The sequence below is a fragment of the Pimephales promelas genome, chromosome 22, assembly GCF_988280905.1.
Source record: "Pimephales promelas chromosome 22, fPimPro1.hap1.1, whole genome shotgun sequence".
Taxonomy (NCBI): domain Eukaryota; kingdom Metazoa; phylum Chordata; class Actinopteri; order Cypriniformes; family Leuciscidae; genus Pimephales; species Pimephales promelas.
The window spans coordinates 25,158,382-25,275,431 of record NC_142790.1 but is presented as its reverse complement, the minus strand read 5'-3'; the positions used below and the strand labels follow the sequence as shown (position 1 = coordinate 25,275,431).

Sequence of the window (117,050 nt, the reverse complement as noted above, 5' to 3'; positions counted from 1 at the left end):
GTGTACATCACAATAGGGCAGAAAATGCTATCACAGCTTCCGTTTCATGACAACTTTAATAGTGACCATAATAATTATTATTTTATTTTACAGTAGAACTGTAAGCCCATAAAGCCTCTATTTTGTTAACAACAGCAGCTAAGTCACTAATGTCACATCAGTTTTATTTCTTTTAAATGTGCAGCCATATTATGGAAAAATGGACTTGAATTGAAAGGGGAAGAGATTTCTGAGAATAACAGCATATTTTCTATGGTTTCTTATAATTGTGTTTAAAATAAAATGCGCCTTGTCTATTTTTGTATGATCTTATTCCTCAACCGTAACAGTCCCCATTCACGGTCATTGTATAGAGAACATCAGCATGAAAATTAGTCAAAATTCTATCTGTTCTTCAAGTGTCCGAGTCTCTTCAGAAAATTTGGATGAAAGCGCTTGATTATGGATTAGTTTTACGATCTCTTTATGAACTTTTTGAAGCAACAAAGTGTCAGTTGTGCCCCTACTATCCCTTTAAGAGAACTACGGAAGAAAGAAAAAAGCATAATGTTAAGGAATAACATTTGGATTAGTAAATGAATTAGACATTTTTAGCTTTTAAGGTTATGGTGATCTCAAAATTTGATTGTAATATTCAAGGCGAAAAATCATCATCCCAACACACACAGCTGTGTAGAAAGCAATGGTGTTTTTCTACAGAAGTGCACCATATTCAGTCCACAAATTTACTCAAACAATGCAACAAGTGAAATAAAAAACCCAGGGTCAGCCCATGACTGGCACGCTGACAGCATGCCAGAGAGAAAAAGACATACAACTCAAGGACGTTGAGAGCAGAATGAAGCAGGTTACCTTCTCCATCTCTGACTCTGAGTGGGTGTAGCAAGATAAAAGCTTGGTTTATCTGATTCTGAAAAGACCATAGTCCACAAAACCCCACCCAGGACTCTCAGCTCACAGGTTTCCATGGCAACCACACACAGCTCACAGGTTAAGAAAGTGCCCTTTTGTGGTTTCACAACATGCATGAAACATTTAGCGCATTTACAGCTGTACTGACCCAGTCGGAGCTTGTGTAGCTGGTTAAACTGTTTCTCTTATAAAGCAACGAGGGCCGTGGTTATTAACCAGGTTTAAATGTTTTTTAAATAAAACTACTAAATATATATTTAATATATAATTCAAATAATTCAAGTAAATAACTTGACTTTCACTTTTTTGCGTTTTTAAGGCTCAAAAACGCTGTCGCCGTGTAAACGAAAGGCACATCCAATAAAATATTTGTACATTATCACCCGCGAGCGTTCTCGTGTACGGTGCCTATGGGAAAATGCAGACATTTCTCTGCAATTTTGCCCTCTCATTTACACGAAAACGCTGTTTTTATCACAGAAAACGATTATTTCTGAAACCTCCAGGCAAAGTGGAGATTTCTGAAAATGCCGGTTATGTGTTGCCGAACTTGCCGTAAACTGGGAGAAACTGCGTTTTAGGTTCTCTCTTGTAGATTCTGAGGATTTTGATTGGCTTGCATGGCTTTCCTTAACCCCTACAATGCCGCCAATAGGTTTGGCATAGTTATGAACTTATGATGGCGCTCGATGGCGTATAATACGGGTGTGTGAACGATGTTATTTTTGAAAACGGAGAGGGGGAAAATATTCGTTTTGCTAAATACCCGGCTTTGTGTAAACGTGGCCTGAGAAACAACAGAGACTATTTATATAGAGACATACCACTTCCTCAATCCTTAATAGGCCTACAAATGCACAGGGAAAACACGTAACACCAAAGATGGCGGTTGTATGCAAATGCCCCGCCCCTCCCGCTGGACAGCCAATCGTCTGCTTTTAATGGTCAAGCTGGAAAACATTTAAATATGTAACTGTTTGAAAAGGTGGCAGATTTGATATGCAGTTTATGTGTGCTTTGTGTAAATATCACGCATTCCCAAGTCTCCCAGAAGTGCCGGGTGTCTCCCGCAGATTTATAGAGGCTTGCTGATGCGCGCAAATTAGTTAAAATCTCCCAGAATCTAGAGCGAGCGAGCAAGAGAGCGAGAGAACCCTTGCGCAGTAAAAGTATAACCTGCGGGAAAACGGCGTTTTAAACCTTATTTTGGGGCAAAGTCATCAAAGTTTTTCAGTGATTTTTATTATATTTTACTGCTGTTTCTATACATGCAATTTTTATGTCCCGGCAGTAAAAGTGCAGTTCTGACTCTCTGCCCATTCATTTAGATAGGAGCCTGGCCTTATTAAGTCCAAAATAATATAAAATTAAGTCCCGGAGGCATTGCCAAGATGGCGGCGAGTGGCCTGAGAAACAACCAGAGTATGGAGGCACAAGCTTTACAGGCTCCGCCCTCTTCTGGAAAGCGGGATGGAGCAGCAGCTCATTTGCATTTAAAGATACAGTACAAACACGAAAACAGCATGTTTTTCCACTCAAAAACGACCATTTACAACATGGCATAATAAATTATCTGAGCTGAAACTTCACAAACACATTCTGGTGACACCCTGAGACTTATATTACATCTTGAGAGATAATAGGTCCCCTTTAAAGGAAGCAAGTGAGAAGTCCACAGAGTCTCTGGTGCAAACACTGAGCAACACGATCTCCACTGGGAGGTTCCAATTTAGACCTCTGAAGACCTTCCATTTATCACCGGCGTTGAAGTACTGGCGTATCACAGCTGTCTGAGCTTTGAACGGCTAAATCACCTGTAAGTGCAATACAAAAGTCAAGTGTAAAACAATCCGCTGTTTTCATTTAAGATCACAAAAAGGAGCCTGAGGAGTTTTCTATCGTACTCATGAATGTTTGAGGAGCTCCTAGGCCTTATTCCGAGATGGAGAGAGAGAATAAGACGCTTTACGCTCCATCGGTTTAGCTCCGATTACTCGCTCATCCCAGTGAGAGCAGCAAACACTTGTAAGAAACACTATCGCTCCAACAACAGGCCTGATAAACCAATACACTTCTGTTACAGCTTCCGACACACTCGGCTGCGCTCGTGGCATCAGATTTCTTGTTCGAGAGTTTGTGATTGAGCTGCTAAAAGCCTCGTGCTAGGTTCAGGCAGAGTATCTTTAACTTCAGGTAATGAGAAGAGTGCATCCGTGGGTCTATCCTTCCCACCTCAGCACTCTCAAACACCTCCACATCTCAAACGACGCCGATTTTAATGCTTCATTTAAATATCTTTCTCACTTGCGCATACAATTAATGCTGCCTTAATGTCATGTTGGAATAATCATATTTGATAAACCCACCTGAACGCCCCCACAGTGTCAAAACTATAATGGGATGTTTACAGACTTTCAGAGGACAATTAACGGCTTTTAAATTATTACACACCATACTAAGTTTTTACAAAATAGGCTGCACATTTATAAAACAGGTGTATGTTTAACTGCCAAATTAAATACAATATAATTAAGATTTAATGTGTGATTTTTTTATTGTATTATGTAGATGTTCATCATTTCACAGTAAATGTTGCTAAGTTGCTAATTCTTTTTTTTTTTTGGGGGGGGGGGGGGGATGGCTCTTAAAAGCATGAATGATAACATCTAGCTGTCTTCAACCGTCTTTAGTCTGAACTAACCTTAAACATGTAACTTTAACAGTCATCTGTTGTTGATGATAGAGGAATTTGAAAGTGAACACGTGGAAAGATTGTGGAGAAAATGTGCAATTACTTTTCTACCCTAGAAATGAACGACTCAATGCAATCACAGTTCATTTAGGCTCCATCTGAAATCACATACTTCCCTACTATATAGGCGAAAAACAGTATTTGTGACAAAAGAAGTATGTCCGAATTCACAGTACTTCTATAGGCAAAAAGAACTGAATAGTGATATGGACACTTCACAATCCCATGAGGCCGTATTTCAGTATTCTCCACAGCTCTGAGAGCACTGGCTACATTAATATTACTGGCTTTAGTTTCCACACGTTTAGTTGTTGTTGACTCACACAATATAGCACACATTCATGTGTCATCATCTGGTGGAAGCTTGCCAAATTAGGCAGATGGTAACACAGACCAATCGTGTGACATGCCCACATCCTCAAAAAACTGCAATATTTGCTTCCAGTGTTTAATTTTTTTGTTTACTTTTGTACAATGTTTGTATTTAAATTCATTGCAGTGTCATGACGTCTCAGGCAATCTCTATGACAACTCAGTATCGAATTAAGTTTGTGTAACTCATTGTATAAGAGTTCTTGAAAAGAAATTAAGGTTTTTGATGAAAACATTCCAGCATTTTTCTCCATATAATGGAATTTAATGGGAAGGTCCAAAAGACAGATTCAGTGCAAACTGCAAACTGTTCAAAGGGCTTTAAACGATTCCACACGATGAATATAAGGGTTCTATCAAGCGAAACGATCACTCATTTAAGAAAAAATAAAAACAAGTTTAATTTTTATAAGCTCAAATGGTCGCCTTGCTCTGCGCGTTCGTGACTCTCCTGTTCGAACTCGTTCATCAAAATGAACAAATCTTTTTTCGTGTCATTTGGTTCATTCAGTGAATGAAATGAACGAGTTGACTCTGGAAAAGATTCGCTCATTTTGATGAACGAGTTCGAACTGGAGAGTCACGAACCGTTTGGACCTCGAGTCCATATGGAGAAAATCCTGAAATGTTTTCATCAAAAAGCTTAATTTCTTTTCGACTGAAGAAAGAAAGACATGGACATCTTGGATGACATGGGGGTGAGTAAATTATCAGCAAAAGTTTTTTTTTTTAATTTTTTTAACTCATCGAATGGTAAATACCTTGAATGCATGTTGTTTTCAACTAATCTTAAAGCAAGCTATTAATGGGTAATATTTCATTTGCCAAGCAATAAAAAAAAAACATTTTCAGTTTCTGGAATCCATTAGACAGCACAGAAAACAGATGTGATTCGATATGATGCAAACCTCTAATTTAGAAACTCAAAGCAAACTTCTTTTCTAAGCAAAGTGTGTTCTGAAGCAGATAGCTTTCTTTTGTGTTATTATATCTGACACCAGAACTTACAGTAGTTATAATGCTTCTCTGATTACTTTGCCCCTCTTGAACACTGCAATTAATTCTGGTCTCATAGCTGAGAGTTAAACAAGAAAACGAGTGTTTCATCAAGGACTATGGTAATTAAAGCCTCATCCCTAGCAATTAGCCCTTGCATCACGCAGAGGAAGAAGTTGCTCATCATTATTAAGGCCACTGCATGTCAAACACGAATAAAGCTTCATTGAGCTCTTCTGTTCCTTGTCAGCCAATGCTGAAATGTCTACAATGTGTATTTGTAGGCCTACTTTATTAATATAATGTTATATTTGCTATACGTAGCTTGCAGACAGTTTGAATTTTGTCAGAATACACTGATTCTTTTAAATGGCTGTCGATGTACAAACTTTTGCTCACAAAATGGTAAACCCCAAGAGGGGTTTCTAATGTAGGCTATCTGTTCAAACTCTACATTTGTGCAGTATTTTCTACTGTACATGTTCATAATAGCATATCTGGTTAAACTAAATCAGTTTCCCTATGGAGAACTTTTTTTTAACTTTTGGAACACAACTGTGCTCTTTCTTTTTTAGGTCAAACCGTTTGTGTCTATCAGTCATATAATGGAAGTCTATGGTCACCACCTCAAAGAGCATGCACAGAGAAGTCAAAATTAAACATGATTTAATGATTCGTAAATGTAAGTACACACTGATGGCCTAAGACACAAAACAAGCGGTTTGTGTGAGAAAACGAACAGTATTTATATCGTTTCTACCTCTTGTAACAACAGCCACGTCCATGTGATCTAAAGTGGTAACGAGGTAAAAACGATATGAATACTGTTCGTTTTCTCACACAAACCGCTCGTTTCGTGTCTTAGGCCATCAACGTGTACTTACATTTACGAGTCATTAAACCATGTTTAATTTGGACTTCTCTGTGCATGCTCTTTGAGGTGGTGACCATAGACCTCCATTATATGACTAATAGACAACAACGGTTTGACCTAAAAATATCAAAATTGAAACTACTGCGGAAACAAAGACACCTACATCTTGGATGCCCTTGAGGTAAGCTAAAACATACCAAAAATCATTTTCAAAGTGAACTATCCCTTTGAGGATAAGCAATGTTCTATAATATCTAATGAAATATGCCTTTCCAAATTCAGACAATGTCTACTCCCGGCTCCTTTAACCTTTGACCTTCCTTCCTTCCCACTAATTTGACATCTGACTTTGGCTAGAAGCAGTTGACCTTGATGGCCTTTTCTTTTGGTTGGTGGCTAGCTGCAGTTCAGCTGGTTTTCAGCATTCATATGTGCCACTGCCCACAGGCTAGCAGGGGAGTCTCTTTTCTATGCCCAAAAACCTTGACCTCTTAACTGTAATGTCACATTACAGATTCATGCAGACTTGACTTATTCATGCATACAGTGAGTGCATGAATTAGCCACAAAAGGCACAGAACACATGTACATATGGTGCCTGAGGTTTTAAACCCATCTAACTCTCTCGAAGTTCAGTCTGAGCCAGTTATAATCACAATATATCTGCAATGAGTATAACGTAGAATAAAGTAAAAAAGACAGATGAATTTATCTGTCCCTTGGTGACCAGAATCATAAACACTCTTTACAGTGTTTAACATTAAAAACTAGATGTTTTATAAGATATGAATGTAATTATCGTGCTTTCAGCCCCACAAAAAATATATACATTTATTTGTAAGGCATGTTATTGTCGCGAAATAAACCCTGACTCCCCAACCCCCCCCCCCCCCCCCCCCAAAAAAAAATTTTTTTTGTACACAAAATACATGCAATTAAGAAATAATCCATTCAGGCCAGCTCATCCATTCAGTTCATTATAATGCTTCTTATGTGGTTACCAAATAATTATAAAAAATGGACCTATTATTCATATTAGCCTATGTTATATTGTTACAAAATACATGAAACTAGCTCTATAGAGGGCAACAGATTGGACATCATTTTTGGCCTCTACTGTATCCGTATAATTCAGAATTATGAGAACCTAAATGTTCATGAGCTTGTTTTGTCACATTAGTTACAGTTGGTTTGTAAAAAGGAATATTCTCTGTTTTGACAGACGTCTCCAGAGACCATCCCCTTCGTGTATCTCTCTCGATTCCCCTAAATCCCTGCTGATGACACAGATTGCCCTTCACAGTGTTTCTGGAGGAGGTAATGAAATCTGTAATGGAACAGCGGGTCCGTCTGAAGTGTGTGTCCCTGCAGCTGCTATAGACCTGGAATTACTGAATCAGAACAACACCAGTCAGACACTACCATATGGAGTTTGTTAAACACAGTTTAAAGGGCTGAATTGTCCATGTTCCAGTTTTACATTAAGAGACATGGATCAATTTTCAATTTAAGGAAAAATCTTTCTTCTTTTGCTGCTCTTGTGGCCTTTCTGTCTCTGTCAATCATCACTTTTTCAATTATACTATTAGTGATTAAAAACACAGCAATTTTTTCTCATCAGACCCAGTGTCTTCATGATTGTAATCAAGCCCAGATTATTCCTTCCTGTCTTCCACTTAATAAAACAGTGCAAAAAGGGAGAAACAGTGCAGTTTCATTAATCAAGAGATAGAAGATAACATTTGAGATAGAAGAGCTAAAAAGAACTAAAAATGTATATACAGTAGATCCTAAAAGTATTCTGATGCTTAGACCACTCAAATATGAATATCATTGCATTGGAAACAACGTTTTCATGTTTTCAATAATGTGGTTGTTCTCAATCAGTTTTTATTCCAAGAGGTGCACAATGGGAAGTGAGTTTCTGTCATTTTTCTGAAAAAAAACAAACAAAACAAAAACAAACAAACAAAAAAATTATAACAAATGTATTTGTGTCATTTATCACACAGTTCTGACTTTATTTCTCACAATTTCAAGTATATTTCTCAAAATGATCAAAAACTCAAAATTGCGAGATATAAATATTGAAATTGTGTGATTAAAATTATCTTCTGACTTTATTTCTCGCAATTTTGACTTTTTTTCTTGCAATTTTGAAATTGTAAGTTTACATCTCACAATTTAGACTTTTTTTCCCTCATTGAGATTACATATCACAATTATGATTTATTGAAATTGTGAGTTTATACAATATCTCAAAAATATTTTCCTCTGAATTCTGAGCCCATTATGAAAGTATGGTGCTCTGGGATTGAGACATTACTAAAATAGAGATTTATTATAAATATTATAAATATAGATTATTATAAAATAGAGAGATTTTAGTAAAAAATTGCTAAAATAAATAAATTTGAAATAAATATAAATAAATATTAAAAACTATTTTAAAAATATATAAATAAATAATAACCTTAAAAATGTTTGTTTTTTTTACTACTGCAAGTTGTAATTTCATGAACGCAGCTGTCAGCGCCCCTTTTCAGCGCTGAACTCGTTGTCTTTTGACTTCCGGTTTGTATTTTCACAGCGATCTTACATATGAATAAACAATAAACTGCTCGTAAAAAAAAAATTCACGGTCGACATTTGTTAAGACATCTGCTTTACAATGCTCATGATAACTTTAGTTAACTCTACAATAAGTAAATCCACTTCACCAGCTAAATACTCCTCGACAGCGACGGAAGTTCAAAGACAATATTCTAAGATTTATATTGTACATTTTGAGAATGTCATATGTTCTTTCTTTGTTAGATTTCTTTATTGTTTATTGTAATAAGAAAAAGTAAAAAAAAAAAAAAAAAGATGACGGCAATGGAAACCAATGTCCACTAGAGGACAGACGAGTAAAAGACTTGTACTGTAGAAATGGAACAGGATGTGGAACGGTCCACCAATGACTTTATTAGGTGTAGTAAACAGCATATTTTAATTACCGTAACCCTGGAAAGCTTATATAGGAATAGCATAATCGAATTAAAACATGAAGTAGGCCTATCCCAATTTTAATTCGATAATTCCATGCAGGATGTCCACCTGACAGAATGTCTGGATTCCCTCAGTCTAAAATAATTATTCAAATTAAATTTTATTTAGGTGAAGGCAACAGAAAAAAATATATATATATTAGTTTAATTTCAACAGAGTTGTTTTAATATCTTAATCAGAATCAATGCAAAATCCTTCTTCTGACTGGCACCATTTGCCTGGTCTTTGTCCTTTCCTTTCGCCCTCGAGAAGAAATGGATTTGGGATCAGGTCTTAGTTATGAGGGTAAATCACTTAGTGAAATTCATATAACATAAAAATCCACGCTAAAAAAAGAATGTGGATCTTGCAACTGTGTATTCAGCTAGTTAAGCATGTAGAGAACTAATCACTAAACATGATGGTCTCTTTAGGACTAATGATTGTGTCCAACAAACTTTAATTCAATCATAGAAATGTTGTGTTGCTCATTGACAGCATTTTTATGACGGAGAAAGTTTTTACTGTGCAACAGAGAAGCATTTGAAAAATCCCCTCAAAGTTCAGTTCATTTTGCACATTGGAAATGGAAGACAAAAACTGTTCATAAAAAAGGAATCTGATCGTACTTTAAAAGGTTTATTGAATTTGTGTAAATTTGTTGACAGTTTGGTCTTATTGTGAAAGAGACATAAGTTTTTGGTCATTTGCAATAATTATACACAACAGAAAAAGTTGAAGCAGTGTATTGCTGTGGTCTTCAACAGTGTAAACTACAGACTTTGTGGTAAACATAAACCTGGTTAAAGCTGGTTTACTCAGTGGCCTACATTGTCTTTTCAGCTCTAATAACAGACCGCTCTAATGTGGCAATGCAAAAATAGGCACTTTAAAGCTGTTTTTCTCTTTTACTCTTAACAGAAACAACAAAAGAAACTTCATTCTCTTCCTCTTCTACTCCAGCGTGGATCTTCAGCTCTCTAGTGCCCCTACTGGTCACAGGTACACATGCGGTTCATTCATCATCCTCGTTTTGGGAGGACTCGTTAATTATCTGTTATGATCGGAAGGTCAAAAGGTTACAATGTTCATATAAAAACTTAATATCTTATTTAAAAACTCTTCATGCCACTCACATGTCCGTCTCTTGTCTCGATGGTCTTTATCACCAATTTCTTTGACTGGTTGTCCATCATAGGTCTGGTTTCTCTCATGGACTCTGCAGAATATCAATCCAAACGTGGTCATTTCATCATAAAAGTGTGATTGTGCTTCACTTGGGCTGAATAGGAAAATTGACCATTTTGATTTCTAAATGAATGTTGAATTTCAGTGGTTTTATACTCAAACCATGTTTATTGCCACTGAATGTAAACATGTATTTGATTTGATATGATTGGATGCAAGTTTAACACAAGATATGGGACATGTGAAGCCTCTTCTTGCCTGTTTTAAAAGTTGATAAGCTTATTTATTTTACTATGCATGTTTTTTTAGTTCGTTTTCATACATTATTTGCATTCAGGATTGTTTTCCCTAACGTCCACAAAATTCATAAGGATGATCTGAAGCATACTGTACCTCGAAGGGTTAATGATGTGAGGTTGGGAAATGGTGTGGTGATCCTTGAGAGAAATAAAGAGAGAAATGATGTGTAAAAACATATTCTGATAGCCAAGTCTTAAATTTCCACTCAGTATTTTTTCCCCATTACAAAGTTTTAGCCCTATAAAGAACTAAATAGTACTTTTGAAAGATATTTATATATTTATTTACATTATAGGTCACTTTAAGGGGTACACTTTTAACAGTTGAATACTATTCACTTTATCTTTTGCTCACAGAATAATAATTAAAAAAAAATTATAATAAAATGGTCTCATTAACAGGGTTAAAAATGCTTTTATTAGATCTATTTTTATTTAATGAAATGTCAACATTAGCTAAAACTGATGATAACTTTTTTTTCCAAAATGTAAAATTAAAAAGAAAACTGAAAATATAAAAATAAAAAGCTCATTCACAATATCAATAATACATATATACAACGTAAATGTTAATTGCGGCAGTCTATTACATTTTTTTTTAATTAATTTGAATGAATAATTAAAAAAAACAATGGTTTGAATGAATGATTCAATGACTCACTCATAAAGACTTCACTTTGTTCATTACTAGATGAATCAGCGTTTTTGAATCCGCTATTTATTCCACTAAGTGTCATACAGTAAGTCCATGTTGAGTTCACCTTTAAAGAAAACCTGCAAAAGCAAGAATTCACCTGCTTTCTTCCCCTTCCAGCAGCTTCCTGTAGGTGGCGATCTCAATATCCAGGGCCATTTTAACGTTCAGCAAATCCTGGTATTCACGTAAATGACGCGCCATCTCATCCTTCATGTTGCGGATATCCTCCTCTAGATGGCTGATGGTGTCCTGGTAACCGGATGCCTCAATAGCAAAGTTATCCTCCATCTCTCTCATCTGACGCTCCATGGACTCATTCTGAAATTATGGATCCGATAATTTGACTTTTAAGCAGCCATAATATAAAGCACTTTAATAAATGCAAATCAGGGTTATTATAGTTAACCATGGGCGAGGCTAGCCCCTTTTTAGGGGTGCTTCAGCACTCCTAAAAAGGAGCTCAGCACCCCTAAAACTTGGAGCAAGAAATGTTGTTATTCTAAAAATTTTGTTCGTCTTTGACACGGTTAAATAATGTCCAAAACATACTCAGTAGTTTGTGGTTTAAAATGAAATGAAAATGAAAATATTTCTCTTCTTCTATATTACTTATTTGTACCTGCACCGCTCAGCACGGCCGTCATCCAGCGCGAAACACACGCAGAGTTATGAGAATCCGGGCCGTTAGGTAGTTTTGTGAATCAACTGAGACGCTCCAGAGCTGTGTCTCACACTTTTTTTCCTTTCAGTTGTTCCGATTCCGAAACCATGTCGGTGAGTACTGGAGTCAGCATCCTGAATCACCATGGTACAACTATAAGTGTTTATTTTCGGACTGTTTTAGTCTAGCGGGCCGGTCGGAAAAAATATATACATTGCAAGTTCGCCATGCGCCCAAGCGAGGGGGAAGAAAAAAATGTTTTTTGTTTTGTTTTTGTTTTTTGCATTTTCGATAACGGAGCGTATATTTGCAGTAAGTGCCTGTCTTTCTAGTAAATAGATGCACGTAACAGAGTAAGTACAGTGGCGTAGGTCGTAGTGCGTGAGTGATGTGCTTGAAAGCACTCGACCTGAGTTCGATTCCGCCTTTTGCAGAACTCTCTCTTCTCCCTTTTCCCAACACATATAGATGTAAAATGTATAACCTAACATAAAGGGCTCTAGTGTTATATTTTGCCAACAAACTAAAATCGAATCCATGATATGGCTTTGTGCCTATATAAAACAGCACAAGACTTTAAGAATAGGCATCCAATTTTGCTGGGTGATTTAAAGAAAAGTGTGCACTTTGCTCACGCGATAAGCATGGTTATATCTGGTATTTTCTCCTATATATATTATTTCTTGAAAGTTTAGAAATATGACAAAAGTATTTTAATTTTCCTATAGTATAATGTTGACTAAAATATACTTTTGAAATGTTCATTTTCACATATAGTACATTTATAGGCTATATGGATTTTACATCATAGGAATAATTATATAAATCATTTTTACATTATTATAATAATTATTATAATAATTGTTTGGCATCCTAAAAAAACATTGATAATGTAATGCAGACTGAGACTCATAATTAAAAAGATGCTTGAGCCCTGTTTATTGTCCTGGTACAAATCAATGCTTTTTCTTTGTTCAATGAGCAGTTCATGGGTTGAAGCTCTTAATTTTGATCTCTCAAAGAGCACGAGATTGATGCATTTAACCTTAAAATTTACAAAATTTTCTAGCGGGGGAGCATGCCCCCGAACCCCCCTAGAGGAACAGAGTGCACCCAACATAGTTTTACAAATTTGTTAATATCTTTAATAAACTACCAATGAAAATTAGCTCTTTTAGCTAACTCGGGTACATTTTCATTGTTCTAATATTTATTAATGTGTACACTGTCCCCTTTACAAATAAGCAAATAAATAAAATGAAGAGAGAGAGGGAGCGTATATAGGTGTAAAATGTGGGTGGTGGCAGTGGGGTCACTGGGTGCTCAGCACCCCTAAAGCTCTGACCCTAGAATCGCCCCTGTAGTTAACTAAAACCATACAATAAAAATGTTTCATTTAATAATAAATAAAATAGTGCTGCATGTCAAATCGATTAATCACGATTAATCGCATCTAACTATATTATATATACACAAATATTATATTATATATATATATTATTATATTATTGTGTATATTATATATACACAAACTTTCATGTAAGATGCAATTAATCAATTGGACAGCAAATTAATTTTATTTCAACTAGTCGCCATTGCAGCATTTCTCATTTTCATTTAGTTTAACTTGATGTATTTTTTTAAACACAAAAACTGAAATAAAATAAATAAAAACTATACACAAAATTAAAACTTTAACTAAAATTAAAATGAAAACAGAAAATGTAAAATCGAATTTAAAATATTAATTAAAAACTATAATCCCAGCAAACAAAGATATGTTCTAAGATAATTTAATCTGCTAATATTCTCATAAAGTTATGAATTGTCAAATATGTAAAAAAAAAAAATCTTGGTTATGCCAACGTTAAAGAAACATTCCGTTTGATCTCTCTTCAAACATTTTGGAAGTGTTACATTTGAATGTTCTGAACATTCCGAAACAACATTTAAAAAACGAAAACATTTCAGTACAAAATGCAACATGAACTATTTATGCATAATGTTTTTGTGACGTTCTGAGAACATTATTAAAGACCAGATCAATTTTGACTAACATTCTACTAGTGTTACTGTAACGCTGAAAACGTTCCCTGTCTCAATCCTAAAATAACTCTGATGTTAAAATAATCTTCTCTAGTACTCACAGTTCCCCTAAGAGCTTCTAAGTCACATGTGAGAGACTGAAGCTGGCGACGGTAGTCATTGGCCTCCTGCTTGGCCAGACGGATCGCGTCGTTGTTGCGGGCAGCAGCTTCTGACAGGTCAGCAAACTACAAAGAAAGAGAAAGTCCAAGATTAGGAGAAAGATAAAGCTCCATCTGCCTCTCTCTTTTGTTTTCGGTTTACCACGGACCGACACTGATTGTGCCAGTTTCAAGTTGGAAGATCTAGGCTAATAGATCAATACGTCCATTAAGAAGATCAATACTGTGACACAAGAGCAGATGGTCTCGAAATCCACACAAGCCTCTGCGTCGACCATCTGCCATGTCTGAGATGATCCTTACTCATTCTTTAAACATCTCACATGGTCTTACAAGACCAGCAGCACTTCCACTCACAATAATGCTAAATGATCCTTTGTGTTATTTGTTGTTCTTTAGTCTCAGGAGATTTAATAAATGTCCCTCAACTTTTTAAATGGAGACATAAATGCACATACACTTTTAGAAGAAATGGTTCTATTTAGAACCAGAAATGGTTCCATCCCCCGCTTTATATATGAAACTCCAAAATGGTTCTATATAGAACCATTTTTTTGGGTAAAAGGTTCTATTGGCCAAGTGTGGAACCCCAGGGTTCTATATAGAACCCAGAGGAACCCTTTTTTTAAGAGTGTATAGAACCTTTTAGGGGTTCCAAATACGTAGCGCTGATAGAACCTTTTAAGGTTCTATATAGAACCTTTTCTTCTAAGATTGTACAGTAATAGGTAAAAAAAAATCTATAAAATGTGCATAGTAATAAAACATTATTAAACATTATTATTATAATAAAACATGGTACCGATGTTTTATTAGACCGAAGGTTTGTTTTGCGCCAGAGCTCTCCTTTGAAGGGATAGTTCACCCCAAAATGAAAATTCTGTCAGTATTTACTCTCCCTCATGTTGTTCCAAACCCGTAAGACCTTCGTTCATCTTCAGATTATGAATTAAGTATATAATTATTATATATTTTTGATGAAATCTGAGAGCTGGATCACTCCTCCATACTAGTCCATAGGCTTCTTGAGGGATTGAAACTTGCCGGCCTCGAAAAGTTATTAAAGACATGATCCAGCTCTCAGATTTCATCAAAAATATCTTAATTTGTGTTCTGAAGATGAACGAAGATCTTATGGTGTTGGAACAACATGAGGGTGAGTAAATACTGACAGAATTTTCATTTTTGGGTGAACTATCCCTTTAGGCCTAACATGTGGTTGGCACAAACCTTGTTTATTCTCACTGCAGGCAAATCCATATTAGATCAGATTTGAATTAGTTGCACAACTTACATATAAAGAAAGATATGGAATATGGGAATTTTTTTTTGAGATACTGACCTTGGATTTGTACCATTCCTCAGATTCCTGGATGTTCCTGGAAGCCAGAGTCTCGTACTGCTGCCGGACGTCTTTCAGGGCAGCGGTGAGGTCGGGTTTGGACACTTCCATATCAATCTGCAAATGCTGCTCCTGGATCTGGACCTGGAGTTCGGCAATTTCCTGAGGAGATGTTGGACAAAATCACTTGAACAATCCAAATGTACAGTGTCACGTCGTGATCCTTCAGAAATCATTCTGATACGCTGATTTGATGCTCGAGAATTATTTCTTAATATTATAAATATTCAAGACACTTGTGCTACTTAATATTTTTGTGGAAACAAACTGTAGATAACATTAAAAATGTCTTTACTGTCAATTTTAATCAATTTAATGCGTAATTGCAGAATAAAGTATTCGAAAATATATATATATATATATATATATATATATATGTTACTGACCCCTAACTTTAGTGTAGATGTCATTTTAGTTTTTGATTCGAATATACTGTAAACAGAACAGAAATGACTGAAATAAAGTAGCGATGGTTTATTAGCCCTGAACTGTAATGTCCTGAACTCTTGGAATTACTCCCGTTTCCACAACCCATTCAATCGCCATGGCAGCAGGTCAAACATACCTGACAATCCACTGATGTTAACAAGCCCAACAAAAGAGTCAGTCGGCCAGAAAACCAGGACTGTGAGCGGAAGAGTTGAATTCCCAGAGGAAATCAATTCACTTTATGGTTCAGATGTTACTTTTTATAGCTCAGGAGAATCTGAGTTGTTTCTTTTAAGTGTCAGCTTTGTCTCAGATGCTTCTCCTTATAGATCTATAAACATAATGTGGAGAACTTCGCTCGGTCCCCGGAGGAATCGGAAGATAAATGTTTGAATTCATCTCTCATTTTTGATTGCAAATCCGAGACATGACTGATATCTATTCTGAGAGATTATTGGGGTCTTTTTCTCACAAAGTGAACTATCCCTTTAAGGTTTTTGATGAAAACATTCCAGGATTTTTCTCCATAATGGAGTTCAATGGGAACCAAACGGTTCAAGGTCCAAAAGACAGTTTTAGTGCAAACAACTGTTCATAGGGCTTTAAACGATTTCAGACGATGAATAAGGGTCTTATCAAGCGAAACGATCGCTCATTTAAAAAATAAATAACAAAGTTTAAGTTTTATAAGCTCAAATGCTCGCCTTGCTCTGTTCTGTGATGAGCGTTCGTGACTCTCCTGTTCGAACTCGTTCATCAGAATGAACAAATCTTTTCCAGAGTCAACTCATTCATTTCGTTTGTTGAATGAACCAAATGACACAAAAAAAGATTCGTTCATCAACTGAACTACCCCTTAAAGGTTATTGTCATCAGTGAGATATTAAGGACATCTAATTTTTGATGTTTCTGTCTCCAGGTGGTACAGTACCTCATCGTGAAGCTTCTTCAAGAAAGCGATCTCTTCTTGCAAGGACTCCACCTTTCTCTCCAGGTCCAGTCGGGCCAGCGAGGCATTATCAACATCCTGTGAGCGTAAAACACGTCAAATATATCAGTTATGTGCCAACCTAGGAGACATCTCTACTAAATTTCCTTGCTACAGTTTAATTATACATTTACAGTACCACTGTAAAAAATAACCGTGATTTTAACGGTAAAAAAATTGTAAAAATGGATGCTACAGTGCAAAACTGTTAATTGGTTAACAGAAAGTTTCCGTAATATATACGGTAAATAACTGTGATAGATCTCATGGTACATTTAATGTAATTTTACTGTAAAATACAGTTCAATTTACAGTTTTTGAAAGTAAAAAAGAACAACTCATTGTATAATTTACAGTGAAAAAACGTAAAGTGACATTCCCATAATTCTCTGTGTGACACTTCACATTTGATGTATTTTTGTTGAAATGACTATGTTTCCTTATTTTTTTTAGGGTTTTATGTTACATTTAATGTTGTTAAATGTCACATGATCATTCAGAAATCATTCTAAATTGCTGATTTGCTGCTCAGTAACATTTTTTATTATTATCAATACTGAAAACAGTAGTGCTGCTTAATATTTTCAAGGATACAATTTTGTTTTTCAGGATTCTTTGATGGATAGAAAGTTCAATAGAAAAATGTTTATTTGAAATAGAAACAATTTGTAATACTATAAAAAAATCTGTCACTTTTGATCAATATAATGCATCCTTTCAGAATAAAAGAATTTATTTCAAAAAGAAAAATCTTACTGACCCCAATCTTCTAAACCATTCCTGAATGAATTAAATAACAATAGCTCGCCTGCTGCTAATTGTTTGTTGAGCTGCAGCTGGTGGTGGCAGACACACACACACACACACACACACACCCTCTTCTCTGCGACTATAAGTCACCATGTCCCCTGGTAAATACTGGCTCCTCCCACTCGTACAACAGTTTACATTGTCCTGAACGCCCAGCCTGCTCTCAGACAAAGCTCTCTTTTCAGTGGTGTGTCTAAATCTGCTGCCGGACAAGAGGGCAGCTTGACCAGCCCTGCACTGACCCGTTTATTGTGAGGAGGCTGATCACAATAAGTAGTGTCTTGCAAACACACTGACTGGAACGCTAACTGATCACATGCAACTGGTCCTAGTGCTCAGTTAAACACCAGGCCCAATGATATGTCTAAAAAACGTTTGTTAGTGTAGGCTATACTTTGCAGATGCATACCTGTCTGAAGCTCCGAAGGCTGTTCTCAGCATCTTCTTTCTGGAGCATCTCTTCTTGAAGTCTGAAAATGACATGAATATTTGAGCCGAGCCACACCCTCATAACACAACCAAAGCAGCTCATGCACTGGAGATCTCACAAGGGAAATATGTTCCCCAGATAAAGCCTTTGATATCTAACTAACATAAACCCATGTATTCTCATTTGCCATATCAAACAATTAAAACAATGATGGGTAGATCTTAAGGGAAAAAAATGTTTCGAAGAGCTTTGTTCTGAAAGAAAAGTCTTATCATGTTTTTATTGAGGTCATAAATATGATTTAACATGGCTGAATTTACTTTTAGTCATTTAAAAGTCAGGTGAGGGAGAAATAGATCCTCAGTAAATCATATCTTAAAATAAATATTTCTAAAATCTTTGTTTATTTTCCGAAATATGAAACTTTACACAACATTTTGGTTTTATTTGACCTGGTAATGAAAAAAAAAAAAACTCTACAAGAGCTTCACCCTGAGTGAATTAAACATCATATTACACTTTGAAAAAAAGGGGTAACATATAATTATGTTGTTGAAAATATGTTATTAAACATGACTGAATCAATCTGACTATCTAAAAAAACTATTTTAAGGATCACCAGGTAGAAATGCACAGATATTTCACTTTTTACAGTGACAGTGAAAGAAAATTTAAAGAGACGCTAAATAATGTTTTAAATTATATATTCTTTTACGATTTGCTCCAAAATGCATTGCCTTGTTTTCTTGTTGTATAAATGCAACATTTAAAAAAATGATATAGCTTATAGCCTAGGCTATACATTTTATGCCTTGTGTGGTTTTGCACATGTGCAACTATAATACTGTTTCTCAATGAGCTATTATTACTATTTTTTTATTTTATCCATATATACATATATTTATTTTTTCTCTCTCTCTCTTTGAGATTATTGAAGGAAGCACCTATTTTGTTTGTAAAATGCTTTGACAGTAAGTTTTACTTCTCCCCACTCCATTTCAAGCATAAGTATAGTTATTATTATTATTATTATTATTATTATTACTGTAGCCTATCTTTCTGTTGTTACACTCATTGCTTGAAATAAATAAATAAAAAATTTTGCTTATACATTTCTTCATTTATGTTAAATGCGAACTGACAGTAGTCTGATTTAGACTAAACCCCAAATCTAGTTTGCAAAAACGGCCAGATGTGTTTGAAACTTTGATCAGTTTTTGTCAGTTGGACAGACATACTTCTCTTTGAGGCGCTCGATGTCCTCTCCCAGATTGTCCCGGTCCACCTCCACTCTGGCCTTGTCGTTGGTGAGCTGGTCCACTTGTCTCCGCAGTTCCCTCATCTCATCCTCGTACAGATCCCCGACCCGGGAGGCGCCTTTGCCCCTCATCTGCTCCAGCTCCGCCGTCAAGATCTTATTCTGCTGCTCCAGAAACCTCACTTTCTCAATGTAACTGACAAACCTGTCGTTGAGATGCTGCATCTGCGCTTTCTCGTTGGTTCGGTTAGCTTTAAACTCGATGTTGATGGCGTCGGCGAGCCCGAAATCCAGTGTATCGGTGGCGAGCCTGGGCAGGGGCGCGTTGGTGCGCACCCTCGCGCCCCTGCTCATGTAGATGGATGGAGACGCGGAGGACGCGCTGCTGTAGGACACGCGTGAGGTTGTGCGCACCGGGCTGCTGTACTGCCGACTCGAGTTAGTGGACCGGGACATCGCAGGTCGCTCCCCACCGAACATCCTTTTATAAGAAGAGGTGCTTGTTCGGTTGGCCATTGTAATCCTTTAGTTCTTGGGTTGTTGTTGAAGTCAGCGTCTACGTTCACTAACCTGTAGGCTACCGCACCCTGTCCAGACCAACCGAGACCACTGCAGAGGTTCTGCTTGCATTTATAGTCCACTCCCTATGCTAATGACATAACGGTGCAGGGAGCTTTAGTGACGTAGAAGTGTCGGGGCGGAGGAGCAGCTTGTGCCCCTCTATTAATAAAAGAGCTTGAACATGGCAAATATTACAGGCAAATGATATAGCTGTAAAACTAAAAAGATACTAAAAAAGAGATAAAGGCCTAAGATATAGCTTGTTTACTGTATAATGCAATTTATGTGTGTACACTCTAAAAAATCATGGGTTGTTTTAACCCAATTTTGGGTCAAATATGGACAAACCCAGCCATTGGGTAAATTACATTTTTAACCCAATGTTTGAGCTTGTCCATATTTGCCAATATAACAAATACAGGTTACCACGTTTTATAATTCATAGCTATATTAATAGGTAAAAAGAATGTAAATATAGCCTAAATAAATATAATGTCATTTTAAATAATTACTATGAAAATAACTAGATAAATACAAAATATTTATATATTCAAAATATATATCTATATATATATCTATATATCTATATATCTATATATATATATAGTCTACACAAATACAACATATTTATGTAGGCTATTCAAATTATATAGACGTACTTATTATTAAAAAAATATATGTAATATAATATATTATTATTACAACATGATTATATATATATATAGGCCTATATAATTTGCCTATATGTTTATTATGTATATATTAAGTAGGCCTATATAATTTGCATGTATATATATATATATATATATATTATATGCAATATTATATATTATATTATATAATAAGTATATTATATAAATAACACCAATAATATATTCGAATTATATAAAACGCAAATGATATTTCAATGTAAATTTGCATTATTATTAAGAAGAAGAAGAAAAATAGAATAGGAAGAAATCAATTTAAAAAAGCGGAACGATTCGCGTATGGATTTGTTTCTAGTCGGTCATGTATTCGGGATTGCACAAGTGGCATGTCTGAGGCGCTGTCAAATTATTATAAACATCATTCAACAGTGAAGAATGGACAACATGGACCGACTCCGTGTTTTGGAATTATACAGCGGAATAGGCGGGATGCATTATGCTTTAAAAGGTACATCATTTTGTTTAAAACCGGAGCTATTATTGAAACACATGACTGACACAGGATCAGTGGCAAAGGCTCTCTCTGTCAAGTTATTGACACGCTGGTAAAGGTTTGAGTCTCTGTTTTATGATTCCCACAGGTGTCACTGTTCCCATACTGTACTGTACACTGTTCTTTATAAACAAAACAAATAAACAGATTCACTGGAGTTGTGTAGACTAGCTAAAACTCACAGTAAATTTAGTTGAATTAATTTGCGTTTCTTTCAGAGAGCTCAGTTCCATCTGAAGTTGTGGCTGCTGTGGATGTCAATACAACAGCCAATGAAATCTACAAACACAACTTCCCCAGTACCCCACTCTTGCCCAAAACTATCGAGGTCAGTCCTTGCCCACTTCAATCTTATTTGATTATGTAAATGATTAGACACATTTTGTTTGTATGAAAGAATCAGTCCCTTCTTTATGCCAATGAATACAGGCAAACGATATGCATAATTAGTACTCGATTACAAGTAAGATTATTACCACTGACTTGCATTTCTTGCAGAGATTTATGTCTCTGTAATCACTGTATTATATAAGCTTGTGCATTTAAAATCTTATTTAACTGATTTATTGCACTCATAACTACACATCTCTTTTGTAACATCCTTAAAATGACGTTTTTTGTAAGTCCTACCAGCACATAGTCCCGTGACTGGGCTTTTAAAAGCAATAGGAGGTAAAGTGTAACTAAGTGGTTTTTGTGGTGGTTAAAGGTTCTGTGCTTTGTCAGCATGGTAATAATGTACCTGCCACTGGCCTCAATTCAGAAGTATATACAACAATGGATGGAGATTTGTAAAAATTGATAATGATTCTGGATTAGCTATTTAAATGGTATTATTGTGGACTGTGGAGTAAATTGTTTTTTGTTTTTTTAAACTGGATGCACTAAGAATGGTTTAAGTTCAAAACTTAAAGAATAAATAACTTAATAATCATAAATACTTTTTCCTTTATATCATCATGTATATTTCTATATGTGGGTTATATGATACGCTAATGTTTTTTAATAAACAAGGGAGAGCAGTTTTTTTGTCATTTTATTTGTTTTTTCTAAATAGTTTGTTTAATGCTATCTCTTTTGGTTTTGTGTATAAGGGAATGACGTTACAGGATTTTGACAAGCTGAACTTTGACATGATTTTGATGAGTCCACCGTGTCAACCATTCACCAGGTGATCTGCTATTTTCTCTTGTTTATTGAAGAAATAATTTGCTCAAAATTTGATCACATGGTCAATGGACGACGAATTTAACGGAAGTCACCCTCATGATTTGTGCAAAGCGTCATGGGGCGTAGGAAAAAGGTGGATACTGTTTGAAAGTTTAATGTCAGTAAGGCTTGTTTTTGTTTTTTTGAAAGAAAGGAATTAATACTTTATTCGGTGACACCGAAAACTGGAGTAATGATGCTGAAAATTCAGCTTTGCCTCACAGAAGTAAATTACATTTTAAAACAAATGGTTATTTTAAATTACAGTCATATTTCTCAATATTTACTGCATTTTTAATAAAAAAAATGCAGCCTTGGATCATTTGCTCGTATACATTTGCTGCAATTACTGCTCTATGCTGTATGTCTGTATTGTGAAAAAGGCTGCTAAAGCTAACGTGTGTTTCTCAATAGGATTGGTTTGCAGGGAGATGTTGCTGACCCCAGAACAAAGAGCTTCCTTTATATCCTGGACCTTCTGCCAAGGTCAGACTGATCAATCTGAGCTCTTATGAACGCCTTCTTCAGACTGTGCCATTTCAGCAATCCTTTAAATGAGTAGTTTACTTTAAAAAATACTTTTGCTGATAAATTACATCCAAGATGTCCATGTCATTCTTTCTTTTGTTGAAAAGAAATTAAGGTTTTTGATGAAAACATTTCTCCATATAATGGACTTCAATGGGAACCAAACGGTTTCAAGGTCCAAATGCCAGTTTCAGTGCAGCTTCAAAGCGCTTTAAATGATTCCAGACGATGAATAAGGGTCTTATCTAGTGAAACGATCGCTCATTTAAAAAATAAATAAAAAAGTTTAAGTTTTATAAGCACAAACACTCGCCTTGCTCTGTTCTGTGATGCACGTTTGTGACTCTCCTGTTCGAACTCGTTCATCAAAATGAACGAATCTTTTTCCGAGTCATTTCGTTCGTTGAATGAACCAAATGACTCGAAAAAAGATTTGAGATTTGAGGTAAGTAGGTTTAAGTTTTAGCGCCATGTTGCATTGATCAATGCACCATTTCATGTTGCATTTTCATTGGCTAGTCGTTTAATCGCAATGGCAGCAGAAATCGGCAAAATCTTTCGTATGGGACAGCCCAAAATCACACAATGGGTACTGGACATAAGACACTGAAACGGTTCTCAGATATTGATTTCCAAATTTGAGTTGGTTTCTCTCTCTCTCTCAATACTTCTTCCTATGAACAAAGCCAAGTTTCCTGGCAACGTTCATTCTACAGTATTATTAGTCTCACATTATTAATTCACGTCTAATAAAGGAATAAAAAATTGCTTCCCCTCTCTCTTCATCTCCATTTGCCCTTTCTCAATTCTATTGTGCTATTCCCGAACTCAGCCAAGGTGTTTTTTTTCCCAGAGCGTGTTTGTGAAAGAATGTGCCTGTCTTTGTCCCTGCAGGCTCAGCGAGCGGCCGCGATTCATTCTGCTGGAGAATGTGAAGGGCTTTGAGACTTCTGCTGCAAGGTAACCAGGGCGGCACAGGGGCTTTGAGATCACCATGGTTATGTGGCTATGAGCCAATGAGGTCATGGGTTTCCCCTCTGTGTTTCTGTCAACATGTATTGTGTTAATACGAATCTTATACAGTAGTTGTCGACACATTAAACTGAGATGCATACAAGTATTTTAATATTGAAAAAGTACGCACTTTACCTTAAATTGGTCTTATCGATGTTTAAAAGTCTCTAAATATATATTAGTCATTCTGTTTTTTTTATCGACAGGGATGCTTTGCTTAAAACACTGAGAGAGTGTGACTACATCTTTCAGGAGTTTCTGATCTCACCAACATCTGTGAGTATGTCTCAACCTTTGACATCCTTGAAAAAGAGCTGTTAATGTCTCTTAAAAACCTCAGAAAGTATATGCCAGTCTTGTTTTTGTGATGTTTTTTATGGTCACAGCTTGGGATACCAAACTCTAGGCTCAGATACTTCCTCATTGCAAAGAGACTACCAGGATCCTTCTCATTCCCAACATCAGCAGAGGTATTTTTCTGATTTCTGATCATACTACAATACAGTTTCTATTGATTACTAAAGCTTTCTATCTACTGGCAGATTATAGAGGGTTTCCCCATGTCTGAATCCCCAGACAGTCTTACTGTTCCTCATGATCATCCTACACCTTCTGAATCTGAGGGAGAAAAGACTGGGACGATCATTTTTAAGCTGGAGACTGAACAGGAGTTAGAAAAGAAGAGGAATCAGGACCAACAGGAGACTGTCCAGAGGCTGCAGGACTTTCTGCAGAAGGGAGAGGAGGACATGGACCAGTATCTGCTGCCTCCCAAAACCCTGCTCAGATACGCTCTACTGATGGATATAGTTCAGCCCAGTTGCAGGAGATCAGTTTGCTTTACTAAAGGGTGTGTGTATTATTAATATTATTATAATTAAATTATAATTAGTATAAATATAAATCTAAAAATGATAATGAATGATAAACCAATTAAAATATGTTTATTTAAGAAAAAAAATACACACATAAATATATTTTCCTCATTATAATTGCATTTTATATATTAAAATTATCATAATAAATTGTGACATGTGCAAGTGTTTATATATATATATATATATTAGGGCTGTGCAAAAATTAATTGCGATTAATTGCATCCAAAATAAAAGTCTGTGTTTACATAATATATGTGTGTGTGCTGTATATAATTATTTTTGTATATATAAATACACACACATGCATGTAATGTGTTATTCATATATAAAATATTTATATACTATAGATTATGCATTTATATATATATATATACAGGATTTAAGCGCAAATAATTCTTAAATATATACAGTACATGCATGCATAGGTATTTATATATACAAAATAATTATATACAGCACACACAAATATATTATGTAAACACAGACTTTTGTTTTGGATGCGATTAATCGCAATTAATTTTTGTACAGCCCTAATATATATATATATATATATATATATATATACACATACATACATACAGGACACTGAACAAAATTATTAACGCACCGCTTTTTCATGAGCTGAACTCAAAGATCTAAGACTTTTTCTATAAACACAAAAGGTCTATTTCTCTGAAATATTGTTCACAATTCTGTCTAAATCTGTTAGTGAGCACTTCTCCTTTGCCGAGATAATCCATCCACCTCACAGGTGTGGCATTTCAAGATGCTGATTAGACAGCATGATTATCACACAGGTGTGCCTTAGGCTGGCCACAATAAAGGCCACTCTAAAATGTATATATATATATTTATTTTTCATCAGTATAATTGCTTTTTTAAATAAAAGTATCATTGTATATTTTATTTTATTTTTTTGTGAACACCAAAATATGACCGTTATTCGTTTTTCTTCCTCCTTTAATTATGTAAAAAAAAAATCGTCATTAAAAAAAATGTGAAAGTTTTTTTTTTTGGATTTAGAATTTTTTTTGTGCATTTTTTTTTATATTAAAAGTATCATTTTATATATATATATATATATATATATATATATATATGTGTGTGTGTGGTGTGTGTGTATATAACATTTGATTCTTTCTGTGTAGTTATGGTCACTATGTGGAGGGCACGGGCTCCGTCCTGCAGTGCTGTGTGGATGTAGAGCTAGAGAGTGTGTTTAAGAGCCTGGAGCTGCTTTCTGAAGAGGACAAACTGAAGCAGCTTCTCCAGTTAAAGCTGAGATACTTCACACCCAGAGAGATCGCCAACCTCATGGGCTTTCCTGCAGATTTCAGTAAGACGTTCATCAGACACTCAACAGCAGCGTCACACAACATTCACCAACACAACACAGAAGAAAAACACATAAATTGACAGAAATCGTCATTATGTGCATAGACATTATTGTATGGTATTATATTTCAGACTAAGCTTTAAAGTCCAGTATGTCATTCCACTGGAGTGTGAAAAGATTAATGAATAGTTTTCCATTATTTACTTTTGGCTTCTATTTGGATAATTAAAGGAGAACTCCGGCGAACAATGAACCTTTGGTCTAATAAAACATTGGTACATAGTCAATCGTTCTCTGAGTTTTGTTTTCATGATAATCGAATGTAAAGAGTTTTATCTCTAAAAACTGTATAATGCTAGTAATGGGAGCATTGACTAAGTAAAAAGAAATCGCTAGTTTATACCACTAACAAGGTTCAAAATAGCCCCACACTAACGCAGTAACATAATGAGGGTCCATACATGCAAAACGAAGCATTGAGAACTTTGTAAGAGTACAGACCGTTTAATAAGAAGATACTTTATGAAGACAGTTCACTTCGCGTATACAGACAGGAGCCATCTTAAAAAATAGTCTCGATAAGTCGATCCCCGAACGCCGTTCATACAGTTCAGAAGTCCGCTGAACTTCATACAGTTCAGATCACTCAGCACGACGTTCGTGGTTTGACTTATCGAGACTATTTTTTAAGATGGCTCCTGTCTGTATACATGAAGTGAACTGTCTTCATAAAGTCTCTTCTTATTAAACGGTCTGTACTCTTACAAAGTTCTCAATGCTTCGTTTTGCATGTATGGACCCTCATTATGTTACTGCGTTAGTGTGGGGCTATTTTGAGCCTTGTTAGTGGTATTTTTACTTAGTCAATGCCCCCATTTCTAGCATTATACGCTAAACAGTTTTAAGAGATAAAACTCTTTACATTCGATTATCATGAAAACAAAACTCAGAGAACGATTGACTAGGTACCGATGTTTTATTAGACCAAAGGTCCATTGTTCACCGGAGTTCTCCTTTAACTGTTTCAGGATTCATAATTCGTTTTTTTTTTTTTTTTTTTTTTGCAAGATTAAAAAGAAGATTAGAGAGATTTCTGTACAATTTTAAAACACTTTCACTCACATTTTCTGAGAACTCAGACCCACTGATTCATACTGTTAAGGAATAGTTATGTGAAAATGTAATAATATTGTCGTTCAATTACAATTGTGTTTCAGCATTTCCAAAGTACATTTCCATTAAGCAGCAGTACCGGGTGCTGGGGAACAGCCTGAACGTCCATGTGCTTTCACATCTTATACGTCTCATGATCTCATAATAAAACATTGGAATTATATATAATATATATAATCATTACATTTTCTGTAAAGTTGTATATTGTTGAATAAAGTATTTTTTATTCTTTGTTATTACTGCCTTCTCTCATTTGATCACACAATACAAACCAGTTAGGCTTTATGATTTTAATGGTTATATTAGTTTTAATGCTGCTTGTCATTTACTGTGGAGGGAAAATTAGCCCTAAGCTGCAGGTTCACAGCTTTAACTTTGGTTACTGATCTCCAAAACACATGTGACAGCCCCTGACACTCACACAATAAAGTCAAATTACCTGCATGCAGCCGAGTTAAATGCCCTCTAGACACTTACATGTTTTTTATAAATGATTTTGGGAAATGCAGTGTTGTTAGGACTTCTCAGGGCCAAAGTGCATCTCTGGCTGGTTGGGCTTTAGGCAGATCTTGGTGTGAAGGTTCACTACAGTGTCTGATGAGCGTCCTGGGACGAGCTCTCTCAGCATGGCTTGGACACTGAGCTTCTCCTGGCCCTTCATCTTTCTCATCTTCCTCTCTGGACTGCAGTGTGACAGTGGCGGTCAACCCCACAAACGACAAAAACGGGACGTCGGCAGTGACCAGTAAGTTTTAAAAATGTTTTTAATAAGTTTTTTGCTTGAAGGACTAAAACATTTCCTTGTTTGAGACCACCTAAAATTTAAATGCGCGTTAGAAATTAAATGAGGACGTGCCTTGTGAAGTTACTTGTTAATTGATTTGCAGGCCTCGTATGATATCAGAGAACGGTCACCTCACGTTCTCTGCCGGCTACAACAAAGACATTCGCTTCACGACCTCAGGGACGGGAAGTTTGAAGGTGGGAGCAGAGGACCTCGTCCAGCAGATAAATCAGGTGAGTTTGACTGAAACATCAGATATTGTCTGTTAGAGGAAAATGATGGCTAATAATAATAGAGCTAATAACTGCAAGATACAAGTGAATATTTCTTTTGGTCAAGCATGTTGTGGTGCTATAATGATGTCAGTATCACTAACATAATCTGAAATTAGGTTTTGATAAAAATAAAAAATAAAAACATCCCAAAATGCCTATGACAATTAATTGATTTTGTATTGCTTATTTTGTTTTGTTTCATTTTTTTGTTTTGTTGTTTAAATGTAATAGTTTTTTTGTTGTGCTGCATTTTTTTCAATCTCATTTGGTTTTCTTTTTCTTTTTTTTGCTTTGTCTTTTTGTGTGTATTTCTGTTTGCTTTGGTTTGGGTTTTTTATTTTATATATATATATATATAAAAATAGGGCTGTGCAAAAATTAATTGCGATTAATCGCATCCAAAATAAAAGTCTGTGTTTACATAATATATTTGTGTGTGCTGTATATAATTATTTTGTATATATAAATACCTATGCATGCATGTGTATTATAAGAATTATTTGCGCTTAAATTCTGTATATATATATATATATATATATATATATAAATACATAATCTATATTATATAAATAGAAATATTTTATAGATGAATAACACATTTTCTTAAATATATACATGCATGTGTGTGTGTTTACTGTATATATACAAAATAATTATATACAGCACACACAAATATATTATGTAAACACAGACTTTTATTTTGGATGCGATTAATCGCAATTAATTTTTGCACAGCCCTAATATATATATAAATATATATATATATATATATATATATATATATATATATATATATATATATGTGTGTGTGTGTGTGTGTGTTTGTTTTGTTTTATTTTAGTTTGTTTGATTTTGTTTTATATATATTTAATTGTGTTTGTTGTCTTGCTTGTTTCTTTTTTTTGTCTTTTTATTTTTACTAGTGTTTTGTTTTGTTGTCTTGTGTGCATTTTTGTTTTTGTTTTGTTTGATTTTTGATTATATTTCATTGTGTTTGTTGTCTTGCTTGTTTTGTTTTTTTACTTGTTTTGTTTTGTTTTGTTTGTCTTTTGTGTTTCGTTTTTTGTTTCATGTTTTATTTTTACTATAGTGTTTTGTTTTGTTTTCTTGTTTGTTTTGTTTTTGTTTTGTTTATATTTAATTGTTTTTGTTAATGTTGCTTTGTTCTGTTTCCTTTTGTTTGAATGTTTTTAGTTTTTGACTTGTATTTAGTGTCATTGTTTGTTTTTTTTGTATCCGTGTGCGTTGTGTTTCGTTTCGTTTTCACATTCAATTTTCTTTATTCTAGTCTGCACAGACCAATCGTTTCGTGTATGTTATTGAAGCACCTTGCATCTGAAAAAGTTGTAATAAAGCTTAATCAAGTGCGACTCTGTTCCAGATCAAAATTAACAAAGATGACATCAATACCATCAAGAACAGCGGGCCGTCTCAGGAAGTGACAAACCAGCTCAATCAGCTCAACACCAGAGTGACTACACTTGAGTCAAAAGTTCAGACAATAGAACAGGTATTGCTGTAATCATCAAATTCACTTGAGGCTTAAAGCTTATGTGATTACAAGCCTTCCATTTCAGCCTTTACGATTTCATTTCAGTCGTATGATATTCTTTATTTCATAGACCGTACAGCGGAAGACATGCAGCAGCAATCCATGTCAGAACACAGGAACCTGCTTGAACTTGTTGGATGCCTTTTACTGTCTCTGTCCTGATAACTGGCAGGTCAGTCACTCAGATAGGCGTCTGTGCTTCTGTCCTGTTCATATGTGATTGACTGACACTTGGATCATTGTCTCCTCAGGGTCCCACATGTGCTGTAGATGTGAATGAGTGTCAGGTGTTAGCAGGAACTCCGCTGGGCTGTCAGAACGGGGCCACATGTGTGAATACACCCGGATCTTACACGTAATCCTCCGTTGTTTGTCTTATTTGTTTTTTTTTTTAGTGTTTTATGAGACTTATATGTTCATATTTTTCTTTTCTTTTTGTTAATCAGTTGCACCTGTACTCCAGAATGGTACGGTCCACACTGTACATCTCGCTATGATGACTGTGCAGGCGGAAGTCAGGATCTGTGTGTTCACGGCTTGTGCATTGATTCAGACAGAGTCAATCCCAATGAGGTGATTCGAAATGATGTGTATTTATTTATTTTCAGTACTCTTCTCTGGGACAGAGAATTACCCAAAAATGAATGAATTCTGTCATCATGCACTCCCCCTCATGTCGTACCTGTAAGATTTATCATAAAAGGACTATCATGAAGGTGGTCCATACAACTTGTGTGCTGTATTCCAAGTCCCCTAGTCATACAATAGTTTTGTGTGATGTATATGCCAAAAATTAAGGCACTGACAGTTTAGCAGGATGATCATGTTACTCTTAAAATTAGTTTATTTGAATATCATAATGCTTTAATTGGGGGAATAGACTACAATTTTAGTCTGTTCTTCACAAAAAAGTTATTTTTGGTCGGTAAGATTTTATTAATGTTTTTAAAAGAAGTCTGTTATGCTCACCAAGACTGCATTTATTTGATAAAACATACATTAAAACAGTAATATTGTGAAATACTATTACGATTTAAAATATCTGTATAATTAATATAGTTTCAAATGTAATTTATTTCTGTAATGGCAAAGCGGAATTGTTATCATCATTACTGACATGATCCTTCAGAAATCCTTCTAATATGCTGATTTTCTGCTCAAGAAACAAAAAAAGTAAAAAAAAAAAAGTCCTGCTTTAAATGGAACTGTGATAAAAAAAAAATTCAGGATACTTTGGTTTCATTATAAGTTCAAAAGAACAACATTTATTGGAAATGTATGATAATAAGTAATATAATATAAGTAAATAATAATAATAATAAAATCTTACTGACTCCAAACATAGTTAGGAATCCTGCACACGAGTCATATATACACAAAGTTTTGTTGTTGTTTTTTTAGCATTTTGGTCACCATTCACTTTCATTATACGTATGCTAAAGAGCAGTGTGAACATTCTTCCTTCTACATAACAAAGTCATATGGCTTTGGATCAACGTGCATGTCTTTGTCTCCTCTTTTCAGCCCAAGTATAAGTGTATTTGTGATGCTGGTTGGATGTCTCCACCCGGGTTGTCAGCGTGCACAGCTGATATCGATGAGTGCAGTCTCCAGAACAAGCCCTGCTCCACGAACCCCCCTGTGCAGTGCTTCAACACCCTGGGCTCGTTCTACTGCGGCGCCTGCCCCGCGGGTTAGACCACTCAGCCTAGCTGAGCCACATCACACAGGATTATTACAATGATGTCAATATCCATGATGTCCATGATAGTTTATGTAGAAGAATATGTGAGGGCATTCGGCTGACTAGCAGATTTTCATGAAGTTGATTTTTTCTTTTCCTCAGGATGGCAGGGTAATGGTTACAGCTGCCAGGATGTCAATGAATGTGCCACAAACAATGGAGGCTGTTCGTCTTCCCCCTTGGTGCCTTGTCTCAACACCATGGGCTCCTTCCATTGTGGACAGTGTCCTCCAGGTTTAGCTCACATCCTCATTCTCATGCAATTTATAACAAGACCTGTTGTCTAAACGAGAAAATTATTGCACTACTGCCGGCACGATCTCTCAATGTTTCTGAAAGTCTCTTCTGCTGATCAAGGCTGCTTTTATTTGATCAAAAATACAGTAAAAACAGAAAATATTTTTTACAATTTAATATAACTGTTTTTTATTTTAATAAATTCTAAAATGTAATTTATTATTGTGATTTAAAGCGGACTTTTTTAGCATCGTTACTCCAGTCTTTAATGTCACATGACCCTTCAGAAATCATTCTGATATTCAGATTTGCTGCCTAAGAAACATTTCTTATTTTTATCTTTGTTGAAAACAAGACTGCATTTTATTTCTTATAATAGTCACTTTTGATAATGCACACACACACACACACAAAAAAAGCTCAATTTTTGACCCCAAACTTTTGAAAATGTGCTTTTTTGTTTTGTTTTGAGAATTGGGCGTTACTCTTAAAAAAAAATCACTATAAAAGTAATCTTGTGCACTTTATTTGCAATTCTTATGAAAGCCATATAATTGCTTTAATTGCGAAACGTGCTGAAATTTAAATAGTTTTTGGTGAACTATGCATTTAATATCTAAATCTTTAGAATTAAACTTTTGAGGTTGTTCTGTTGGTCTTGTCTTTTTGTTAAATTCACTTTTGCTTCATAATTTCCCGCTAGAGATGGCTGGGAAAATGTAACCTGCCTATTTTTAGTACATCTCATATATTTGTTGTTCCCCTGTCCTGCTTACAGCACAGACCTGCTTGTAAAATCCCGCTGAATCATGTTTTTTGCTCACTGTAGTATGTTTCAAGCTTGCGTGAGCTGAAATTTCATTATATTCCCTCTGGGAGAGATGGAGATGGACAGCTAGAGGTGGAGAGATGCATTTACTAGGTTCATTGAGGACAGTACTGTCTGCTATTCCTGCTAATACATTCAGCTTTACAAGTCTCAATCGACCGCAAGATTGCAGAGAAAGACCAGACACACTGAAACGATCGAGCTGAAGTAGCCATTAAATGTAAGACGAGACTGCTGACCCCATGTGTGTGTCCTCAGGCTATGAGGGAGACGGGAAGACTTGCACTCAAGCCAACATCTGCTCCACTAACAATGGAGGATGTTATCCACTGGCCACCTGTGCGTCCACTCCAGGTACACATGCATGCAAACACAAATCCACTACTTTACTGTGGTTATCCTTTACAGCAGCGCATGACCAGTAGCATTTATGTTATAACAGGTGCAATAAAAAGGGTGTTAAACTTTGTTGCAATGTCACCTCCTGATATAAATGACATTATTGCTATCTCTGTCCGTTTTTACTTTTTTTTGTGCGTCAATATCTTGTCATATTCATTCATTTGAGTAAATGGCTTTTAATTTTAGAAGATAACATTATTTGTTGATGAAAAAGTGTAAAATTAGGTTACGCTTTATTTTGAGTCCACTTTAGAAATTACTATAAGTAGCTTTGCAACTACAGTACATGTCAGCTAACTCTCATTTCTTGCAAAGTTACTTATAAACAGTAAAATGACTAAAATCAAAATTAAGTGTAAAGCATTGTCATATAACTTTATTATTTAAACATTTTAATCAATGACAGAATCAAATCATAAAATACAAAACTAACACATAAAAATAAACTAATTACTAACTTATTTTTTTAACATCATTATTTAGCAAAAACAACATTATAATGACCCCAAAAACTTTTTCATGTTCTCTATTTTGTTTTCATTCTTTTAAAACTACATTTGTCGTACATCTAATATTATATTGTTTGAAATTATCATATTCTTACTACTTTTTCTTCTTCGAAAACATGATGTTTATATGTGTGTGTAATATATTGTAATGTTTTCTCTTAATATTCCAATCAGCCATATATATATGATTTAAAATACTTCAAATATGGTCAGGACGCACATTTGTTTGGTTTCATCTTCTCTATCAGTGGCAAAATCAATCTTTCCACATATTGAGGCAAAATAAAATTCAGTAGAAGAATGATTTCATCATAAATAGGTTAATTTTTGCTCTCCTTCCAGGAAGTATAATCCCATCATGCACCTGTCCTCCTGGTTACGTGGGAAATGGTTATGGACCTACGGGTTGTACTCAGATCAGCGACGTTTGTGGCACTAGCAATCCTTGTGTAAATGGCCAATGCGAGGTCAGTGTTCATCTCTAACAATCTCTTATAACTTCCCAAAATGCAGCAACCGGCATGTTTTTTTTTTTTTTTGTCTTGATCAACAGAATACAGCCAGTGGCTACATCTGTCGCTGTGACCCGGGCTGGGCGGGTCAGAATTGCGATCAGAACGTGAACGAATGCTCTAGCAACCCCTGCCAAAACGGAGGAACCTGCACTGATGGCATCAACGGCTACACCTGTACATGCCCCTCCCAATGGACGGGCCCGCTGTGCCAAACCCCACAGCAAGGTGTGTTTGCTACACAAGTGAGTAATACGTGACGGTATATGTTTTTTCATATGGTGACATCATGACCTTTTATGTGCATCAGAGTGTGGAGGAGTTTTGGAAAGTCCAGCTGGCACTTTCAGTTACCCTACAAATCCTGGAACAGGTGATTATGATCACCAGGTCAGCTGTGCATGGGTCATCAGAACCGACCCTAGCAAGGTTAGTAAAGTTATCAGTGAGTGAACTTTTTCAAAACCCGGGCTGGTTTTTTTACTCGTGGTCAATATTCGGTTGTTGTTCCCAGATTCTGCGGATTACCTTCCCGTTCTTCGACATCGAGAACAGCGCCTCCTGCAACTTCGACTTCCTGCAGGTCCACGATGGCGAGACTGCCTCCGCTTACATGATTGGGAAATACTGCGGTACTGCCGCCCCAGCCGAAGTCTTCAGCTCTCATAATTCTCTGTACTTCTGGTTCCGCTCCGATCATTCAGTCAGTGGACACGGCTTCACCGTAGCCTGGCAATCCCAGGCACCAGGTAAACTAAGAATCCCCTTAAAGAGGCCATATCTTTCTTTTACAAAGTCTTGATTTTGTTTTTAGGTTATACTAGAATAGGTTTTCATGCTTGTAAGTTCCAAAAAACATTATTTTTCACAAATTTGACATTGTTGCAGCACTTCTCTTCCCAGTCTGCCAGTAATACTCAGGGGTGCGTTTACCAAAAGCATTGTTAGCCGGTTGACCAATCACAACACACTGGTCCAGCCGACCAATCAGAGCACACTCCTCTGCCAAAGGCAGCTATGGTCGCAAGTTGTGTTGGTAATGATGGAAATGCATTCTTATTTAGGTGTCTGTCACCCCTCCTTTCAAAAAGCGCAGTGTGCTCTGATTGGATGGCTGGACCAGTGTGTTATAATTGGTCAACTAATTTGAGGTTAATAACTGAGCGTTTCAACACAAACTAGAACTACATTCAACACTACCAATGGAACTCAACCAGGCCTCGCCTTTTTTTGCATTTGGAATTATTTAAATGAGGAATTTGCGAATTGTTTGCTAGATTTTTGTGGGTCAGTCAACACTCAGTAATGTAGCAACTGAATGAAGCACAGCTTAGACAGAAGTCTAGGTTTTCAACTAGATCCCATTGTGAAATTTTTCATTTTTATGCAAAATCCCCAATCACATGGTTTTCTATTAAAATGACTGGAACAAATTCGCCAAACAATTGTAAATATGGCCTCACCTGATTGGTGCGAATTATTTCCAACCTTGGAATAGTAGCAAATATTTGCATTAGCGTGAATCGGATCTCATTCCACTACTCTTTTTTTTATTTTTCTCCAGTGTGCGGTGGGGAGTTGACCAATACATATGGTGACATCAAGTCACCCGGATACCCAGGTAACTATCCACCTAGCCGGGACTGTTATTGGACGGTGAATGTGAACCCTGGTCTGCTCATCACATTCGCTTTTGGCACCCTCAGTCTGGAGCACCATGATAACTGTGACTTTGACTACCTGGAGGTACGCATCCTGGATTTACATGAAAATTTGAACTGTTTTCCGTGCCTATGTGTAAAAATTCTTCAGTTTCCTGCTTTATTTTATAGATCAGAGATGGACTGCTTCCAGAGGACGCAGTTCTGGGAAAATACTGCAGTACAGCGTCGCCACCACCTATACAGACGACGGGACCATCTGCCTGGATCCACTTTCACTCTGATTCCATCATCAGTGATCGGGGATTTCATATGACATACACTACCTCACAATGTAAGTAAAGTCCAGTCCATCAAAACACAAGACAGGGGCATTATCAGACCGTCCACGGCCGGATAGTATGCTACCATTTAAAAGTTTGAAATGGGTAAAGCCAAAATATATGAATTTTTAGCATCATTACTCCAGTCTTCAGTGTCACATGATCCTTCATAAATCATTCTTTTTTTTTTTTTTTCATTAGATGTGTCATGAGTGTGTGTAGTCTACATGTACATCTTTAGTTGGTATTTGTTTTACTACACTGAAAAAAATAATATGCTTTATCTAAGTCCATGACAAATTTCCCCAAGGGGACAATAAATTCTATTCTATTCTATTCTATTCTATTCTATTCTATTCTATTCTATTCTATTCTATTCTATTCTAAATTAATATCAATGTTGAAAACAGTTCGTTTTCAAGAGAACGTGATGCATTTTTGCAGGATTCTTCGATGAACAGAAAGTTCAAAAGAACAGCATTCATTTGAAATGGAAATATTTGGTAACATTATCTGGCTGAATTTAATATTTCCTTGTTGAATAAAAGCATTGATCCCAAACTTTTGAACGGGACCCACAGTTGAATTTTACCACACTATTTTCTTGTTTGCATTTACTTCTCACAACATGTGTTGTATTTGTAATTCATTAGCGGTAATTCCAGTAACTGAGTTATGATTCATTTGAACAGATCCGTCAGTCAAATGCTGTCCTTTTAAACGCTCATAAAGCAGTTTATTGGAGTTATTAAAAGTCAGGAGTCACATTCTAAATGTTGTAAACTCAGATCCTAAGTCCAATGCTAGGTTCAAATGGGCAAATCCAACTGTCTTGCAATATTGGGACAATATTTTTTTGAGTGTAATGCAATTGACTCTGTGTGCCATCAGCTGACCCAGGCTGTGGAGGCGTCTTTACAGACACAGAAGGCATCATCATCTCTCCTAACTGGCCTAATAACTATGCTCACAATAGGCAGTGCATTTATATCATCAGACAGCCACGCAGTGAATTGGTGGCGCTCAACTTCACCCACATGGACCTGGAGACTCATAGTGGCTGTCTTTTTGATTTTGTGGAGGTATGATCTGTGTAATTAATGTGGATGAGAGGAACAGAAAGTAGCATTCTGATCTCATCATTATCTATCAAATCTCTCAGGTTCGAGACGGGACGGGTGAAACCGGCCCACTCATTGGGAAGTACTGTGGAAGTACCCTACCAGCACCAATATTGTCCATCACTAATGGGCTCTGGATCCGTTTCCAGTCTGACAGCTCTGTGTCCCGTGCTGGTTTCAGGGCCACGTATGAAATTAGTAAGACAATGAAATATCCTTTTTATGTAAAGCATATGACGCCCACTGAATGCCAAATGTCATTTTTCTAAGAGTAAAAACAGTATGGCTAGAAACATACTCTACGCAAGCAAACTCATACATAAATGCTTAGCTAACACATCGCAAGCATGTAGTCCCATATTACATTTATAATGTTTACCATTAAACTTGGTAATAAATCTGTTCTCACGTATTGAGGGTAACACTTTACTTGAAGGGGTGTGCATAAGACTGACATGACACCTTCATAACCATGACATGACATATGTCTTAAATATGAAGTAGGGTTTATGCATGTTTATGACAACTCGCTCAATAATGACATTTTGAATGGAAATATGACATTGTTTAAGATGTCTTTGTTATGACATCGACATAAACCATAACATCATAACTTGTCAGTGTCTTTGTGTAGAATAGTGTCTAGTCCAAGAATAAACAAAATTGGATTTGAAATGTTAAAATTGTTAGAAATATACTTCTGCTTTAGCATTAACTGTTATAAATATTAAAATATTTCTATGATAAATAATTAGGGCTGTCAAATAATTGATCGCGATTAATCGCATCCAAAATAAAGGTTTGTGTTTACATAATATATGTGGGTGCAATGTGTATAATTATTTTATATATATAAATACACACACATGCATGTATATATATTTAAGAAATATTTTCATGTACTGTATAGAGATTTATATATAAATATAAATATTTTATATATAATTTTTTTTTCTTAAATATACATGCATGTGTGTGTATTTATATATATATATATATATATATATATATATACAAAACAATTATATAAATACACCCACTTATATTATGTAAACACAAACTTTTATTTTGGATGCTATTAATCCCGATTAATCGTTTGACAGCCCTATAAATAATGTACCCCGTCCAGTACAGACATGATCTCAGAGTTGAACTGTTTTTGCCAGATTGCGGAGGAACGCTCTCTGGAACCGGTCAGATCCGCACTCCCATGTACCCTGACGCATACCCCCACAACAAAGTGTGCGAGTGGGTCATTAACCAACCCGAGGGCTTTGTGGTCACTCTCAACTTCCTCACCTTTGACGTCGAGGGAAGCAGCACGTGCGCCTTCGATTATGTGGAGGTACAATGTTAGCGTTGTGCTAATCCTATTCAGTCAAAATACAGATTTCACTGTGCACTTCTTCTGAAACTTCACTTTCTGCTCGCTTCAGGTGAGAGATGGTCCCAGCGCTAGCTCCCCTCTGATTGGTCGATATTGTGGAATTAACGTCCCTCCCATGCTGGAGTCCACCCAGAAGTCCATGTTCATCCAATTCAAAACCGATTCAAGTGTATCCAACCATGGTTTCACTGCTGAGTTTGCGTCCGCAGAGCAAGGTTAACTATGGTTCTTTGAAAAAGTTATTTTGTGTATAAAACCTAATGAGTAACCTCTCTAGACTAAGCAGGCATCTCAAACAATGTGGTGGCAATGTTTACCTTATTACAGATCCATGTATATTTTACTCCTATACCGTATATTTTAAGTGATATTAATATATTAGGTGGAACAATAGAAAGCCAAACTATGAATCCAGAGTCCATAAAACATTGACAATATTCATATATCTCTACAATATAGATGGTGCACAAAAAGACTGGGGATTACACTAAAAATGGATTACAAAATTTAACACAAAACACTGTAATGTACATTACTAATAACAAAAAGTATGTGATGGATAATGCAGGGTGTCCTTTTACTGTTTTCATCATAATATGGTAATTAATAATTAACTGGTAATTAATAACCTTACATATATTGCAATTGTACAGTGTTTCACTGCATATGGTAATGTAACTTGTAGTTAACCAGTTAACAGGTTTTTATTGTACCAATGTTACAGTGTTTTAGTTTTTTACAGTATAGGCGATATTATGCTGCCTTCTGAAATGCTTGTTTGGCATGTATCCTTTGCATAGGCATTCCCAGAAGTCAAAAACTAAATCCAAGATGGCAGATGTCTCTATTATAATTTTTTTTTTTTTTAAAAGTTGACTCTCATTGTGCTTGCTTGCATTTAGCTGTTAGATTAACAACATGCTAATCAGGTGTGAATGCTAATGTTTGGCAGTTGAACAGGAAACCGAAAGTTTGTGAGTTTAATTCCCATTTAAAAAAAAAAAAGTATGGGAACTATTTTGAAATGAATTGATCGTTTTTACAGGTTGTGGAGAGACTCTCACTGAACCGACGGGTTCATTCACCAGCCCAGGTCATCCCACGGACTACCCTCACGGAGCCAATTGTACCTGGTACATCTCCGTTCCGCCCGGCAACATCATCCGTCTGTCATTCACAACCTTCAACCTGGAGTATCACACTAACTGCGCATTTGACTATGTGGATGTCTATGATAATGGCACGGCGCTGACTGGCACTCTTCTAGGCAGGTCAGAATCCAAAAAGCTTGAGGTCTCACGACGCTTAATTAAAGATGTCTAAATGAATATGCTGGAAAATGTTGGTTATTTTGTGCTCAGGTTCTGTGGGCGGTCAGTTCCTCCATCTCTAACCAGCACTGATAGTCTGATGACCGTCCTGCTGGTCTCTGACTCCAGTCTGTCTGCGGAAGGCTTTTCTGCCAGCTATGTCTCCATCGATGCAAGCACAGGTTGGTATAATTTTATTGCAGTAACTGGATTTGAAAATCCATTAAAGTACAGGCTTTATTGTGATTCTGCTCCATGTAGAGACTAAAGCCTCGTTCAGACTTTCAATCCAAATCAGATTTTTGTGCATATGCAATTGGAATCCAATCATATTAGGCAAGTCTGAATTGCAAAAAAAATCACATGAAAATGCCATATGCCTACCAATGCAACACCATTTCCATATAAACCAATGCAGATATTCTGGAAAATTAAAGAGCGCCACGGGATGAACAGTTGTAATACACCGTCAATCATTTAAATCAGATTCCACTTGGATACACAAATAATCTGATTTGGACTGACATATATTTCATATTGCAATATCATATGCTACATACTGTATGTATAATATTTTATTTGATTGTCATTACATCTATGTTTTTTCCTGTACAGATTGCAGTGAGGTGTTTAGGACACCCACCGGGGAGTTCAGCTCACCCAACTACCCTGACAATTACCCCACCAGCCGGGAGTGTGTCTATAGAATCGTTGTGGAAGTCAACATGCAGATCATGCTTAACGTCACAGACTTCGAGCTGGAGGGATTCAGTTCCTGCGGTTTTGACTATTTAGAGATCAGGTGAGGGACTCTTCCAGTGTCTTGGGTCAATGATTTGGTCGCTTTGAGGCTTTAAAACACTTTTCTTTCTTTTACAGAGATGGAGGCTATGAAACATCACCCCTGATTGGTCATTACTGTGGAACAAATGGCCCACCCATAATAGTATCCCATAGCAACAGGCTGTGGCTAAAATTCCGATCCGACCATACGCTCACCTATAGGGGGTTTAAAGCCCACTGGGATGGCACACAGACAGGTAATTATTTATTTTCAATAATTTATAATATTGAATATTATAATATAATATAATTTATCTGTGATGTTATTACTTTAACTTATTTTCAGTTAGCGCCCATGCATTTATCATTTTGTTTTAAGTTTTTAATCTAATATTTTTATTTTATTTCAGCTTTATTTCAATGAAGAACAAGATTTTTAATAGTTTTGTTGTGCTTTTGTTATTTTTATTAGTTTTTAAATATTTCTTTTTAATTGTGTGTCCTTTAGAATATTAAATAATATTTATAATATTATATTATATTTATAATAGTGTAAGTTAGTTAGTTTGTAGTTTTCGCTTGTTTTTTAGTTTTTTTCATGTAATATTTATATTTTATTTCGGCTTTATTTTAAATAAAGATGTTTTTAATTATTTCCAGGTGCCGTTTACACGACACCATTTTCAATTGAAACATAACATAAAACATTTGAATGCGTTTTGCCTGCGACAGCGCTGTTTTGTAGGCCTGAAAACGCAAACTTTTGGAATCGGGTTTCAAAGTGAAACGAGTGAAACGAATTTGTGAAAGCGGTAACGTCATGTGCATGCGTACTGTTTCTTTACAAATTAACATCGCCAACTAGTGGCCTGGCAGCATAATACACTGTTTTTAGTCATTTTCGCGGATCCGTGTGCGTGTGAATGGGGGATCGTTTTGAAAATGTTGTCGTCTGTACATGAAAAATGTTTCAGTTTTTAGTACATCGCAGTTGTGCGAAAGTTAAGTTAACAAAAACAACACTGTTCCAAAAGTATAAGTACTGGTGGTAGTCTTGAAGTTAAAAAAATCTGAATATCGTTAAAATATCGAGCGCTAATATCAACCTGCTTATCTGGTTTAGTCAATTTTGTTTCCTGGCGGACCCACCTGATCTCACAAGAATTCGTACGAATTTTACGAGGTGGCTAATTCGTAACAATTCGTACGACCTCACTCGTACGAATTAGTACGATTTTTGCTAAATGGTACATATTTTACGAATTGGCCAACTCGTAAGAATTCGTACGAATGACCTACCCCCGACCCCGCCCCTAAACCTAAACCTACCCATCACGTGGGTTTGGACAAATCGTACGAATTCGTACAAGTGAGGTCGAATGAATTAGTACGTATTAGCCACTTTTTAATCACTCGTACGAATTCGTAAGAATTGGTCGTGAGATAGCATAGGGGCGGACTGATTAAAAACTCCGAAATCGCATTGAAAATTGGTTGGAACATAAGTTTATGAGCGATATGCACCAGATGGTCAGTGGACTGTATTATGCCATCTCTGTTATAGGTTGTGGTGGGACATTGACCACAAGCGTCGGAGGTTTCAGCTCCCCCAACTACCCCCTGCCCTATCACGCCAACGCTGAATGCTACTGGCACATCAAAACCAGTGCTGGAAGCAGGATCATGCTCAGCTTTGGAGACTTTCACCTGGAGGACGCTATCGACTGCCTCTACGACTACTTGGCGGTTAGAGAACAATGAATTAGACAATTTACTACACAGTTGTAGAGTTCTCTATAATAAAAGATGTTAAGTTTAAATCCGTCTTTGATGTGTATATGTTTTACCAGGTGTATGATGGCGACAGCACCAATGCTGTTCAGCTTGCCAAGCTGTGTGGAAATCAGATTCCACCTCCCATCAATTCCTCCTTAGAGAACATGTATGTGAAACTACGTACAGATAGCATCATCCACACAGGAGGATTTCTGGCTGACTACCAAACCAGTGAGTGACACCCGAACACCTGTAGCAACCCAAACAACAGCCTGACTTTGTTACAAACGTCTCTTACAAAACTCTTTCAAAAGAAGTATTGTGGCAGTACCATGGTACAGAGATGGTATGAGTGGAATTGTTTTATGTATTTATACTTTGGAACAAACACTGATTAGCCAAAACTTTATTATAACAAGTGAATCTTTTTGATCATCTACTAACAGGGCCACATATTAAGGTCTTGGTAGAGTTGATGGTAAACAAGACAATAAACAATTTTACAATGGATTCCATGATATTTAAATGATACTTTGAATACCTTGATATTACTATGGTGCATTCCCCAAAAAATAGGAATAAGATGGTACTTTTTTGTAAATGAATAAATAATGATTACTGCAGTGCTTCGGTTTTGGTTTTAAATCCATGAATAATGCACTTCAATGCTCCTGTGTTTGTACTTGGCGGTTAAGTTCACCCAGAGGACACTGACTCTGCTTTTTTGTCTTGTTTTAATTATGTTTGTGGAGGTGAAATGTCACAATTTAGAACTCAGTGAATCTTCTTTTGTGCATTCTCTTAGTCGTTTGCCTTTTCTTAAGCTGTCAGTGGTCACATGCCATGCCACTGTGTTTCCCAGACACTAAAACTTTACTTCAGGGTCAAATCCAGCTCTAGCCCTTATGACACGATGCCACTGGTGTTTAAAATATCCTCCAAGTCTCATGTTATTAATATGATGTTCATCAGGACTGGCTTTTCTCCTGTAGTTTGCCAGGGTGTGCTGACTGCCAATCGGAGCCGGGGAAGGATTGAGAGTGTGAACTTCCCCAATAACTACCCGTCTCGTGCCGACTGCAGCTGGACCGTCCAGGCCTCCATGGGCAACACCGTCAACTACACTTTTATAGTCTTTGAGCTGGAACAAAGCTTTGGATGTTCCTTTGACTATGTGAAGGTCAGCACATGCTTTATCAAGCCTAAAAACGCAGTTCATGGTTATCTAAAAATATACAGGTACTCAATATTGATTCTTAAAGTCAACTTAAATAGACTTTATTGACTTTCTTAGTAGACTTTCTGATTTTATTTAGACTGATTAATAGGGTTGGGTATCGTTTGAGTTTGAACGATTCTGATTCCGATTCCTTGTTTCGATTCCGGTTCCTAAAGATTCTCGATTCCGATTCTTTTAAGAGGCAGGGTCAAAAAAGTTTAGCTAACCTTGCTAACCAACGGCTTTCTGAAGGAAATACTCCTTCTGTCACAAATTTTGCATTTTGCCGAGATTTCGTTATTTTTAGAAAAGTGAAGCCACACTTTGGACCGCCGACGTAAGCTATTCATGTTCGACTCGCGCGGTTATGCCAACACTTCCGGTAGACGCTTCTTCGTTGGTGTTGTTCAGCGGTTTCTTCTTCCGGTCGGCGGACTGTGAATATCGAAACTAGGAATCGAAATGTTAACTTTTGAACGATTCCGGGAAAAACGAAAAGTTAGTCCGGCTTCCAATCGATACTCGATTCTCGATACCCAACCCTAATGATTAATCAGGGCTTTTTATTCTAAATGAAAAAAAAAAAGTTTATTTTTGTAATCTATCATCAAAATAAATTAGTAACTTGCTTTACCCCTGAAGGACCAAAACCAATAACCAAATAGTTATTTAATCGTCGATTTCAAGCTGATTCTTGTCTTAAATGATAGATTTGAAAAAGGAAAGGATGCGTTGAGATGCTTTAGATGATGAATTTGACATTCGGTCTGGCTCTTTTTTCATATGAAACGCTCACTACTCATGATCCAATCAGTTCCTGATGGATAGCAACAATTTTGCAAAAGGCAAAAAAAAAGAAACGTGTGACTTTGTGTAAATGAAATCTGTTGTGAATGTTGGTTCCTTTTGTCCTTAAAGTCTGCATGAAATCCAAGTCCTTTCATCACTATTGTGACGTAAATCCGAACAAGAAAGAATGTAGGACGGGATTTTGATTTTGTTCATCGAGAATTGGTTGAATCATCGTCTGCCGTCATAAGCGACTGCAATATTTCGATTTTGATTTTATGTTGACTTTAAGAGATCTCTTTCGAGAGACTGAGTTTGTTTTTTCAAGCTTGTATTATCTTATTATTTCTCTGCGAATGGGGTCAAGTAGTCTAATTCATGCTAGACAGTTTGCCATTCAATTACACTACACTGATTTACCGACAGAGCCTTTGCAAATGTACAATGGGCCTTTGAGTTCCTCTTAGTTCACTCATCACCATGGCAATCCAAACAGTGATGACATCATGGGGAAGTTATTTTCTGAGCTCAGAGCCTACACTCTGTTTTCATAAACCTCATTCCATAGATGGGCTTTCATCATTTGAGTAAATACATAGACAGTTGTGTTGAATATTTTGAAATATGATGATGGCTACTTTATGGAATGTGAAATTTTGTGTGCAAGCCAACAAAAGCTCAGCACACCTTTGTTCCCGAGGCTGTAGAACAGATGGTCTGAATTACTGATGGTAAGTTATTGGTTGTATTTCCTGTGAAAGGTCACTACTAAATATATATGTGTTTTTTTTCCACATTTAAATTCCAAAATAAGCCAGATACAAAAATAATGTCTCACACACACACACAATATATATACAGTATGCGTGTGTGTATATCTGGATGGATAGATGGACGAACTATGTATAATATGAAAATGAACAGGCTTTTTACTGTAAAGGCTAGATATTATTGTATAAATAATCTCTATTCCTGTTCCTGTCTAGCTGTATGATGGTCCAAACGAACAGTCTCCTCTGATTGGTACATTCTGTGGGAACACACCTCCTCCAGCCAATACCACCACCGGTACCAGCCTTCACATTGTGTTCCGGTCCGACGTGTCCGTTTCATACAGAGGCTTTCAAATGGACTGGTACCAGAATGGTAAGATCCAATTCAAAGCTGATTGGGCACTTTTCTTGAATAGAGTACAAAATAGTGCTTAACCTTCATGGGATTTGTGCCATTTGTTCTTTAAGTATGCATTCATAGATTACCTGTGTCAGCCTCAAAGCATTGTGTGAAACATCTAGACGTGTATGACAGTGGAAAGACAGATGAGGTTCTCAATAACATATGCGGAGTCACTGTTGGGCAGCCAGGGGTCAGCGACCTGTTGTCTCTTGAGTGATGATGACATTGAATCTGTAAGGAAAAATAGCAGTCCTAATGGGCAAACCAGTGACATCACTTATGAAGGCTTCACTCTGATTGGCCAGTGAGCGATGAATGAATCCAGCAAAGAAAGGAAGGAAAGATTAAGTGTAGCCACTGCTAATGCTGTAGAACTTCAGGATTTGCAGTGGATTTTATGCACATGTATTAGTTTATATCCTGTAAAAATCTTTTCCTCTATGACAGTGTGGAAAAAAAGGGAGACGACCCTGTCTATGTCACATTTAAAGTCAACACAAATTAATCATTCACATTAGTTTGATCTCAAACCTTTAATTGAATCCATATTCTAATCGTAAATCACAAAAAAAATGACCAAGACATACATTTCTGAGATGTATATTTGTGTGCAGCCTCTGTCTTTGTGCTTGTGAGACTTGCGAGTCACATGGCTAAAGGGTGTGGACTGTTATTTTTGCTGTCAGAGTGAGAAACATAGGTACACTGAAATCATATGGAACTTTTTAATCATTTATGCACCCCTGTCTGTGTGATGATGTCATTATTTGGAAGGAAATGATCTTGGTTTCCATGGACACAATGTGTAGAGAATGTAATGCAATAACACTGTAATGTGCACAGCACTGTAAAAACTTTCCTGAGGGAGAGAGAAATGACAAACGAAGAGTAAAAACACATACAAAAAACATCCCTATCATAAGAGAAAGTAATTTGATGGATAAATCATGCCAGTGCTGTGGAAATTCCTCAATTCAACAAAGTATTTAATGACCCACAAGCCAATTGATCCGTTTTGAAAATGTAAAAAGTAGCTCCACCGTTCCTTTGTCCTGTCACAGACCTGTGGACGCTGTTGAGATTGATTTTATTGATTAAGACGGCGGGGGGTCGAGAGAATGAAACCGTTCTGACCGATCTTTGGTGAATATCACATTACACTGACCGCATTTTAGTCTTGTTGCTACTGCTTTGCTTGCGGTGAGGGTCAATATGGTTTCATATTTCCTCTGATAAGCTTGATGTGAGACATTTTTCCTGTCTGGACACTGTAATGCACCGTCTTCAGCATCTCAGACCACATTGAAACTAAATTTGCATAGTAGTGCAGACACTGCCAGACTGCACTTAGAAAATATACTGTTGTGAGATCAGATGGAAATACCAGGGTTAGGTGATTATAACCATGATACATGTTAAAAAAAAATGTAGTGCCATATTTGCTCTTTGGTTGCGTTCTATTGGAACTGAAATTGTGTTAAATGTTCTGTTTTGCAAACATTGAACATTGTGTATCCCTGATCAAAAACGTCAAAGTACCTCACTGTCACCCCCTGCAGGTTGTGGTGGAGAACTCTTCGGGCCTGCGGGTGCCTTCAACAGCCCAGGCTATCCTGACAAATACCCTGAAAACCGTGAATGCATCTGGCACATCCATACCAGCCCTGGTAGTAGCATCTCCATCACCATCCTCGAGTTTGACGTGGAGTATCATCCTGACTGCAATTATGACAAGCTGGAGGTATGCAAAAACTAGTATGCAAAATTTCTGTGCGCATTGAACATTTACACTGAGCTCACTTAATTATGTCCTGTATCCCACAATGCAGTACACTCAGCGATCTTTAGTTTCCAGTTTGATGAAAAACCGAAATCAATATCAAGTATCTAAAATTCAATGTAGTGTAGTGTAAGATTCTGTTGTGCTCGTAGATTGATGCTGCATAAAAAAAGCCATTGACAGTGCACACAGTATATATACTGTCTGCCCTGTAAGTAGTATGCTAAAGTATTTTAAGTATTAAAGTATTATTATTATATTTAAATATTAGGTGATGCGTATTAGGTTATTATGTCCCCTGCAGTCAAAATGGCTCACTTGTTCATTATCAAAATAATAACAAGTGTGTGTGTGTGTGTGTGTGTGTGTTTATGTGGGAGTGTGCCTGCTCATGCCCGTCGGCATCTGCTGGGCTCTGTGGGTGTACTGTATGTTTTGTAGCGTAGACCTGTGGAATGCTGACCTCCACTGTCGCTCTGAATAGAGTCAACAGGGCAGAAATTAACTGGAAATCAGAGCTTAGAGAGAGGGCTTAGGGACAGTCTCATACACACACACACACACTTTCTGTGCCACACAGATGCCTGTTATAGGAGTAGTTCACTTTAAAAAAAAACTTTTGCTGATAATTTACTCACCCCCATGTCATCCAAGATGTCCACGTCTTTCTTTCTTCAGTCGAAAAGAAATTAAGCTTTTTGATGAAAACATTCCAGGATTTTCTCCATATAATGCACTTCAATGGGAACCAAACGGTTCAAGGTCCAAAAGACAGTTTCAGTGCACACTGTTCAAAGGGCTTCAAACGATTCCAGACAATGAATAAGGGTCTTATCAAGCGAAACGATCATTTATTTAAAAACAAAAATAACAAAGTTTAAGTTTTATAAGCTCAAATGGTCGCCTTGTTCTGTTTTGTGATGCGCGTTCGTGACTCTCCTGTTCAAACTCGTTCATCAAAATGAACAAATCTTTTTCCGAGTCAATTCGTTCATTTGGTTCATTAAATGAACCAAATGACTCGAAAAAAGATTCATTCATTTTGACTTGTTTGCACTGAAACTCTCATTTGGACCTTGAACCGTTTGGTTCCCATTGAAGTCCATTATATGGAGAAAAATCCTGCAATGTTTTCATCGAAAACCTTAATTTCTTTTCGACTGAAGAAAGAAAGACATGGACATCTTGGATGACATGGGGGTGAGTAAATTATCAGCATAAGTTTTTTAAAAGTGAACTACTCCTTTAAAAACCAGACATTGTTTTAGGCAGTGATTCTTAGTGGCCTATAGTTCATTACATCACTGGTCATCACAAACTTTTTACAGGGTAGAAAGCAATTGTCATGCAAACATTTTCCAATATAAAATAATTGATATATGATACTGTTCAAAACTTTGATCCAATTTGATATTTTGACACTTGCTGGTAGTTAGAAATGTTAATAGCCAAATAATAATTGAATTACATACAATTCTGGGACAAGTTGGTGAGAAAAAAATCAAGTTTGATAAAAGGGTCCAAGGAAAGCTCTAGTATCATTTGATTTTTGAACCCACTTGGTTTGGTATTTTGCTATCTAATACAGTGGCATTTCAATATTTTTGACCACACCTCACCTTTGACCTTTGTTCAGGTGTATGGAGGGCCTGACCTCTCCGCCCCACGATTGGCCCAGCTTTGCACCACACGCCCTCCCAATAACCCCCTACAGGTGGCCAGTACAGGTAATGCGGTCACCGTCCGATTCACATCTGACGCATACGTGAGTGGCAGAGGCTTCAACGCAACCTGGGTAGAGGTCTCAGGAGGTTAGTTATCTGTCTGTTACAGAATTCTTGTATCTGTAGTTGAATACTAATCAATATTATTTGAGTTTCCTGCTTCTTAAAATCTTCTCTTTGAAAATACAGGATGTGGAGGGATTGTCACAGCCCCCAGTGGAGAGATCCACTCTCCGCTGTATCCCAGTAACTATCCTGACAATGTGGACTGCTCCTGGGTCATCACAGTGGATGTAGGGCATCGGGTCTTCTTCAACTTCACTGATCTGGATCTAGAAAATCAGATCTCATGTGCTTTTGACTACGTGCTTGTGAGTAACTGACCTTTCTGTCGGCGTGTGATCCATTTCATGCCCAACGTTTGTGATTTCTTGACGTTACAGACCATCACAGAAAATTATGCTCGTCTCTCTAGATCCACGATGGTCCACATGAGTCATCTCCACTCCTGGCTAGAGTCTGTGGAGTATCCAGGCCTCCTCCCATTACATCCTCAACGAACGTCATCTATGTTCGCTTCAGGTCAGATCACAGTCAGAACCGTAAAGGCTTCAGCGCCCAGTTCTCAGAAGGTGAGTCCCATCTTCGTTCATGAGCCCAAATGATTTTGTCATGGTTTTGTTTCATTGTTAAGCTTAATTCATTACTCGTATGATTTCTAGCATGTGGATCCAATATAATATCGGATGATGTGGGAGGGGAGATTACATCTCCTCGCTATCCATACACTTACCCACCTAATCAAAACTGTAGTTGGATCATAAGGGCACAGGAGCCATGTAAGTCCATCCATGCTCTCAAAGTCAAAGCCCAGACCTTGTGTGCCTTGCTGTGTCTCTAATGCAGATTCTCTAAAATCTACCATTTTTTATTTCCTTCAGTCAACCACGTGACTCTCTCCTTCACCGACTTCGAGGTAGAAATGGTGTACAGTGACTGCTCTCATGATAGTGTGGAGATCCTGGATGGAGACAATTATCAAGCCCCATCTGTTGGTAAAGACTACATCTGTTCATCAAGGAACCTTAGGGGATTATCACACACATTAGATATTATAAATGAGACATTTTATGAAAGAAATGACTTTTTTTTGGTTTGGGACACGCAAATGCTTCTCATGCAATAATAGTTAGTGGTAACTAGTAACTTTTTTTCCCAGGTCGCTACTGTGGGAATGAGTTGCCACACCCAGTCACTTCATTCAGCAATGCCCTTGTGGTAAACTTCGTCTCAGATGCTTCAGTAGGAATGAAAGGTTTTAGAGCAACCTACATGGCCTCAACCTCAGGTTAGATTTCAGTATTTAGTTCAAAATACATATGAATTTTGAACTGCAATTTAACACTAGTCTGTTACCTGTTTCTCCAGGCTGTGGTGGACGTCTGAATATGGAGTCAGGTGCTTTTAACAGTCCAAACTATCCTGATGTATACCCACCTAATGTGGAGTGTGTGTGGACCATCACCAGTTCCCCTGGGAATCGAGTACAACTGTCCTTCATGTAAGCATATCCAGTGGTGGAATGTAACGAAGTACAAAAACTTTGTCACTTTACTTAAGTACATTTTTCACGTATCTTTTCTTTACTTAAGTAGAATAAATAGTACATACTTTTTACTTTTACTTCGTTACATTTTGCAGCAATTATTATACTTTCTACTCCACTACATTTCTACATTTTCTTTTACATTTTCATTACATTTTCTGATCAGGTTTTCCCCTGCCAAAACGTAATCTGACCGTCCGTCCGCTGCACGTTTGTCTCACCAGTGACGTTTGGTTGCCATAGATTTATCAACCCGGTCACACTAAATGCGTCTCGCACGCAGTGCGTTTATCGTGCAATTTATATGCGAAAATTTGTTTTTACGTGCATAGGAAACGCATCGTTTGTAATATACGTTTGGTTAGGATTATGGCAAGCCAAGAGGTTCAGAATTACACCATAAATCAATCGCGTTTACTACTAAACATAGTTATTAACATTTAGTAAGGATAAGCATGATGTGTACTGTATGTTGCCGAATTGCAAACTTGTTTCAGAAATGGTGACAACTATTTTTTTCCATCATTATTGAACATCATTATTGGAGTATTAGGTTGAATGAGTTATTAAATGTTTTATTAATCATTTAAAAATACACATTAAGAGAATAAATTGTTATGCAAGTACTTTTACTTTTAATACATAAAGTACATTTAAAATCAGGTACTTTTTACTTAAGTTTGGTTGTCATTGTGTTACTTCTACTTTTACTAAAGTAAATATTTATCTGGTTATTTGTACTTTTACTTAAGTACTGAGATTCAGTACTTCCTCCACCACTGAGCATATCAGGATGTTACATGGATCTCACAAATGTAATGGATTCATCAAAACAAACAACTGTACTTTTTGTTATGCAGAACGTTTCAGCTGCAACAAAGTTCAGATTGCAGTAATGACTACCTGGAGATTCGTGAAGGACACTCCAATGGCACTCTGGTTGATCGTTTCTGTGGTGACTCTCTTCCTTCCAACTACACCTCTATAACAGGCCACATTCTTTGGATTAAGTTTATCTCGGACTCCTCGGTCAGCGGATCTGGATTCAGAGCAGTATTCTCTCACTGTAAGTCAGGGCGATTGGTGTGGACCCTACTGAAATGACCAGCTAACACTATCCAGAGTTTTTATGCTGATACAGGGGGTTAAATTGGTTAATGCTGGTTTGTTGGAGCTAAATAGTCATTCTCCTCTGGTTGTACAAGGAAGTCTTTCTGAAGTTAGAAAATCTGGCATGGGTGTAAATGAATACTCTTTTTCTGCTTTCTCAGTGTATGGGAATGAGATCACAGGCAGTTCAGGCCAGATAGCCTCCCCTCTTTACCCACGCACATACCCAAACAACGCAGATTACCGCTGGACCATCACAGTGAATTCAGACTCTCACGTGGAGATACACTTCCTGGACATCGACATTGAGGACTTGTTCAATTGCAATTATGACAAGCTCAAGGTCAGCACTCTTATCTAAAATATAGTCATTAAATACTATAATGGTTTAATAGAAAATAAGTGTAGATTAAGTTGCAGTGGATGTTTTCCATTCCCTAGATATATGATGGTCCGAGCACCAGTGCTTTACTTCTGGGTGAGTTCTGTGGTCTGACTCTGCCCGACCCAGTAATAAGTTCGGGCAGCACTATAACTCTTGAGTTTAAATCGGATAATGTGATTGGAGGGAAAGGCTTCCTCGTCGAGTGGATGGCCGTTCAGGGCTCTGGTCCCTTGCCGACTCCAGAACCAGGTTAGTTCCTCAAGGATTCTTCTTCTCAGATCTTAGTAAAAACCTTTCTGTAAGATCTCTATTAACAATTGGACACTTCCAGGAGCATGTGGAGGAACATTGATGACAGGAGACGCTCCCAAGTTCTTGTTCTCTCCTGGTTGGCCCGAGCTGTATCAGAATAACCTTGAGTGTTCATGGGTAATCCGGTCTCACGGATTAAGCTCTATCGTTGAGTTTAATCTGCTCTTTCTGGACATGGAAGATGAGGTTTCATGTCTCCATGACAGTCTGGTCATCAGAGATGGTAATGCTTTTGTCAAATGAACATAAATCTCAACTTGAAGCTGACATTCAATACTGAATCAAAGGTACGTTTTTCTCCTAAGGTGACACCAACTTGTCTCCACTGATTGCAAGAGTTTGTGGGCGGCAACTGCCTGGCTCTTTGCATTCAACTGGTGATGCCATGTTCCTGCAATTCAGCTCTGACGGCAGCATTAATGGCAGGGGGTTCAATGCAACCTTTTCCAGAGGTGAGCGGCAAGTCCATTAATAAAATCAAAATATGTTGGATGTCCTTAATACATTTTGTTGTACAGTACGTTGAGCTATTTCTCTCTTGCCTTCTCCGTCAGATTGTGGTGGTTTCCTCCATGCAGACAGAGGAGTTCTAAGTTCTCCTCAGTATCCACAGAACTACAAGCCCAACCTGAACTGCAACTGGCAAATTTTGGTCACCCCAGGGTTTAGAGTGTCCGTAACTTTCCAAAGTCCCTTCCAAATAGAGGGTTATGGTAATCAGTGCAGCTCAGGTGACTACTTGGAGGTGAGTGACTATAAGAGAAGGTGTAATCTGGCCGCTTTTCCAAATCAGAACCAGTACGTTATACAAAGAGTCCTTTTTGTATTTAAAGGACCAAGTTTAAAGTTTGATTATTTTGTATTAGTTACGGAACGGACCTGATGGCAACTCACCGAGTCTAACGGGGCGTCTCTGTGGGTCCAGTGCTCCATCCACATTTCAGACCACAGACAACGGCCTATATGCCCACTTTGTCTCTGATCATTCCAATGAGGGGAATGGCTTTAAAATGATATTCGAGGCCCACAGCTCAGGTGAATACTTTAGCTAATATCTATAATATACCAATTATTTTAGATTCATTTAATTATGAATGGAAATGATGAAAATAATAAGAGTAAACCCTGTTTGTTTCCAGCTTGTGGTGGTCTCCTTGAGCTTAATGATGGAGATCCACCAGGATACATCACGTCTCCTAACTATCCATCAAACTACCCCACAAATATCGACTGTGTGTGGATAATCACTGTTCCCAATGGGGAGGCTGTACAACTCGACTTTGAGGATAATTTCTACATTGAGTCTCATCCAGGGTATGTTTCATATGTTTTGAACAATCAAATTCATTTAACCATTTGAAGTGATTACAATCTGCTCTCCTAGATGTTTGTATGACTACGTAGAGGTCCGTGATGGTCCCACATCAGACGCTGCTTTGATGGGCAGACTTTGTGGCAACACCCGCCCATCTACACAGCATTCATCTGGCACTACCATGTATATTCGATTCCGAACTGATGGCAGCATCACACATATTGGTTTCAAAGCCAAGTACTCCATTGGTAATCCATTCTGAATCCTCATAACATTCCAGCCATTTTTCTGATCTCAGTGTGACTCAAAGAGGATTCTTTCTCTCCTCAGCTACATGTGGAGGTACCTACTTCGGTCAGAGTGGTGTCATCAGAAGCCCCGGTTATCCGGACTCAAATTATCCAGACAATGCTAACTGCGAATGGTACCTGGAAGGTCCCACTGGACACTACCTCACCCTTTCCTACACTGCCCTTGACCTGCAGAGCTCCTCCAATTGTAACAATGACTATGTGGAAATACGTGAATACAATGCTTCAGGTTTGGGTTCTCCTTACACAAATGAGAGTTGAGGGTTTTTTTTTTAATGTTGAGGGTATTAATCTTACTTTTTCTTTTCACCAGGTCGCCTGTTGGGGAAACACTGTGGAAACAGCCTTCCATCCCCCCTGGATACTGCAGACAGTTTTGCCTATGTGAAGTTTGTCAGTGATGGCAGTGGGAATGCTCCAGGGTTTAGTTTATCGTTTGAAGCCAGTGTTGAAGGCAAGTGTGTTTAAATCCTTACAGTGTCTGGTTAGGGTCATATAGTTTAGTGGTTGAAGATCAGGACTGGTTACCGGAATCTTGCTGGTTCAATTCAATCCCTAGTTGGTTGAAATCTATGAAAAACAAAAACGTGACTTTGAGCACACTTATGTTGCTCCAGAGGAATTGTGCTTGCAAAATTGTTTGGATAAAAGATGATGCAGTTCTATGGGTAACTGGTGACATTGTTTCTCTTGTAGAGTGTGGAGGGGATCTGAACGCACCATTTGGGACCATATCATCTCCCAACTACCCCAATCTGTACCCCCACAGCCGAATTTGCCGCTGGAGAATCACTGTTCCTCAAGGTCGTAGGGTCACTCTTACAATCAATGACTTGAGGCTGGAGGACCATGGGGCCTGTTTGTTTGACTTTGTGGAGGTGAGGCAATGTGTATGATTTAGAGGTGCCAAAGTTGGATCATGCAAAATGCTGTAACACGCTGTTTTGACTCTCGGGTTGATAGGTCCTAAACGGTCTGACACCCAGTGCCCCACATTTGGGTCGTTTATGTGGTACAGTCCCAGCTGGTACCCAGCTGAAATCTTCTGGGAATACTATGACTGTAATTTTCAGAACAGATTCATCTGTATCTAATGGTGGATTCACAGCAGATTACTCCTCAGAAGAGGCAGCAGGTGAGAGAGAAGAACTGATTTTTTGTTTGTTTGTTTGTTTTGGGGACCTGATTTGATTGGTGTGTATTTGCTCTTTTGCTAGTGTGTGGTGGGATACTCACTGAGCCTGGAAACTTCACCTCACCTGACTTTGGCAATGGAAACTACAGCAACGACCTGAACTGTGAATGGCTGATCCAGAACCCGCATCATATGAATTACTCCATTGTGGTTATTATAGACGAGCTCCATCTAGAGCATCACCAAACCTGTGAGTGGGACTACTTGGAGTTCAGATTGGGTAAGATTTTCCAAATACACAAAAAGAGACACAACACTCTATACAATGTCCAATTTGTCCAATGCTGCTGATAAGCAAGCCATGTTTTGCCTGTTCCTCTAATGTAGGAGATGCAAATGGAGAGCTTTTGGCTCGTTTCTGTGGTCAGTCCCCTCCTACAGTCCCCATAGTAGTGTCCACCCCTGAACTCTGGGTTCACTTCCTGTCGGATGAAGCTGTGGGTGATCTGGGCTTCAAAGCCACGTATTACTTTTCAGGTATCATCCTCTAATCAGTGGCACTTAAACGGATCGATCTCAACTCTTTAAAATTCTGCTTAAGCTCAGCTGACTTTGACTTTTCTCAGAATGTGGAGGGTCACAAAGTGGAGAGGGAGGTGTCATCTCTAGCCCTGGATATCCCAACATCTACCCCAGCCCGAGCCGCTGTACTTGGCTTCTCGAGGCTCCAGTGGGCCACACTATCATTGTAATGCACGATTGCCTCTTGGGTCTTTTTTTTTTGTATTCTTTAAACCCTAACACTGGAATTCCTCACTCATATATCATAATTTCCATATATTCTTGTCTAGCTCACTTTTACATACTTTGAAGTGGAGCAGCATACCCAGTGCACCTGGGACTCAGTAACAATCTTCAATGGAGCATCTTCAGGATCCCCCATTATTGGTCAATACTGTGGCAACAACTCTCCAGGAACTATCCAATCAGGCTCCAACAAATTAGTTGTGGTGTTCCTTGCTGATCATTCAGTGTCCAAGGGAGGATTTACTGCCACCTGGTCAACAGACTCATCAGGTATATACAGTACAGAAAGATGTACCGTGTATACTTTCTGTAGACGTGTTACATTTTTTCTTTCTCTTCTTCAGGATGTGGAGGAATCATCCATGCTGATGCAGGCACCATCAAATCTCCCAATTATCCTCAGAATTTCCCAGCCAATATCGAATGTTCCTGGACCATCATCGCCCATGATGGAAACCATCTGGAAATGGGTTTTGCCAGTGACTTCCAGATCCCAGACTCAAGTGGACAGTGTCAAAACAGTTATATCAAGGTAACAAGATTACATTTTAACACGAAATCTTCTCTGATTTCCATTTGGATCTGGTGGTTTAATTGTTTTTTGTTGTATTCTGCCTATGTTTATCTGACAGATGTGGTCTGACAACATACAGAATGATGAGAATCTCTTGGCCACTGGTTGTGGTACTACAGCCCCTGCTGTAGTCATTGCACCCCGAAATGTTATAACGGCTCGTTTCCAGTCCTCAGAAACACCTGGCAAAGGCTTCTCTGCCTCATTCTACATAAGTGTGTATCATATGCTTGGTTTGTTCTTTACAGTTTTTCTTCCCCTTTCCATAATTCAAGTAACGTAATGCATCTACTTCACGTCGTCTTTTAGGTTGTGGGGCCAATTTCACAGCCCCAACTGGTCGTGTGGTTTCTCCAAACTACCCAGACCACTACCCTTCAAGCTCCAATTGTAATTACATCATCGATGCTGGAGATCAGACCGTGATTGTGCTCACTTTTAAAACTTTCCAGTTAGAGGGTATGCACTTCTTCAAAAGTAAAATAATAAATAAATTAATAATAAATAAATTATTAATTATATTATATAAATAATTTATATAATAAACATTTGTAATTTAAAATGTTATATATATATATAAACTAAAGTGTTCAGATGCAAAAGCCTCTAAGTGCCATTTTGAAATTTTCTTCTAGAATGATCATTTTTATCTATAAGTAGCTTCATAAGTTGAACAATCATGCCTTTCCATCTCCTCCAGCACACTCCACATGTACCTACGATGGTGTGAAGATCTACAGAGGCACGACCGCCAGTAGCACTCCATTGGCTACTCTTTGTGGAAATACCATCCCAGGTGTCTTCACCACATTTGGACCAATGCTCATCAACTTCTACTCTGATTTTATAGCCAATGACAACGGCTTCCTGGCTGAATACAGAACCATACGTAAGCTTCAACCATTAAATAAGCTGTGCATTTAATGCAATACCTTTTGGTTCTCTATACTATAATGTGTGTTATAATGTAGTTTGATGCATTTCTGCTGATTAGGGTGTGGCTTAGATGGAGGTGTGGGTGATGTGGGTGTGGCTTAGATTATGGCAGTAATGCAGATCTGATGCGCTGAGCCCAGAAATGTGGAATGAGTGGACGCTGCACTTTTCAAACAATATGTGGGGATTTGGGAGAATATGCAAATATGCAAGAGAATTCCATTGCAGATTCCACTCTTACTTCCACAAACAAACTCATTCACTGTAAAGGGTGCTCAATAGAAATGCACAGTCAAGTGCTCTTTGACTTGGTGCTATATGGGAAGACAGTCTATATTCCTCAAAGTAAACACATGAAAAAGGCATTTTACTTAATATACAGTGTTGGTATAATATACATGTTGGTTTATATGAATCCTGTGTGTATTGTATATATATAAAATGTGTGTATTTATGTGTTTTCAACAGCATGTGGTGGTGTGTTTAATGGCACTGCAGGGACAATCAGCAGTCCATCTCATTCTATCTCCGACTACCATCACAATATCAACTGCACATACCACATTTATGTCCGTGACAACCGTGTCATCAATCTCAAGTGAGTCTGAACTACTTCCTGTTAATAATGCAGACTATGAAAACATTAGTTTCAGAACAAAAAACTTCCCCCCAGTTTACAAAGATAAGTGTTAAATGAAGAAAAGTCTGTGTTGCTCCTGGCTATGTGTAGCACGTCCTGCTTTATTTCTTAAAGGTACAGCAACAATAAATGCACCTCTTTCTAAGGATCAGAAAGAGGGTGGAAAATGGTAAATGGTTATAGATAAACCAAGATTTTTCATGATCAAGGCTCTCTGAGTCAGTTTGTAACTTTGTAGGCCAAAACGCGGAAGTGAGTTAGCATTTTAGCACTCCCGGTTCTCTCGCTCTAAAGTCTATGTGATTTTTGAATGGGTTTTTGCTGATTCGCCTGAAATAAAGTCTGTGGTGAACAAAGCCTCTAAATATTTTCACGTTTTGATCTATGACATACTGTAAAACACACCAGTTATAACCTGCTTGTGTTTTTTTTAGGGCTGTCAAACGATTAATTTTTTTAATCGCAATTAATCGCAGAAGCTTCATAGTTAACTGCGATTAATCGCGGTTTTTTTTTTGCATGTGTAAAATTCTGTTATTTTGCAAATCAAGACAGTTCTAAGCCCATAATGTAGTATATCTTACCAGAGTTTTCATTGGGAATCAAAAGAACACATACAATTTCCTTTTTGAACAATTTTTATTAAAAAAAAGTGCAATGTAGACCAACTTCCAAATATTAGGAGGAATAAAGTAACGCAGTGCTTACTTTGAGAGATGACATTTATCAGGCCACTCTCTTAACCTACTTCAAAAATAAACAATAATATTAGCAAAACAATTCCTAGCAATAACAGCAATCAAGTGATATTTAACACTAGTAGTAAATTCGATCGCTGTGGTTAACTTATTTTTATCCAAGGGTCTGCTGCGACGCCCACACTCAGGAATAGTTCTGTGGCGAGGCTGCGGCTTGCTTGGCCGGGAAGCGTCAAATGAAACACCGGGGTGTTTGGCCTGGAGGTGGTAACTTAGACTTGACGTGCTCCGATGGTAGCTGAACTCCTTGAAACAAATGCTGCATTGTACCTTAGTGTTGTCAACGGAACCGTCTGATTTTTTTTAAAGTTAAACAGGCTGTTTAAAAATCCGGTCGTACTTTTTCTATCCATCACTTTTTACCGCTTCACAAACCAAAGGGGCTGACTACGGGCTAGCCAAAGGGACAAAAACGCGTTCCTTGAAATGCGATTAAAAAAAAATAACGCGTTATGGATTGTTTTTAACTAATCGCGATTAATGCATTAACGCTGACAGCCCTAGTTTTTTTTTAACTTTATTGTGTCTGCTTGTGTTTTTTAACTTTATATAGGCTTCAAAACGTATACAGTTTGGATTAACTTGTAAAGACAAAACGTGTAAGGGTCGCAACTCTTTGTTGAACACAGATCTTATTTTTTGCAATTTCCAAAAGTCCGAAAGTAACTTTTCGATCGAGGGAACCCATGCGCCGCTAACTTCCGAGTTGTCCTACAAAGTGACATCATCACTTCGGCACTCTATAGGAGCGGCAATAACATTTAAAAATCCTGCTAGGCATCCATCATGCCAGCTGTTCTACCAGAGAGACAGATGCTCAGAAAGAAAAGCATTCTGGTATTGATCTTCTGTCTTTCCCTTTGTGCAGTAAACCCCACTGAGATGTTGTATTGATGCCAGACAGGAAGCCCCTTCACTTATAATCTGTCCCTAGAGGCTTTCTATCAGGGCAAACCCCCTCTCCCAATTATTGGTATCACTTTCTGAGCAACTAGATTGTTCTGCAGCATTTCCATAGTGATCATCTACTGTAATGTATTTGTCCCTGTCCTATAGGTTCAACTCTTTCAGTCTAGAAGTCTCCTCGAACTGTCGCTTTGACTATGTGGCGGTGTATGATGGAGGGAGCACTTTGGCCCCACTAATGGGGAAGTTTTGTGGATCTGAGCTGCCGCCCAACCTCAGGTCCTCATCCAATCAGCTGTTTCTCGTGTTTGTTACTGATTCATCAGTTGTGGCGGAGGGTTGGAGAGCAACCTACAGTGAGACTTTAGGTAACGTTTACCTTCTCGGTAAAGAAGTCACGTCGCATACATGACTCTGCTCTTTTCCAAAACGTAGTGAGTTGCCTACATAGGCAACATCCTAACTGAAATAAAACCTCATAAGTGACTAAACTGAAACACTCTACATGGCAACTCTACACACCACTCTTCACGTAAAAGGCACAGTTTTCACGTTTTTTTTTAATTTTTTATCTCACATTGTGAGAGCATCCTTTAGCATCGTTCTTTCGACAGAAGTTGTATACAATAAAAATCACTATTTTGTGATATTATATGTTTATTTTCCCTAATTCCTTAAAATGCTGTCTAGGTAGAGTATGCAGATGACCAGGATTTGGAACAGAGCTTCTGTCTCATTATTATCTGATTCAAAAGACAGTATCTGGCATGTTACTCACATACTACTAAGATGTGTGATACTTTGAGCTTGTTCCTTTATGGTTCTCATTTTGGAATAGAATTAAGAATGATGAAATGATTTCATAGTGAATCACAAAGACAAAGATCTCATTGAGGACTGAACAAAGTGTTCAGGGGTCATAAACAGTGTTCTTTGTTACAGCTTTGTGCTTTAAAGCTTCTGATGACCCAGTCCCTTCAGGATGACCAGGCTCTTTAAGAACTGAGTTGTAAACAATTTTGTTGCTCGTCTAGGGGTGTGTGAGTGAACCGCCCCGTCCTACAACCACCACTGTTGTTCTTTGTGAACAAGACAACTCATTCAGACCACAAAAGTCTGTCCCCTCACCACGACAGAAAACAAGACATACGTCTTTATCTCTTGGCCAGTGCTGTCAAAGAGCCTTAGCCAATGAAGTACTCCCAATTGTCCTACAATTTATGTGCAATTTATGTTAAATACATTTCATTCATTCATTCATATTTTTTTTTGTTTACATTTATTTATTTGGCAGACACTTATATTAGCTGTTTTATCTTAATATTAACTTTAATGTATTTTTATAAATATATTATATAAATAAATTATTAATTATATTATATAAATAATTAATATAATAAACATTTGTAATTTAAAATGTTTTTGTTATAAATGCATCTATATATGTATGTGTGTGTGTGTGTGTGTGTGTGTATATGTATATATATAGAGTCACATACATACATTCATACACATACACACACATATATATATATATATATAATAAAGTGTTCAGATGTAAAAGCCTCTAAGTGCCATTTTGAAATTTTCTTCTAGAATGATCATTTTTATCAAGCTTGTATATTTAAGTCCAGTAATTTCACTTTAATGCCAATGAAGATTACCTATTAATTGTCATTTAAGTGAAATTACTGAACTTAAATATACAAGTTTGATAAAAATGATCATTCTAGAAGAAAATTTCAAAATGGCACTTAGAGGCTTTTGCATCTGAACTCTTCATATATTATATATAGAAATGCACACACAAACAAATACGGTATATATACCGCTATACTGTATCTGTTGTATCTATGTGGAGGGACATTCTTATTCAAAGATTTTTTGATTTGGACCAAAATGTGTTCTCACCGAGAACAATATTACTCTTGAAAATTATTTTAGTCTGCTTTCCTGGAAACCTGTACATTTTAAACACATCTGCCACAACATTTAAAAGTACATTAGCATATACTGTAGATGTATTCAAAGCTAACATTTTGTCAGTTTTGTGGACTCTACTGCCTCTTGCAGGGGGTTTCTTGAAAGCACATCTTTCTCTCACTGTCTTTCCATTTCCTCATCCCTCGTTTTCTCCAGGTCCTCAGCAGGGTTGTGGCGGCTACCTGTCGTCCCCCACTGGAATGTTTGGTTCTCCTGATATTGACTTTAATGGGCAGTACGAGCCACGAATGGACTGCGTGTGGATCATTGCTGTCGAGGTCAATAAAGGCATTAACCTCACCTTCACCACCTTTGAGCTTGAGGGCCCCACTGGAACCCTCTGCAGATATGATTATGTCACGGTAATAACTGTATAACATATATTATACCATTATAATTACAGCGTCATTTGCAATACACTAAATTTGTATTCCTATGTATAGATTTATGATGGTGACAGTGCTAACTATCCATTGATTGGCACGTTCTGTGGAGATGTAGTTCCTGCCCCCTTCGTCTCGTCCAGTAACTTCCTGACCGTGCACTTCATCTCGGACGGCTCCGTTTCACGCAGCGGCTTTAATGCCACCTACAGCAGAGTGGACGGTAAGATTGGACTTTTTGTCCCAATGGCTTTATAGAGGGTATGACTCACAGTGAGTGGCAAAAAGACTAAGCGGCTGTATTTGTTTTATTTATTTATTTATTTATTTGTTTATTTTCGAGCAATATGTAGTTACACATGACAAGGCAATACGCAGCATTTTGGTCAATCTGTACAAGCCTTTAAATTCATAATATTTACATCGACTTTAACAAAACCTAAATCTATTGCTCGAAACGGAGTGGATAGAAGTCAAACTTATTTGAACCCACCCCGGTTACCAAAAACAGGAAAAACAAAACAATAATAGTTACTTCCTTACACATTATCATAACACTCAATAACAATTCTGAATATAAGTACATATATGAAAACATGAGAAGGGAAACCCTTTCTCCCTCATCAAAGGCAAAACAATACCAAAACAAAACAAAACATATCCTAAATACACACCATATATGATCATGAACTCAGGTAACAATTATAATAATACCAACAATGGTAATCAATTACCTACAAGGTAAAATAAAACAGAGTATAAACACATGGATACATCTAAGAAAATACCAACAATGGTAATGAGAATACCTACAGGATAATATTAACAAAATACAATGAATACAACTCACAAAATTAAACCATTTCCGACATGTATTGCGATAAGACCTTCTGTTTATAATGTTTTCAGAGTGAATACCGGAAAAAACAAACACAACACATATAAAGTGGGAAAGAGCTTTGCGATTAACTGTACAACTAGATTTGATAAAAAAAAATCAGAGGTTTATTTTTACAGACTGATATAGAAGGAGGAGCAAATGGATCGCTGCAATTCACAGTAAAAACTGGACTGGATTTGCCGTTATCAATTTGTGTCAATATGCTGAATTTAGGTGTAAAACCATACCCATATATTTTGTATTGTTATATATACATTAACAACTCATCAATTAAATATTTATCTTCGCATATTCTGCATTATTGGATGTTTTTTTAATAAACACTGACCGAAAAAAAACTATAAAGTTTTAGGGCTGGACGATATGATGATATATATAGGCTATATATAACACTGATATAAGTGATCACCCGGATTTAGACCTACCTATATTGTATTTATATAAAGCGTCCACAGGCAAATTTGCTTTATGTTTAGGTCTATATTTCCCCAGTGTCGAAATCAGCAAAAAATAAATATCAGGCAACACGATTCCTGGCTGCATGTCAATATCCATGGATCACTGGATCTTAGTAAGTTGTAAGGAACACTATATTGAGTCCAACATTTAGTTTAAATTGATAAAATTGTTCATTATAGTCGCATTTTCGCAGTTTCCCCTAGTCACGCAGCTGATCTTTTGCCACTCAGTCAGGCTGAGGGGGGTTGTTCCGGCGGGAAAGTGACGTCAATGCATTCTCTCTATAGTTGGATGTCATTTAATGTTGAATCAGTCATGCTAACGTGCTTTTTCACTGTTTTAGGTATTTGTGGAGGAACATTCAATGCCACAGCATCACCTCAGACCATCACATCCCCGTTTTATCCCAGTGCCTACCCACCATTCAGTAATTGCCGCTGGGTGCTGGATGCTCCTTCTCAGGAGGCGGTGAAAGTGTCCGTTCAACAGTTTCAACTGGAGTCCAGCCAGAGCTGCACCAGCAACTTCCTGGAGTTTAAGGACTTCCCTGTGGTAAAACCCAATCGCCCCTAAAATTGTCCTACTAGCTTACTAAAGCAATTTAGTATCTCTTCACAAGTCACAATACAGGGTTATTTATAGTTTTGTTGTAGTTTTATTAATATTTTGAATTGGCTTTTTATATATATTTTTATATTTTTACTTTCCATGTGAATTTTAGTTGAATTTTTTGTCATTTATAGTTGAATTTTTAGTATATATATATATTTATAAATATTGCTTTTAGGTTTCAATTACTTATCATGTATCCTCAAGTGGCTTACTGCTTTATTGAAATTTGCTGCCTTCACTTATATGTTGTATTCTCACAGCATGTTTAAAATAATTGAAAACTATTTGTTTGATCTTTCAGGGAGATTTTGGACAGTCTCATAAGTTCTGTGGCGTAGACTCACATGTGCCAGATTTCTACAGTTACGGCCGCACCATGCACATCACCTTCAAATCAGAGGCCTTCATGACTGGGAATGGATTCAGCCTTACCTATCAGGTGGCAGGTGTGTTTTCCCATATGATTCGAAAAACAAAAGCTTTTAGGTGTGATTATATTGTCATGTGTGTGTCTGTATGTGATCTTTCTGCAGGTTGCAGCAGGGTTTATGAACAGGAATACGGTTACCTTAAGAGCCCAGGCTGGCCTGATATATATCCTCATAATCTTGAATGCAACATCATACTCCAGGCCCCTCAGAACAGTGCCATCTCTCTGTTCTTCTCTAGTTTTGATGTGGAGACTCATCCTTCCTGCAACTTTGACTATCTCGAGGTGAGCATAAACATACTGAACCATCACCATATAAAAAAAAAGTTAAGAAATAAAATAAATGTCATTGCGTTCAAGTCAGATTGGAAAGGTTGTATATATATGAGCAGAACTGAAATAAAATAAGTTGAAGTAATAAAATTACAAAACTACAACTGAATTGCATAGAAATTAAAGCTAAATGGAATTAAGAAAAGTTGAAAATATAAAAATAAAATAACTAGATAGACTGTCTAGATATCATACTAAAAACGCATAAAGTTGCCATGAAATAAAAATTGAGAATTCTTATTATTTATGTAATATTGCAGTGTTTATTATAAATTATGTATCTGTGCACTTTCATGTGCCCAAAGGTTTAATCAAAAACCTTAACTTCCCTTCCCCCTGGAAACTTCCTGTCATGTGATATAGCACGAGGGCGGGGCTATCAGGCTCTGTATCCGTTTTGTTAGCAACGCCCAACCTCCAACGATCCAATCAATTCCTGAAGGACGAAATCAAGCCCCACTCTACATTTTATTCTCATTTCAGGAGCTGTTTACTCGGATATACCTCACAATAAGGAAAAAAGAACAATCGCAACTTCCGTTTCATGCCAAGTACATTGTTTTATGGGATACAGTACCCAGTGCAGATACAGATCATCCAGAAAACTTGCATATGATACTATGCTATGCTAGCCCTTCTGATGATGATAATGATGATGATGATTTTACTGTAGCTGTCTAATGTATATTTCTTTCTGCTGATGTAGGTCAGAAACGGCAGTACCGCCACATCGCCTCTGTTAGGAAAGTACTGTGGTAGCACACTGCCAAATCCTGTCTTCCCGGGAACCAACCAGCTCTTCCTACATTTCAAGAGTGACTTTTCTACATCCCGCAACGGCTTTGAGATCACCTGGACTTCCTCTTCACAGGGTGAGAAACGCACCGCTAATCTATATTTGCAACGATCTCCTCAGTCCGATACTGCTGAGAGTCCTAACTCATGTGTGTGTGTGTGTCCAGGATGTGGAGGTGTGTTATATGGAGACCACGGCTCTTTCGCCAGTCCAAACTACCCTGGCACTTACGCCAATGGCACCTCTTGCGAGTGGGGAATCAGGGCTCCTAGTGGCAGACTAGTGATAATCACATTCAACCAGATCAGCATTGATGACCCAGGAGACTGCGAGAACAACTACTTGAGGATATATGACGGACCAGATGCCAATTCACCAGTTGTTGGGCCGTACTGTGGATCGGTATGTGTGAACTCTTACTGTGGTGATTGCAAAATCATAACACTTCTGTTAAGCATCTGTATTACTATTTAATCATAGATATATACTACCATTAAAAAATGTGGGGACAACCTGATTCTTTTTTTTTTTTTTTTAATAAATAATTGTATTCAGGACACTTTAAATTGATCAAAAGTGACAGTAAAGATTTTTAATATTCAATTAAATGCTGAGATTTATTTTCTTCAAAGAATCCGGAGAAATAAAATACATAAAATTATTCAGAAACTGTTTTCAACATTGGTGATAATATGAAACGTTTCTCGCAAATCATCATATTAGAACGATTTCTTAAGGATAAAGTGACACTGAGCAATGATGCTGAAAATTCAGCTTTGCATTACAGGACTAAATTACATTTACACTATATTCATATAGTGATTCTTATAATATTTTACAATATTAAAGTTTAACTGTATTTTTGATCAAATAAATGTAGATATTTCTTTAAAAGCATTAAAAAAACGCTAGTGTATATGCACATTTTTTCTATGGATATATAATTGTTCTTTGTTCTTTTGTAGGAGACAAATATCGCCCCTTTCAGAGCATCTTCAAACCTTGTGTTTGTGAAATTCTCGGCCCAGTCTGCCGTTATTCCGTCCGGGTTCAGACTCACATGGAGAAGCTGAGAAGAAATTCAAGAAAAATTCACACAGAAATATGTGAACACACTTAGCAATCCTAAACATTGAGTGAAGAATCGGCAAATCAAACATAAATAATATATAATGAATCCTCATTTGTAGATAATTGACTTTATGTACTGTATGTATTTTTTATGCTTTTTTGGAAAATAAAGATGTTTAATGTAGTAATTGTGTGGTGAAGGCAGCTTTTTTTTGACAGTCGGTAAAGACGTTTTAAATTGCTGTCATCTCTTCTGTGTTTTTTCAACATAAAAAATAAGCCAATACTTGCACTCGTTTCAAAAGCTGTGAATGTGTGGCAGTGTTAAATATTGTTTTCACTGTCTGATATCCTCAGCTTCTCTCTAGACTTCATCCACACAGCCCACTCTGACATCTCAAGGCTGACGCATTATACTTTAAGGGTGATGATGAAGCTGTCAGAGGAAGAAACAGACTTCAGTGCTGTCTGCTCGGTAGAGGGAGACAGACTTCAGCTTTCTTCATGCAATGCTTCTATATAGAGAAAGCAAAACAACATTTCATCTAATATTTAATTTCTTCCTTCAAAACGCGACCAAATACTCCAATCAAGGTCAAAGAAGAGTGTCTGATCAACAGAAAAACAGAGCTTTGAGACATTACCATCTGGTATTAAGGCCTTTCTCACGATTTTCACAAACATTTTATCATAGTTTTCCCTTAGTCTAACAAGGTCAAAGTTCATGAGAAGCTCTGTGTTTAAAAAAAAAATGTGTTGACCTTGGAAATAGTGCAAGAAAATGGCCTCAGGAGACCTGCAATGAGGGATTTATATTTTCTCGTTATATTACCGTAGATAAAAATTACAATAAAATCATATATATATATATATATATATATATAAACTAATGTTCCCTATTTAAAAAAAAAAAAAAAAACAATTGACAAACCATAAAATCCACATTCATTCTGGACATACAACAGCGCATATTGGCTAATCTGCTGGTGGTCTGCGCTGCTGTATACAGTTCCTCAGGCACATAATTTGAGACCACCTCATAAATCAAAGAGCAGATCACTCAGACATCCACACATTCCCACCTCACTGCCCACTTTGCTCAAGTGTCAGTGCTTATTGCTCCTTTATGTAGATTCTAATAAAATACACACCTCCCCATGCCCTCATGCCATGTCTGAATGTGTCCGCTCTCCATTGGCTTCTGGCCGAGGGTGTTGGTTAAAGATTTTACAACATAAACAAGCTTTGCCCCTGGAATCCAGAACTCCCGCTCTGCAAAGCAAAGTTCAAACATGCTGAAGCATCTGTTGCCACTCACCAAATATAATCAAGCCTATAAATAGAGCCACTGTTTGTCAGTCCCCAATAGAAATGATCAACCCTGCAAGAACCAGACACAGACCGAGAGACAGGCAAAGGAAGGACCGAGCCCAGACCAAGATCCAGTCTGTTGATGGTTCCACCTGGGACCAAAGGAACCCAAAGGAAAAGAGAAGTGTTTCCATTCCTCTGCCTCATGCTAGGGTTCTGTAGGAGGAGGAGACAGAGAAGACTCATTTTGCTGTTCCATCTTGTGTAGACGTCTAAACAATGTGTCTTCCTTGGAAGGTAGGTGAGAGCCGGGGATCTGGGACCTGCCTCTCCAAGACACCTGCTGGATTCACTAATACTTTATTCAGATGGATAGATATTTTGAGGGGAAAGTGCTCTTTGTAACAGATATTCATATAACTGTAAAGTATGTAAGTATTTATTTAAGTATTTATACACGTTGGATGTTGGTAGCATTTCTCGTAAGGGATTTTCTCTGTTAATTAATTACTTTTAAAAAAAATCAAAAGTATATATATATATATATATATATATATATATATATATCACTCATATAACATTCAGAAAATTCAACATGTTTACAAATGTAGGCTATATATAAATTCAACATTTTATATAGCCTATATATATTCAACATTTATATTTTGATAGTTTATATATATATATATATATATATATATATATATATATATATATATATATATATACATAGAGAGAGAAATAAAATATTTTCTATTCTTTGTTACCAAAAACATGAAGTGCATTAAATAATACATTCAGTCAGGGTTACATTACATGTGGTGTGTGTTTGGATTTGTTCTTAACAGGCTTTTGTGAGATTTACCCTTTTCACTAATTTGAATATAGCCTAACTAATTTTATTTATAATAATATTGCTTTGAATACAAATGTGAATAATTCTCGGTAGATATTAAAATAATACAAGCATTATTTTTGCATCAATAATATTGTGCGCGCGTCGATACTTTTCTCGTCTTTTCTTCATCGATTGATTCGCACTCGTGCAGCGGTGCGCATTCTGATTGGACAGTTGTGTGCCTTTTTTCAACGATTCCACTGACTCTCTAGCAGCTGATTGGACAATGGGACAGAATTCTGCTTGACATTCTTTTCCTTTCTCTCGACCCCGGAAATACCCTTTTAAGGAAGGAATGCGAGACTTTTACAGACATACTATCAACTTCCGGTTGGGTGTGAGCGACTGTCTTGCTTAAAAAGATCTGGTTTTACTGCCCGGAGGGCCTGGATATTTGTTGTCTGTTTTTTCACTTCAATGCTTGCGTATTTTCCATACAGTTAGGTAAATACTGAGTGAGTTCTTTCTGATTTTAATGACTAGATTTGAACCACGACTTGAGGCGAAAGTGGCAAAACTCTATTCGTAAGATTCTCTGCGTGTATTCGGTTCTTTTATCGGTTCATCTTTTCTTGTAGAAAATGTCAAAGTCCCTAAAGAAGATAGTGGAGGAGAGTCGTGATAAGAATATCCCGGAGGTGGACATGTGTGACAGAGGGATATCAAACCTGCTGGATATTCCTGGATTGTGTGAGTCTGCTTTATTCAGTCTGGACAGTTTCTTTACAAGTTTTATATTGTGCTAATGTTAATAAACTTTATGCTAATGTTAATTAGTTTTGTTTACACTGTAAATATGTAGCTGTCAATCATAGTATGTGGTGTCTATTTACAAAAGTAGGAGATTACTGGCGTCATCACAATGACGTCATCATGCAATGACATCAAGTAAACGTGTGTCTTTTTTTAATTGTTTTTATTTTGTAGTCACCTTGTCCAACATAACCCAACTGGTCCTGAGCCACAATAAGCTGAGCGGTAAGTTCTTGTCTCAAGAGTATTTTTTGCTTTTAATTTGAACATAAATGCATTACGTTTTTGAGAGATGGTAAAATGGTTCTGTAAGTTTTATAGCATGGCTGTTTCTAAGTTTGAGTTAGTAATGGTTACTAAGGAAAATCTCCGGGTCTTTTGGATTTGCAACTTATTTCCCAAGTAGAAATCCAATAGGAAACAACCAAGTTCCAAATGATAGGGGAGTATAAGTGATTTGTTGAATTTTTGGAGTTAAACTAGTATTTGCTTGATTTATTTGATATGCTTTATCACCTTTCATTAAGTTAGATTTAATTTTTATTTTTATTTTATTATATTGAGACTGCAGGTTCATGAACTGGTTAACTCCACTAGAGGGCTGTCTTGTCTTTGTTGATCACTTGATTTTAGGTTCTGCTCAGTTTAAGTACCACAATAATAGCTAGTGAACAATAATAGTATATGTAAAGAAAATCTTCACTTTAATTTGTGAACATTTCTTAGCTTTTTTCTTTTAAATGTGAGTTTAATAATAATCTTTGAAAGCTGAGAGTTATTAGGAGAAATAATATGTTTGTATCTTGTTTTCCCCACCCACATAATCGTTGGGTCCTTGGTAATCGCCCCAAACCACGTTCACTCTCATCTGATCTGAACAGGAAGTGTTTGGTTGGGGATTTGTTTGTTTATGCAGGAATCGTTTCCCTTAATCTCCATGAAGATCCCAGTGTGATAATGCACATTTCTGTCAGGTACCGTCTGAAGTAATGATCAAAGCCGTTTAATATGATTTATAAGATTTGAAGATGAGGACCCGTTACGGGTCACACCGCTTGTCTGAGGCTGATTAAAAAGGGAGAAAGCGAAACTTTATGGATGCACAGTGGGGTCCAAAAACTTGAGACCACAAGCAAAATGTTTTATTTAATATTATGTTATGTTAAATTATAATTATACTCTATAGAAATAATCAAAGCCTTTTAATATGTTTTTTTTTAATGTTTGCTTGTCTTTAGCTATATTAAATGAGGGAGAAAATTGAGGCCACTACAAAAATAAATGTGAATTGAATTAAATACATATTAAGAAAATTATTATATTGTCAAAATCTATAAATCTGAATAATCTTTGTGGTCATAAATAAGAATAAATGATTTCACAAAAAAAAATTACCATCTTCACCCAATAGGTGATAGAGTGTATTTTTATACCTCTTTCCCCCTGTGTATTCCACACCACTCTGCATTTTCTCCTCTGTTCCTCTCCTCTCTCTCATCCTGCCTACTTAAAGAGCAGAGACAGGGAATCTGCCATCTTTTGAACTTTTCAGGGTAGTCAGGAATTACAGTGACATTTGGAACCCTTTCATTAGTGGCTCATGAGTAAAGCAGGGCTGCTGTTCGGCCCGGTCAGGCATCAGCTCAGGTAATGAGACCGAGAGGAGAGAGGGGGAAACCTTTCTGCTCCATACAGCCGTGTACTCTTTGTCCTATTACCATCAGCATTTCTGCCTGTTTCTAAAGGCTCCAATAGGGTGCGAGCGCGTACACACACACACTCTCACACACGCATACATTAAACTTGTGTTTACAAGCAGTTTTGTACTTGCAGCTTGTACATAAAACGATATTTTCAAGCAGCAGATCTAGAGCCCTGTCTGTGGTATAAGAAGATAAAGTGTAGACGTGTGGTAGAGGCATGTGTCTTAAGGATGGAAAAGGCCGTACAGATCGATCTTGTGTGTCATTTGGAGAGGAGTAGAGGGACCCTGACATGGGCGCAGAGTTCAGTGTCCTGCAGTGTCTCTTGGTACGTTTACATTTCCAATGAGACACTGGGAAATAAATCGTTTCGTTTATAAGCGAAAAGGTCAGAGGATTGATGCAAACATTGGGTTTTGAAGGGTCCAACTGAAACTTACTCAACTAGCATGGACACTATTTTTTATGTCTAAAATGTACATTTCTCTTACACTTTTACTGTTGTGGGGGAAAAGTCATTAAACACAATTATATATTATATGTGTGTGTGTGTGTGTGTGTGTGTGTGTGTGTTTATATATATTTTTGAGAGAGAGAGAGAATTGCGTATGTATGAATGTATGCATGAATGGATGCGTGTGGATGTTTAAGAACTCTTCAGACTATTTTAATATTTATTTGTATATTTATATTAGGGCTGTCAAACGATTAATCATGATTAATCGCATCAAAAATAAAAGTTTGTGAAAAGTTCATGATTAATCGCAAACATAAAAGTTTGTGTTTACCTAATATATGTGGGTGCACTGTGTATAATTTTATATATATATATATATATATATATATATATATATATATAAATACACACACATGCATGTATATTTAAAAAAAAAATTAAATATAAAATATTTATACATAATATAAATTGTATATAAATCTATATACATGAAAATATTTCTTAAATATATACAAGCATGTGTGTGTATTTATATATATAAAATAATTATACACAGTGCACCCACATATATTACGGAAACATAAACTTTTATTTTGGATGCGATTAATCACGATTAATTGTTTGACAGCCCTAATTTATATTTGACAGACCGAAAATTTGATTTTTCATTCACTGGTATTGATGTTTGTGTCTATATAATAAATTGGCTAGTATTTTAATACAATATCTCAAAATGACCAAAAATCAAGCTATTAGTCTCTAATTTGAATGTACATAATAATAATAATAATAAATTAACTCTTTAATTCTTAAAGCAGCATTATATTACTTTTGAAATTTTGCTCTCGGGGTCCCCCTACAGTTGGGAAACAGTATTGTCTTCTACTAATGTCGTAAAATCTGTCATGATTACACTAGGGAATACACGCATGCATTTGTTGACAAGCGATACCCCCGAATTCTGCAGAAGGAAGGAGTTCACACATCTTGGGCGGACTCCAGTGTTGCGTGTAAAATGTCTTCATCTCAGGTACATTGGCATATATTTCAGCATGTCTTATGAATATAGTGTCAGGGGCTTTATTATTTTTTTAAAGTCAAAAGATCGCGTAGCTCACATTTACAAGCCAGCGTCTTTATAGTGACGTTAGCCTATTGGTTATTGTTTTACATAATGGATATGCTAATTCAGTTCAATGTTTGTTGGCAGATAATAGCCATGACGTCAATATTATAATATCAAGCTACCATAGCATAGATGAATCTGCAAATTTGAAAAATCGATTTGCATACTTTTCACCAGAAAAATAAGCAACAAACATGACTATCAGCCTGCACTGCAGACATAGGATAGTTATCCTGACTGATTATTTTGTTCGTCTAATCATGTTTTATTTACTTGCAAGAATGTAGCCCCTACCAAACTCAGTAATCAGTATACTTTCGTATACTTTCGGATTTTCTCCAGTCATTGTTAAAAAACAAGCTAATAATACTTGCTAACTAGTGTTAGTGAAGCGGCCAGAGGGATCGTTCTGCCTCCACCTAAGCTCCGCCCACAAAAAAACCGAAAAGGGGTCTATGGCAGACCTGTCATTCAACCTCTTGTAAGTCGATGTACCATCTCAAGGGTTTTGGAAAAATATTATAAAGGTCGAAAAAGTTACATAGTGCTGCTTTAAATAACATGCACATGTACTGAATAGGGCTCTGAGAATGTACTGACATAACATTTATTATTAAATAATTGATGTATTATGTGTTTAAATGATTACATTGTTAAAAAGAAACATCACTTTACTATAATATTAAATAGTAGTAGAAGTTGTATTAAATGAATCTGCTAATAGCGAGGGCTGTGAGAGCATGTGCGTTCACGCTCGTGTTTCCTTGTTGGATTTGTGAATTGTTTGTGTGACGGCTGAATCATTTGTTCCTCCGTGTCTGGCGCGGGGCAGCTCTCGTTGATCTCTCTGGAGGTATTCGTGTCATGCTGTTTGTGTAAACCTCTCCCACCTCCCCTCCTCCGTAATGAGGGGCCATTGATCAGCCAGTAATCGGATAGAGCGCCTGTTCGGCCCATCGATCTCTGTCGACAGCAGGAGGGGGCAGGAGGGGTGCTGCCGATGAGCCGTTATGCTAAGGCCTCCATCATTAAAGTGTCAAATCTATATCGCTGGGGGAGGGACCCATAATTGAGCCGTCAAAGACTGGACGTCTGTCTGCTGACTCTGATAATTAGCCTCTGTTCGTTAGACCTCATCTCTCGTTTGGGAATGCTTTACCTTGAGGATTGTATTGGTGATTATAATACAGTCAATTGAAACGCTTTGATTGATTTAGATTGATGATACCTGCAGATTTGAAGTTGTTCTTGTTTATTAGTTTATCCTTTCTCTCTCTCTCTTTTTCAGGTGTGCCTCCTAACATTGCAGACCTGAAGAACTTGGAGGTGTTGAACATGTTTAATAACCAGATTGAGGAGCTTCCAACTCAGATCAGTAGCCTTCAGAAACTGAAACATCTGAACCTTGGGTTAGTCTGATGTGTCATCGTTTCTCAGATTCTTTTCCCTCTTTGTATAGTTTTGTTTGTTTCGTCTGTTGTCTATTATACTTTCATTTCTTCTCCTCTTGTATCCACTTGTCTCTTTTCTTCCTGTCTCTTCTCTTGTGTTCCTCCTCTTATCTTTTTTCCTCGTCTCTCTTCTCTCGTCGTCTCATATTTTCGTCTTTTCTTTTTTCATCTCTTCTCAACTTTAGTCTCTTCTTTCCTACTTTTTTCTGTCTCTTCTTCCATCTCCTCTCCTTCCTTTCTTCTTTTTTCTCTTATAATTTCACCTCTTCTCCTTCTGTACCCTTAACTTTTCTTCTCGTGTCTCTTCTCTTGTTCACTTCTTGTCTTATCTCTCAACGTGTTTTGCCTCTTCTCGTCTTTCTTTTGTATCACCTCTCTTACTCTTTCCCCTATTTTCTTTTCCTCTTGTCTCTTATAATTTCATATCTTCTACTCTCATATCCTGTGTCCATGTCTGTTCATTTTTCTTCTTGACTTTTTTTCCTGATCTCTCTTATTTTGTTGTCTCTTCTCCTCTCATATATTTCGTCCTTTCTTTCCTTCCTTTCCGTTCCTCTTGTATGTTCTCGTCTTGTTTTGTCCCCTCTGCTCGAATATTGTATTTTCTCCTCCCGTCTCCTCTGGTTTTCCGAACCATAAATCTGCTAATTTCTGGGTCAGAAATCGTTCCCAAAGATCATGCCTGCATTAACGGCGTTAATAATTTCATATTGAGGAGGATCATCATTCTAGTATATGTTGTTGATCAGACACACTGGTTATCAAAGCATATCTGGTTTAGGAATGGTTGTCAATCCTTTTTTTGTGAGGTTAAGAAGCCTTGACAGTGGCAGTGCCGCTGTCTTCCTCTGTTCTTCTTCCTCTTTGACTCTCTTCATCCCTGGTGTTTAGAGCCCACCTGAGCCCCACCCGAATCCCAAGGGTTCTCCTTTTCCTCCGAGGGCGGAGCCTCCTCAATGTCACGCAGGATTAAAGCGCGGCCCAATCTGCCCCGCGTCTGACACCGCACATTTTCATCGATTTGCTGTCAGACGCACCATTTCTACACATAATCTTGAAAACATAAGCCGGCTTGTTGTATTCCCGGCCGCTACTCTCGACTCAAACGTGAGGATGTGTGTGTGTGTGTGTGAGCGTGCGGCCGCCCGTTATCCTGATCTCATTTGTCAAAACAATTCCCCATCTTGTGTAATTGCTTCGCAAACATGTGCTGGATCAATTTGTTTGTTTCTTTAAAATCCGTTGCTAAAGTTTCATTGTCTTCATGGCAACCCAGTGCCATTTGAAAGCGAGAATGAAAGAGACGGAGCACAGACGCTTAAATAAGCAAGAGTTAATCAGCATCTGATTTGGGCGCCCCCTTCTCTCTCTCTCTTTTTCTCTGTCTTGCTCTCTCTCTCCCGTGTTTTATCCACGTCGTCGGGCACCTTGAGCCTTTCTAATTTCAGATTCCATGTTCTCTGTCGGAAGTTTTCAGCCAAAATTTAATTCGCTACCTTTCAAGGGCAAATACGATTTTAACATTTTTAATTTTGGTGAGCTAACTGAACATTCCACTTTCATTAAGAAATACCTTGAGTTTTTATATCTATAAGAAGTGGTGACTAAATGTCTGAAACAATTGAAAATCTGGTTTTCACATATACACTACTATCAAGTGTTGATTTTGAGATCAGTCTCTTATACTAACCAAGGATGCATTTATTTGATCAAAAATACAGTAATATTGTGAAGTATTTTTATAATAATAAAAATGCTTTCTATTTTAATATATTTAAAAAGTATATTATATTCCTCAGTTGGCAAAGCTGGATGTTTAGCATTATTACTCCCGTCTTCAGTCACACGATCCTTCAGAAATCATTCAGAAATTGATTTGATTCTGATTATTATCATCTTTTCAGGATTCTTTGATAAATAGTTCAAGAGAACAGCATTTATTTGAAATAGTAATCTTTTGAAATCTAGTCACTTGAATGCATACTTGCTGAATAAAAGTATTAATTTCTTTTTAAATAATTCAGACCCCAAACTTTTGAATGGTAGTGTAAATTAAATCTGTAAATTTGATATATATATATATATATATATATATATATATATATACTAATTATTTAAAAAGATTTTAATACTTTTTAAAAATACATTTTAAAAAGAAATTAATACTTTTATTAAGTATGCATTTAATTGTTCAAAAGTGACTGATTTCAATATATGCATATACATATCATATATGCATGTTTTAGGAATTTGACAAATGAAAAACAGACATTCTTAAATCTGTATTTTTTTTACCCAAATTGTTATGCTGATAATATAATTGGTAATTGAAAATGTTGTATAATTTTAAGTAAAATTAAAAATGGAATTGGTTTCACACCTTCACTAGTGATCTCAGACTTTTGGTTATAAATGTGAGAAGATCTGTTGAGTTGCGTTATAAATCTGAAATATCAATCAAAATCAGTGAGATGGATCTGTGCGCAATGCATGTCTCTGTCTCATGTCTTCGAGTAGGTCGGCTAAGGATTTTCAATGGATTCCCTGTCAAGAATTGATGGGTGTTTTATAAGTGTGTATCTGCTTGTGGACGTGTGGTGTTTTTTTTTAAGCTGATGATTTGGTTAAAATGGCATTTTTATGGTCTTCATGTGTAGGATGAACCGGTTGAGCACTCTTCCACGAGGGTTCGGATCTCTTCCGGCGCTGGAGGTTCTGGATCTGACATACAACAATCTGAACGAGTCCTCACTGCCCGGAAATTTCTTTTACCTCAGTAAGTCTGCAACACACACACAATGTATTAGCAGTATAACCTGCATCAGTCTTACTAATTTATAACAAAGGACTGACTATTCATAGACCACTTGATGCATATTACAAACTAAAATAAAAAGAAATATAGAAAGGGGAAAGCTGCATTCTTATTGGCTGCAATTTACAAGTGTTAGTTTAAAAAAGGTCATACTGGATTAGAACAACACCAGGGTGAGTAATTTATGACTTAACTTTCATTTTAGGATGAGCTATCACTTTAAGGCCCTGATATACTCATGGTGAATTTCTTTTTCGTTCTTCGCTAAGGGCTAAAAATAATTTTATTATTTTAGGCGCGTGGGTTCCCTCGATCGAAAAGTTATGCTTTTTCCCCATAGACTTTTGGAAAATCGCAAAAAATAAGATCTGTGTTCAACAAAGAGTTGTGACCCTTACACGTTTCGTCTATCAAGATAATCTTTACAAGTTAATCCGAAATGTATACATTTTGAAGCCTATATAAAGTTAAAAAAAACACAAGCAGACACAATAAAGTTTAAAAAACCATAAGCAGGTTATAACTGGTGTGTTTTATGCCATAGATCAAAACCGGGAGTGCTAAAATGCTAACTCACTTCTGCGTTTTGGCCTACAAAGTGACGTGATAACTTCGGCACTCTATTATGTCACACCAGTTTGATTCTTGTTTGAGCTTGAAGTATATCGGGAATTTTAAATCTCATCCTTTTTTTGTGTAATTTAATCAAAAGAAGCAACATTTATGATATTCATTTATGGGATAGTAAATAAATGAACAAATATCAGATTTAAATAATGGTTAGAGATATAAAAAACAATGTTGAGGATTTCAGTCCTTCCCCATTCAATTTTAAGGAAAGAAAATGGTGTCACCAAAATGGTCATCAAGTGAATTCTATATATTTTTTCTTTTTATTTGACCAAAGTTACCTTTTTTGACTTCCATGTCAACAGGTTTTTAGTAATTCCCACTTGCATTCTTGATTATTTTTGTGAGATTATTGATTTCAGAGTGGTTGGTCTCTGAAATAATACGGGTTCCAGTCAATTTAGGTAGTTCTTTAGCAGAATAAGCTGCAAGGAGGACCAGACTACCTACTAACTATATGCTAACAAAATAACTGTTAACTTCATCATCTAATCCTCATCAGTCCAATCAGCTGGTCCCGTCAGAGGATACTGATGAGCAGTGATGGGCTCTAATAACCTGTTATTTTAATGGCAGCCACATAATGAAAGCACCCTCTTAACGTTAATCAAGATCTCTCACACACACACACACTCCCAAACTGCTATTTATAAGTGCTGTTTGGAAAGTGGCTGTCATATCGGCTATGATATGACATATAAAAAGATATTACATCATTATTGCCGAGGAGCAGTCAATTACTAAATGGATCATCTATGGACGCATATATTTATTTTTTATGTGCATTATTGAATATATATCTATTTATTGCTTCCTTTAAGCTGTTGAACATTTTAGAGGCGTATTATTGAATATATATTTATCTATTGATTCCTTAAGTTGTCGAATTGATAATTCTATGTCACTTTTTGCTCTTTTTTTCTATGTTTGTTGCGGTTATGTTTATTGTTGTTCCCATGAGTGTAAAATTGATTGTGATGCTGTTGCTTTAACATCTAGTGGTCAGGAAGTGGGTGGGGCCACTAATAAAAAAAAATCTCAGATATAGATTATCAAAATTCTTGTTAGTTGTGGCACTATTTGTGTAGGATTTAAAAAAATGAAAATTATTTACATGTTTATTTAATTGGTTATTGCTTTTCTGAACATTTACAGTGTGTATTTGATGCTTTTTGTCGATCTGTTGTTGATATTATGTGTGTGTGCTTGGGTGTAAGATTGTAGCCATGCTGTATCAATCAGAGATGACCATTTCTATTGATCAATGTTTGCAATACTCCTCTAACACACACACACACTTAAACTTACACTTCTCTCTCTCTCTCATTTCAGCCACCCTGCGGGCGCTCTATCTCAGTGACAACGATTTTGAGATTTTGCCCCCAGACATCGGCAAGCTGGCCAAGCTACAGATAGTGAGTAATTTATCTAAATTCCCTCTGAAATCAATTGCTTTTGTGGCGGTGCTCTGTGCCGTGTGTGTTGGATTTATTCTCCGCAGTGTGTGTTCTTTATCAGACGTGGTGAGCGGTGATTTAGAGGCTGATCTTCACCCCTGTGCTCGCTAGGATCAGACTGATCAGACTCAATGCAGGGTCACAGTCACATAAAACAGCTAATAATTTCAACTTTAAACTTAAAAATAAAATTCAACTATTTTGGTCAGGTGTTGCGTTAAAATATGGGTGTAATTACACCCGTGATTTTTATAATGCAAGTGTTGGTATATTAAATGGTGCACTCATGTGACATGCTGTCAGTTACCAAGAGAATAATTTTGACTTGTCCTGCAGTTTATCACAGTGTACAGCAATGGATGTCAATGGGAAACACATAGCCTGTTTCAAAAGTATAGCTATATATATATATATATATATATATATATATATTTGCGCTTAAATTCTGTGTATATATATATATATAAATACGTAATCTATATTATATAAATATAAATATTTTATATATGAATAACACATTTTCTTAAATGTATACATGCATGTGTGTGTATTTATATATACAAAATAATTATATACAGCACACACAAATATATTATGTAAACACAGACTTTTATTTTGGATGCGATTAATCGCAATTAATTTTTGCACAGCCCTGATATATATATATATATATATATATATATATATATATAAAAATCATGCTCTGTAAGACCAGGGACATTTAAGAAAGCAAGTAAGTTAAATTATAAACTTTTTGTCCCTTTCCCACTGTCTAATTCCTCACTCTCTTTTTTCAGTTGAGTTTGAGGGACAATGACCTCATCTCTCTACCCAAAGAGATCGGGGATCTGACTCAGCTGAAGGAACTTCACATTCAAGGAAACAGACTCACTGTACTGCCTCCTGAACTTGGTAAGACTTGAACATGTCCGTGTGCGTAACACATGTTCCTGGACCAACATCCTTTATATATTCCCATTAACCAATCAAAGCCTGGCCTTAAAACTGGAGTGTAGTGGCTTATGGATAGGAATGCAAATTAATACACACCCTCATCAACCAATAAAACATCCACACTTACACTTCCAGACACAGCTGTGCGTTAGGGTGACCGCCATCACGAAATTGTGAGCTTTGTCCTGCATTGTGGAAGACATAAACAGTGTCCCACATTTAAATTGTGTCTTTATTGTAGGGCTGTCAGTTTGACACGGCATTAACACAAAACGATTTTAACGTTATTAACTTTTTTGTCGCGAGATTAACGGTCTTTTTGGCATAGCAAACTTTGTCGTTGTTTTTTTTTTACGCGCTTTTGCAACAGGATGCGCGCCATGAAACCCATTGATTTCAACCCATGGATGTTTTGTTGCTTTGTCAACCAAAGCGCGAGAGCAGCAGCGCGCATACCGCGGGCATAATTCAAAATAGTTCAACTTTTGCTGCTGTGACGATTACCAGCGCGGCCAATAGAAACTTTTTGGCATCCACTGACGTAGCACTGCGCATTCTGCATCCTGTCTTAAAGCACCGGATCAAGCTAGACCGGAAACACACTTGTTGCAAGCCGCCCAAAAAGTAGGTTAACGTTAAGTTTTGAGTGGATGATGAGCGCGAGATGCCGAAATGGATGCCAAAAAGATTCTGAATTAAAAAAAGTTTACTTTTAAAAAGTTTCCAAATGGTTCCATTGACAGTGTTTTGTCGTTGTGAACTGAGCTGTCATCAAAGCACGTCCAGTCTGACATACCACTTGATGGCCAAGCACACACACACACAGCTGATACGAATTCTCCACCCCCTCGTCAATATCAGGACCTCGTAAGTATTTATTGATGGACAGTTACATTGTGTGAGAGATTATTTGCTCCAAGTGATAATATTTTAGTGTGAAATTGAACACAGTTTTGTCAATGTTGTTTTCAATTAAAAACATTTGCATAAAGCAAGCCATCCTCTTTTTTATGTTGAGAAGAGCGTTAAAATTAGAAAAAAAAAATAATGGGACAAAAAGAAATCAAGAGACCTTTAGAATGGATAAATATGTGCGATTAATTGAGAATTAATCGCGAGTTAACTATGACATTAATGCGATTAATCAAGATTAAATATTTTAATCGTTTGACAGCACTACTTTATTGTTTTTTCTCTGAAATTACAATACCACAATAAAATAAAGTACCCCCCCCCCCCACACACACACACACACACACAAAATCACATCAACAACAACAGAGCAGTGACCAGGTTGTCACCCCCCTGTGCATTCTAATTGGCTACAGATTTGTCATCTCTTACGTGATTGGCTGGAAGCTCTGAGGTTAACCCAGGTCGAACTGCTCTCTACCTGAGTGACTTCACTTTGGGAAAACCTCCACACACACACACACACACACACACACCACAACTGCCCTTTTGACAGTAGTTTTTCCTCCTGGCTTGTTCCATTCCAACAGTATAATTTATGATTTAGTGTACTGGTATTCCAGCATTATGTCAGCACTCACCTCAAGTGTCATATAAATGTGGTGTGAAGGGTAAGTAGACTAAGCGGCTTGCAAGTTTGCAATTATTTTTTAAACATTTAAAGAATCGGCCATTGTCGGCTTGAATTTGTGAGGTGTGTGAAATAAGCTACCGTACAAATAGCAAAATTGTTTCTAGCAACTGGATACCAACACTCAACCACTCACTAGAGAGTTTAAAAAAATATTTTATGAGCTTCAACACTTCAAAAACTTTTCTTTCTTTTGCCAGCGCAAAGCAACACCCTCAACCACCCCACTAGCACAGGACTGAGAGTTCTGCACACGGCACTCAAATTGGCTTCAAATTTTTGTTTTAGGACCTATGTAGTGTTTTAGCAATTGGCAGTTGTTTATTGCCATTCTAGGTGTGTGTGAACGCTCTGGTCAGCAGGTCTTTGTCCTGTGCACTCTGTAGGGGAGACTCTTCCCGTGTGTAGCTTATTAGGACCCCTCTGTCATGTCCCTGTAATCCCACTCCACAGTCCAGCCTCGTTAAGATGTGTGTATGTGTGTGTCAGAGGAGAGCACAGCTAACAAGGAGCAACCAAGCGCACATGCCAAGAGCAGGAAAGTAAAAGGAGAGGAGAAAAAGTGAGGAGAGATAGACAGTCTTTACCATTCAGAACATCTCATGTGTAAAGATGCTTTACTGATGCTTTAAACGGGTTAAAATGTTGAAATGAAAAGAGCATGAGGAGGGTGTAAATTGAACCTGGACCAGATGTCTGCTCGACCAATGAGATGTAGGACGATATAGGACTGTCGTCTAGGTTTTTTTAGGTTCAGGGCTGATTTACACTAACGGTCTTGTCTGAGTGCGTTTGTGAGGTGTGGGTCCAGGTTTAATTTCACCCCCTCTTTGACAGGCCGCTCAACACTTGCTAATCAGAAACTATTTAATTAGCCCCCTTGTGAGCTGAGATGAGCCACATTAGCACTTTGACCTGTACTTTTTCATCGGCACACTGTGAACTGGTTCTTTACTGGTCTTTGTCTTCACGTCTCATCTCGTCTCTTTTCTTCTCCTATCTTCTCTTCACTTCTGGTCCTCTTTTGTCATGTCTCTTCTCGTCTCATCCCTTTTCATTTTTTTTGTTTCTTTTGTTGTTTTGGTCTCGTCTCTTGTTTCATCTCGTCTCATCTCCTCTTGTTTTGTCTCATCTAGAGCCAGACCAATATATCGGCCGATATTAGGCATTTTCCAAAATATCGGTATCGGCAGTTATAATGGCCATTAAATGAATATTTAATATATAAAATAAAAACAGACGAAACATGCTTTAATCATCTCTCCTTGGACTGTTATATTGAAAATGTATGTTTTACAATTTGCAGTCATCTATTGCTAAATTATGGCTCATCATAGACTAGCTAACCACAAAGCTAGCTAATGCCACTATTATCAGTGGAAGACCGCTAACGTTAACATTAATGAGCTTGGAAACAACAATGAACTTTTTCTGCCTAAATAAAGTAATGATTACTGTATTTTTAACTAGCATATCTCTAGTTACACTCTAAAAATGCTATGTTGTTTTAACCCAACTTTGGGTCAAATATGGACAAACCCAAACATTGGGTTAAAAATGTAATAAAAAAAAATTAACCCAATGGCTGGGTTTGTCCATATTTGACCCAAAGTTGGGTGTACAGTCCCTATATTGTAAAATGTAAGTTATATTTGCGAGGAGTGAACATTTAGACATCGAGAAAAAGTCTCAAATGTATCTTGTGCAGAAAAGTTAGCTTTTCTTTTACACGTGTGTGAAATCCAACAATATTTAATAAAAAAAATATTGGCCGATATATCGGAATATCGGATTTTAAAACCCAAAAATATTTGTATCGTATCGGCCTTCAAAATCCTTTATCGGTCGGGCTCTAGTCTCCTCTCCTCATTTTTCCATCACACCATTTTATTGCATTTTATTGTCTTATCTCTTTGTGTATCTTCTCTTTTCTTGTCTTGTCTCCTCTCCTTGTTTGATTTTTACTAGGGCCCGACCGATAAAGGATTTTGAAGGCCGATACCGATACAAATATTTGTTGGTTTTAAAATCCGATATTCCAATAAATTGGCCGATATTTTTTTATTTTTTTATTTCATAAACGCGCAACAAAACATTAACAGATTTCCCTAACATTAGTTATTTGTAGTTCTGTATGAGTTTTAACTAAAATAATATGATAATGCCTTTTAAAAAGAAACTTGTTTCTTTTATTGTCACAACAGAACAGACTGATGATAGTGGCATTTGTGGTTAGCTAGTCTATGATGAGCCATAATTTAGCAATGGATAACGTCATACTGCAAATTGTAAAACATACATTTTCAATGTAACAGGCCAAGGAGAGATGATACAGATGAAATACTTCAGTCACATTGTCAAAAGTTAAAAGGACAGTCAGTCAACTACACTGTAACAACGTAACATAACTATTATGTTTATTATTTTATTTTATTTTTGAAATATTCATTTATCGGCCATTATAACTACCGATACTGATAGTCTGGAAAATGCCTGATATCGGCCGATAATATCGGCCTGGCTTTCTCTCTCACTTTCCCTTTTGGTAAATTTCTAATTCCTCCTCCTCTCTCTGTCTGTAGGTAACCTGGACCTGACAGGCCCAAAGCAGGTGTTTAAGGCTGAGAATAACTCCTGGGTGATTCCCATAGCAGACCAGTTCCAGTTGGGCATCTCTCATGTCTTTGAGTACATCCGCTCAGAGACCTACAAGTAGTAAGTGAATCTCTCCATCCCTCTGTGCTGTCAAACATCCAGGAGCATGTGCAGTGAATCTGAGTGACACAAAAGAGATGGTATCTCGATGGTTAGGGAAAGGTTGAAGGTTCGGTCCCCAAAAGTAGTGACTTGCCTACCTCCAGGTTTAAAAACTCTTTAACACCTGCATCATTCACTAAAGAGTCTTTTGGGTGTTTGCTTGACGTATTGCTCAGCCCGCGGTCAGATGTGCTGGTGTTCATTTCAACAGCCTAAAGCTCTTGATGCATCGGACGCTACATCTCCAGTCTGTAAAACACGATGCTAGTCGTGGAACTCGTATTAGATCAAACGCACATCAGCAGACCTTGATTTAGACAGACTCGATGGGTCTTTAACTAAGAGAAATGTCCTGAAATGTCTTGCTAAATGCAAAGTATAAATTTAGTCCGTCTATACAGGCCAGTTTTATTGTGGCACATATTTTTCTGGAACAACCCTTAGGACTGTGATGAAAGAGAGGAAAGGTGCACTTCTCTTATTATTTCAGGATCTGATGATTTAATGCACAATCAAACTAATTAAAATGAAAGCTCGAGGCGTTACCCTAAAAGTCTTGTCGCTCTCTCTCTCTCTTTCGTTATCTCTCTCATTCCTCTTACATACTATAAAATTATTCTGCAAAAAAAAGATTTATTTGCATTAGTTTGACTTTTGCATCGGGTGACCGCATTGGCCGTAAGGGAAAGTGGCCATACAGCGCAGCTTTTTACTGCAAAAAAGTATGAATTTTTATGTGGACAAACATTTTTATTTTAATATTTATTGGTTATTATGTATATATTGTATATAATAGTAATAGCAACATATCTAGTGTGCATATACTGTATATTACGTTATAAATATATAAAAATATTAAAATTGAACATGCTACTATAAAAGAACATGCTAGTATTTATTTTATAATACAAAATAAAAGATAAATAAAATAAATAAAAGTTTGTGTTCACATAATATATCTGGATGCACTGTGTATAATTATTTTATATATATATACACACACATGCTTGTATATATTTAAGAAATATTTTCATGTATGTACTATAGATAATTTATATTATATATAAATATAAATATGTTTTTCTTAAATATACATGCATGTGTGTGTATTTATATATACAAAATAATTATACACAGTGCACCCACATACATTATATAAACAAAAACTTTTATTTTGGATGCGATTAATCACGATTAATCATTTGACAGCCCTAATATATATGTATAGGTATATGTATGTTTCTTTATGTTTTATAGTTATACTATAATATACACTGTTTTTATATTATATAAAAGTAAATGTAATTGCAGTATTTCAGTCGTATGTTACTAAACAAATATGGCTCAAACCTGACACAACCTGATGTAATCCCTTTGACCTGGGGGAAGGAAGTTTCCAGACTAATTGTAGTGTATCTTTCATGGCCCTGTTCCACTTACCAATCCCCCTGAACAGGAGAGGCAAATCCCCCTCTGTTTGATCATTTAGCTGTGCCGCTGTGCCGCTGTCTGGAGAGGACCGTCGTAACCCACTTACCGGAACTGATCTTCCCCTACGGGCACAGTCAGAACCACCACGCATCTCAGTGTGTGCTGACACCGTGACCGCGCGTGTGTGTGCACGTCTGCGTAATAATCAGATACCGCTGCTTGAAATGTTTTGAATAGTTTCGATATGTTGACTGCATATCATCCGTTCTAATGCACAAATCTCAATATTTCGCATCGGACACTTTCTGTACGCTGCTTTGTATCGAAGTCCACGAGGTTTGAAGGTCACGTCGCTGAGAGCTGACATTGCAGATTGGGTTTGATAAATGGGAATTTTTGAGTGAATCAATGCTGTCTGGAGCTGTCATCCATTTTGTGTCAAGCAGTCGTCAAAACTGCCATATGCGTTAGATTTTAGAGTCCGATATCTGAGTCTAAGCAGTTTTGAGCACCATTTATCTTTTGTACTTTGTTGTCCCATTTAGTCAGAATTACTCCTCAAGTTTTAGCGAGGAGATCATCCAGAAGGGTAGTGGTGAAAGATCTGGGCAGGGAACCCAAAGGTTGCAGGTTTGAACTGAAGCCCACCAGGGTTGATCCATGAAGTGAATTATCATCATGTTTACCTAATGTATGTATCATTGGGAGGTTTTACATGGCCAAGTCAAGAAAAAGCATTAAAAACTAGGGGTGTCACGCCACCCTCAAGTCACGATTCGAACTCACGATACGATATTATTGCGATACTCCAAGACATATGGTAAAATGTTAACAAAAAATGTAATGTTGATTTAAAATGCACAATTTGATATTAAATTGGCTTGGATTTGGTGTTGGTAACCCAATGCACAGGACAATAGTGACACCAGAATAAAAATATTGATGATTCTGAAGCTGAAAATACAATTATTTTATACAAACATGCTTGCACTTTGTCGCCGACTAGAAATCTTTTAAATAATGTTGGCCGCTTTTTATTGGTAACATAAGACATATGACACTATTAGGACCCACAAATATTCCCCCATTGCATTATTATACATTATATTCAATATTACATAGAAGTTTAATGACTCTAAAACTCTGAAAACTTGAATTTTTTTTCTCACAAAGTAATTTTCGTTTTAGGTGAACTATATATTGTAACTATCCACGATACATATTTTTGCCTTTTTGTATTGTGATATACTGTGACACGATACATTGTTACACCCCTATTAATTTTACTCTGCTAATGTGACACATTTTGAGGAAAAATATCAGGTTGGGTTTTATTCTTTGGAAATTATATTATAATATACATAATGTAAATGGCAAATGATAACCAATTTTTTTTCAATTCATTTGCTATTATAAATGTAAATTAGAACAGTAACTAGTTAAACAGTTAACTAAAACAATGGCTATTTCCCAGGTAAATGTGCAAAGATCATGTTGACTGGTCATAAAAAAATATCTTTTATACGTTCTGGACTAAGGATATGAGGATTTTGACACAGAATGAAAGTGCACAAACATTAAGATGCTGTGTGTCTGTTTATGTGCCTTGCTTGCGAATGTGCTCGAGAGAGACAAGTAGGTTGTCTCGCATTAGACAAGTGTTAACGGTGTGTAATTCTCAGTAGGTGTGTGTCCATGGTTCAACAGTTTCATTCTCACCTGCCTAGATGTCCTTCAGCTTCGAAATCACGATACTCGCACCTCTGTCCCTCTCTCTTCGCCATTCCTCATCCAGTTTTCACTCCTGATGGACATTTTCTCATTTAAGATCACTGATCCAGCGTTTCGAAATACCAGTATGTTGAAACAGCGGAAGACAGACACATCCAGGCTTCTTTCATTTTTAATTGGCGGGGGCGTAACAATTTACCCAGGCATGCTCCATCTATTTTAAGTGGCTGAGCACAATATATCGATCCCATTTGGCCAATATTAATGTTTTTTTTTTTATTTATTTTTTCGACCAGTATTGTTTTTTAATCTAATATGTAATCTCATCAGAGAACCATTGAAACCAACATTTGGCATTGGCTCATTGGCGGGCTCATTTTTATTAGGTTAAAAACTGACGCATTCTACAGAGACCCTAAAGGGACATAGGGATGGGGAAAAATATGATATGAGAGGAAAAAATACATTTCAATGCATTTGAGTTCAATATACTTCAGGGAGCTTGTCAATCAATATGCGGGTTATTGAAATCGCTTTTTCACTTTCCAATTCGCAATCACGCATACCCTGTGCAAGTGTGCATATTAGGGAGATCACACATTTTTACAAGATTAGATATTTGTTAATGAAGCACCAAATTCTCCGATATCATCCTGTCGGTCATCTGTCCTCACTATTTTCACGTGGTAAATGATATCTGATGTAATGTAATTAGGGATGGGACGATAACCGGTTTCACTATAAACCGTGATAAAATGTACTGACGGTTAGTATTATCGTTTAAAATTTAATTATCATTAAAACCGTGTTTGATTATCGCGATTTTAATAACTCACTGAATCCTGTCGGCCAGTCTGACGCAGGCGCGCAGCACGCAATATTTTTTTTTAATTACTATTCGAGAAGGAATGGCGGAAGGCAGTGACTGTGCTCAGGAGATTTTACAGCCTTTTAAGAGGACCAAATCTGAGGTGTGGTCATATTTTGGGTTTTTTACAAAAGTCCTGAGGGAAACTTGATCGAGGATGGTCACCCTGTCTGCCGAACAAAAAGTCACTACAATAGAAACACTTCAAATCTGCCGAGTCGTCTTGTGTGATCATCACCCGAACGCAAGGCAAGTTAACTTTGACCTCAATACCAAAACTACGTCTGGGAAACAATTGGGCACGAAATGTTGTTTTGAGTTGAAACATTTTATGTCACTCACTTGAAATAGACGTGAAGCTTCCGCGAAGAAAAGTTCGTAGCAAGTGGCTTTGAGCCAAAGACGAACGAACAACTTCAAACAAGACTATTATTAAGAGTGATATTTTAAGGGATAGTAAAGTATAGATACATCACGTATTAAACCGATTTTATTTTTACCACATAATTACGGGGATATATTGAATTGATAATGAGATTAGCTAATGTTTTAAATCTTACCTGTTTATGAATTCATTTTGTAAAACAATCGTCCAGACAAGATATATCACACCAATATTATCAAACTATGTAAAAAATAAATCAATGATTTCATTTTTGCAATACAATCAAAAACCGGAGACGCAAGACGGCAAGTTGTATTTGAATGAAACAAGAGTGCGCGTCCGTTGTGATATGGATGTGCGCTGTGTAATAATGTGTTGCTATTGACAACGGGCATTATAAAGAAGCAAATGCCATAGAATAGAATCTTGCTTAAAAAACTGCATAGAGAGGCTTGTTTTATTTGTTGTTTGTTGATTTTCAATTATAAAATGAAATGAAATGTTTTCAGTGTGAGCATCAGTTCTTTTTGAGCACTTTCATAAATTTTTAACAAAAACCGTGATAATATTGATAATCACGATTATTTTGGACACTATAATCGTGATATGAAATTTTCATACCGTCCCATCCCTAAATGTAATGAAACCAGCCCCCGCAGCAAGCCTAACCATGTCCATTTAGGGCCTCCGTAAAATGCGTTATTCATTTGCCTTTCCGAATTCGGAATTAGGCTTCAGACACATCCCTAGTGTATATATAAATGTGTGTTTATAATAATAGCAAAATTAGCTGTGCTTTTTGGTAAATCAGGTATACATACAGAACCAATCTGGTAGAACTAGTGGGCAAACGTCACCACACTTAATTTAATATTCATGAGCCAAGCCTGATTTTTCTTCCCAGATCCACCCCTGGTTTTAGGATATTATTTTCTAGTTTGGTTGTAAGCGATGTTCCAGTTGATGGCCGTTAAGATCATGAGTCATGTTGCATCTTGAGTGCTGACGTTTTGTCGAATATTCAAGTCATTTATCTTGAATTCATGCAGATGTCTGGAATTAAAACTCTTGACAATGAGTCCTAACCCTCCTCTTCTGTCAGTAGGTTTGGTTTTAGCATGAACAATATATCTGGAGTGGTGGAGGAGGGGGGTAACCTGTCATGCATATTTCATGGGGCGGCTTGTTAACCTGACAGAAGGATCTTATATCTGACTGACAGCATTGGGGAGACTCTTCGTGCTCATAATGCATTAACATATCGTAAAGCCGTCTTCCCGCCATCTTTTATTCATCGCTAACTCTAAACGCTTGTTGACCGCGGTACAACCGCCACAGCTCTCTTCACAGCTGTCCAGGGCTGACTGATAAAACCAACCGCAATTAACTTCCCAGCGGCACAGACCCTGACATGCACACATATAGGAAGTCCCGCATCCATCTGCTCGTGGACCAGTGCTATGAGTCAGCGGGAAGGAAAGGTCGCGGATCAGGAATTGTTGCATGTGTGTTTTTGATAAGGAGATATACAGAGACACAGATAGACAGATTGGCTCAAAAGCCTCACTCTAAACAATGCTGGGTTGTTTTAACCCTAATTTGGGTCAGATATGGACAAACCCAAATGTTGGGTTAAAATGTAATTTAAAATTTTAACCCAACATTCACTTTCAACTGTAATTTTTTTTGTTGAGTTACATTTTTAACTCAACATTTGGGTTTGTCCATATTTGACCCAAATTTGGGTTGAAACAACCCAGCATTTTTCAGTGTTTGACTGTGATTTTAATTTTCTTTTAACATGATTTGTTATATTGACTGAAAAAGCTTATCATTCTATTATATAATGCAATATAATGACATAATTTAGTCAATAATAATAACATTTTAGTCGTTGGTCATTTCCAAAATGAATTGTAACAAACAAATAAAAGATTTGTCAACATAAAGAAAAAACAAAAAACAAACGCACTAGAAAACGTTTGAGCATTGTGCTGAAGTATTGGCTGCTTTTTGGATGTTTCATTATTTTTGACACTGACTAGCACTTCAATCCGTTCACTTAATTGTTTGCACAAAAGTAACTTGAAATATAATGTTTTTATTGTGTATATACCTGCCTCATATAATATAACTCAGTGTTATTTTAGTAGTATTACACTATTACAGCATCAATTTTGCTGTAGATTTATATTTTTATAGCAGTTTCTATATTTTAAGTTCTTCAAATTCAACTTATTTTGTCAGTTAGTGGCCAAGGCAAAAAAATCTATAATTTTTAATTAGCGTTGTGTGTTTTTAATCTAAAATGTTATTTTATTTTATTGAGATTTAAAAAAATGTTAATGATAATAACTGATCTAAATAGGCTACATTTGTGAGCTTATGAAAGTGTTTGTTATTATTGGTGTTGAGCGCTTTTGGCTCTATAATAACTTGCAAAGCCTTGGGAGACAAACACTGGCTGTGACTGTGGCACCTTGAGACCATCCCAACAAACTGATTGTGTGAATCCATGATTTAAAACATTGTTAGTGCATTAGAGTTATTTTTATCATCATATTTTGTTTTAATAAAGTGGTCACCGGACTTTTCGTCAGTAATTTTATTGATGAGATCGCTGATAATTTACTCCGAGTACAAACAGAGAACATGACAGCATAGTGCCAGTAATGTGATGTAAAAGATCAGTTTGCATAACAGGATTAAAGATGATATCAATACTCTGGAGATGGACTGATTATGAGAGTTACTGTCTGTATTAGTGAAACTGCAATAGAAAATCAAGTGGCTTCATGGTTTGTACAGTGACTTTGTTTCTGTGCAAAGCTGCTGATAGGGACTGCGCTTAAAAATATTTTATGAGGACGAAAGAATTTGTCAATTGTGTTTGTGAATAGTCATCCATATGACACACACACTGCAAGTGCCTAACAATTACTTTGTGTGAGAAACAGAAATCTCCATTGCAGTTAGTTTGAATATGGAAGAAAGGTCGATTGGGAACACTAATGCAATGAGTTTCTGTAAGTTAAATCCACTGTGCATGTTTCCACGGACAGACTCGTTCCTTTCCATATTCTCTCTAATTATATTCATGCATTGCTGCTTCCTCAGGCCGAGCCCTGCTGCAAAAGAACTGACACCAGCTTTCCCATAATGCCCCTTCCACTCCTGCAGTTTAGAGAGGAAAAGAGTCAGCGTGGATTTTTTTTTTCTTTTGTGTTGTGATTGTGTGTCCAAAATGACTAGTGAAACTGGGCTCATCTCTATGAAAAAGTTTATTTTCAGATGAAACTGTTCTGTTTATCTTCTGAATCTCTGTGTTTGATTGTGTCATCAACATGAGTTCTAGCAGCAGTCGTTTACCTGTAGATAGATCACGACTAGCTACTAGATATTAGCCAGATCTACTGCCGCTATTGGATGTTGAGTTGTGCATGCTCATTTCTCCTATTTTTACATTCAGATTACTATTGCCAGTGATTTTCCTCCATATCCTCTCTTTCTGTCTTGTTCTCCCTACATCCTTAAAAGTACATTTACTCGCACACATTTCAATGACCGTAATCTCTCATAACCCTTCTGTTGCTGAAGTGTTGGAGGAGAGTAATTAACTAAATGTGGAAAGAATCTGAGCAGTGTTGTTTTTTCTCTCTAAAGGCCGCGTGTCCACCAAAGCATTTTTAGAACGCTGAAAATGCTAGACGCTCTGCTGTAAACGCCTAGCTGTGGGCGCTTGAGAGCGCTTTGGCAGCGCAGCGGGTTTTTTTTTTTTTTCAGTTGAGACATTTTGTTGCTATGAAACAGAATATCCGCAGCACAGTTTACTTGTAACTGATTTCGCAGATACAATTTTTTTTTTTTTAGTTTCATACTAAATGTATTTTTTTCATCCATTTTCTTCGGTTAGCTCTGCTGGTTGATGTCGTTGTAGAGAAAGAATGTTGTGACAGTTGGTCGGTGTGGTATTAGTCCCGCCCCTCCTCCACTGTGATTGGACGACTGGGTAAAAAGTGACAGTGATGAGTGCTGCGTTTTATCCAAAGTTGAACATTTTTCAACTCCCGACGACCAGTAATAACGCTGGGCGCACGGCGCTTCAGCGTGAAAAAAAAGCTCAGCGCCTCGTTACACTCATGGCGTTTCAAAAAATGCGGAAATCCCATTGAAAACAATTGAAAACATACGCCAGGCGCGTGGAAAAACGCTTTGGTGGACACACGGCCTAAGGGTTTATTTATTTAGTTAAACTAAATAATAATTAAATTATTTAATTAAATGTATTTAATTAAACTAAAAAATTAAACTAATTAATTAATAATTTAATTAATTAAATATGGATTTACAAGATTGCTCACTACTGCACTATGTTGGTTCGTTTATATGTATGTCTGACTGTTAAATTAAAAAAAATATTTAATTAAACCAAGAAACTCGTTAGTGCGCTTTATGTTAATGAATTTAAAAAGCTGTCGTTCCAGGAAATTGGCTTGTTCAATTGGTTTATAAACGAATCAGAAAATCTGATTCATTCATTGCAGTAAATAACATGAACATCAACTTCCAACTTTCTAATACTGTTGTGTCTGTTATGCACTGGGGCATGCATAATTAATAAGGTTGCAGCTGTTTTCCAGCTGTATTTACACTGTTTTATAATTGATTTTGTTCTTAGGTTTAGTAACTTGCTGTTTTGTGACATCTGGAGTTAATTTTCTACTAAAAATGACACATTCATACTCATTACACATTACTGTAAGTATTGACATCTCTTTGTTGGGGTGGTGCCACATTACTTATATGTAAATATGTTGTATACACTAAAAGAAAGATATTTTATTTAAAGTTTTTTTTTAATTAATGCAATTTGATTTATAGTAAAATTCCATCAAATTAAATAGAATCATCCTTGCGTATTTTGATAGAATAATTTGATAAAATAATACGTAAATATCATTCAATTTAATTTGGTGGAATTTTGCTATTAATTCAATTGTTTAAATCTTTTAAAAAGGCTTACATTTTTTTGAGTGTCTGCAACATCTACTTATTTACTTGAAATAAGTATTGCAAAGTAAACTTAGTAGAAGGTAGAAATTACTCAACAAACTTTATGGCCAATTTAAAGTTACTTATGTAACATTTACCTACTTTGCATGGAAAAACTTAAAAATAAAAATTAAGTAAATTTTACTTGTTTTTTTTTTTTTTCTCAGTGCACAGTGAAGTTCATTTGAGCCTCTTGATACGCTTTCATTGGGATGCCTATTAGAAACCAACAGTATCGTGACTAACTGAAGAGATTAGTTGGGTCTGAATGTGTGTGTGTGTTGCGCATAGTCTGTATTTGTGTTCTTCTGGAGGTTTTAAAGGTTGAGAGCAGTTCCATCACTCCTCATTAGTCTGAACTCAGACAGGAACTCCTGCTAGAGTTTATCAATAAAAGGCCACGTTAACAGCCCAAACTCAGCAGCCTTTCTGTTTACTGTTCACACCGGCTTAGTAACTCTCAGCCAAACAATGAATGTTTCATAAAACATTCATCTTGTAGATGATCTAATGTAGCATGACTGTATGTATACAAACCAGGTAGAGACGGGGTGGTGAAGCCTGCTGTGATTGGCTGTCTCATGTCCTGTGCAGTAATGGGGTCGCTCGGTCCTGCAGATCTTGTTGATAATGGGGGCGTCAGGGGAGAGATCAGTTATGAGCCGCTCGTTCGCCATCCGTCTTCATTATTGTCATTTACTCTCATTTAGCTAGTGCATGGATTTCCGTTGGTCCTGTCAGCGCGGATAGTGTTTTATACTGAGATGAGTCTAGTGATTGTGTATTTGTGCTGAAAGAAGTTTAGCTGCAAGTTGCTTTATGTTAAACGGGTACACGAAGTGCTTCCTCATCCTTCTCTTTCTCTCTCTTCATCTTTTAAAAGTACTTTTTCTTGAACACTTTTCACACTTATCTCCCACAACCCTGCTCTTTAGTTGCTGGAGAGTAATTAAAAATATATAGCTTAAAGGAATTTGAATATGCGTGGATCAGGACAGTTTGTTAATTTAATGAATCAGAAAGTCTGATTTGCTTTACTGTATTGTTTTGTTTGAACTGGTAATACATAAACGAATCAGAAAAGTCTGATCAATTTTAGCAAATTGGTTCTTTTGAGATTTAGGTCTGCATTGCTTTTACACTAAAATGTACGACAATTGTAAAATTTTACTTAAATTGTTGATCATTTAAATGCCTATATAATTTATATATTACAATAAAAAATACAAAAAATATACATAATATTATACATAAGTAAACATAATATACACTAAACAAAGTTATAAACCTTTTTTTTAAATTACAAAATTTAGGTCATTTTGCCCCCGTTCTTCATGAGGACCAAGTTTAGTTTTTTTCTAAACTAATATATTTAGAAATAAATAAATAAATAAATAAATAAATAATATATATATATATATATATATATATATATATGTTATTTATTTATTTATTTATTTTTTCTAAATATATTAGTAAATATATTTTTTTCTAAATATATATATATATATATATATATATAATTTTTTTTTTTTTTTTTTTTTTTTAGAAAAAAAACTTTCCTATTTCCTATTTTTTTTTGTATTACAGCCTGGCCTAAAAGTATTTCCACACAATTCCCCATGTTTAATTATCACTAATAAAATAAAAAAGCTTCAGGCGTGGCATTTACCGCTCGGGTTCAAGCTATTTCAGTTTAGTGTTTGCCACTGCTGTTTTGTAATCTTTGAGTTTGAGGCTTGTTTACCCGATCTCATTCTCATCTCTAATCTCAGATCTCGTGTAATGCAATGGCAGCTGGAACGTCATTTACAAATGACCTCCAACCTCAATGACCGATCAATGATCCACAAGTCAGCCACACATTTATCATTAATTCATTCCCTCTCACCTCTGACTCACCTGAACATGCTTTGGGAGCCACTCTGTGAAAAACACCGTCTCTGACACACACACACACACACACACACACACACACACACACACACACACACACACACACACACTTATGACTGGCCACCCTGACTGTGTTAGACACTCTTGACTCTAACTGAGATTAATTATCCCATGTGGAACTGGAACACTCGCAAGAAAAGGACAGTCTCTGGCTGCGTCTGGTAGCAGCTTCTGTAGATTTTGCTGTCCCGGTCCACTTTTAATTGGCTGTAAATGATGAGGAAAGCAGATAAATGGGGAATAAATCTGTATGTTTACTCTGTAGCTGCTCAGCACTGCAATGCTGCTGTGGTAACATGTTTTCTTAGACCAGGGCCAGATATTCCCATCCTTACCGGACTACAGTTATGCTGTTATATGAAGATATAAAGAGTGAAATCACAGCTTCATATGATAGTTTCCCTTTTAAAGATGTAGTTGCAACATTAGCTTTGCAATTATCAGGCAAAATCTTTGTTCTCTCTCCAGCTGATGCAACATGCTACAATACTCCTGCTATCATTACCCCCCTCTCTTACCAATATGTCATTATTGTCACAAATAAAAAGATTTGAATTGGTTTTTGCTGCTGAGGAGTACTGGAAAGTTCAATTATGTAGCGAATTGGTTCGTTTGAATGGTTCATTTTTCATTTGAATCATTTGAGATTCATTCATTTGAGATCATTGCATTTTTTCCCCTTTCATTTTTGGCATAAAATATATATTTTTAATTGATTATGGCATACATAATGTACAGCTGGCCGTTTTTACGAAATGATTAAACAGACACAATGATTCAAAAAGAATCAAATGTATATTTGGACAGTTCATTATCAAAATACTTTCCAGATAAAAAAAATCGGCACTTTTTTTTAGTAAATCCGCAGAGTGAGACGAGACAAACCAGTTAAGATTGGTCAGTTGACCAAAAGGGTATAAGAAATATTTTATTACGTGGTTTATCACTGTTTTTGATTTAGCTCATATAGATTACATTTATGTTGTCAGCCATCTCACATGTTGACAGTAGAGTAATTTTTAATTGATTTGTGAATCAGACACACCAGTCATTTAAAAAGGCTTTGAGACGAGTAGTTGAGATCGGACAGGATTCGGATGCTGGTCAATTGATGACAGCATTGTGAAGTCTTCATGGGTTGATCTTTAGACATTGTGTTAGATGTGGTGGGAGTTCCTCTCAGCGTTGGCAGTGGGTCCGTCAAGCCTGCGGGACACTGACAGAGAGAGAACGGCTTTCAGATTCAGATCACACACCCCTGCATATCAGCCTCCTGTAAAACAGCCCAATTTAGCCCTGACACCAGCGCAAACATCTACGTGCATCTGTCAACACTGATTCCTTCAGTCCGCTCCGAAACGGCTCGCACATACACAACTTTCTTTCTTACGTGGACGTATGAGCTCACTAATATGCTCTCGGCTTCTGCCCGTCCGATCACATCAAGAGAATCAAACATGAACCCTTTTAAAGTCAGCTGATCTGATTTTAAATTACCTTGTCATTTGGTTCTGATAGTTACAAATGTTTAATTTTAAATACTTCATTAAATACTCAATTATAAATATGTTTACATTGGAGACACGGCAACATGTTTAATGCTCAAGGAGACATTGAAGTTTAATCAATTAAAATGTCAAAAAATACATATAAAATGCATCTGTTTTGTGTGTATGTGTACATGTACGTGTGCTGGTAAACCCTACATTATGTAACAAAGATACCAATATCTGTAATCCTTGTGTTTGTGGAGAAAGGTTTTGGTCCATTTTTTCATATTAAGTGATGTTTATTGAAAATTAAAAAAAAAAAAGTCAAGTCAAATATATTTATATAGCGCTTTTCACAATACAGATTGTATCAAAGCTGCTTCACAGTATCAATTGAAACAACTTACCAGTGTTTGTTTATTACTGGACAAAAGACATCCAAGTTTGGCAGAGCTGATCAATGGTATGATGGTTAATTTAATTTGAATATCCCCAAAAACAAAGTTTTCCATGATGAGTAGGGGGATATAATATGTTTGTACTGTATCATTAAATCTATTGAAAGTCCCCATAAAACGTGAAAACACAGCGTGTGTGTTTTTCCATCGGATGTGTGAGATATGAAGCTGTATTGGAGGTCTCTGATATTCTGGAAGTCTGAGGGTCCGCAGGGGTTTGAGTAGCGCCTCCCTGCTGGGCTCTTGCCTCTGCGCCTGGCTGGGCAGAACGGGAACCTCCGCGTCCCAAGGGAAGAACCTCAGACAGGACTACGCAGTCGGACAGGCAGCTTGGAGCTTAAGAGAGTTACATGGAGACCGAATGAACAAGAGAGACTGACTTGTTGATGAGAGGAGGGCTCACTGGCAAGTCACAACTATAGAAGACAAAAACAGATCATGTACATACTTGATATGTACATATGTGGGGGGAGAAAAGCTGCTTTGCTCTGTTCTGGGATTGTGGTGTGTTTGTTGAAGAATTGAGTTTGTAGGTTGTATGTTCAATATGTCTGAAGAGCATTCATAGAGCTGTCACCAAAGAAAAATTTCAACTAAAAATAAAAATTCTAGCCTGGGAAAAACCAGACAACTTCTCGCAAATTTAGATTTGCTCTGAAAGTTGGTCTGGCAAAGAGCTCATTCAAGTCCATTTCCAATCCGTCGAAATCACGGCACCTATCAGAAACGTTGGGGCGGTGACGTCAACGCTGGGATTTTGAAGCAGATTTTGTAGCCTACATTACAAAGATGGATGCCGCCGTCGAACATCACTCGTTCGAATCAGCTATCACGTCTGTTTTAAGCGAAAGGAATGTTTCCTTTTTGTTAAAAACCGAGCAAAGAATAAAACTCGGAGATGTTTCTCCGCATATGTCATCTCCTTCATCACTCTGATTGGTTTTAGGTCTACCCACGACGTCCCTTCTGGAAATCTATGACGATTGTCTATGACGATTTGCCAGACCATGACTCAGTTACAACTGAGAATGGTCTGGTTTTAACCAGGCTAGTGCAAAATAAGATTTTGAGTAGAATTGCCTTTTTTTTGTACAATGTTTAGTAATTGAGAAAGGAAGTCACTGACCTCCAAAAACACCATTAAAATAGTTAATACAACTACTGCATACACCTATACATTCAATTCCAAGTCTTCTGAAGCCATATGATAGCTTTGTGTTGGGGAAAAAACAAAGCATTTGCTGATGATGACCCTCCCCAGACAGCAAACTAACATTGAATCAACGTGGAAACGGCGTCTCTCATGACATCGAAACAACGTTGATTTTGCTCATCGAATTAACGTTGAACCAACGTCAGACGCGGCATTCTTCAAAGCTAAATGAAAATCGAAAATTGGTTTGCTTTCATAATGTTGAAACAATGTTGATTTCAAGTTGATTTTCCGTTAGTTTTGAAAGAATGACGCGTCTGACGTTGGTTCACCGTTAATTCGATGAGCAAATCGCGTACTATGTGAGTAGGTACTACATTTAAATACTTTAAATACGCGTGACCGTTAAAAAAGTACGTTCTATATAGTATGAATGAGTCCGGACCTACTACACGCGCCATGTTGTTGTCGCGTGACATACGCCGTCACAACAGTGCGAAAATTTAAAGAGCCCATTCCACTGACTGTACTAACTTTGCGTTGTTTTTAGTTCTCATCTGCGTTTTTACGTCGTAAAAAAATAAATAAATTTTACCTCATGAAACACACACAGACTCTATGATCAATGACAGATGTTGATTTTTGGCAAGGAAAAAGACATTTATTTGCTTGTGATATTACCATCGATAAATACATGAATGAATCAATAGAGATACGCATGTGTGTCTGTGTTTATCTCCTAACGTTAGCCGCGTCTCCGGTTTCCGCCATTTTCAAATATAACAACAACTCCTCTCCCGCGGCATCATGTGATGGTAAAGTGTCCATCATTTGCGCACTTCAGAATCTCGCCCGAAGTAGTAGGTCATCCGGGTTCTTTTCGCCTACTGTTTTTCGAATTATATGATTTCGGACATACTACTCTGCTCGCGTACTGTTTTTCGCATAATCTAGTAGAGAAGTATTCGATTTCGGACGCAGCCCAGGTTTCACGACAATATCATTTGGTCATTACAACCACACTGGCATTCTTGTCCCTTCAAATATGGTTCATCAAGATGCTCAGTTTGACATTTGATATTGTCTTTGTCATTGATAACTGAGCTATTATTTCCCGTTCTCCTCACCTCAGGAGTCTGTCCTAAGTATGTGCTTAAGGATACTGTAGGTCACTTTGCATAAACTGCTGAATGATTGCTTACAGTTAGAATATTTAGCGATTTCCTCTTGCAATGTGATTAAAATGGTTTAAACGCTGAGAACGTCTGCTCTCTCTCCGCTCGGGCCGTGTGTGCTCCTTCGTAAATATTTGATATGAACTTTAGTCATGAATCTGAGCTGCCGCTTGACATTTCACTGCACTGCAATTAGAATTCAAACTCAAATAGTATTCTTAATTACACTTGGGAATGTCATTTTCATGGTCCAGATATGCTTGGTGTAGAGCAGCCAGCCCTGCAATCACCAGCCACTATGTCAACATCCAATCAGGGAGAAGTATTAATGAGGTAATGGAAGCAGTGGAACTGCTCTACAGACTTTATTTAGATCACTTTCAATAGATAGCTTAAAGTCAAGCAGCTTTACCGTATTAAACATGAAAAACAGTGTCAGTGCCTCGTTTCATCAGAAGTACAACTTCAGTTGCTACTGTAAAGCAACTCTCCAGTGTGTTCATGTCTTCGCTCTCGGACGTCTGATGGTGGTGTGAAGGTGTTTAGCATCCGGAGCTAACTTTTCTGGAAAGTTCGCTTTAGCAAGCTGTCTCGAACTCCCCAAACAAACTTTGTTTTGGCCTGATTTTGTTGGAAATGACGTCACATTAGTTATGGAAGACCATTTCCGCAAAATAAGGGAGATACTAAAGCATGAATATGTGATAAAAAGGTGGATTTATGACATAAAAAGTATACATTTTAGACATGTGACTTCATAATTGTTGTCAAAATTGACACATACTGTATGGCTTAAAGGGTTAGTTCAACCAAAAATGACAATTCTGTCAGTATTTACTCACCCTCATGTTGTTCCAAACCTCTATGTGTTAATTTGTTCTGCTCTACACAAAGGAAGATATTTGGAAGAATGTTTTAATCAAACAGATCTCAATCCCCATTGACCACCATAGTAGGAAAAAATACATACTATGGTAGTCAATGGGGAATGAGATCTGTTTTATTAAAACATTATTCTAAATATCTTCCTTTGTGTTGCGGAAATGGTCTTGCATATTTTAGGATTCTTCAAAATTCTGCAGAAATAAACAAGTCAGACAGGATTGAACTAATGTGACGTCATTTCCAACAAAATCAGGCCGAAACAAAGTTCGTTTGGGGAGTTCGAAACAGCTTGCTAAAGCGAACTTTCCAGAAAAGTGAGGTAAATACTGACAGAATTTTCATTTTTGGGTGAACTAAACCTTTAATAATTGTTTTCAAGACACAAGTCATAACTGACATAACTATTTTTATAATCTCAACTGTCATAATTATTTCATAATTTCGACTTTAAATGTTGGATTTTATCTCATAATTTTGACGTGTCATATATACGACTTTTCCTAATAATTATGACATTTACCAAAGCATTGATAGACAGAAATTGGCCATAATTATGACTTTTGTGATAAGCTTTTTTTCGCATTATGATATAGTATTTCATTATTTACACTTATGTCATAATTATGATGCTTTTTTTTTGTCTTATGTGGCAGAAATAAGCTTTCATACCATGAATTTAATTGTATGCGGGGCAACGGGGGTATCCTTCTATTATATAAATATCTTGTTTTGTGTTTCACAGAAGAAAGTCAGTCATACAGGGACGACGATAGGGAAGAAAAGTCGATCGCAATTTACTTTTCAAGATCTGAAAGTCCCGCCTTTCATTTTAAAGGATCCAGTGTTGTTGTTTTTCTTTAGTCTGATAAATTGTGTGAGAGATTTTAGAAAAAGAAGCAAAATTTATGATGCCATTGTTGTTTTGTTGCTCTTTCTCCATTCAAGTGGATAGGCTCTTTACTAGTTTGCCTAAAATGTGAGCTGCCTGGTGGCGTCACCAAAATGACAGCTACATAAATTGGCATGAGAGACTTCGGTAAAGCATTCAGAATCATTTTCTCTCAGGATGTTGCCTATGTAGGCAGCGTAGAGCAAAGCAGCTCAGCAGGTTTTGGTACCGAACCAATGAATCCCGCCTCTGTAAAAAAACAACATTGTCGCTCTCATTCACTTCAAGTCTGTTTTTTACTCTCTCTTTCTCTTTGTCTTCTCCCTTGTATCACTGAACTCAGCCTTTGAGTGCTTCTGAAATAGAGAGGGACCACTGGACTGGAAATTGCTCTCCCTACATGTCCTCCTCTCTCTCTCTGCTCTGTGTGTAGGGTGGTTGCGGATAATTGTCTCTCTGTGCCATACACAGCTGTAGCCGAGGGGTGTTGGACAGCACAGAGAGTTCAGTGTCCCACTGGGGGACCCGTCAGTGTGTTGGACTCAATTAATCCTCTTTCCGCTGGTTAACACTAAAAATATAACTCCTCTTCCTCGCCACTCTGTATTCAAGCCTTTTGCAGAACCTACGAGCGAAACAGGTGTGATCACACAATGTCTGTTTGTGTTTTGCAGTCTTTACGGGCGACACATGCAGGCCAACCCCGAGGCGCCCAAAAAGAACGCAGACAAATCAAAGAAGATCAGCCGCAAGCCGCTGGCGGCCAAGAACAAGTGAAGAAGAGCTGATCCGAGATGAACCTCACTGCATGTGCCTTCTCCGTTTGATATTTATTCATAAAGTATGTTTTTTTTTATTGCTTCAGTATTACGTTAATCGTTTCCAATCCTTTCTTCCGTGTTTAAGAAGTGTCCTTCTTGTCCAATGCCTTCAAAGTGTCAATTCAGACCTGCGCCGGGTGCTAATCCGATTTCTGAACACGTGTCTGTTGCGTCTCTCGAGTGTTGTCCTAGTCAAGATGAGGGGAGCGGGGAATTTTTGGGAGGTGGTGACGAGTCGAGTGTTTTGTAACCGAACAGGGATTTAGCAGGAGTTTGGGGGTCTTAGTGGAGTCTGAGCAGGATTGTGTCGGGTCTCCGGCGGGACACCGCCGACCGCTTTCTCTGCCTCTTAATGACAGATATGAATGGCTGCAAACGGGAGTTTCGGATGGTACACAGCAGATACCAGACACAAACACCCCGGTGGCCATTTGAGAGGGTCAACAAGATATCGTAACAAACCACAGATGGTGTTCTTTGAAGCGGTTGGCCATTGTTTCTTACTCTGTATTCAAGTTAACATGACAGTGCCACTTTTTACAGAACTATGTAGAGTAGCGTTTGGGGTTAATCATTCAACAATAGTTGTCATTTCTGCTGTCTTCGTTCACTACAGATTGCGTACACTAACATCATGTAATTCTGCAAAGCTTGGCTGATTTTAAGTTTGACTTTTTTACGGATGTGTTATTGTTTATTTTAAAAAAAGGTCACGAGCTGTTTCATTGCAATCACGTTTAAAGTTTTAATATTTTCATATCTTTTATCATGTGCACACTGATCTGTGTGCTATGTACTGAATTTTTGACATTGAAATAAAGTCACCATTCGGTTTTTCATTCTCCGGTCTTCGTTCTTCAGTGTCACGTGATCCTTCAGAAATCATTCTAATGTGCTGATTTGCGGTTCAAGAAACATTTCTTATCAATTTTGAAAAATATTATATTACAAAAGTATTTTCTGTCACTTGTTTAAAGGTCCCATCTAGAATAAAAAATCAAATCATACACCATATTCCATACCAGATGGGGGCAGTATACCTCCAGAAAAATACCTCCGCGGCCGCGCGCACTCATGTCTTCAAACAACACGGGTGAGCGGGTCTCCCTCGCGCATATTAATCAGTAAAACTAATAGTAAAAGGTTGGAAGACCGCAGTTTCACGTGGATCGTTTGGAGATTTTCGGAGATTAGAGACTAAATGAACAACATCTCAATACTAAATTATAAAGGCTGTCTCATAGACAAGCCGGTGCATTTCGACGATATGGGAAAATTAAAGCCCAGGCATTTTTAGTTTATGGTATTCGTTTTGTTCATGTTACATTATTTATCATTAGTTTGAATTAATTTGACAGACAGCATTCCCTGATGTGGACCAAGCTAGCACCTTTCAGAGCTGCCAACTCTTACAAATTCACCGTGAGACACAACTTTTCACACACTCTCACGCCACATCCATTTTGTCATGCACAGAAAAGGACACAGAGACCGATCTCAGCTCTCAGATTCTGTTCATTTTATTACGCAATTCAAACAATAAATGCAGTTTTGCCGCTTGTAAATGTTAGACGACAGATCCCTAGCGCACGTGAACCGATCATCTCTACTAGCTAATGGTAAAAGAACACGAACACTGTTGAAAGATATGTTACAACTTACCAAAATGTATTTCCTCATGCATAATATCGACCAATCATTTATTTAACTCATCCCTGAACTGAAATTTAGTAGTGGGCTGTATTTCCACACGACATCACGACATGACATCAGGTTCAAGTACACACAAGTCGGCGCGACTTACTCGTGTTACTGCAGTTTGGCTGGTGGTAACGTTGCCCGCCCGCATACCGCCTCCCATGGCCGAAGCTGGTATTACGACACCTGCCGGGCCGGGGCTAATAATTTAGCATGCTAATTTAGGTTATATCTCGGCAGCACTATAACTTGCCAGTTTTTTAATGACATCATTGCACTTATTTCTTCTCATTCTTTTGATGTGTGTAGCTCATTTTTGGGATATTTATACCTCAATTATTCCATATGGCACCTTTAATGAATAAAAGTACTAATTTCTTTGAAAACAAAAATTTTACTGACCCCTAACCTTTGAACTGTATGCTGGTATGACCACATGATGTTAAACTACTATAAAGACTTCTCATTCATGTACTGTAACTGAAGAATTGTGTAAATTGTTTTGAATTTAATTTGACAATTTACATAAGAATAGATTTACAACATACAGAGAACATTGTGCAAATGAATAAACAGACACAAGTTTACTTTTACATGCAAATCATCAATTGGGTTTTTACTTTTGTGAGCTTATATTAATTTATCCGTTTTTGTCCTTTGATTATTGTCAAAGAGTGACTCGAACATTTGCCAGAGCAGACTATGATGTCACAGAGAGGGCGGGCTTAGTTTGACAGCATGCATGTGATTGATTTTGATTATTTTGGGATGTGTATTATATTTCTCCATTATGTTGAAACTGTATCTTACTATGCCTCTCATAATTTCAATTATTTTAAAAAAAAATGAGCTACTTTACGAGATGGTAATTTTGGAACAATATTTGTTCTAAAATTTGAACTGATTATATACTTTTGTCATTTTAATTTTGTAGCATTTGGTCTCACCACACTAAAAGTAGCCCATCATTGAAAAACCTTCACTGGTTTGAAAACAGCTGAACTAATGTCACGCTACCAGACAATTGTCACTTTTAGTTGCTCTCTAACATTAGTTGTCACCTTATCGAGTATAATCGGTGTAAAGGGTGCGGGAAAAAGCCCGTTTGTCAAAAAAAGGTCCATTGTCTATAAAGTGCGACAGTTGGGTTTTGGAAGTAAAAAACTCAAGGGAAAATGATTTTTAAATAATAAATTATAACCAATTAAAGTCAGTCCTACTGTGAGCTACGAGGTTGTTAATGGGTGGTATTTGCTTCTTTTGAAGCAGTCAGTATGTATTATATTAACATTTTTTTAAAATAATTGTTTAACAGCTGATTTTGTGGTGAAACTACATAACCAATCAGAGAGTCGAATCAAGCTAAACACGCCCAAATGATATCGCTAACTCCGCCCACTCTCACAAAGCACTGCCATTGACGTAATTGAGTCGGGTTTCCCTACACTCTCAAATAACTTGTATTTATAATCAACATTTTTATACTCCTCCATCTTTTTAATTCAATTGAGCTGTTCGCAATGCTTCATGGGATTGTAGTTCTTTCTATCACTAAAGCCGTGAAGTACACATTCTTGCCTTTTTATCCGATTTTTTGCTTTAAATCAAGCTTTGTAATGCTGTGATTCTCCTCGTATCTGGTCAGCCTGATTCATAGCTAAAAATGCTTTAACCATGACATTTTTTTTTTTTTTTTTTGGAAATCCCTGTGGGCGAAATGAATGTAAAAAAAAAAATACTACCGGAACCAGAGCCGCAGAAAAAGCACTCGTGGGCAGGCACTAATGCACTCGATTGTCAAAAGTGTAGAAGCACAGCTCACACAGTCGCTTTCTTTTTATTCACAGTCACAAACTAACCAACTTTCTATTGGTCAATGCAGCAAATTCAAGAAACCAATTTGAACCCGTTGTGAATTCTGCTTGGGGAAATCTTTCGCCCTCATGCTAAATATGGGATTACGTAGATTTCTATTGAAATGACTGGGTTTCGAAGATGAAAATTCGCCGAACAAAGGTAAATGTGACCACACCTTTAGACTGTGCATGAGTGTTTCTTAGCATGGCCATTTAATCTCCCACTGGTAGATGTTGTAACTTCACTATCTGAACCCTAAAAGCATCTTTCTTCTTTGACGCCCGTTCAAGTCCTGCACCAACCACTGAGATGAGACGGCTTCCTCCAGGTATTCTACATCTCATTTTTGTTGCCTCTATAAATCAGAACCATGCATTTGCTATTTGGGGAATTTGCAACAATCATAAGTGCTTGAAAAATAAGTTAAAGTTAAAGGAGTAGTTCACTTTAAAAAAAAAATCTTTTGCTGATAATTTACTCACCCCCATGTCATCCAAGATGTCCATGTCTTTCTTTCTTCAGTCGAAAAGAAATTAAGGTTTTTGATGAAAACGTTCCAGGATTTTTCTCCATATAATGACCTTCAATGGGAACCGAACGGTTCAAGATCCAAAAGACTCAAAGGGCTTTAAACGATTCCAGATGATGAATAAGGGTCTTATCAAATGAAACGATCGCTCATTTAATAAATAAATAACAAAGTTTAAGTTTTATAAGCTCAAATGGCCACCTTGCTCTGTTCTGTGATGAGCGTTCGTGACTCTCCTGTCCATCAAAATGAACGAATCTTTTTTCGTGTCATTTGGTTCATTCAATGAACGAAAGGAACGAAATGAAAAGATTCGTTCATTTGAGCTAATAAAACTTAAACTTTGTTATTTATTTATTAAATGAGCGATCATTTCGCTAGATAAGAACCTTATTCATCATCTGGAATCGTTTGAAGCCCTTTGAACAGTTTGCACTGAAGGACCTTGAACCGTTTGGTTCCCATTGAAGTCCATTATATGGAGAAAATCCTTTAACGTTTTCATCAAAAACCTTAATCTCTTTTCGACTGAAGAAAGAATGACGTGAACATCTTGGATGACATGGGGGAGAGTAAATTTTCTGCAAAAGTTTTTTTAAAAGTGAACTACTCCTTTAAAGTTCTTAAGTAGAATGCTTGATTTGCAGGGTGTGATCTGAAACGGCTAAAGAAAAAAATTGATTTTCCCATTGGAGGCCCAGTCTTGGTCCAGACCACCTCCATGACAGGAGATCAGGGGTAAAGGAGCTGACCTTTCAGTGCTGTGAGTCAGATGATGTTGATAGGTCCATGATGGCCGTGTGGGATTTCCTGTCACTCTTTGCAAATTTTCTGCTCACATTATTATTATTACCCCATCCAGACGCCGTCTGTGCGTCGCCCTGTCCTCCTCGTTCACACTCTCTGTTCTCTCGAACGCTCTCAGCAGGCACATCTGTCCAGCGCACCTTCGCCCAATACACTTTCCTCTTGCGCTCAGCAGGAACATCTGTCAATGGCAAAGTCCACACCGCGTACCGAACCTCTTCGACTGTCTCTCGCCCCTCTGAATTCTTCATCCGCTTCCGAAAGTTTTCTTTGCGTTTCAAACTGATGAGTCTTGGAGAGAGGTGTGGTTTGGAAAAGTTTTCCACAAACTGTTGGACATTCATTACGGCCTCGAAGTCTTAGGCGATCAATCTCTCGCTCCGCGGAGAAACGGTTCTTTAGATCCCGACCCGAGCTCGTCCCATCCTTCTGCCAGTGTCGATAGGAAGTGGGACGTTGAAGTTTAAAAATGAGTCCGAATGGCGATGGATCACCGCGCACGCGGCCCGGCCGACAATTACTCACTGACCTTTCAGAGAAATCCTTGAACGTCTTTTTTCCCTCGCTTGAGTTACAGACTTGTAGCAATTTTGCTCAGCTTGATTAGTTTTTTTGTTTGTTTAGTTTGTTTTATCACCCTGTTTAAAATGATTTCTCGAGGCGTACTCTCTATGCAGCTCATACGCTGAAGGGCATTACGGCCCTGGCTAACCGAGGTCATTGATTTTTGCCGCTTGATTTATGGGGCGAGGGAAACTCCTCTGGAGAGCAGGTCCCATGCCGGCGTCGTCGGAGACGCTGTTGAACCTAGACTTTCATCAAGCGCCCAGGGTGAGCGGTATGGATAGTGGTCCATTGTGTTGTTGTCCGAAGATAATTGGGTGTGTTGAGTCAAAACTCAGCAGCCAGTCCGTCTAACCAGTAACCCTGCGAAACAGAGGCTACTAACCTGTTGAGTTCGAGAGATGCACCTCAAGCGCTCAGTAGCACACAGTCATGCAACTGCAAGGTGGTCGATTCCCAGATTGGAATTAAATGAATGATTTGTTCTTGCATCCGGTAGTGGCAGTGCATCACTGGCAGGTCTATACTATTGGCATACGTGTCGGTTTGTGGTTTGCGCCGTTACCTTCAAAGCTCATTCTCAGGGATACGTGAATAAACATTTCCAATAGCTTCATTTTTCACTGTGCAGTGACCTAGAACATAAGCTTGACTAAAAAGGGGACGAGTGCAGAAGTTTTGGGTTGCGCATCGAAAAGTTAAAGAAACACATTTCAAGGGATGTAAACGTCAAATTCCTAAAGCGTTTCTGCATGGTCGTTATCTATCCAAACTTTCCATCCAAATTTTCGTCTTTTGACATAAAACGTAACATTTTGTTACATAATTTGGGTGTGTGTTTGTGTATATGTATACTGCACTCTAAAAAATGCTGGGTTGTTTTAACCCAATTTTGGGTCAAATACGGACAAACCCAGCCATTGGGTTACATTTTTAAATTATATTTTTAACCCAATGTTTGAGTTTGTCCATATTTGACTCAAAATTGGGTTAAAACAGTAAATGTACAAGAAAGTATACAAGTATTTATACACTTACACACACACAAACTGCCTATATATATATATATATATATACTTACAGATAATAATTTGAATTATTATATATTTGAGCTACACTCTTCATTGATCACAATTTATATTTCCCAAAACAACATTATTATACTGTTATTATGATTATAATATTGTGTTTATTTTAGTATATATATATGTTCTGTATGTAAATGCTTGATATTGGTGAAAATATTTTATGTTTGTAATAGAATGAATGTTTTTTTGTAAACTTTAGAAAGTATATCATATTTTAAAAAAAAGTTATTTATCTTAATTAATTATTGGTTTAACTTAAAAAAATTAATAATTAAATTATTTAAATAGAAAATTTGAGCTAATGCATTAAGGAGATCGTTTTAATCGACAGAAACTCGAAATATTATTTTATCTGAATGAACCACATTAATTATCTAAGCTGATTTGACAAAAAAAGAAAAAAAAGTAGAGTGTGACAACATGCCCCGCTATGTTTCAATAATCTTGTTTAATTGTTCTGTCTGTCTGTCCTGAGTAGGTGTTTGATTTAGATGTCTGTGATTTTGCGTTTTGGTGTTATAAGCCAGCGCTGGATCTCTCCCTCCCTCTTTTCTCTCGTGTCCTGCGCTTCGCTCACACTCACGCAGAGCGTCTCAGTTCTCCAAATGTTCATGACATCCACCTTTATCCAGCTCATCCTGTTTTTGTGCACTGAGGAAAGACTTTAAAAGCGAGGAAAGGATACCGGGGTGTGTTCCAGGATCTCAGGCATCTTTTCTCGCGCATCAGTGGAGTTTTCCTTTGCGCCTCCACATGTGGAGAGACGCTGACGCCGATGCGCTTCTGGAGACATGCTGATGCTGAAGCAGGGCTGTGAGTGAGTCAACATCAGCAGAAAAGAAGTTAACTGAGAGAAGAGGACAAGAAGAGCGAGGGAAAAAAGAGAGAGGCTGTTGGGGCCCACGCCAAAAGTTCATTAACAAAACCAATCGGACTTTTTTTCTCATCTGTAGTGGTGCCTCGCCAACCTTCAAAATTTCGCCCAAAAGCAGACAGGAGGATCGGCCGGTGCTGACGAGACTCGTCAGCAGGAAGCGGCTGATCGCGGCTGGAGTGCTTGGTGTGGTCATGGTCCTGGTGCTGGTGATACTGATCCCGGTTTTGGTGAGCTCTGCCGGGACATCCGCCGCGCACTACGAGATGCTCGGCACCTGCAGGATGGTTTGCGATCCTTATGGTACCAAATCCCCGACCAGCACGGTCTCAGCAGAAACAGTCCGGGACAGCAACCTCATGCAGTCTTTACCAACTTTTATACAAGGTCCGAAAGGTGAACCGGGACGCCCGGGGAAAGCGGGGCCGAGGGGGCCTCCCGGTGAACCCGGACCACCCGGACACCCTGGACCTCCCGGAGAGATGGGGCAACCGGGACGACCTGGATTACCCGGGCAGCCGGGACCAAACATGGCCACCGGTGCCATCAGCGCGGCCACCTACAGCACCGTGCCCAAAATCGCCTTTTACGCAGGGCTAAAAAAGCAGCACGAGGGGTACGAGCTGCTGAAGTTTGACGACGTGGTCACGAATCTCGGGAATCATTACGACCCAACCACGGGAAAATTCACCTGCTCCATACCGGGAATATACTTCTTTACCTACCATGTGCTCATGCGAGGAGGAGACGGAACCAGCATGTGGGCTGATCTGTGTAAGAACAACCAGGTGAGCGCGCGCGCACACACACACACACACACACACACACACGCGCGCGCGCAAAACTAACGACTAAAATATGACATAAAAACTTCTTTCTTTCTTTCTTTCTTTCTTTCTTTCTTTCTTTCTTTCTTTCTTTCTTTCTTTCTTTCTTTCTTTCTTTCTTTCTTTCTTTCTTTCTTTCTTTCCTTCTTTCCTTCTTTCTTTCCTTCTTTCCTTCTTTCTTTCTTTCTTTCTTTCTTTCTTTCTTTCTTTCTTTCTTTCTTTCTTTCTTTCTTTGGTTCATCTATTAACGTAAAAGTTTGTTTCTATCCTCATAAAATCACTCTTAAAAATGTTCTGTTCAGTTCCAAATGAAGGGTTCTTTTAGATTTACAAAAATCGCAGACCTTCAGCGTGAAAAAACCTTCAGAAGAAAAAAAAATCGGTATTCTCATGAATATATCTAGATAATTTCTGACCTATATATTTATATGTGGATAAAAACATTTTCCAAAGTGACTGTTTAAATATGCATGGGATAAAAAAAGTATCAGACAGTATCAGAAATTTAAGTAATTCATTATTACTTAAATTTATTATTGACTATTGTTTGTAAATTAATTAATTAATTATTATTATGTCAAGATGTAATACTAATACAGATAATAATAATATAGCCGTATTATCATTGTTATTATCTTATTAAACAATTTCATTAAACAACTGCTGAAGTTTTCATGTCACATTATGGTTTTCTGATTGGAGAAATTAAAAGAAAAGTAATTTTCTTCCTGATATTCTGCTTGTTTTCCCGCCACAATTCCCCCACAAAAATGCATTTGCCTAATGGAATTAATCAACATCTTTATTTGAGTTCATGATTGGGTTTTCATGTAGAGTGCTTAAAAATAATATTGCGTCGAACAGTTTCACAAGGTGAAAATTAATGATTCAAATGTATTCACACCTAAGTTAAAAACTTAAATAAAATGTGTTAATAGATGCAACAGCTTGAGTGAATCAAAGCAATTTTACATGCATCATGTCATTTTTTTGCCCGCAATATATCCCAATATGTTTGTTGAAACCCAATAAATAATTGTCATGTTTTCACAAACGTAAAAGAATGGCATGCTTGGTCTATGTTGTATATATATATATATATATAGACACACACACACACAGTATATTGCACATATAGTAAATATGTAATAATATGCAATACAATTACATAATATGCAAATATGTCATTTACATATTACAATAAAATACAAAAGTTACATGCCAGCCACTGTTTTAAGTCCTAGTGTATCTTAAAGAAACAATTAGGCACTTTCCATTGATACAAAAGGTTTGTGGGTGTGGCCAATATGATCATATTTACAAACACACAAATATAGGCCTATGTGTTTGATGAACTTATTTATACAATTGTCACCATAATGTAATAATAAATTGTAATATATTTCCTTACTAAACACTCAGACCTTGCCCAATCCTATTTTTGTTGGGTCTCCTCAGGTCTATAAAGACTTGAGACCTAAATACACAGTATACGCATGGAAAGCAAATGTTTGGGCATCTGACAGCTGAAACGTCGCACTAACTGTTCCTCTCCTCCCGCAGGTCCGTGCCAGTGCCATCGCCCAGGATGCAGATCAAAACTACGACTACGCCAGCAACAGCGCCGTTCTTCACCTGGAGCCCGGAGACGAAGTCTACATCAAACTAGACGGGGGAAAAGCCCACGGGGGAAACAACAACAAGTACAGCACCTTCTCTGGGTTTATTATATACGCCGATTAGGACATGCGCACCTACTCCAGACGGTCTATCCTGTCCCCCTCTGCTCCTCCTCCTCCTCCTCTTCTTCTTTTTTTTTTTTTTTTTTTGAGCGTATTTTTCTTTTGGGCCCGGGGCAAGCAGACAGACCTGCTCAAACACCCCTCATCATTAGTCTGTAGATGTGGGTTTGAAGGCAGAACTCCAAAAATCAAGAGCCAAAAAGTAAAAAAAAACGAAAGATAAAAAGCCCGGAGAAAGAAGCACTTCATCACAGAGGAAAGATGTACGGATGCTTCCGAGGAGAAGTGTGTGTCTTTCTATGTCTGTGGCCATCAAAGAAGCCTTTTATAATATGTAACCTGACATAATCAGCTATATGTGCAATAACGCGAACATCTGTTATTCCAGTTCCATCTCGGTGATACCTGACTAAATGAGTTTGAATCAATCATGTTCCATTAGATATCCAGTGTAACCGGACCAAAACTGATCCTCTTGTGTTCCTCTTGCATATCTGCTAAAAGACTGCAGATATTTGTTCCCTGACTGTTTGTGAGTGCTAATTATGACTTAGAGACATACAACAAAACAATATACCTTGGTGGTAATGGCTTGCAGTGAAATAATATTCCAGTTAAGGCTTTCAGCGATTTACTTTTAGTCTGCAGTGTCAGGGTGTCAAAAGCCCGTGTTTTTTTCCCCCTTCCTTTTTTGTTTTGGTGTGTAATGTTAGCCGGCATCTTTTATTGCACACAGACGTATTAGACCGAGAAAGAAAATGTTTCTTGTGATATTTAGAGCACTATGCAGAGTATGGGTGTTAATATGTAAATGTGTATCTATCTTCAGAGAATTCCAGAATGTGATTAATAATATTGCAACTTATTTTCAGTGTAAATATGGAAATGGATCTCTTTCTTCTTCTTTTTTTTTTTTGGTTTCAATATGAAAGAGCATCAGGTGACCGTTATGTATATGCGTCACTCTTATCTCCAGGTTGGGATGGCAGGGAATGTGTGTGATGAATTATTATCCGAGGATTATTTTTCTTTTCCTGTCCTGCTGCTGTAATTCTCATTCACGTCTACAACCCTTCAAACGCATTTTCCATTAAATGGAAATTTGATCAGATATGTGCGTTTTGCTTATTTTATCTATCAATGACTCAATGGCGTACTCTCTGAGTTGGTATTTGAATTTGAGTTTACTTCACGACTAAAAAAGTACATAATGCGTGTAGTATAAATGTAATCATGACGTACCACATCCGCCATGTCGTTGGTGTCATGTGACCTGCCAGCGCCAGTTGCATCGCTTCACTGCCATTTATAAATCCTTTCCAATGGCCTCATGGGATAGTAAAGTGTCCATCGAATGCGCATCCAGGGACTTTTTGCCTATAAAAAGTGATCAGTTGACTTAACTTAATTTTTTAAGTTAAGTCAACTAATCACTTTTAACAGTGACTGTCAAAAACTATGAATTTAGGAACGAATTTGATTTCGGACACAGCTTATGTTCTCTTATGTAATCATTTAGGCCTGTTGTTATGGTTTTGGCCCTCAGCTTGTGATGTATTCATGGATACACAACTCTAATGTGACGTACAGTGTATTTCTGAATCAGGAAAAAAATTATCCGATGGGACCTGAATGGAAGAGTCGGTGGCCTAGGTTTAAAATGACATGCAATGAATCATTTGTAATTAGACAAAAAAAAAACCTATGAAGTATTAAGAAATTAAAAAAGACTTAATTTTAATTTCATGTGCAATCTCAATGAAATAAAGGTTATTTATTGAAGTCATGGTTCCATGTAATCTTTAACATCCAAGGAACCTTTCAAGGTTCTTACAGATTACTGTACCAAGGTTCTTACAATGTAGGAAACCTTCAGCGAACAGTTCTTAAAGGAGTAGTTCACTTTTAAAAAACATTTGCTGATAATTTACTCACCCCCATGTTATCCAAGATGTCCATGTCTTTTTTTCTTCATTCGAAATGAAATTAAGGTTTTTGATAAAAACATTCCAGGATTTTTCTCCATATAATGGACTTCAATGGGAACCAAACCGTTCAAAGTCCAAAAGAGAGTTTCAGTGCAGCTTCAAAGGGCTTTAAACGATTCCATACGATGAATAAGGGTCTTATCAAAGGAAACGAGCGGTTAATTTCAAAAATAAATAACAAAGTTTAAGTTTTATAAGCTCAAATGGTCGCCTTGCTCTGATCTGTGACACACGTTCGTGACTCTCCTGTTCGAACTCGTTCATCAAAATGAACAAATCTTTTTTCGAGTCATTTGGTTTTGGTTCAACGAACAAAATGACTTGAAAAAAGATTTGTTTATTTTGACGAACAAGTTTATTTTTGATGATCTGGCATTTGGATGTTGAAACGTTTGAACCGTTTGGCACCCAATGAAGTCCATTATATGGAGAAAATGTTTTCATCAAAAACCCTAATTTATTTTCGACTGAAGAAAGAAAGACATGGATATCTTAGATGACATGGGGGTGAGTAAATTATCAGCAAAAGTTTTTTTTTAAAAGTGAACTACTCCTTTAAAAAGAACCATTTTTTTTTTAAAGTGAAGAGCATTTTAATATTATAAAGAACACTAAAACCTTTTGTGGAATGGAAAAAAATCCAAGGATGTGAAAGGTTCTTCATGGATCAATAAAGAACTTTATTTTAAGTGTTGTTCTTCAAATGTTCATCACATTAAGAAAAAAATGGTTCTTTTTAGAACATTGAAAGGTTCCAAAAAATGGTTCTTCAGTGGCATCAGCGCTGAAACTCCCTTTTGGAATCAGTATTTTTAAGAGTGGAACGTTTTATAGTAGGACTGATTGAATCTTCAAAAGGCATTTGAGTTTGGGGTGAATGTCTTATAAACGGTTCCTGCGGGTAGTAAATGTTTTTACCTGCTATCACACTCAAATGGAAGATGTTTGCGTCTGGCAGGTTGCTTGGGCTTTATAGGGTCCTTCCTCTTTCTCAGATTAAACAGTGGATGGTGAAGGTCAGATGGAGGACTCGCTCACACACTCCAGATGGAGGTCTGGCCTCTACAGCTGTGATTGAACCAAAATTAATCACTTTTAGTCCTTTAATAATGTCAAACAGATCCTCAGTGATCGAGATGGATATTTTGTGCAGTGGACGTACCACTCTCTCAAAGCTGACATAAAACAATTGCATGCATTTCACTTCATGCATTTAAGTTTTATTCAAATGGAAATGTGTGTGTGACCGGGCCAATCAGCAAGAGGTCAAACAGGAGTCAACTCTCTGTGTAAAACATTCACGAACCGTAAAGATCCCTGGCATAAAGACAGCCTTTTATAATTAGCTCACACTCTTTCTTCCTCTCGTTATTTCGCTTTCCTTTTTATTCACTCCAAAATCAAATTAAAAAAGACAAACACAAAAAAAGCACATTTTTAGGACCATCATTTTTTTTGCATGAAAAATAAGCACTTTGATTTTCCCCCAAATATAATGTGAAAAATGTTGAAATTCTTTATTATTTTTTTTTTATCATTTTAGTATACATTTTTACTGTACTGTTGTAAAAATGTACAGAATTCTAGCAACAAAAATCTAATCAGAATCATAATTGATTTATAGTAATAATCAAAAAGCATCCAGAAAAAAAATCTGGGGTAATGTGCCTAATTGTTATGAAAAAAAATGTCACATTGCAATAATAATAACAATATTGTTTATGTTAATATAATGTAAAAATAAAATAATAATAATATTTGACTCAGGCATGTTTAAGCATATTTATATGGTTTCTCTTCTTTTATGATGTTGTTCATTAAGACAGAGCTTTACCTTTATTACAACCTTATTTCACGAATCATCCAATATTTACAGGTCTGATAAACAAAAGAGTTTAGAGCTAACTAATCCGGTTTTATGAGCTTTTCTGTCCTCTCATTTTCAGAGGTCACAGGACAACATGTTCTGAATCAGATTCCAGGGCTCAGAGGATTTGTACAGGG

At 37.1% G+C, this 117,050-nt stretch overlaps 5 protein-coding genes across 6 annotated transcripts; 4 read left to right on the top strand and 1 right to left on the bottom strand.

Annotated features, from left to right (window-relative positions):
• Positions 1–9,561: 9,561 nt before the first annotated feature.
• On the bottom strand, positions 9,562–19,938 carry vim (vimentin). Its single transcript, XM_039684979.2, has 9 exons — positions 19,286–19,938; positions 18,027–18,087; positions 16,751–16,846; positions 15,331–15,492; positions 13,929–14,054; positions 11,218–11,438; positions 10,518–10,561; positions 10,073–10,155; positions 9,562–9,990 (listed from the first exon to the last, which is right to left on the bottom strand). Exons 1-9 carry the CDS (start codon positions 19,819–19,821, stop codon positions 9,952–9,954), a joined length of 1,368 nt encoding a protein of 455 aa, XP_039540913.1. The 5' UTR covers positions 19,822–19,938; the 3' UTR covers positions 9,562–9,951.
• A 917-nt stretch (positions 19,939–20,855) lies between these two features.
• trdmt1 (tRNA aspartic acid methyltransferase 1) lies at positions 20,856–27,443 on the top strand. Its single transcript, XM_039684981.2, has 10 exons — positions 20,856–21,024; positions 21,288–21,397; positions 22,164–22,240; positions 22,693–22,764; positions 23,701–23,766; positions 24,027–24,096; positions 24,207–24,290; positions 24,363–24,670; positions 25,847–26,034; positions 27,252–27,443. The coding sequence occupies exons 1-10, from the start codon at positions 20,952–20,954 to the stop codon at positions 27,350–27,352; spliced, it is 1,149 nt and encodes a 382-aa protein (XP_039540915.2). The 5' UTR covers positions 20,856–20,951; the 3' UTR covers positions 27,353–27,443.
• A 298-nt stretch (positions 27,444–27,741) lies between these two features.
• Positions 27,742–67,051, top strand: cubn (cubilin (intrinsic factor-cobalamin receptor)). Its single transcript, XM_039684774.2, has 66 exons — positions 27,742–27,952; positions 28,095–28,224; positions 29,648–29,776; positions 29,889–29,990; positions 30,070–30,173; positions 30,265–30,391; positions 31,343–31,511; positions 31,665–31,796; positions 32,887–32,982; positions 33,882–34,006; positions 34,093–34,279; positions 34,362–34,480; positions 34,566–34,800; positions 35,616–35,797; positions 35,884–36,046; positions 36,927–37,117; positions 37,198–37,354; positions 38,323–38,501; positions 38,593–38,758; positions 39,589–39,814; positions 39,905–40,035; positions 40,469–40,655; positions 40,733–40,893; positions 42,201–42,382; positions 42,487–42,643; positions 43,405–43,592; positions 45,407–45,566; positions 47,156–47,337; positions 49,013–49,187; positions 49,290–49,471; positions 49,576–49,732; positions 49,823–49,939; positions 50,042–50,155; positions 50,320–50,448; positions 50,529–50,661; positions 51,567–51,772; positions 51,978–52,159; positions 52,258–52,450; positions 52,533–52,736; positions 52,819–52,965; positions 53,068–53,258; positions 53,380–53,548; positions 53,653–53,827; positions 53,898–54,076; positions 54,159–54,368; positions 54,453–54,593; positions 54,836–55,017; positions 55,103–55,274; positions 55,357–55,554; positions 55,662–55,811; positions 55,901–56,022; positions 56,126–56,351; positions 56,426–56,613; positions 56,714–56,870; positions 56,965–57,114; positions 57,356–57,544; positions 58,060–58,189; positions 60,046–60,263; positions 62,035–62,240; positions 62,322–62,484; positions 63,965–64,173; positions 64,535–64,679; positions 64,767–64,948; positions 65,703–65,868; positions 65,959–66,194; positions 66,758–67,051. The coding sequence occupies exons 1-66, from the start codon at positions 27,834–27,836 to the stop codon at positions 66,863–66,865; spliced, it is 10,887 nt and encodes a 3,628-aa protein (XP_039540708.2). The 5' UTR covers positions 27,742–27,833; the 3' UTR covers positions 66,866–67,051.
• A 1,204-nt stretch (positions 67,052–68,255) lies between these two features.
• rsu1 (Ras suppressor protein 1) lies at positions 68,256–103,911 on the top strand. 2 transcript variants are annotated; one of them, XM_039684911.2, is made up of 9 exons: positions 68,256–68,471; positions 69,651–69,762; positions 70,000–70,050; positions 74,400–74,520; positions 77,220–77,338; positions 79,340–79,422; positions 80,262–80,376; positions 84,604–84,736; positions 102,926–103,911. In XM_039684911.2, exons 1-9 carry the CDS (start codon positions 68,454–68,456, stop codon positions 103,026–103,028), a joined length of 855 nt encoding a protein of 284 aa, XP_039540845.2. In that variant the 5' UTR covers positions 68,256–68,453; the 3' UTR covers positions 103,029–103,911. The 2 variants fall into 2 exon arrangements, with proteins under 2 accessions (XP_039540845.2, XP_039540846.1); XM_039684912.2 differs by lacking the exon at positions 68,256–68,471 and adding an exon at positions 69,286–69,516.
• Positions 103,912–109,738: 5,827 nt separating this feature from the next.
• On the top strand, positions 109,739–114,169 carry c1ql3a (complement C1q like 3a). Its single transcript, XM_039685224.2, has 2 exons — positions 109,739–111,277; positions 112,880–114,169. The coding sequence occupies exons 1-2, from the start codon at positions 110,684–110,686 to the stop codon at positions 113,057–113,059; spliced, it is 774 nt and encodes a 257-aa protein (XP_039541158.1). The 5' UTR covers positions 109,739–110,683; the 3' UTR covers positions 113,060–114,169.
• The last annotated feature ends 2,881 nt before the right edge of the window (positions 114,170–117,050 follow it).

Bases quoted from the DNA above. Each gene is read 5' to 3' on its own strand.
- vim (XM_039684979.2), bottom strand. From the start codon at position 19,821: ATGGCCAACCGAACAAGCACCTCTTCTTATAAAAGGATGTTCGGTGGG. The intron at 16,847-18,026 runs GTATGCATCTGC...TTACGCTCACAG, and splicing joins GCCTTCGGAGCTTCAGACAG to GATGTTGATAATGCCTCGCT. The intron at 11,439-13,928 runs GTGAGTACTAGA...CCATAATTTCAG, and splicing joins TAGAAGCTCTTAGGGGAACT to AATGAGTCCATGGAGCGTCA.
- trdmt1 (XM_039684981.2), top strand. From the start codon at position 20,952: ATGGACAACATGGACCGACTCCGTGTTTTGGAATTATACAGCGGAATA. The intron at 24,671-25,846 runs GTGTGTGTATTA...CTTTCTGTGTAG, and splicing joins TCAGTTTGCTTTACTAAAGG to TTATGGTCACTATGTGGAGG. The intron at 26,035-27,251 runs GTAAGACGTTCA...ATTGTGTTTCAG, and splicing joins GGGCTTTCCTGCAGATTTCA to CATTTCCAAAGTACATTTCC.
- cubn (XM_039684774.2), top strand. From the start codon at position 27,834: ATGGCTTGGACACTGAGCTTCTCCTGGCCCTTCATCTTTCTCATCTTC. The intron at 54,594-54,835 runs GCAAGTGTGTTT...TTTCTCTTGTAG, and splicing joins GTTTGAAGCCAGTGTTGAAG to AGTGTGGAGGGGATCTGAAC. The intron at 57,115-57,355 runs GTATGCACTTCT...CATCTCCTCCAG, and splicing joins TAAAACTTTCCAGTTAGAGG to CACACTCCACATGTACCTAC.
- rsu1 (XM_039684911.2), top strand. The intron at 79,423-80,261 runs GTGAGTAATTTA...CTCTTTTTTCAG, and splicing joins AGCTGGCCAAGCTACAGATA to TTGAGTTTGAGGGACAATGA. The intron at 84,737-102,925 runs GTAAGTGAATCT...TGTGTTTTGCAG, and splicing joins CGCTCAGAGACCTACAAGTA to TCTTTACGGGCGACACATGC.
- c1ql3a (XM_039685224.2), top strand. From the start codon at position 110,684: ATGGTCCTGGTGCTGGTGATACTGATCCCGGTTTTGGTGAGCTCTGCC. The intron at 111,278-112,879 runs GTGAGCGCGCGC...CTCCTCCCGCAG, and splicing joins ATCTGTGTAAGAACAACCAG to GTCCGTGCCAGTGCCATCGC.